The 144179-nt window shown below is 39.7% G+C and overlaps 2 protein-coding genes across 6 annotated transcripts in view; both read left to right on the top strand.

Annotated features, from left to right (window-relative positions):
* The window catches only part of atxn7l2a (ataxin 7-like 2a), a 29866-nt gene extending 24821 nt beyond the window's left edge, over window positions 1-5045 (top strand). For both annotated transcript variants that reach the window (XM_077726800.1, XM_077726799.1), the window contains one exon: window positions 4788-5045. In XM_077726800.1, the coding sequence (XP_077582926.1) occupies window positions 4788-4805 (18 nt within the window). In that variant the 3' untranslated portion in view covers window positions 4806-5045. The remainder of the gene's footprint in view (window positions 1-4787) is intronic.
* A 27108-nt stretch (window positions 5046-32153) lies between these two features.
* pax7a (paired box 7a) lies at window positions 32154-108310 on the top strand. 4 transcript variants are annotated; one of them, XM_077726450.1, is made up of 10 exons: window positions 32154-32254; window positions 32553-32647; window positions 34204-34439; window positions 35616-35745; window positions 35952-36080; window positions 65162-65361; window positions 79908-80073; window positions 81476-81666; window positions 102324-102573; window positions 105870-108310. In XM_077726450.1, the coding sequence occupies exons 1-10, from the start codon at window positions 32244-32246 to the stop codon at window positions 105983-105985; spliced, it is 1524 nt and encodes a 507-aa protein (XP_077582576.1). In that variant the 5' UTR covers window positions 32154-32243; the 3' UTR covers window positions 105986-108310. The 4 variants fall into 4 exon arrangements, with proteins under 4 accessions (XP_077582576.1, XP_077582574.1, XP_077582577.1 ...); XM_077726448.1 differs by having other exon boundaries at window positions 35616-35760; XM_077726449.1 differs by having other exon boundaries at window positions 32163-32254; window positions 32556-32647; window positions 35616-35760.
* The last annotated feature ends 35869 nt before the right edge of the window (window positions 108311-144179 follow it).

Raw genomic sequence — 144179 nt, 5'->3', positions numbered from 1 at the left:
AAAATAGAGAGAAGCTAAATAGATAAAACACTAAACAACATTTATTTGGGCGTCTATGAATGAAATTCATGAAAAAAAAAACGTGTCTCGCATAAAGTGTGAAATGTTCCCGTCACTGCTTGTTCGGGGCACGGCCATTTTAGCGAGGTCGGGGCACGGCCATCTTAATGAGGTTGGTGTGCTGCCATCTACATTTTTTTCGCCAGACGCGAGAAGCCTTGATTTTGAAATGATATGAAATTCCACCTTGATCTTTTTTTTTGTTTTATTTCTTGTTTGAAACTATTGGAGTAATATGCACTATCAAAAGAATTGAGATACTTTTGACATTAGAGGCAATATGGCTGCCACAACATCTTAAACGTCCGGAAGAAATTTTTTATTTCTGTAATTAGAAAGCATCAGGTTCTCAAGATATTTTTTTTCCTTTTTCAAATTGAATAATTTGATATTTTGCATTTACAAAGACGGGTATATTAACTTCATTATGATATCTACCCTAATAATGTGCTTTTGATTCATACAGTATCTCAGAAAGACCACTTGTGATGATTTTTAAGATTTTCCCTTCAAAGTAACACATTTGTACTCATAAGTCCATGAATATGGAGGTGAAAAGTGGGATCGGGGGCACGGCTTATATGTGAGAAATTGTAATATTCAAACATTTCAAGCTTTCAGTGTACGGTTTATACACAGGGGCGGCTTATATGCGAGTAAATACGGTAAGTGATATAGTTTTCATAACTTTATAGTGTTGAGCTATATATATTCCAAATAACTCACCAATACAAAATGTAGGCAGCAGTGGAGAAAAAAATATTTCCCTCACCAAAATACAGTACATCTCCCATCATGTTCATACTGTGGCGCAAACAAGTATTTGGTTGTCAACAGCGGGCGGGGGACACCCTGAATTGGTTGCCAGTCAATCGGGTCAACAACAAACAAGCCAAATTTTAGGATGTCACACCTGTAACTCCTTCAGTAAGAAGCTCCATGTCAGGTTTAGAACCATATACATTCAATAATTCGGATCAGAGGTAGCACACGCAGAGTCGGCTTGATGAGATTTTCAAAGACATCAGCTGAGGGAGGGGTCGGGAGGAGCCAGCGTTTGGAGATGAGTCCATCTCCTTGCCTGACCAGTTCCAATCCCCACCTACCTCCAACAGAATAGCCCCTTTTATTAACAAAGGGTCATGTGACCTAGGTACAAACTTAAGGCGGGACGAAGTGACACAAAGAAATGGGCGTCTCTTAGTAAATGACTTGCCCCTAACTCATAGGTGTTATGAAGGAAACTTACCACTAGTCTCTGCAAAATTCTATCCAAGTGACTATACAGCATAAAAGTAGTAAAGAATACATTCTATACTTCACACTCCACTGCTCTCATTTCCAGTATTAATGACTTCCCTTTAAAATTATCAGTATAAAAGTCATGTGTGCAGAGTCGTACTCTGAACTCCAACATGAAAACCAGAGAGCTGTCAAAGAAAAGCACAGGCACCCGACAACAAGTTGGGAAAAAAGAATCTGCAATAGGTAACGGATTGGTATAGAAATGAAACTGAGAGCAATCATTCGTAAATGGAAGACATACAATACCACTGATAATTTCACTCGACCTGGGGCTCTAGGATTTCACCCCGTAGGATCAAATGATCACAAGACTGGTGATATTAGAATCACACTTCAATGACCTTCAGAGAGTTAACAAGTGCTACAATTACCATATTTCCCCCACTATAACGATGCGATTTCTCAAAAAGCGTGCTCTGGTACTGCGGTCTCGCCTCCAATTGCAATTACATTGCAGTGCCTTCTCTTTTATCTCTTTTTTTTTAAATTCCAAATGATTTTTTTAAGTATTCCTTAGTTTAGTATTCACACATCGTTTTAGTATACATTTTTATAAGCATTTATTTATTAAAAAAAGTCTGCGAGAGACCACACATTGTTTTATTTTTTATACTTTTTTTTCAGCAAGAGGGAAGCCATCATCTTCACTTCACCTTCATCATACTTCACAGGTCCCTCTAATCTTTTTTCGGATTAAAATCAAGTGGAGAAAAGCTATTGTCGCTCATGACAGTATTTACACATAAGTAGATTATAATTAAATATTCATCTATTACATTACATATGTATGAAACTAAAGTTTAATATATACTTTTTGATATTGTACAGATGTGAAAATATAAACATGGTAGAGATAATAGCTTTTTTTTTGTTTCGCTTTTTTTTTCGTGGTTATGTCTGGCTGCGAAGTTCGAGGAAAGACTGTAACCTCCCATCAGCAAGGGCAATTCAAATCAAACGTGCATGGGTCTTTCAACATGACCAGTGATCCCAAACACACCAGCCGGGAAAGAGATCTAGCTTTCAAAGAAGCATTTCAAGCTCTTTGAATGGCCTAACAACTCTATAGATTTCAAACTCATAGAAAATATTTGGAGGGAGTTGAAAGTTCATGTCGCCCTAACCATGTGCGAAAACCTAAAGAGTTTCAGTAAACTTTTGAGCTCGATCATTACCAACATAGGGTAAAGAAAATGGGGTGGGCAAACGATCCTCAAGGGCCACTATGGATGCAGGTTCTCATTTCAACCAATTTGCATAGACAGTTGAACCAATGAGGTGTCTGAAAGAAACAAGAAGCACCTGTATGCAATACACTGATTACACTTCTAGGATACAAAATTGGTGGAAAGGTGTCCACTTGATGACTTTGAGTGTGCCAGTTTGTAGTATACTTTATTTACTCACATATAAGCCACACCCTTAAAATTGCCTTAAAATCGTTTAATTTTACAATCTCGCGTATAACCCACCCCCTGACTCACAATTTTTACCTCCATTTTCATGGTTTTAAATAGGGATTATTAATGTGTTACTTTGAAGGTAAAATCTTGAGAAAAATCATCACATGATATTTCTGAGAGACTGGATGAATCAAAAGCGCATTATTAGGGTCAATATCATTAGGAATTAATTCATCCAATAATGGTTTTCTTACTGCAAAACAGAAAATAATCAAGAAATAGTAAATTTTACTTTGCCTACATCTACTGGTGAAAAAGAGTATAGAAAGTCTTGTGCACATTAGCCGGACTCTTGGTTCAGTCTTTTTTTTGTTACAAATACGACTAATGTGCGAGAAAAAAACAGTAGTTTGCCCATCCCTGGTACTGGACAAAATATTGATATTGACCTTTGATATTAACCCGATTCTTGTTTTTCACCGTCATTTGAAAGTCAATTCTTCAAAAATACAGTCTGATTTCCCCTCAATTTTTCAATATTTTAAGTGGTAAAGTTTTTACAATTGGCTGCTGACAAAATACAATGCAACTTCACTGTAATTGTCCTTTTAAGAAGCACTGGTGGGCATGTATTGTTTGAACTCAACATCCTCACAAAAAGGGGATAAAAACAATGGTAAAGTGGCCCGGTGGAGCGAGGGGTTAGCGTGTCGGCCTCGCAGCGCTGGGTTCCTGGGTTCAAATCCAGGTCACGTCCACCTGTTTGGTGTTTGCACGTTCTCCCCAGGGTTGTGTGGGTTTTCTCTGGGTACTACGGTTTCCTCCCATATTAAAAAAAAACATGCAGGGATGGCTGATTGGACAATAAATTTCCCCTAGATATGGTTGTGAGTGTACATAGTTGTCCGTCTCCGTGTACCCTGCGATCGGCTGGCCTCCGATTCAGGATGTATCCCCGTCTCTGGCTCGGAGACAGCTGGGATTGGCTCCAGCATCCCCCGCAACCCTAATGAGGATAAAGTGGTTCCGAAAATGAGTTGAGATGACATGAAAACACTGGTTTGAGTTCCAACTTTTTTACTTTCATATATTGTTGCCCACCATTATCAGTCCTTTATTCGACGTTTGGCCGAACGTCCGATCGGCCGAACGTCCAAGTACCTTAGTCTATATATAAATTCTCTAATTTGTTCCACATCCCTCAAAAAAACTACCAACTAATCCCTTTAATAATGATCAGTGTCCTACTTTGTATGAAAGAATGCAAAAAACAGACTAAATTAAGAATTGTAATTATAATAAGTATAATTAAGTATTTATTAATGTAATTAAATGAATAACAAGCATGCAAAAACGTGTTCTGTTTCTGCAGTAGCACGGTATAGTAAGGAAGAAGATAATGTGAGCACATATCTACATTCAAAACAACTTGGCATTAAATACAACTCCAAAAGACTAAGTCTTCATCCTGCCGTTGAGTACAGAAAGGCCATGCCAAAGAGTCGTTACGTTTAATGCTTTCCTTCTGCGTCAAAGGTGTAGCGATGCTTGTGGTGGTTTACAGCCGGTCGCATTGCCTTACAATATCCGTCAAACACACGCCACTTCTCTTGTTTTTTGATGAATAACAGGGCCCGTATTTTCAATTTATTGACAGCAATGATTTTACATAGTTCCGTGACAACAAACGGCTGTCAAAAGAGTTGTTGTTATGAGAAGCTCCAACTGCAAGTAATCCAGGCCGCAATGATGTTACCGAGACAAGTTCAAAATAAAATAACATATACAGGAAATGCATTTACGTTCAGGGGTATTTCGTGACTTGGATCTTGCTTTTGAATGTTTGGGCGGTTTCAAGGCTTTCTTACCCTGAAAGCTAGTAGAGGTATACCTGTATTTTTTTCCATCATGTATAGACCAAAAAGTTAATTTCAGACTGCTGTAGATTAAAAACCAACTAGGGTGATATTAGTAAGGATCTAAAATGTCTTTCTTATAATATATTTCTTTCTCCCGCAGCCAAAACTGCACCATTAATTGTGCCTGCCTTTTGAGCTACAAGAGGAGCCAACTTGACCCCAGCCAAGATGGAGACGACTATGTTGCACATGTGCCCTTGGTTTTGATGGCAATTGGCTGTCATATGAATGACCATCCAAGGGAGAAAGGGTCAAATATTTCAATTGATGGATATTGACTTAAAATACCTCAAGATCATCCAGTTATGCTGCTAAATTAAATATGGTGGTTTATTAAAATAATCAAACATCTCCTTTCCATTCTTTTTGTGAGTTGTGATTCTCTGTAACAGAAACTAGCTTAAAATTAAATAATTAACTGGTTCTACCTGTAATATATGTTGGTAAAGCACACACTAACAGGTGGGTTTGTTGCTCAACTTTGTCAAATTGTTGATTATCATCTTTGCACCAATTCCTACATTACTACAATTAAGACATACTGTGCTTAACCAAGACCTTTCATTTGAAAAATAAAAATTAAAAAAACTCCCCTTTAGACTTTGCCAGGTAGTATCAAACATGGAACATATGCAAGTCTACACACCTTTTTTTAGCTGTTAAGAATAAGAGAAATGAGTGGGAAGATGCCTGTGGACAGGCGTAGCTTCCCAAATATCCTCAGCTGTGTTCAAAACACGTTAAAAGCATTTGCTGAACACAAACATTTCTCAAAAGTTTACCGGTGTTCTGACAAGTTGGGCTATTTTGTAAAAGAAATTGTTGCTAAAGCAGTCGTTATCTCCCATTGACAGTAATTTTCTAGTTCAATGTTTTCGTGCACAAATAATTGCTGTATTGGTTAGTGGTAAAAATGCACTAAAAAAACAGAAAATATAAATATAAAATGTAACGACATCAGAGTCAAAATGGAACTTGATTTTTTTGGTTTGCTAATGATTATTACTTCAACAATCTCACCAATTCCAAACAGACAACAATCTATCTTGAAAGTACGTCGTGTGTAGGGTGTTGAGGGCATGGTAATGCTCAGTAGTGCTCTGAAATTTACTGAGAAGACAAGACAACTCGGCAAGACAATCATCAATCTGGACAGAAAAAAAACACTGTCTGGACTGCCAGTCAACTACTGTAATACTGAACTTCGCGGCTTTGCAACATGGCAGATTTTTTTTCCCTGTAAGTATTGAAGAATATGACATATTTTACTCTATAATTTTACTGAAGCTGTTTCATTTTGATATTACTACTGTAGGATTAAACTCTTGTTCTTAACTCAATTACAATGAACAAAAGGCTCTGTCTGAGATTCTTCTTTTGAGGATGAATTCACACTGATGAGGAAACAGATGGAACCCACAGAAAACAAGGAGGTGGACAGATGGTCTGGACTTCAAAGGACAAGCAGAGACAGGTCTGGATGATGTGGATTCGAGGATGGAGCGTGTGAAGTCCGAAGAAGATACCCCTCCCGGCAGTTGTGGACCAGTCCGCATCTCATTGTCAATCAGCGAATGAATATGCATTTTTGTACTACTATAACTGAGCAAATGAGGGTCTGGGCAATGTCTTTCTCATCCTCCGCTGAGGACAGCGACACTCAGCGGGCTTATTCTTTGGGAGGGAGATGCCTTCCTGGACATTTCTTATTAAAAAACTAACTGAATGTGCCAAGGTTCACATGAATCACCTGTGTGGGGATGCTGCTGCCTGCTTCATAATAAAGCCACCCTTTTGGACTAAAACTCCCATTAACCTGTTTTTTTTGGGATATGTGTCAAGCGTCAAGGAACTATTTTCAATGTGAATACAGTATTGAACATATTTACGTTTATTATATTTAGATTTTTTTACATGAGTCTATTGTTATGTTTAGTTGTAATATTTAATAAATATAGAATTTCAATAATTTTACTTGTGTACTTCTATTTCTTTATAGGCGGGAAAATATGTACTGTGTCAGTAATAATGACGTGATCCTACTTTGCGGTTTTTCGTTAATTGCGGCCATGTCTGGTCTACATTAACCATTATATCCGATGGATTATTGTATCTCTATTTGTCTCTTTGAGACACTCTTGATGCTGTCAGCAATAACAACAAATTTGTGGGCATGCTTAAAAAAACAATAGAAGTAAAATATTTTTGCAAGCACAACAATAATTTAATGTGTTTATTAGTTCTAAAATTAGACGTATTCCACAGAAGGGAGAGAGAGTGACAGAAAGAGGCGGGGAGGGGACTTTTTGCAAGGCAACACGTTTGTAACATAACGTAAACAAATTTAAATAAACTTGGATTACGATGCAGACACACAAATGAATTTAATCTAACTCTAAAATAAACTTAATTCTAATTTTGTTTTCAATTTTGATACCTTTCTTTTCCCAGTTGGCTCTATTTGCCCCGTCTCCACCCTGACTTTCAGATGCAACATATCTATTTGCTTTTGTATTCCCTTCAAAATATTCCGATAATGATGCACACAAATGTCCTCACAATAGGATAACGCATGACCACTAGCCAACGGGAAGTAGTATATATGCCATTTGCACTGACGAACGGGGAAAAAAAACACTGCAAAAAAAGGTAACGCGCCGTCCAGTGCTCGTAGAGACATTACAAGTGGGAGTTGCAACCACAGAGACATTACACGAGAGAGTTGCGACCAGAAAGACGGTGGCCATGATGTTCTTATGAGGAGCCTCTCACATCCGCTGTATGCTCGTATATAAAAAATGTTGACCAGACGTTCCGTCGAAAGACGTTTGGTCGCCAGACGTTTGGTCGCCGGACGTTTGGTGGCCAGACGTTTAGTCGCCCAGACGTTTGGTTGCCCGGACGTTAGGTCGCCCTGACGTTTGGTAGAACGGACATTTGGTAGAACGGGTTCAAATTATGACAGTTTACTGTTGAAACCAGCTCTCAAAATTATATTCATGAGAGTTTAATATCTAAATATCTACTGTCGAAACCAGTTCTCAAAATTATAATCATGAGAGAGTGAGTTTAATATCTAAATATCTAATATCAAAATATCAATAAGCACATCGGCTGCTGCCATTGACTATCATAGGCGTCCAATTAACCTTCGTAAGAGCACTCATTCGACACTTCAGCTGCTCCCATTGACTGCCATAGGCGTACAATGAACCTTCATTCTCCCTGTGAGAACTTGCAATGTTGAAATACTTTAAATGGTCATTTTTATCAAACAAATAAAAATCTTAGTACAGTGGGCCCTCGCTACTTCGCGGTTCACCCACCACGGATTCAGAGCTTCACGGTTTTATTTCAGGAAAAAAAATAAAGATATTAAATTAAAATTATAAATTACATCATTTTACAAGAGGTGGAAACAAAATATTCAATAAGAATTAGTAATTGCATCAAAAAAGGCCAAATAAATGGTCAATAACATTGTGAGAGTTCAGGAACCGCATTGATGACGTCATGCCTGTTTACAGGCGCTTCTTCACCGGCCCCCCAAAAGAACAATGTTCACAACTCCCAATAATGATGTTTCTTACGTGCAAAAAAAAACTGCAGAAGATCCTCCATCCGGACTACTATGATGTTTTTGCTTGGTGGTGCTTTTGTACACGTGTTACACGTTTCTCTAAGCATTTTTGAAGGGGCACCCCTACTTCACGGATATTCACCTATCGCGGGTGGTCCCGGTCCCCATTAACCGTGATAACCGAGGGATTACTGTATACTTTTAGCCCAGAACTTTGACATTAAAATAAAGACACGATCCGAAACACACGTGTACGTATACAAGTGCGTATGTACGTGCATACACGTGCATGCGTGTATACACGCTGGCCACCGATTCAGGGTGTCCACCGTCTCTGGGATTGGCTCCAGCACTCCCCACGACCCTAGTGAGGATAACATGGTTCAGAAAATGAGATGAGATGAGAGACATGGCCTAAGGTAAATGTTCAATGCTTCTTTGTGTGAGGCTGAAAATGGTCTGGTTGGCAATGGTGATTGTGTCCAGTTGATTATTTATTTCATATTTCACAGAACCTTTTGGTATAAAGCCCAATCTAAAAAAAGACACATGTCAAAATATTTTCATAAGGTTTAATTATCTTACTTTTCATAGTGTAAAGAGGGAGTTGTCTTATCTTTACTGGTCAAAAGAAGAAAAATATCCTAATTTATATTCTCGTCGTATAAAGTAAGCTAATATAGTTACTTTAATAATTGATGAAAAAGGAAAAGAATGTATTTACTTATTCACAAAAGTTTGAAGTTTCAATTTTGTAAGAAAAAAAGATGTGATATTTATCGTGATAATTATCGATAAACAGACTGTTTTTTTATCGTGATAATTTTTGTCATATCACGCAGATCTTTTTTTTTTAAGCATAGCCTGATATTTCTTCAATAAATATGTTGGGGACAAATATGAGTTTAACAAATCATTACACCTGTCAATTGAGTTTGAAATCGCTTGTCTTGTCAAATAAGACCTTTCTGATATTGGCTGCTTCCTTCAATTTAGCACATAATTTAAACCACCATTTTGATTCCTGTCAGAGTCACAGGACTATCAGAATCATACTAGGATGTTCTCTACGCCCCTCAAGTTTTTAATGAATTAAAGCAGAGGTGGGCAAACTTTTCGGCCCGTGGGCCAGCCACATTGTATGTGGCCCGCGGGCCGTAGTCTGCCCATGTCTGAATTAAAGTCTGTGGGTTCTAATGGGTTAATGTTTAGCGGAGCGAGCAACATAAGGTAGAAATCCTCAAAGCAGACCTGTGAGCAGACCCTCACAACATTACTGTATTTTCTTGGTTTATTTTCTATATACATGGTATGCCTCTTCTGTGAATAGCCAGGGAGCTAAGCCTCAAACAAATAAAAGTGTTGAATAAGTGCACCCTCCATTAATTTCCACAGGGTGTCACTGTGTGCAAGCTTAATGTCAATGCTGGAATGCTGGAGTTGTGACTCATTGCTTGTTGCAGTGCAAAGAGTGCATCCTTTCCAGCCCTTGTATTGCGATCCATTTTTTTCAAATCTTGATGTGCAATTTAGACTGCTCAAACAGCCTATGCATGTTTTTGGGGTGTATCCGTAAAACAGGGGCCACGGTGAAAATTCATGCAGGTCTGGGGAGAACAAGCAAACTATATAGCGCAGGGGTGGCCAACCAGTCAGAGACCAAGAGCCACATTTTTTACTGTGTTACCGCAAAGAGCCACATTTTTTACTGTGTTACCGCAAAGAGCCACATCACACACATACCTTTGCTCAGCCAGATTTATTGTAAATGTCACACACCAGCATAGTAATGACATAAATTGACTCCTACAGTACTAACAGCACAGGCCAGTCATTATCATACCTGTCAACCTCGAACCATTTGTGATCTTACCAAATTTTGTTTTCGCCCTTACATATATGTATAAATACATGGAAAATCTTACCACTTTACTTTTTTGTAAAAAATCACGAACAACAAGTGAAAATGAAAGTAAACATAAACAAGGGAACAGGAAACGGAAATCACATGGTGAAAGTGTTACAAAACGAAATGTTTATCATGATCTTTTTTTTTTAGCCAATCAGAGGCGCCGGTACATATATCACTTGGCAGACATGCGTTTTTTAGCCAATCAGAGGCGCCGGTACATATATCACTTGGCAGACATGCGTTTCCGGGAAGAAACAATGGCGGATGGTGAAAAATGGCTAGAAAGTGCCTTAATTTATTTTTTTTTCTCAAAATCACCGTTTAGCGTACCATTTTCATGTGTACAGCGTACCAATATAAAAATGGGCTTTCAGTTGTACCAATTACGGCGAGAACGTACCAGTTGACAGGTATGCATTATCAACAATGAACATTGTGTGCACTGTCTCACACAGACAAACTCTCAGTTCAACCAAGTCCACAAACAAAAATATAATAATTTACAATAGCGTTTTTCTTTTACTATGCATGTTACTTAGTGGGACTTCTGTCATAAAATCAGAGCCTATTTTTGCGCAACATTCGCTCCTTGTGAGCTGTCATTTATTATGAATGGCTTTTAACTAGCGCGCCCACCACGTGGGTGTACACCTCGCTCTCCTATTGGCTGCTCCCGGCTGAGCACTCTCGCCTTGGTCTGCCTCGCAGGGGGTGTGGCTTTTTCAGCCGACGCTCGATCTTTGGGATACTTTTTGTGTGCGCGACGCCGTTCATTGTCGCTTCTGGTTCACGGGAGCTCTCCCACTCTGTTAAAAACGTTTACTCAAATGACTTTGCTCCTGCTGGGAAACTTTGAGGTATTTTCATCCCAAGCACATGCGCATTGGACGAAAATACCGTATTGAACTCAAGCGAAGCGCACACGCAAATAAAAATAAAACACAAATACAAACTTTGATATGGACGTAAGAGCCGCATGAAACCGGGCAAAGAGCCGCATGCGGCTCGCGAGCCGCGGGTTGGCCACCCCTGATATAGCGGGAGGTCGGAACCCACCGGGCAGTAAATCCTCGATCTCTGAACTGTGAGGCGGACTTGCTATAAATTGGCCTATATCATAATTGAAAATATTTCTTATCATATTTATTTGAGTATAACGCACACTCATAATTTGTGACAAAAAATTGGCTCACACCAAGGATTGCTTTGGTACTGGTAACTGGAAAAAGCTGAACACGTCGCCATGACAAAATATTTATTCATAAAACATGGTATGGAAACCTGCTAAAACAAACTACTACCAGTCTGAACACAATTCTCCAAGGAAATTTATAATTTTAAATTCTTAATGTCTATTTGAAGGCTTAAAGGCTATTTGGAGAGGGCTGTTTTTTGTAAAAGAAGGTAGATTATCGTCAGATTTTACGTCTCCCATTATAACAGCTGCGGAGGGAACGTTTTCACCGGCGGAAGGCAGTTTTTCATATAAGCTCATAAAAGCAAAGACCTCGTGTTTAAGGCACATCCGAACTTTGCTTCAGTTTTTTTGGTGGGCAGGCGCAGCCTCGATTCCCGCTGGTGGCGGTATGATTGTGAATGCGAATGGTCATTTGTCTCTCTCTGTGTGCCCAATGGCTTACTGGCGACCAGTCTAAGGCGTCGTCTGCCTTTCACCCAAAGTCAACTGGGTTAGGCTCTAGCAACACCTGCAACCCTGTCGAGGATGCACGGTATGCAAGATGAATGAATGACTGCATTTGCAACACAGAAAGTTAATGAGTGGCATTTTGATTTGCATGATCTTAACTACATTTAAGACTGCTTTGATTCAATCAAGTCCATGTGGGTGACCTTGATATATAAAAGAGTAATATTATACTCTCATATAGACTTGTGCAATAAAACTGGAATTATTATCAAATATTTTTTCCCTGAAGGACAAGTGGGCCCCACAGTTCTGAGATCGAGGGATTGATTCCAGGTCCTGACTCCCTGTGGAGAATTTGCAAGTTCTTCAACTGGGTTGCGTCGGTTTTCTTCAGGTGCTCGTTTCCTTCGACATTCCAAAAACAGCATTGAAGTAGGTTAGTTGAACACTCTAAATTCTCCCCAATGGTTGCCTGTCTCCTTATGCCCTGCAATTGGCTGTCCACCAATTCATAGTCTCCATAGCCTGGTGCCCATAGTTAGCTGGGATAGGCTCCAGCAGCCCCTGCGACCCTAATGAGGATAAAGCGGTTCATAAGATGAGATGAGATAAAAGCTGTTGATAAATATAAGCTGCAATTAAACCACCCGAACCCCACAAAGAACGGGGGCGCTGATGCGGCATGAACGCTAGTTAAAGACCAACATTCAGTAGACGAAGATAATGGTGGGCATGAAATGGAAAAGGACTATAACACCGTCAAAATGACTGATTATGCAGGAAAACACCAAGCCTACACACTAAACGATACAAGTGAAGTCTCCCTGTTGTTTACTTTATCTGTACTGCGAACATTGGCAGCACTCAACATATTCTCCCAATCCCTCACGCTTATAGGTACAGGTTGAAGACATCAGTGCAGTCTTAATTTTCTCTCTGACGTGTATACATATATTTATTGGCTAACATAGGGAGGGATGCCATGGGAAGCCAATAAGAGAAAATCTGACAGGGTGGGACTCTTCTAAACAAACACATTTCCCTATCCTATTGTAACCCACTCCCCTCATTTTGAGGACAGACTGTAATTCTTTTCTTACTTGATATCAAGGAATTTCACCATTTTATGCAAATGTTATGAATATGTTGCAAAAAATCTAAAACTTGTTAACTTTAACTTCATAATGGGTTGTTCTTTAATTTTTTTTTTTATAAATAGCCACGTGGTAATTATTAAAAAAATTCCAGACTGAAAATAGTGTTTCCTGGTGGTATTGATGTCTTTAGTAGGTTTTTTTATGTCATGTTGCACAGTAACCTTTGGTTTGGAGGCAAATTTATAAAAATAAAGATGCCTGTCAACATTTCTGCAGGTTGTATTATTCATTACTTTTCATAGTGTAAGGAGGGAGCTGACCCAAAAAACAAAAACACCTTTTAAAATCATCATATTTTATATCATCTTGTTTTTTAATGTAAGGCAACCTAAGTTAAAAGTTTCAAATTAGAAAGACAAAAAGATGTGATTGGCCTACTGTCAGATATACAGCTGTACTTCTACTTACGAATGCCACTAGGTACAAATTTTCAGGTTACGAAACTCTCTGATATGCAAATGGAGGTCTTAAAATACAAAAACAAGATGCAAGTTACAACATCCCCAAAAATGTATTTCCTCAACCCGTGATTTTATTTCGAAATTGTCATGGTAACATTCCGGCCTGCTTTACTTGTACCTGGAGCCTCGCACAACAACAAGAACTCTTTTGACCACCAATTTATGTATTTAAAATTGTTGATGCAAATGAAGTGAATAAGTGTGCCCAGTTATTCATCAAAAAAAATGTAAAAACAGAAAGTGGCATGCGGTTGACTGATATTGCAAGGCAATATGTCTGGTCATAATTCACCTTCAAGCATCGCTACGCTATTGAAGCAGAGGGAAGCATTAAAAACTACAGCTACTTTGCAAGGCCTCTCTGTACTGAACAACTAAATGGAGACTGTTAGTCCTTTGGAGTTCTATTTATGACCACCAATTTATGTATTTAAAATTGTTGATGCAAATGAAGTGAATAAGTGTGCCCAGTTATTCATCAAAAAAAATGTAAAAACAGAAAGTGGCATGCGGTTGACTGATATTGCAAGGCAATATGTCTGGTCATAATTCACCTTCAAGCATCGCTACGCTATTGAAGCAGAGGGAAGCATTAAAAACTACAGCTACTTTGCAAGGCCTCTCTGTACTGAACAACTAAATGGAGACTGTTAGTCCTTTGGAGTTCTATTTATGTACGATGTTTTTAACTCATAAGTAGAAGTTGTTTTTTAAATATTGGTTTATGTGCATGTGTTCATGTGCTAACATTAGCTTCCTCCTTACTGTACTGCTAAACGAATACAAGATGTTTTTGCATGCTTGTTATTCATTTTAATACATTAATGAATATTTTCAGATCATGTTCTTTCATTTTTGTCTCTTTTTCACATCTCTCATTCAAAAGTGGGACACTTGCTCATTTTAAAGTTGAGTTTTTCCAGGACCATGGAATGAAATTTATAGAATTTACATATAAAGTACTGATCCACACTAATCCTTTGTTTTTCATGGATAATGTAGACCAAACATGATAATAAACCAATAAAATATATATAAATAAAAAAGATAGAAAAAACATGGAGTAGGATAACCCTTATTATTAATACCATACAATATACCGACCGTATTTACTCACGTATTTGTTATTAAAAAAGATTATGACTGAATTGAGGGTACGGCTTACATGCGCATAAAAACACGACGCAAGAAATAGCAATTTGACCACGCCATGGCACGATAACGTACCACGAAAATGGCGCAATGACGTCATGGCGCTAAATAATACGGCCGATTTGGTTATTTATTTCAAAATAACGAAAAGACGCTGATGATAAAATGCTAAGCAAAATGTAGTTTGACTTCTATGTATATAATTCAAGGAGAAAAAAAGTAGCTTGCATAAAACGTGAAAGAACTCACGTTCCCATCACTGCTCACTCTAGGCACGGCCATTTTACTGTGGTTAAACTTACTCTGACTCGCCAAACGCGCATACACTTGTGTCTGCCAATGCTTGCTCATCTTAGTTAAACGTGCTCTGACCGTAGCTTTTCCATTTCAGCACATTACAATACTTAAGGGGGATTGAAGGTCTTGCGGTCGATCGTGAAAATATAAATCTTGATACCTGCGTAATGTGCATGCTATTATTGTACCCAGAGACTTGGTGAACACTTCGTATACTGCTATGGGCATAATTCCTGGTTGTGCTTACGTTAGTTCCTTTGTGAATTTGTGTACGTGCAGACAACACCACCCTTTCGGAACACAGAAAGGAAATCATTGTCCATTTGTGATTATGAAATAAAACAAAATTCTGCTTGGACTTTTCTTTCTTTTTATTTCTTGTTCGATAGATGCAACTATTGCAGTAATTTGATCCATTGAAAAAAAATTATATTTCAACTTTAGAAGCAATTTGGCCACCACATCATCTTAAACTTCTGGTAGGAAAGTTGTAATTTATGTAATTAAAAAGCATCGGGTTCTCATCAAGTAGATTCATTTCTTTTTTTCAAATTGAATAATTTGATATTTTGCATTTACAAGGACAGGCATATTAGTCCGTTCGATGTCCGGTACTGCGGTCCGGTAGGTACTTAAACTCTGAGGTTCGGGTTTGGGTTAGGGTTAGGGTTAGGGTTGGGGTTGGGGTTGGGGTTGGGGTTAGGGTTAGGGTTAAAAGGGAGAAAAGCATAAATGTTCAATTGTGTGCACAATTAGGGGCTACTCAATGGCATAATGGTTCTTGCTTCTCCCTTTTTGCGGGCAGTCTGGGTTCCGTTACCACTTAACGGCAGTGTTATTGTGAGCGTGAGTGATGTCTATTTGTATGTCCTACGATTGACTGGCAACCGGCCGCTAGGGTATAGGTTTCAGCAACCCTTGCAACACTCACGAGGATGGGCGTTACGGAAGATCAACCCAAAACCACAACAAAATGTGACAGTACCCCCCTTAAGGCAGAGATCCCAGACCTCCCAAAATCCAACTCCAATATCAAAACAAACACATGGACGGCTAGCCAAAACGGGCATTATTGAGTGGCTAGTCAGGATGGGCACTAGTGAGCTCTCAGGCGGAATGAGTACCCGCCAGAGGCTGTCGTGGTCATCCCAGCCTTGAAAGTGGTCATCCAAAACCCGTACTTGAAAAAGGATTCCATTCTTGAAGGCAGCCCCCGGGATTCACCGCTCTATGGCGGCCACCGACGCTCGAAAACCGTCGCCAGAGTCCACTCCACTCTTCTTCCCATGCCGTGGTGCATGCCGCCATCATTGAGCGGCTGATGTGGACCGGCCGTCCTCCACTGTGTCATGGCGAGGGCCAATCGGCTGGACGTAATGTTTACCGTGGCCTCCCCGCGGACCTCCACGCAGAGGACCGCGATAGATGCCCAAACGACTCATTGTCCGGGGAGAGCCAATACCAGGGCCCAGCATGTGAGAAATCAAAATGGGAACTCCGAGCTCTGCTCATTGGGTTTGTGTTTTGCGGGAGTATTCTGTCATAATAAGCCTTGTTTGGGTGAATAACGAGACAGAAACTAGGAAGTGTGTTGCACTATTTAGGATATTAATGAAATAAATACTCAAAACAGTAAACACAGGGATCAAAATGGTGACTAAACTGTGGGAGACGCACACCAACAAAGAGACAATGACTTACATGATGGAGACCAAACAAAATACTACCCCAGCCATCCGGACACCAGGGAGTTCACACCTAAATTATTGGCCAGCCAATCTTAGGGCACACTCACTTATACCCAGGGCATACGTAGTAGTGTTCAACCAGCCTACCCTGCACGTTTTTGGGATGTTGGAGAAAACCAGATTACCCAGAGAAAACCCACCCAAACCAACACGCTAACCACCAGACCACCGAGCCGCTTCACTACAATTGATTTTTCTTACGTTGCTCCTAGTACAGTATTTCCATTTTTTTTCTGTTTAGACCCACTCCAAAGTTTATATTATTAACATCCCTAATGTGAATTTCTTTTGGTTAAGTCCAAACAAACATTTAAAAAGAGCACATCAATTTTTGGGTCGACTCTATTTCATGAAAGCATTTAGTGTCCCTTGGTGGGTAAACAAATGTTCCTGTTTCTTGCGCAAAGTGATCAATTCATCGCATGGGACAAGCGATCAATATTTCATGCACAAATATAGTTCTAAGTTACAGTTGTAGTCAAAAGTTTACATACTCTTGTGAAGAACTTGATATCGTGATATATATATATATATATATATATATATATATATATATATATATATATATATATATATATATATATATATATATATATATATATATATATATATATATATATATATATATTTATATGTATATTTATATATATATATATATATATATATATATATATATATATATATATATATATATATATATATATATATATATATATATATATATATATATATATATATATATATATATATATATATATATATATATATATATATATATATATATATATATATATATATATATATATATATATATATCGGCCTCAGCTCTGGGATCCTGGGTTCAAATGCTGTAGAGTTTACATGTTCTCCCGGGCCTCCATGGGTTTTCTCCGGGTACTCCTAGTAAGGATAAGGCGGTTCAGAAAATGAATGAAAAAAGGGTAACAGGGCCTGCTTATTCATTTCAACCGCATCAATAATTTTAAATATGGAATTCCGTGACGAGAAACGGCGGATAAAAGTGTAGTTTTTGTTAGGAGCCTACAATTGACAACCAGTGGAGTCTCAATCAGGACACAGGACACTTTCGGAAAAAAAAACTGATGCAGGAAATGTATTGACGTTTTGGAGGATTTTGGATTACGCAAGACCACTCAGACAGTATAAATCAAGTACTAGGTCTAATGTAGTCTAATCTAGTTATTTAACTTAAGTAAAACTCTCTTCAACCGTAGAAGTAAAAAGCTATAGGACATTTCAGCCATATGTTAAATAGTCAGATACATGGAGAGAACATTATCATAGGTATATTTGTCAAAGCCTGCCAAGTCCAACCAACAATCTGTTCTGTGTTTTTTTTCAAATTTTTTTGTTTTTGTTTTCATGTTTGTGTTTTAAATTAAAGTAGTAAATGCATATTTTTCCAGACATCAATGATGTGACAGAGCAATAGGGGTTACAGCAGGCCCTTTTCCTTTTTCCAAGTAAATATCTGGTCATCTGAGCATCCCTAATTGAGCTGTTACAGGCAATTAGCGGAGGAACAACTAGTATCGGTATCCCAGGGAGCACGGGGTGCTCACGAGAGAGTACCAACCACAACTGGAATCAATGTCACTGTTCAGACCATCACGCATTGCAGATTCACCATGTAGGATGCATTTGGTTTGGTTCCTCACCATGTAAGGCCTCTATTGATTTGCATTTTTTTCCTGCAAATACTTGGCCAGTCAAATAACGACACTTTCCTCAGGAAACTTCAGCCCTGTGTTTGTGCGCTCCACCACTTGAAGAGTCACAAAGCCGCCCCTGGGTTGTAGAGTTTCACTCGCCTGAGTTTGGTGCAAGCAGATGCGGGCTCAATTCCCGCTGCTGGCGGTATGATTGTGAGTGTGGATGGTCGTTCGTTCTGTGTTCCCTACGGCAGAATGGCGCCCAGTCTAGGGTGTAGTAGGCCTTTCGCCCAAAGTCAGTTGAGTTAGGCCCCAGCAACCCCCACAACCCTTTCGAGGATGAGGGGTATGGAAATGAGAGAGTGATTGCGTGAGTGAGTGAGTGTGCGTGAGTGTGCGTGAGTGTGCGTGAGTGGATGAGTCTGTTGATTGGGTGGGTGGGTTTATTGTTGTTATTTTTTGGTGGGTGGGTTGTTTGGTGGGTATGTGGGTGGTTGGTTGGTGGGTGGATGCCTGGTGGGTGGGCGGGCGATTAAGTGAGTGATTGAGTGAGCGAGTGAGCGAGCGAGTGAGTAAGCGAGTGAGCAAGCGAGTGAGCGAGCGAGTTTGAGATTTTCGCGGATGCACTGCTTCTTGTTTCACAACTTCCCTACACTCTACTGGGCTCTCGTTGGCTGTCTAAAAACAACCCTCCATGTTTCTTTGACCGTGGTTGTCTACTTAAACTTATGCTTGGAAGAATCTGTGGTTGAGTGCCTTCGATGGACTCGGAATCAACAACAACTCTTCAGAGAGTCTCTTATGTTATTTTCACTGCTGTTCGTTACTTACAAAATTAAATGGTTCCATCCATATCTTTTACTATAACTTGAAAATTTTAGTGGAGGTGTTCTTTAAATGTAAATTCTCTAATCCGTGAAATGTTCATAACACAACTACCAACTGAACCCTTTACAATTGTTCAAATTGTCCCACTTTTGTATGAAAGGTGAAGAAACACAAAATATGAGAGAAAATTATAACAAGAGGAAGAAGAAATTAACCTAGGTAACAAGGAACCCCTCCCATTCCCAGCTATGGACCTTTCAGTCTATACTCCCGATCTTTGGACAACCAACCCCGAGTACAACTCTTGGTAGGACATCATCGCACACCAGTTTGGTTCATGGTGGATTCAGGGGCCGATCAGACCGTCCTGTCCGACAAGGTTCCAGGAGTCAAGCCCAGCACCAGTCATAGGAGTAGCTGGCGTCCCACAGAGAAGATTCTACTCCCAAGCCATCGTCAGGGAAGATGAGGACGGAATCAACGTCACTTCCCCCGTTGTCCTATGCTCCGAATGTCCGATCAACCTACTGGGACGAGATATCGTGGTCCAGCTTGGGCTAAGCCTTGTGGCCACCCAAAACGGCATCCCACCCAGGAAATTACAGACCGAAAACATCTTTCACACCTTCACATCCAACACCTTCTACTCCCTCGACATTGTCGGGAATGATTCTGCCAAGGTAGCTGAAAGACTGAGAGAACAGGCTGTAGATATATCTGCCCAGCAGCACCAGGACAGGAAGTGATTAAATAAATTCTCACAGTTGCCCACTCAACGAATCATAATTAACCACATATATCCAACCATATTTTCCACAGAGATCCAGAGATGCATGAGTTACCTTCCACATTAAGAGTCCACACAAGTCCTCATCTATGTCGATGACATCCTAATTGCAAGCCCAACCGCAGAAGAAAACCGAAAAGAGTCCATTAGAGTGTTCCAACACCCGGAAAAGACGGGGAACAAGGCCTCGTTATCTAAGCTTCAATTTTGCCAGATTGAAGTCACATTTCTGGGACATCTCTTGTCACAAAAAGGTCGAAGGCTAACAGAAAACAGGAAGAAGGCCGTCAGAGATGCCCCCAGACCCAAGACCCAGAAGCAAGTCATGGCTTTCCTCGGGTTAGCCAATTATTGTCGAGGATGGATCCTTCACTTCGCACAAATCGCCCAGCCACTATTGGTACAAACCATTGACTCCAAGTGAGGATTCATGACGTCTGCCCTTCTCCAACAACATGGTGCTAAACTACGCCCCATCGCCTTCTATTCAAAACGACTGGACGCAGTAGCACAAGCCCTCCCACCATGCGTGCAAGCCATATGTGCAGCAGCCATGGCTGTTCAAAGTTCCACTGAACTCATACTCTTCCATCCACGCAGTTGACATGTTATTAACCCTCACCGCGACATTGCCCTCACAACCACACCTCACCGTTCAAGATGTAATACCCTGAACCCAGCCACATTGTTGCCCATTGAAGAAGATGGAGATCCACACACTTGTCAACTAAGAACCGAAGAGAATTACAAACCAAGGCCTGAACTAATGGACAACCCACTGCCCACCGGACACAATGTCTATGTGGATGGATCATCATCAAAAACCCCGGACGGAAAAAACCACACCGAATATGCCGTGGTGACTCAAAAAGACACCCTCAAGACAGGACGACTCCCCGGCAACTGGTCTGCACAAGCCGCAGAAATAGTGGCCCTGACAGAGGCCTGTAAACTATTCGAAGAACAAGACGTGACGGTGTGGACAGCCAGCCAATATGCACTCTCAACAGTCCATTTATTCGCTGGACAGTGGGCTAAACGAGGAATGAAAACGTCCAATGATTCCCAGGCAAACACGCAGAGCTTCTCACAGAACTCCTCAAAGCGGTACAACTACCAATGAAGCTGGCTATCTGCAAATGTAAAGCACACACATCGGGACAAGACCCCGTCTCATTGGGGAACAAGCGAGCAGATGTTGCAGCCAAAGAAGCCGCACACTGTGCAAACATCCAGACGGCAATCTCCACGGTGGAAAGGCACAGCCGAAATCCTAAGAGACATGCAATATCATGCCACAGAAAAAGAGAAACTAAAATGGGAAACAGAAGGAGCTACTCAACACAAGAACGGCCTCTATGCAGTAGAAGACAAGCCATGCGTCCCACGATCATTGTTTGAAGTAATTGCCAAATTGAGCCATGGAAGGAGCCATGTCTCAACAGGGGTGGGGGGTGGGGGTGATCGTTACAGTACAACAAACAATGCATGCTCACAGAGGTCTCCAAACCTACTTTTATTTTTTTGCCGAAACAGTGTCACCTGCTGTAGACACAACTCTCAACGCAATGAACGAACCAAGCGCGGAACAAGGCAAACAGGGACATATCCCTTCGAGGTTCTGAACATGGATTTCATCTAACTGAACCAAATAGAACAGTAAAACTCAGACTTGAGAAAAAACATGGAAGACACAGGAAAACAATGGCCAGAATGCCGGGGCCTGGTAGAAACATGAGAATACATGAGAATCATTCCAACAGCACAGGGATGCACACCATTTGAGGCAGTGAACGGAAGACTCTTCCACTTACCAATGTGGGAAAAAGATCTGGTGGTGGAAGAGAAAGGTGAAACAGATCCCCTCACTCAGTGGTTATGCAAAATGTTCCAAGAAAGAACTGTGATAAATGCAAATGATCTGCCGACATCTCGGGAAACAATCAGGGGCCCTCTAGATCTGCAACCCGTTAACCAAGACACCCATCGTCGTCCAAGGCCCTTTGATCACCCTACAACTTACTCACATGGCGATACATGGGACCGACTTCAATTATAATTACTGGTACCTACAAGCCCCCAGGATCCGAGGAGTCTGTCTAGACACCTAGGACCAGGTCCTCCTACACACAGGCTACGGAACCATCACATGGCCCATTTCCAAAGAAGCTACCACTATGACCGCTAACTTCACCAGGTTGGCCACCACCGTCAAAGATAATGAACAAGTGTTGGAGCTCACGACCAATATCCAACAAAAAAGGCTGCATCGACCTATACCTCAGGCCAGGCCGACCAGGAAAATAACCCCTCTTCGCTATCACCATTTGCACTACTACTTCAGCCACGGTCCCCCAAATGATTGGTGTGAACCCCTTCGTAAGACGATCAGCGACACGCCTACTCAAAATCCGTCGGGCAGGAACATCTAAGCCTGAGGAGACACACCCAATCCTCGCCCATGTCCAAACCCAAGAAGAAAACGACCACCACCCGATGATGAGGAACAGTTGGTACAGATACGCTGCACTCATAGCCCATGCCACAACCAATGAGAGTTGTTATGTCTGTTCCCTCATGCCCACTGCCGTAGCCCAACCACAGCTATGGGCCTACCTTCAGAACAAAGAAACTCGCAACCACACCTACAACTGTATCCTGGGTAAACCGAAAGAATCCTGTCCGGCAAAGTTCGACCGCCTATGTGACAGGGTAAAGTGAGTTAAGTTATAAATGAGTGCATGTGTTATGTAAAAATGGTTTTGGAATTGGGGGTTTATCATTCTTCGATTATTGATGCCTCCAGCCAAATAGCAAGGGTATAGAGGGGTATTCGAGTTTATGTGTAAAAATAGCTGTCACGTGGTAATCAAGCAGGTATCACGCAGGAAACATGCAGCGGTCATGTGGGAAACATGCAGCTGATACGTGGTGGTCATGTAGCTGGGTGTAGTTAAAGCAGGGGGGGGGGGGAATCAGGCATATCACAAAAGGTTGGCTTGAAGATAACAACAACTGACCTGTCTTATTATTTCCCCCTGTCTTTTAAAGGTATGTTTTCTTTTGGAGACCGATTGAGTGTTGGGTTTGCAAGAGACAATAGTTAGCATTTGAGAGAGAACATAATGTTTAGTAATGTTTGTTTACTTTTTTTATGTGTGTGCGTGAATGTGCGAATCTCGGGTGTATAGTCTATAGCAAGCTACCTTCGGCCGCCATTATAGCGTTAGCATGATAGTGTGCAGTATATGACGGCCGTAGTAGAGGAAGATATGTTATTGAGATTTCACAAGCCTCGAGTAGAGCACGGGTAGTGGCATTAACAACGTACGCTCGGCCGCCCTTAGCGTTAGCATCATGATGTGTATGTGTGTATGACGATCGTAGCACTGAAGCTAAGCTATGCTATTGAGATTCCTTTGTTTGCCCTGCTAACTAGCTGAGGACTTTGCTAAGTTGCAAAACAAAAGGTGACAATTTACCATAGTCAGAAGTTATGACCGTTTATGCAACAAGTACATTGTTTTGGATTATAACGGGTTGTTAATATATTTATATGTATATATTTAGGTGATATTGTATATTGTGTTTTTGTGTGAATTGATTTGAGATATCACTAAAGGTTGGCTTGAACAACTGACCTGTCTGATTATTTCCCCCTGTGTTTTAAAGGCAAATACATTGCCCAGAATTCAGGGGCGCAACACCTACATATCATGGTCGCGATGCCACTAGCAGTTACAGTCAATCCTGCAACGTATGTTCGGTGTAACAATCGGACAGACTGTTATCCATCCTGTTTCAAATTCAGCGGACCAGATCCCAAGACCCCGTTAGAGGAAGTTCACGTCACCAGGTGCGCCGAGATCAGACAAGTCTCTTCCCAATATTCGACAGTACTGGACCAAGTTTGGGGGCTCTGCTGATGGCAAGTGTATATGATCATCCCCGCCAATTCAACTGGCGTCTGTGTCCCTACATCTGTCTCCGACCAAACATATATCCTTACAATAGAGTCAATCCCTACAGTCGACGCCAACCCACATCAACGCCGGAGCCTCAATTTTCTCCCCCATGATCCAGTGTTGGGCTCCGATGTCCCCCTTGAACACAAACACTGGTCAGTCTCCGCCAAAATCCTGATAGTTAGATAGATTTCTTTGTTCACCTCTTCCCAGCTAAAGTTTGTACCTAGGTCACATGACCCTTTGTTAAAAAAACTAGCTCAACTGTTGGCGGTAGGTGGGGATTCGAACTGGTCAGGCTGGGGTTAGGGTTAGGATGGACACATCTCCCAGCGCTGGCTACTCTGACCCCTCCTTCAGCTGAAGTCTTTTAAATTCTCATCAAGACCGACTCCGCGTGCCTCCTCTGATCCGAAATTATTGAATGTAGATGGTTTTAAACCCGACAGGGAGCTCCAGAGAATCCAAGTGTTGCGTAGCGCTAACAGCTGATCCTTTGTGTAAAACAGCGAAGTCATGGCTGAATGGGTCAAAAATGTAATGTCCAAAATTTGCAAATAAACTAATAGATGAAAGACCGCCTCTCACACAATTTAAGTTTTGAATGTAAAGTTGTAAAACATTAAAGTAAGGAATATGAAATAAAGTAACATATGAAGTAAAGTGACAAATAAAGTCTTAAGAGACAATAAAACATAAAAATAAAGGATAAAAAAGCTGTAAAAACACACAATACAAGTTAGGGTTTAAGGAGCTACTGCAACTTGCTGCAGCTTTGAACGGCACCTATGATGGTGTGACAGGGTGAAGTAGGTGATGTTATAAATGAGTGCAGGTGTTAAGTTTAAAAGGGACTTATGCCGCTTAGCATGCGTAAAACACGCAGCGATGACGTAATGGGCACGCGCAAAACACGCAGCGATTACCTAATGGTCATAGACCTGGGTATAGTATAAAAACGGGCTATTCAGACATTTCTCCAAGTTGATTTGAAATACAAAAAAGGACCTGATTATTTCACCCGTCTTTTAAAGGCGAAATACTGCTACCCCGTAAATTCAGGGGTACAACAATGGCAACATTTTGGGAAAACTTTGGGCGGACAACTCTGAAAAATTACTAGGTGACTCTCATCGAAGGCTCTGGTGGGAGGCACGAGAGGAAATGTTACGTTCACGGGAGACGTTGAGGCGAGGTAGGAGTAATTAGGACCCAGTCGCGGGAAAGCAGGTGAGGACGAGGAAAATCGTGCTCATAACCAAAACTTTAATTACTTAGGAGGGACCTTACAAAATAACAAAGAACTTATGAAATGAAACATGAAACCAAACCAGACTAGGGAAAACACATGGAATTGAGGAACAAGGTAACGTGGATGCATGGTAAGGGAGTTTAGGCAGACGATAGGACAATGACATTATACTCATTGGGGTGTAAATAGACACAACAGGGACTAATTTTGAATCACGCGCAGCTGCACGAACACACCGGCAAGGCATGAGGGACAAACGAGAGTTGGGAAAAGGCAAAGGGAAAATCAATAGCAGGCTAACAGGAAGGGTCTCTGTGTCCTGTAGCTGATGTGATTGTCTGTCTAAGAGTCTTCTCATTGAAAGGAATTATATTCACCTGTCAACATTTTGCAAGACGATACATTTATTTCCAAGATAAACCTAATATTTAGTTTAACTTTTAGTGTCATAGATAATTTCCTTGTTATATACAGTGTAGCTCGAATATCGTGATTAATGTAGGTTGAGATGTGGCTGCGATAATTTAAAAAATTTCAAAGTAGGGTCACTCCTATTTTAAATAACTTTAAAAAATAATAATAGCACAATGGGCCCGGTGGAGAGTGATTAGTGCGTCGGCACAGTGGAGCAAGTGATTAGTGCGTCGGCACAGTGGAGCGAATGGTCCTGGATTCAAATCCAGGTCTGTCCACCTGTGTGGAGTTTGCAAGTTCTCCCCGGGCCTGCGTGGGTTTCCTCTGGGTACTCCGGTTTCCTCCCACATTCCAAAAACAGGCATGGTAGGATAATTGGACACTCTAAATTGCCCCTAGATATGGGTGTGAGTGTGAATGGCTGTTTGTCTCCTTGTGCCCTCTGATAGGCAGGCCACCGATTCAGTGTGTCCCCCACCTCTGGCCTGGAGTCGGCTGGTATCGGCTCCAGCACCCCCGTGACCCTAATGAGGATAAAGCGGTTTAGAAAATGAGACAAGATGAGATAATGAGTGAATTCGCGATAAGTGAAGTCGCGATAATCGAGGGAAGACTAGTATTTTATATTTCAAAAGGAGACAACTATGTATATTTATGAATCTCCAGTTGACTTTTGAACCACAGACCCTGTGTGATTCATCTTCTATTAGGTCTTTTTGATGCTCTGTTCCTTTTTTAATGCGTCTGAGTCCAGTTTTAAGTGCTTCATAGCTGTTCTGCTCCCAGGGAGCAACTAATGGAAAGACAGGATTTAGTCACAGGCGGCGTGGGGGTTGGTAGCAGTCAAGTGATCCTTTTTTTCTGGGAGGATCTTTCAGCTGGTCTTTGTGAAACTAATTGTAATAGCGTGTAAAATAGAGGCTACTTTGATCTTTATTGACAATGAGTTATTTTTCCTTCATGTAAATTGTGTTTACTTTTGAAGCCATACTCTTTTCTCGGGAATATACAACCATCTGTTTTTATATTTTAGCCAACAAATCTGTCTAAAAATTATGGGCTCTAAAACACCTAGACAACTGCCAATTTGTCCACTATCACCTTAGCGCAGGGGTAGAGAACCTATGGCTCGGGAGCCATATTTGGCGCTTTTCATGGGTGCATATGGCTCTCCACTAACCTGATAGGTAAAATATGCAAATCACTCGTGAGAAAACTGAGTCCTGAAAGCACCAATAGTAGCGACAATGGAGTTGACCTACCTCTAGCACCAGTTTAATCATAATTTTGTATTTCATTACTCTTCCGCATACATAATCTCATTGATACTGATTGTTTAGCAACAGCCTAACAATGTTGTCAAAAGAATTCAGAGACGTTTTGTACTTTAAAAGTGGTGAAATGACAAAAAAATCACACATTTTCATATTTTTTCCTTTTCAATTCCGAGAATGGCTTTCAAGAAATAACATTATGAAATGTGAATTGTTTATGGCCCTCTCAGTCAAAAAGGTTCCCGACCCCTGCCTTAGCGGGTACTTTATTGAATTCGATAAATTTGGACTTTGCTGAATTACAACTCATAATCCATTTTTTTGATAAATACACAAAAACATTTTTATGAAGACTGCTTTGACAAACAACCTGTTGCCAATGAAGAGCTTTTAGCCAGCGTTCTTGGCCCCACCGTGGCCAAAAGTGCACCGTTAAAAAAAACCTCTGGTTTTAATATTTTTTCCAGATTTTTTCCAGAGTTAAGTTTTTTAATTGCTAAGAGTACTTGTAGAGTCGAGGGTTGTAAATATATGATATTTGCCATACAGTAATAACCCAGCATTCAGATCCAGGTCGGTCCACCTATGTGGAGTTTGCATGTTCTCCCTGGGTCTGTATGGGTTTTCACTAGGTTTCTCTGGTTTCCTCCCACAGTAGAAAAATGTGCATGGTAGGCTCGACGTCAGCTGGGATAAGCTCCAGCACCCCCGTGACCATCCTGGGAATAAGCGGTTCAGAAAATAAATGAACGAATTAAAACACTAGAATGATTTAATTAATCTAAATATTCTTGTCACCTTTCTTCTGACCTGGCTGCAGAAAAAAACATTCATTCACCATGAAAGAAATTATTGGAAATATATGGTGGCTGTATAATCAGTAAAAAAAAGACTGAAGTCTTTCTTCATCCCTGTGGTGCTCCGCTGAGATTTCTCCTAGCCAAACAGCACACTGCTATTTTGTTTGAGAAAACATGTGGATTTGTCATGCACATCAGAGCGTGATACCCAAACATTTTGGCCCTGTCGCATGACAAACACAGAAATGCCATCGCATAAAATAGATTGTTACACTTAGCTGCTGTAATACATTGCATACAGAAATCTCCAGTGAAAGATAACTTTTTTTAAAGAGCTTAGTCTAGCTTTTACCAGTTTGACAATTAAATTGGAGGGTTTTTTTCTAGAAAGATCAGTTCCTTCAGATCATATTTAATGGCTTATAGCAAGGGTGCTCATTACGTCGATTCCGATCAACTGGTCGATCTCCAAGGCACTACTTGTAGATCACCTGAGAGTAAGGTTTCAGTACATTGTGGATTTTATATTAAGTATAAAAGGTATCCATAACAGTAAAGCTGGATTGAGGAAGCTATTGTGATTATTTCTCCCTGGGTTTCAAGTTATGATGTTTTTTGTAGAGGCCAGATGAGTTTGTTGTTTGCAATATACACTGTTTAGCGTGTGAGAGAGAAGATAATGTTTAGTTATGTTTATTTACTTTTGAAGTGTGAGCGTGAATGTGCGAGTGGAATTTCATTTATATGGAGAACATCGATTTTTTGTCTCATGTTGACAGGCAAAAGAAGAGAGATACTTAAGATATCAACTTCTAGCCTTCCTCAATTAGGAGGGTTAATTGTGATGAATCAGGATTTTAAAAGAGGAAGTTGCTGCCAAAATGATTCTTATTCCCAAAATTCAAGGTTACTAACTATGCAAACAGACATATTCTTGGAATTATCCTTCATTTCCTTGCTAAAAAATTTTCATCATTACAAGGGAAACAGTCTGGGACAATGATAAATGTCAATTTGGATCTTGATTTAATGAACAGTGGACCATGAGAGTCATACAGGTGTGACAAGGTGCTTACATAAGGAGAGTGGCAACACGGCCATTTAGCCTTTTTGACTTGAGGGGAGTTTTGTCGAAGGTGAAGTTGACTCATAATAAAAATTATATGCTGACCACCACCATTTTGCAACCGCCTGCCCAATCCAGTCACAATCACTAGAGCTCTAGAAATGTGGAAAGTAATAATTTGTTACAGTTGTGCACTAGCCAAAACAGAGGATTCAATCAACCATTCACGCTCACCCTCATACAAAGGGGCAATTTAGAGTGTTCATCCTGCCTACCCTCCATGTGTTTGAGGGTGGAAACGGAGTACCCAGGGGAAACACATGGAAGCCTGGGGAGAGCATGAAAACTCCCCACAGTTAGGATCGACCTGGGATTGAATCCATGACCCCAAAAGTGTGAGGCCGATGGGGCAAACACTCGCCTGCCGGGAAGCCAATTGAAGTAATATTAAAAATAATATTTGGAGATGAAGGTTGCTGTGTATGGTATTTGTAACTGTTATTTAGAAAAAGTAAAACTTGATGTTAGGAGATAGAAGTTTGAATTGTGTGAGATAGTTCAGGGAGAGTTATGTTCATGTGATTAAAATATGTAATGTTTGAATTTGAGAGACGCGACCTGATGATGTAGTGTTTCACGCGACTTATGTCCATGTCTACTTACTCCCAAATTACCCATTATTAAACTTGCATCCAGAGGATGGTACTCTTTGCCCCGACAAATTTTGGGAGTAAATAGGCATGGTTCAAAAAAATTAGTCAAGAGCCAGTACAAAAATAATCATTTTACTTGATTTTTAATATTAAACACACAAGCTGCCATTCAAACAAATATTTCATTAAAAAGACAAAGCAAATTCACAGATGGTGTTTTTATTAAATCTGCAAAAAAAGTACAAATTATGTACAACAATTACAATCACATAGACAATCATCTTACTTTACAGTGGAAGCATCTCAAAATTTACCGCCACCCGCTGGACATATTTCTAAAGACAAGAACGTAGTGTATTGTACTGGCCTTAATTTGTATTCATTATTCTTAAGCATGAACTCATACATACACTCTTGCTATGTGAGAAAAAAAAACTAAAAATACAGACTAGAGGGTTTAGAGAACAATATCTGAAAATGCTATTGAACACTTACTACACAGTGATGTGTGCCAATAATATATTAATTTCAAATAATTTTGCATTATTTTAGTAAATATATATTCAAAATGATTTGCTGAGAACCTAAATTCAAAGATTAATCTCAATGTTTTCTATGCTGGTGTAAATTACAGTATCTACTGTTATAACTACTTTTTTCTTCTGTCATTATAGTACTTACTGTTATGACTACTTTTTTTGGCCGTGAATAAATGCCCTTGTTATTCTAAATGAATGTTGTTATCTGTAACTTATTATTCTAAATGAATGTTGTTATCTGTAACTTGTTATTCTAAATGAATGTTATCTGTAACTTGCTATTCTAAATGAAAGTTGTTATCTGTAACTTGTTATTCTAAATGAATGTTGTTATCTGTAATGGCCCGTATATGGCCCGCAGGCCGAGATTGAAAAACGTACACACACGACCGGGGGCGGGGCGAGCGCGTCGGCACAACGTCCTTCGGCTGGCTAGTCGGTCGGCTAATTGGTCGTTCAGCTAATTCTACGTTCTGCCAGATGCCCCCTCGGCGAGTGGGCCCTCGACCAGATGTCAGTCGGCTAAATGTCTTTCGGCAAGTAGACCGTGAGCCATATACTATATATGTATATAAAAGCGGCACGTGGAAGAATTGGTTAGCGCGTAGGCCTCACAGCTCTGGGGTACTGGGTCAAATCCATGTCACGTGCACCTTTGTGGAGTTTGCATGTTCTATCTGGACCAGCGTGGGTTTTCTCTGGGTATTCCAATTTTCTGCCACATTCCAAAAACATGCACGGTTGGATGATTGGACACTCTAAATTGACCCTAGGTTTGGTTGTAAGTGTGCATGATTGTCCGTGTCCTTGCGCCTTATGGCTGGCCACGGTTTCAGGATGTCCCCCACCTGTGGCCCGGAGTTAGCTGGGATAGGCTCCACCACCACCCCCGCGACCCTAATGAGGATAAAAGCTGTTCAGTATATATAAAATAAGCGCTTCAGAAAATGAATTAATAAAACATATCCTGATGACATTATTTAAACACTGTACATGGCATTTCAGCAATGATCTATCAGAAGACAATGTCTAAAAATCACCTGCTATTTAATTTAGGCCCTTTAGAAATTTAAAATTATATATATATATATATATATATATATATATATATATATATATATATATATATATATATATATATATATATATATATATATATATATATATATATATATATATATATATATATATATATATATATATATATATATATATATATATATATATATATATATATATATATATATATATATATATATATATATATATATATATATATATATATATATATATATATATATATATATATATATTCACAAGTGTGATAATATTTACAATTATCATTTTTCTGTTTTTTCACTGCTTGCTTGTTCTCAAACTGGCACCCACTTTGATCCGGGCACTGACTAGGCCAAACAATATGCAATTATTTTCTTGATATTTGGGTGCATTCTTGTTCAATGGCATCTTTTAATTCAGCATTTTTTGCTGGTTTTGTAGCGTAAACTTTGTCGTTTAGATATCCCGATTGGAAAAAAAATCGGTGTGAGGTCAGTTGAACGGGGAGGATATTTAACAAAACCTCTTCGTCCGATCCACCTGTTTGGCAAAACCTCATCAAGAAAGGACCTAATATCGCAATGGTAATGTGGGGGTGCACCCTATTGCTGAAAATAAACCAATTTGTCTTCAAAATGGTCTCTAATGCACGGCATAACAGATTGTTGAATCAGGTTCAAGTAAATGGGACCGGTTACAGTTGCGTCAAAAAAAGAATGGTCCAATTAATCCTCTTGATAATAAACCACACCATACAGTAATTCCCGGTAAATTGACATGACGGTCGACAGTAAAATGTGGATTCTCAGGTACCCAATAGGTACAATTATGGTGGTTAATTATTATTAATATTCTCACACTTTTGAAATAATAAAATTTTAATTAAACTCCACATTTCCAATTATTTTTAATGTGCATATTTTTTTGTATTATTTATGTTTTATGAAGGTAAGTGTATCAATTCATCCGACAAGGGAAAGAATGCATTCACGTCATTTCCAAATATTATTTCAATTACAGATGAGGTTCCTTGTGATGGAGGACGAAAAAGCTACTGAGAATGATAAGGATGATGATGGTATTGGTGGCAATTGCAGCGTATTAAAAAGTCCAACACGGTCCTGTGATTGGTCGCCGGGGCTCAAGGCTGAGCCCACTCGTTTTGAGTACAAAAAGGAGAAGGCCACGTGAGCCTATGGGAGCGCTTGCTTGTCTCCTCCCACGACGTGTGCACTAAAGTTGCCCGCTTCAACTACTTCCACGCATCCAGCAGACATAAGATTCAAGCCAAATGCATCAAGGGTACGAGAGGGCCAGTTTTTGTCAATTCCCAGTTACCTATGTGACTCATTATTATTTTTAATGTACCACTGGTGGGGTTTGTGTGTGTAGAGCGTCACCATCAATCACCTCCTCCCCCGCTTCTTTTGAAATCCGTCCAGTCGTTCCACCCGGGATTGGAATTTCGCCGCATATTTTTGCTTTCTGAGCATTTTTTAAAAACTCATCCAAGACATTCACTGTTCTTTGGACTTTGTGAAACTGCTGCGAGTCCTTATTGTTTTTTTTTTTTTTTTTGCTGGTGCTGCTGCTGACCCAGTAGCTGCGGGATGGCTACTTTACCCGGAACAGTGCCTCGAATGGTCCGCCCCACGCCGGGACAGAACTACCCACGAACCGGCTTCCCCCTGGAAGGTGAGAAGGCATATTTATGTTTTTACTGTTTTCAACAGTTAACAGTGGTAAGATTAAAATAGTTTATATATGTGTGTGTGTGTATGTATGTATGTGTATATATATATATATATATATATATATATATATATATATATATATATATATATATATATATATATATATATATATATATATATATATATATATATATATATATATATATATATATATATATATATATATATATATATATATATATATATATATATATATATATATATATATATATATATATATATATATATATATATATATATATATATATATATATATATATATATATATATATATATATATATATATATATATATATATATAATTAAAGAATATATTTAAATTATATAAGCACCGCTCTATATATTTAGCAGTGACATTAAAAAGAAAATATGTTATACGTTGGTTTTAACAAGAATACAAGCCAAATAAATAAATAAAAAACTTATAGCATTAAATGGTCCATAAATTTTCTTCTAATAGGTTTTACGACAATTAAGTTGGAATTCAGTTAATATTTTGGGGAGCTTGAATGTTTCTAATGATTACTTTTAATTTTTCTCAGTTCTATTTAAATTGTACTTCTTGCAAATAATTAAACAAAATTTCAAAATATACATCTATCAAATATTTATTGCAATTTTCCTTTAAATTTCGTGAGATCGCACATCAGCCTTTTCGCTGATTCTTCATGTGCGCTTATACGCGACCAAGCGTTTTACCATTACTAGTGAACATCACATCATTTTTCTACACCCAACCATTTCCATCATCACCCATATAATGTACACCCATGTCTTGTATTTTTTTTTTAAAAAATGGCTTATTTAAAATAGTAATATGGCCCAAACAACATAAGTGCCTGTTTTAATAACAATAACACTGGTCCGATTGAGCCACCAAAAGAGGCAATCTAATTGTTAATTTTATGACAAGTCCCCACGTACTCTCGAGATGTGGGAATCATTGGGCTCTAGGAAGATGAGTTTGAAGACCACTCTTTGTATTTGCATGCATTTATGGCAAACCGTTTTCCCATTAGGGCCCCATTCGTGCTCAAGTAGAGAAAGCGATCACACGCGCCTTGGCGTGCGCGCGTGCACACACACACACACACACACACACACACACACACACACACACACACACACACACACACACACACACACACATGCGCGCGCGCACGCAACGACACGCACACACACTCAGTCGCGCCCGTCTGCTTTGCAAGTTGGCCGTGGATTCGCTCGAGAGGGCCGCTACAAAAAAAAAATGGCACATCAGCCACGCGAGAAACGTTGGAGGATCACATCAATATTTGGACAGCATGACTTGGAATAATGAAGGTTGCAAAGTGGCAGCTTCTACACAGTGTGGAATCAGATGCATGCGTGTCTCACTGAATCTGTGACCTCAATTTCAGACCCCCCAACCAAAAAAGAAATACGCTTTTTTTTTTGTAGTTTTCTTGTTTCTTGTTTGTCTTGTTGATGACCTCCACACGTGTCTCGCCCACACAGTGTCCACCCCACTGGGCCAGGGCCGGGTCAACCAGCTGGGCGGCGTGTTCATTAATGGGAGGCCGCTACCCAACCACATCAGGCACAAGATTGTGGAGATGGCCCACCATGGGATTCGGCCGTGCGTCATCTCGCGACAATTGCGCGTCTCGCACGGCTGCGTGTCCAAGATCCTGTGCCGATACCAGGAAACCGGCTCCATCCGCCCGGGGGCCATCGGAGGCAGCAAACCCAGGGTGAGTGCGCATGGGGAGGCCCCCGTGTGAGGGGGACGAACCGCTGGCCTAACAAGGTCATACTATTAGGTACTCCTACATGTTGAAAAATAATTCCTTGCAATCCTGAAATCAACAACAATAGGGCCATAAATGTCTCCAGCAATAATTTAAAAAAGTCCATAATATATCTAATAAATCATATATAAGTTTGTTATTCGTAACATTTTTGGTGTTCATAAATTATATAAGTTGTCTGTTTTTATTTTGCCCTACAAATTATGGTGACCAGTTTAAGATGTAGTTTGCCGCTCACCCAAAGTCAGCTGGGTTTGGCTCCAGCACCCCGTGAACCTAACAAGGAGGACCGGCGTTGAAATTGAATTAATGTTCTGAATGAAATAGCAGCGGGTGGGTGGAAATGATTGATTAGGAAATATTTCCAAATGCTCTGTTATTTTTTTCCTTTGCCAAGATTTTGTTCAGTCTAATGCAATATATTGTACGCGTGGTTGTTTTTTTTTTTGTTCTTTTCATTTAAATATTTCCTGCTTCGACATTGCTTGGAATAGTTTTTTCCCCTTTCGTAACTTATTCTTTATGGTTATGTTTTAATTACAAAAAAATGTTAAAAATCAATCTTCATTACCACGTCGTAAATTCAGGAGCATTTCATTAGCTGTAAGTGAACAAGATGCAATGTGAAGCGAGAAACCGTATTTAATGTTGTTTTTGAGTCATTTTATTGATTAGTCGTCTTTTCATTTGAGTTCATTATCATATAAATTGGGCAGATGTACGCTTGCGCGATAGAATTCACTGAGTTCCCTCTTAAAACAATTGTTTTATTGGGTGATTCAATTCAAATTAATTGGTATTTAATCTTTATCCCCCCCCCACCCCCAAAACGTATTGTATTGAATATTGTTCTCCTAACAATTGTAAGGATGCCATGATTTGTTTCACTGTTACAATTTATTAACAATGAACCCAAAGGCCACTCGCAAATATGGCCTGTCTGTTTTTTTAAATGGATGTCATCTTTCATAAGCCGCGTTAGTATGAAAGTGGAATTGAAATGCAAATACGTCAAATGGTGTTCCTGTTTGACTGTTCTTTTTTCCTTAAGTCCAAATTGAATGTGTGCAATGCATGCAACTCCAATTAAAATGCTGCCCTCCTTCTCTGTACTTGTAGCAGGTGGCCACTCCCGACGTGGAGAAGAGGATCGAGGAGTACAAGCGCGAGAACCCGGGAATGTTCAGCTGGGAGATCCGGGATAAGCTGCTGAAGGACGGGGTGTGCGACAGAAGCACAGTTCCTTCAGGTGAGGCTTCATCTGGTAAGCTGCAATTCTACTTTTAATAACCTTATCGTAGGAGCCTACAAGTGCAGCATCATTCGCCGTCCAAAATACGATCTGCCTGCAAAATATGCTTGACTTATGTGCAGTGTCCTTCTTCAAATGAGATTATATGGCTGTGTTCTGGGTTTTAAGGGCTAATCACCCATTTACCTTCTTGTTGCCATTAGTGAGCTCCATCAGCCGCGTTTTGAGGGCCCGATTTGGCAAAAAAGATGACGAGGATGACTGTGATAAGAAGGATGAAGACGGAGAAAAGAAAACAAAGCATAGCATCGATGGCATCCTCGGTGATAAATGTAAGTTAGCAACCTTATGGGCCATTAATGGCTTCTATATATATATATACCACTTGCATGTCTTGTCAGCCTCCGTGTCGTCTGAAGGAAAGATTTCCCCAAATATTTCCATTCCTCCGTGGCGTCCTCTTGGGACTTGGTCACTTGATCGTTCACGCAATGATGAATATTCATGGTAGCCGATGGCATGAAAGTATTTAGCGGCAAAATAATCCATGTGCTGGTTCATTCCGCTTCGTTCATACATGCGTTTGACCATTCATTGGAGACAGTAAGCTGCTTTGACTGAAAATAAAAATAAAAATGACGGCGAACCCACATCACCCTAGATCGCATCATTTTCCTCTTTTAGGTAGAAATCAATTTTCACTCGTTGGATCGATATAATGTTCAATTTCCTCTATTCCAATTGATTTACACGCTTTATCTCGTCATATAGAAGTAGTCTTGTAATAACTCAAACTGGCATCGAAGGGAGATTTATTACAACATGAATCCACTAAAAAATAGAAAATAAATATATGTTAGAAAAAATAAGATACGTATTAAATAATTAAAATATCAATACTTTTGACAGAAGGGAATTTTGGCTGACATTTTGGAACAGTATTATTAATGCATGCTCAATTATTGCTCTGCATATGTAAACATGCAAACGAAGAAAATTTAGCCCGGAATAGAAGTCACTTCAAATGAACATTTTTTTCTCCAAAAAGGAAATGTGGACAGAAAACGATAACAAATACATTTTGACACTTTGAATTATTCCAACATGTTGATTCATAATTATACAGAAACCTCACAAATTATGATTTGAAAGATACACGCACATAGATTAAATTTAATGCCTAAATCTGAAAAAATATAAATTCTGAAATGATAATAATAAAAAAAGTGTTTATAATTACAATTGTTCTATTATAATAACACATAAATATGGTAATATACAATTTAGAAATTGTAAAAAGTATTTTATTGCAGCAAAACGTCTAAATCCCTGTGTTTTAAATTGTTTAGATGATTTATTTCCCCTTTTGAATCGGAATGGATACAACGGGCCAGACAACCCCTCTCCCTATTTAAATTTGACAATAAACCCCAACAGACTCTACCTTCCTAATGTTTTTTTTTTAAATATTCAATTTTTTGAAACTGTTCTAATCAAGCTACAAAAGCGAAAAAAAAATCCTGGAAAACGGAGAAATTTCCCCGTCAATACGCCGATTTTTTTTTGGACAAAAGGGTCACGGGGACCCCTTAAAAAGGAGATGAATTATTCAGTACGCCCTGCTGTTGTATAGTTTTGTAATTTCATATAATGCCTGGTTATTTAGAATTGAATAGCTTTACAGCGTGAAAAGGCTAATTTTCCCACTGCCCCTTTTGCCACGCTTTCTAAGGAAATTGCCAACATTCTGTTCCGATTGTTCTGCGTGCTTTTACGCACCCGCCGCTTTCCTGTTGATTTATACAACCATCCCATAATTCCCCTTTGCCGCAACATATGTCCCCGTGGTGCTTGCGCGTGTTTTGAAAGCAGGGAGAGAATAACGACTCTATATGCGCGTAATGGCGTGTTTTGCCCCTTCTGTTTTGGGGTGGGAAGACGCGCGCCGTCCGGATGGCTTTTATTAATAGTCATAATGTTAATACTTATTAGCGGGGGGCTACGGAGAGCCCCTGAATAGGTGACTACGTGTTCGCACCGGGTGTAATAGCTCGCGGGCACGCTTCCAAATGTATTTATCCCCAATCAGCCGCTCACTCTGGCGGTGCGCGGCGCAGCCCCCTTATATGTGGAGAGAGGGGTTTTAAAGCAGATTAAACGGAGCCTTTTATTTCTTTTCACTTTCATCTCCGAGTCGAGCTCACATCGTACAGGCTTGCCCTGCAGGGCGGAAAAATTCATGAGGGTTTTTTTCCTTTTTTTTGGCGTCTTCACATTTTAAGTCCTTATTTATTTATCGGCTTGTTTATTGAACGTACTTCCTAGGTTACATCAGGGATTTATCCCGGATCAAATCGGCAGTTCATTAAAATGCTTGTTCGAACTGGCAACCTTATTATGGTCGCGTCTTTTAACGAGAGATCAGAGGGTGAAGAGAAGTGCTATTCAAAATGTGGCTTGGGGACCAGTATATTTAATATTGTAGTAGTAGTTAAACGCGTGAAAATGATCAACGATTGTATATTTTTTCTATCAGGAAAAAAATTATCCGATTATCAATGCCAAAACATGTATATAGTAATAATTTTGATGATAACTACATTATATGAAAGGAAAACCAATTGAATAGGCCTTTCCCATGTTTGTTAATTTTGCATATGGGTTAAACACGTTCTCAACACATTGAAGAATGAGTAAAATATGAAATAAGAATTTAACGCAACGGAAATAATTGTTTAAAAATCATAATAATGAAATGTTTTTCCGAGCGGATATGTATGATTCGGTAAAAGCATAATTCGTCATAAGATATTGAACTTGATCCTATATAGACACATGAAACACGGTAATGGTGACCAATAATAAGCATTTCTTTAATAAAAATAAAAAATGTGACAATGTTATTTTATATGAAAACATCATATTGGTTTAAAAAGTGTCCTCTGGTGACATATTGTTGTTCAAATGCACATTGAAAATAAAATAAAATAAAAAAACGCGATGAAAACTATAACTAAAACATTTATATGTTTTAAAAAAATAATTTCCGCGCACCATTTCTTTTAATGTCAACATTTATTTTATGTTATATTTTTTTTAAATTTCCGCGCACCATTGTTTTTCATGTCATGTATGATGCACATCTGCCATGCTGTAAAAAAGGATGCATGCGGCGACAGGCAATGGACACTTGAGCAAATCACCGGATTAGCAGAGGTCTTCAATATAATTAAACAGATGCCAGGTGGGATTATTTCGCAGTTACAGGGAGGATAGTGACTGAGAGGTGCATGCGACAGATCACGCGAACAAGGTTAATTTTGGGCGCAAACAAACAACATTTAATTGCACGTCGTCCCTTTGACGTGCAAGTGATAAAGGAATGAAAAATTAGCCCTTCTAAATGTATGATGGCTACATTTGGGCTCAAAACTGGGGGTGGGGGGATTCTGGGGTTTCGGGTGCAGCGCACTTCAAACAAATCCATCTGGAACAGTGTGTGTGAGAGAGTCAGTGAAAGTATGGGCGAGTTATTTAGCTATTAATAACGTTTTCTTTCCTCAGGCTTAAAAGAGAGGAGAGGGTGAGACAGATAGATTGAGAGAGAGAAAGAGAGCGAGAGAGAAAGAGAGAGAAAGAGAGAGAAAGAGAGAGAGAGAAAGCGAGAGAGAGAAAGAGAGAGAGAAAGCGAGAGAGAGAGAGAGAGAGAGAGAGAGAGAGAGAGAGAGAGAAAGCGAGAGAAAGAGAGGCAAAGAGAGACAGGCAGAGAGAGATGGCCACAGAGAGAGATGGAGTCAGAGAGAGTGAGACAGTAAGAGAGAGAAATGGAGAGGTTGATAGAGGCTGAGAGACAGACAGGGAGAGAGAAATATATATATATATATATATATATATATATATATATATATATATATATATATATATATATATATATATATATATATATATATATATATATATATATATATATATATATATATATATATATATATATATATATATATATATATATATATATATATATATATATATATATATATATATATTTCTCTCTCCCTGTCTGTCTCTCAGCCTCTATCAACCTCTCCATTTCTCTCTCTTACTGTCTCACTCATATATATATATATATATATATATATATATATATATATATATATATATATATATATATATATATATATATATATATATATATATATATATATATATATATATATATATATATATATATATATATATATATATATATATATATATATATATATATATATATATATATATATATATATATATATATATATATATATATATATATATATATATATATATATATATATATATATATATATATATATATATATATATATATATATATATATATATATATATATATATATATATATATATATATATATATATATATATATATATATAGAGAGAGAGAGAGAGAGAGAGAGAGAGAGAGAGAGAGAGAGAGAGAGAGAATGGATAACTCGATCTGTACGAGTTATTTGGCTTGGCTAGGAATGGAGAGCACCCAAATGGTGGGCAGAGATAACACACCCATCATAGCGCATACCCCGCGCTGCGCTTCACTGCATTAAACTTGGATTAACCTCCTGTCCCTGCAGCCACTCAAGATACTTCTTGTTGGAATTTACATCGCTCTTTATTAGACGTGGGGGCACCATGCGGCAATGCGAGACACTTTGCCCACTAATCATCATCGTAGCTACAGTAATAACAATAACAACAACAATAACAACAATAATGACGATAACGAGATAACAATATTGATAATATACTTTGTAAGCAGCAAACACAAGCATATATTTAAATCCATACATATTACGATTTCTGAGACAAGACCGTAAGTCCGATTTCAGAAAATCGATATTTTTACCAGGGTGTCGTATTTTTTAGGTCGTAAAAGTGCAATATTGGATCATTTTTTTCTTGCGAAACTTTCAGATCAAAACCACAGTTTTGTAAAAGCACCATGACTAGAACAACATCGCACGCACATAATTTTTCAGGTCATTCGTGTGGTCTTGCTAAAAATCGATGAAAATACTCGATTTTGAACACTTGGAAAAAAACTGCCGTTTCATACGGATTGGATACCATTCACATATTTTACTTCCACATTCAATGCGGTTTTCAACTATGCTTAGCTTCAATAGTGAATTGTGTCATGACAAGGCCAGATATTAAAATTTCGCCTTTCGTTCTTCAAAAAATTGATTCAAATCGACGCCAAGGTCGCATCTTTTACCTTCGACCCAGTTTTTTAACAAATGCAAAACTTTCAGACCACAAACAATTACAGTTTTTGCAGCATTACACAGGCGCACATGCAGCATTGATCTACTTTTTCAAAAACCCTTGTTTTGGACATCCTTCAAACCTGCTTCATGCCTATCCCAGCTGACTCCGGGCCAAAGGCGGGGACACCTTGAATCGGTGGGCAGCCGATCGCAGGGCACAAGGAGACAGACAACCATACATACTCACACCCATATCTAGGGGCAATTTAGAATGTTCAATCAGCCTACCATGCATGTTTTTGGAATGTGGGAGGAAACTGGTGTACCCAGAGGAAACCCACGCAGGCCCGGAGAGAACATGCAAACTCCTCACAGGTGGACGTGACTTGGTTTTGAACCCAGGACCCCCCTCAAAGATCTACTTTTCAAGGAACCAACCTTACGCATTCTACCCTTTTTTCCGGGCTAATGACAAAGCTCAGCAGTTACTATGTCTCCAGTTACCGGTAAAAACCCAAAGTAGTGTAGGTAGGCAGTAATCATGCTTGGACACGCAATGGTGCTGTTTCCCAGCTCAAGTCCCATATTAAATTAGATTTATTTTAATGCTTTGGCTTGATTGAATTGAACTGCTGATAATCTTCTCATATCATATCTGTACATTTTGCTTGATTGATTTGCTGAACTTCTATATATGTATATATAAAACCAGAGAGAACCCATCTTTCACAAGGGTGACCTGGCACACTCATATCTTGGGTCAATTTAGAGTGTTCACACTGCCTAGCGTGCATGTTTTTGGAATGTGAGAGGAAATCGGAGTACCCGGAAAACACACAAACCCGAGGCCAACATGCACACCCCACAAAGGAGGATTGACCTGTGTTCGAACCAGGACCCAAGAACTGTGAGGCTGACATGCTAAACACTCTTGCTCTGGTGCACTAAAATAAATAAATAAATAAACAAATAAATAAACAAAACCCCAATTTTATTTTCAGTTAATGGTTTTACGGTGATTCATGTCATATACATTGCTGTACACTTGTCTCTTGAGGTCAGCCAAAAAAGGGCCCAGACGTGCATTTCAATTGTCCTAAGACATAATTTTCAAATGTCAAAGGTAACTTAATCTAAATAATTATCAACATGTTTTGTATAATATCACCATACTCTTGATTAAACAAGCTAAATGAGTGCACTTGAGTGACATCATATTTTAAATCACTGTCATCAAGTTGAGACCATAATACTTGAAAATGAAAGGAATTGATAGTGTGAGGGGGTTGTGTGTACGGGTACGATCCCACCGAACCCACAGTGACATTTCAGTGTCAGCGAGTTGAGCATGGACGGAAATATATATATATATATCGAAAAATAAATAAAAGGGGGATCAGATTTAGACGTTGACTTTGATCACACCACAAATATTCATGGGGGCACAAACACTGCCATCATCCTGGCTGACAGTGATACCTCTCAAGGCTGTCTATTAATTAAAGTGGGGCGCTTACCAAGTGGGACGATGACTAAAAGAAGAATAAAAAGGTTTCCCCATCTCTTGTGGTTTCTCCTCATGAAAAGGACCAATCTCTCCTCCCTGGTTTCTAGTGGGAAATTTAAAAAGTGTACACTGAGGAAGACATGGGGATTTCTAGCTCATTTCTATAAAGAACCTTTTATAATCCTTCCCTGCTTAATAACTTAAAAGGATTCAATTTCTCCCCTCGTCGATGGGGAGGGGTAGTGTCTCGTGATTGCACATTGTCGGGAAGCAGTTGACGGTTAACACTTCCTGCTTCCAAAGCGCACAATGCTGCTTGTTTGTGTGATGTCACCAGCTTGTGATGTTTAATAGCATTATTTTAGTAATGTCCCCCATTCAATGGCTCACTTGGGATGGAGTAGTGCGCTTGGGGTCTTCGCGCTTGGTGATACAAATTAAACAGGAAGTGACACCCCTCCAGGTATCCTGTCACTAACAAAAACATTGTCCGTCTTTCATTAGGCCTGTGTTTGATTTCCCATCTAATACTAACAATGTGGAAAACAGATTATTGCTCCTTTGGTCATAGTCCAGCTCTTTCCAACACTTTACAACAAGTATCACATTAAAGAACACTTGGCTCTACGATGACCAGCATGAGGGCCAATAATAACTCATTGGCTGCCTCTGACGGACCTAGATGTCCAATCTATTTTGAGCCCGGCAACACATGAGTGGCACTGAAATATTTGCATTCAGTGACAGTCTTCCCATTTCAAATGATGTGGCTGTCCAACCCTTTTCAATGGCAATCAATGAAAAGGATAAAACAAAGTAGTAAAACAAAATAAATGGCAGATGATTTTTTTTTTTTGTACCACAGTTTGAACACTAACACTTGAATTAGATTTTACGGGGGTGGTAAAGATTGAGTTAAATTGTTTGATTTTTGTAAATCCTTCTTAAACACATGAAAAGACAAAGTTCTGTCTTTTGTAGTTTAAATTGAACACAACAGAACATTGCTTGTTTAATCTAATGTCATGCAGTAAAACGGTTCAACATTTAATTCAGTCAACCACTAGAGAAAGCCCACTTACACCACCAGTGGTGGTTCTTGAGCCACACTTTGATATTATTTCTCTCCCAACACATCTACTGGTAGACAAATTATGTAATCAGTTTTGCCCAACGAGAATAAATAATTGTCAGGAAGATCAAAGATCAATTAATCAACTCAGGGTGAATGATCCAGTGTGACCTAGTGCATATTAAATAAGAACATGACATGTTTCTCATGTTTTTTGTAATATATATTTTTGTATGTGAATACGGGTGTATATAGAGGGAATAAATTATGAATGCGTGTGTAAATGAGTGTAGATTTCATGCACGTCATAGTTTTTCATTTTCATACCCAAATTATGTTTTTATTTCCTAAATGTTGTCATTAAATCAACATAAACAAGGGTATAAAGCCTACAGTCCAGGGACCAATATTTTCTAACCCCCAAGTAGTTTTGCCTGCATTTAATTTGTGATGTAAATAATTTAGTGGATCCATTTTGGGAAACAGTCATTTAAATAATCAGATCATAATCAAATAAAGTGATAAGTAAAAATAAATTTAAAATAATAATCCAAAAAACGTGAGTTATAAGTGAGACACGATGTTCATTTCGAAATTGATTACAAAACTGAAGAATAAAATGCAACAACATGCATTTAATTTCATATTCGAGATGATTTTTTTCTCTCCGAACGTTAGTAACATAAAAAGGCCAAATTTTAGCTTCAATACTTCATGGAGATTTTAAAAAAAGATTGATAATAGAATATTTTTCTTCCCACATACAATCAACAACCATAAACATTACAGTGACATTAAATAAATAAGCAATAGGTCTTCTGTTGAGTAAAGCCACCTGGTGCATACCATTTGTATTGTCATTAATTTCCCATAAATGCTAAACTAACCAATTAACAAGTCAAATTTTAAAGTGGTTCTTTTACCTAATTTCCGTGTCATCGGCTGCTGCAATATTAAACATATTCTTACATGCGACTTACCACAGCAGAATTGTGTCAAACATTTTGCCTTCATAAAGATAATGATGTTCAGTTTTGATGGACACTGTCAGTGAGGTACAAATTATTGTCTGCGTTTGCACAGATTGCATCACACTGAGATCTGCTTTTAATATTCTTGGTAGCTTATTGAGGCCTCCCAGGAGAGACATAATATTAGAAACAGCTCTCAGTATGATTCCGTCAGCTTCCCTGCTGCCAAGCCTTCCGTCAAGTCTCCTCGGAGGCGTTTAATCGTTGGCCGCTTTGTTAGCGTTGATGTTTAATTGGCTGTGAGAAGATGAATGAGGCTGACAGGAATCAGCTGTTCGCACGTTCCCTTGTGGCTCCGGCTCGGAAATCATAACCTGAGCAGCTTTTCCTCCCGCAAAACCGGCTCGTTGAACTTGTCACATCTAATTAGGGTGTTAAAGCGCGCTGGGAGCATTGGTGGGAAACAGTAGGCGGCATGGTCGGGGCTAGCCAATAAGGCATTTTTGGGTCAGATGGTGGAGGGGGGTGAGGGAGGAGGGGATGCTGTTGAATAGGACCACAGTGGGCTTTTATTTCCAAGCTTTTTTCGGCTATTACATCAATTACGGCTGTCCGGCAGCCAGCAGGCGAACAAGGCTGCATGCACAGAGCCTTGGTTTAATTGACTATGAAATTAATTAAAACAGATATCTATTAAGGACTTTTAAATTTGACCGCAGAGTTTAAAGGTCTAACAGAGGACTAGTGGCCTACACCCAAAATTACACTTATTGCATCCTGTGATTGGAGATGACAACAAAATTAATTGTAGATCACCTTTTAGACTATTGGTGTTTTAAAAAGATAGTGGAATATTCCAATTTCCATCCACCCAATATTCAAATTATGTTAATATAAAAAAAGTTCATTGAATTTTATAGCATGAAATTTGGTCAGCGTGTCGGAACATTGGCTTCATTGGCTTTACACCAACATTTTGTGGTTATTTTCAGGTGTACCTTAATTATAAAATCATCAAAGACATTTTTTCTATTTGCTATTGGATTCAAAATAATTTTAAAAATTCATTTAGTTTCCTGATGTGCTACCTTTTCAGTGAGCAGGCCAGCAAAGTTGAACTATTTGCCTTTAGGACTCAAGAGCTAATAAATGAAGCACTTTTATTATTTATTTATTGTCAGAACATATCGATTTAGCAATTGAGGATTTCTTTCAAAGTCCGTACACTTGATCTGTCTGGTTACCGGTCCAAATTCCATGTCCCCCCCCCCCCCCCCCCCCCCCGTATTTCTATTTACTTTCTTGAGCAGTTGGTGTGAAAAATTCACAATAGCATTGTCTTCCTGCTCCATTCCTAAAGGTTTCATTCTCATTTCTTCTGTGGTTGAATACTTTTTCTTGTATTGTGGCGTAGAAAGAGAGAGCGTAAAAAAGACCGTGTGATGTCTGACAGCCTCCTCTCACCATTGTTCTGCAGAGGGTGGAGAGAAAGAGGAGGGGACCAGAGAAAGGGCCTTTCTGCTATTTTCTGTCTTGAATCTTGCTTTTCAAGCCAGTTGATGAACTCCTCCGAAAAGTTTATTAAGGGGACCAAAACAATAGGAACCAAAGCCTTTGGCTGCCCGGGCAGACAGTTTATAAACTAGCGGCCATTGTGCCTCAAAGGCAGATGCATGAATACTTTTGAATGGGGGCCTTCAAACTGACACGATAAGGCTGGACAGCAGCACTTTTTTAAAAAAGGACACAAGCCGCTTCTGCTTTAGCTCAGATCCTTCTTTTTCTCTCCATAAAAAAAAACTTGCATTAATGTATTTATGCACTGTCTTCAATTGCTTTGCGTGGGGTGGGGGGTGCTTTGTGTGCATGAATTTACAAGAATTGAAGATATTTCGTTTTATATTGAATTAACCAAGAACTTCATCAAATGGAAACATACACAACACCAGTGTTTTTTTTAAAAAAGGAATAATGATAGATGCTTTGAAAATGAAAAAAAAACACTACAAAAACGTGGGGGTGCAAAGCTCCGCCCAGTGCTCTTCGAAATATTTTATACACGAAAGAGAAAAACATTTTCAAAATTCAACACAGCAGCTTTAGAAAATCTGCTGTTTAACAAAAAAAAAAAAACAATCCCTCCTTGTCAAATATTTTATTCATGACAAGCAGTTGGCAAAGTTTCATATGTATATTTTTTGATAAACAACAACCACACAAAGGGTTACAAAGATAAAGAAATAAAAATACTTCTTCCTTAGTCCATGCCGCAGACCAAAATGGCTCTTTTCCACTTTATCAGTCAGATGTTATCCAAAAGTATGACTACATTACCTTATTTTTCATTCACTATAAAACCCCTTCAGTGAAAACCAAATGAAAACTTCAACAAAAAAGTCCAAAGACTTTCTGTGACATTTAAAATAAAAGGAAATACCATTTGTGAACTCTATGCTATATTTTGAAAAGTTTTTGCATGCTTTGCACTTGGCCTTTACACAACGTTTTGAATAGAAAAGGTCTTTTGTTTAATGCAACACTGTTTTTAACTCATTGGCTGTCATCTGGATTGAGAGAAGCTGGGAGGAAATGATTGCTGAACACCCCTAGTTCAAAAATGGATTAGATGTCTAGCACCATCAGTGGCACTGAAAGACGAGCGTTCACAGCCTGTTCTCCTGGTTTAAATGAATTTAACATCCATCCTCGACAATGGCAGGCAGGGCCTGGAAAATATTAATTTTTGTGTCAGAACTACATTTGTGTCGCACAATAAAGATATTTTAATTTAGTCCACAGAAAATAAATATGTTTTAATTTAGCCCACAGAAAATAAATATATTTTTATTTAGTCCACAGAAGACAAATATATTTAAATTTTCGCCGTTGAAATCAATAATTGAAAATTGTTGCAGTAGCTAGATCTAAATCCAGTTTTTAATATTTTCCAAAAATACAAAAGAAATTCGGTGTTCGTTAAGTTTCAAGGAAATTTATCACATTTGGCTGCCTTTCTAATTGAGTTCTGACATTGAGGGGGCGCCCCGTCTAGAACTTGCTCCATCCGGGGCGCAAAATTCCTCGGTAGGCCACTGTGAGGAATTAATCAAACTATATATCAATAATTGGGCGAAGGTTATATTGGGGATTAGTGTGAGAATGTTGTTAATACTTTTTAACTGGAAAAATAGATTGAAATCCCCAAAATTAAATCTTTAGAACCCCTGGGACTACAACCCCTAAATTCCTCTTCGAAATACTATGGGGAACCTTCCGAAGGTTGATACAATACGAGAGACGAGCTCGCAATCCCAAAATGGAGTCTCACCAACGCTTTGTTCATCTTGGACATTTTAAGTCAATGTAAAGTACTGAATAACATTCGCAACTAGTGGTGCGCAGCTCAAAGCATGCGGTCAATGTGGGGGAAAAGCATGAGCCAATCAACTAGCTCTAAGTGTCCCGACCAATAATTAGCCGCATTGTGATCACGCGGATTTCGCATGCACATGCAAATACAATACCGATGTGTGCGTGCGTGCCCTGTGCACACAGCATTTGACCTTGAATGCATGGAAAAATGCGAGCTATGTGCGTGCAGGCGTGTTTTTGAGCGCATGCATTTGGAAATTTCAAGCATGCTACGGAAATGGCAGAGGAAATTATTGGAAATCATTTTAGTTCGGCAACCAGTAATTAATAATTTTCGGCACTGACATAAATATATTTACATAGTGAAAGCCCAATTGAAAATATATTTATGGCAATATATTGCTATAATTTTCCCACAATTATTTATTGCCGACCTACGATGGCAGGTAATGAGTTAATAAGAACTAGTTTAGTTGGCTTTTCATGATTTTACAAAGACAACTGATAATTACAGCTAAATTCAGTTTATTTGTAAGATTTTGCCTCCACGCAAAAGTGTAATTTTCCATAATCAATTATCCTTGAAACCACATCCCCTTTGGGAATGGAAAATCTCTCAAGTCCGCTTTATGCGACACCATTTTTCCAAATAAATGCTGTTTTATCACTTTACATAAAACCATTTCAAAGCGAAAGCACATGATTACAAATTTCCTCGGCAACAACAACAACAGCAACATAATTTCTCTACTCTGAAGTATACTAAAATTTTCCTTGGATGCTTATCAAAGACATTCTCTTAAAACCAACTTTGCTCCCAAAGTGTTTCCTTTTTACACGATATACGCAAAACATGATACATTTGTGTTTATATGTTGTTATTGTTCTTTTATCTTTTTTTTAAATTTAATGTTTCCCTTTTATTAGCAGGGGAAAATAAATACTGAAGCCAAAACATACCTCTTCACAAAACCAGTATGGTGCTCAAGCGGGCCCTTGTGTTGATATACGTTTGAAGGGGGCATCAGCCAAAAAGATACATTCTTCTTGTTCTTTTGAGTGGACAATAGACTGTCAGTCTTTACCCCTTTCCCCCTTTCGGTACCTCCCCTCTGTAGCGTTCTCTTTGAATCCTCTCGCTCACTGCCTCCCAACTTCAGAGGGAGTCCGCTGATTTGTGACCCCGGCAACCCTGCACTTAATCTTGCTAAAGAGTGCAGTTGGAAGTCGAGAGTTTGGGTGTGTTTTGGGGGGGGATGTTGTTCACTCTCCCGTTTGGAGACCCCGTGCATAGCAAGCTGGCTCTGGTAGGTGTCAACATAAGCAAACAATAGCCAGTGCAGCCAAGCTCCACATTAGACTTCCATTCTCCGAAAAGAGCTACATAATGTGTGTGAGTGTGGGGTAGGCGGGATTTCTATGGGGGAGGACAAGGGAGAGATTACACTCTCAGACAGCTATTAGCGAGGATGAGGGTTTTCTAAACAAACAAGACAGAGAAGGCGATCAATACTGTGTTACTTACCAAGTGGAGTCATTATAGTGGCTTATTTTCTGCCACATTGTTTTTCTCTCCACTTTCTCCTAGCATCTGTGGGCCGTATCGGTTATCCAATTTGCAGCAAGAGAGCGGGCTTATTTTTTTTCAGTCTTGTGTCACTTGTGGTGGCCATAACACTCGCACATTTGCTCTTCTAATGAATCCTGATTGGGGCGTATTACCCCGACGACGATTGCAGAGGCTCAGCTCTATTAGACTGGAGTGAGCTGAGGAAATGGCCTAGAGGAATGAGTTGACAGGGAGCTTTCTCTGGAGTGGATATGTGTCTTGACAAGAAGGGCAATGGCTCCCCAAAGGCCATTTATTTACCTCTCACAGATGATTCATCAGGTGAGATGTATGACGAGGAGATGGTGTTTTAATGAGAGAAAACTGGAGATGGGAATCTCTCAGGGGCCGCTTCTCATCTTTGGTTGTTGTAAAGTTTTTGACCAAAAACATCCCTTACCTGTTTTATGCTAAACCCACTGGAACTGAAAATGCCATTTTTCTACTTTACTTGACACCGGTCACTGAAAAAAAAGTCTGAAGGACTTAACACTCTTACAGTAATATATATTTTTTAATTTCAAATATTGAATGTTGTGGTTTCCTCTCCACTTTTTATTGTTAAACATAGAATGGTTCTCATCTCATTTTTGAACCGCTTTGGCCTCACTAGCCTCACTAGGGTTTCAGAGGGTGCTGGAGCCTATCCCAGCCGACTTTGGGCAAGAAGTGGGGGACATCCTAAATTGGTGGCCAGCCAATCGCAGGGCACAAGGAGGCAAACAATCAGTCACACTCGCACTCATACCATACATTATATACTAATTTAGAGGATCTAATAAGCCTACCTGGACGTCTTTGGAAAGTGGGAGGAAACCAGTGTACCCGGAGAAAACCCACACAGGCCGGGGAGAACATGCAATCTCCACATTTTTAAAAAAATATCGGAAACCTTGAACTTTCTCCCTTTTTTCTCCGTTTGGGGGGACGTGAAAATATTGGCTTTTTTTCATTTTTCCAGATATATCTCAGAATGAGTTTACTCCAGTGTACTCCTGTGAACAAATGTTCAAAAAAACTGAAGGTTGATCTCATTACATAATAGATACATACATGTAGCTTTTGCGTTGAACCCAAAAATATTTTTTTGACATGTTATGCAAGGCAAAAAAAAAAGAACACAATACTACATGACAGTCTTGAACCCCAAAACTGTACTAATATTATGAGAAAAGAGTTATTTTTGTCCTGAAATTGAAAAGGCTCAAATTGAAAATTTTGGGGTGCACAATGTGGAAAAAAGAGAATATTTACTCAACCACTTTTTTCACTGTATTACAAATGAATTCAATACAATTTCATTCAAATGCTCATTTGTCTACACTCATCAATCATTGGATAGAGGTTTGTAAGACAACTTTTATATTGTTAGAACTAGAATCAAGGCAAACTTTAAATGTACTACTATTTTTATGTAATATTAATGTATCATATTATAACATTAACATTAATTTTTAAAAGTTATTTGTATTCACTTGAAACTTTCCTATCCAAAAGAGGAGTTGTTCATTCATCAATTTTCTGAACAATTTATCCTCACAACGGTCGGGTCGGAAACGTTACATAAGGTAAATGTTAGGAAAGTCACTGAATGCAGTTTTCAACCGAGCTTTTTCATTTCTTTCAAGCTTTTGTAATGGCGATACCTATAATCTGGTATTGTAAATTCAATACAATAGTACATTTATTTTTACTAAAGATAAATATACATATTTTTGGGGGGCTTGAGAATCATTATTAATGCAGCTTTAAATAGAGGCTGAAGTATTTAAATAGCAGCTGATGTGTCATTAGTTTGCGATTTAAAAAAAAAGGCAGATCTGATTGACCTCATGACCATTACGAACAATAGGCACTATTGTTTAGAAACAGAGATCTTTCACGGTATCAAACTCCATATGAAAAGGATGATGCAAAAACATTCAATATTATCTCGTGTTCCAGCTAGGAGGCAAAAAACGTTCCATCTTTTGTCTGTGCATCCGTTGCACCCAACGGAGCAATTTCTGTGGTAAACATGATTTAATTCACTGTGTAATTCTGTGAATCAGAGTCATCCCAACCAACGAGTTATTTATCAGACATGGTTGGCGGCTGACAGCTGACGTCAAGCACCGACAGGCGGCTTTGTCCTTTTTTTACTTTCTTTGAGGTGATCTTCCCTTCTGGGGAAATGGGTTAGGCTTAAACTTTTTCACTCCCCAAAAATGGTAAAAATCATTTTTGATTTTTATTGATAAGTACAGTTTGACAGATAGATAGGTATATTTCATTTGTATGTCTTTTTTCTAATGAACCCGACTCTTTCGGTGCAAAAAAAAAGGCACATAAAAAGACATTCACATTGGATTTGCCCGCCTGTCTGAAGGAATCTTCTGCCTTCGTAATAATAAAAATAATAAGCAGGACCTCTGGCACAAATGCATGTTTGTCGTGCTGATTAAGCTGTCGTTATTCTGGCAAAACGGCAGGTTTGGCAAAATTAGTTGGCGCCACGCCAGCTTTTATGATGTCCATGTTAAATCAGATGAGCCGGTCAGGAGGCACGTAATTTATTGAAAAGACGGTGCACTTTGCAAGCGATTCACCTCGCCGCTGAGGCTTATCAAAGACTTGACTGCTCACCGCCGAGCCACATTCTGGAACGAGTTAAAAGACATTTTGGGACTAATTTTATTACAAAACAGGAAGAAGGCAGCATAATGTGCAACAATAATTAGGTTTAGCACACACTACCGCCACCATGATCCACTAGTATATAGAAATGCCCATTAGCCTATGCTACTTAGCGGCAGAACATTTCCCATTTTCTGCTCCTATTCGTTTGTTTTAATTGGCTGTGTGCTACAAAAGGACAAGCTGACGTATTGCACCCCCTTGAGTGTTGCCAATCACAAATTTGTTCGACAACTTTCTAATGTTTTGTCTGCCTCTCCCTATTTTCCAAAACTAATGGGCTTATTTCTTCATTTTCACTCATTGTCTCCCTGGGGAAAGCTCTGTCCCCCATGTTTTTTTAAAAAAAGGCATTCAAACAAGCTCCCAGAGCACATTAAGGACCACTGTGAGCAACATTTAGAAGTGCTCGCTATGGCCACTGTCATGATTTGCCTCGGCTGCGCAGCGAAGTCGAACTCAGGATGCAGGAAACAAAAAGCGAGAAGGTAGTGCTGGTGCACTACTTAGTCTTTTAATGCCAGATAATCATACAAAAATTATACAACCTGGGACAAAATAGGGACAAAATAGGGACAAACTCGACATGGGAGACGCACACCGAACAAAGAGGCAAAACATTCCTCACTCAATTCAACAGGAAACACGAAGCACAAAACAATACTGCCACCAAAGACGTGCCAGAACACAGGAGGTTGATGACAAACTTTAAACGCTTGGTCACACAAGGGAAGGGAAGCCAGAAGGGACAGAACAGGCGAAACCTTTTTATACTGGCCCGAGAGAACGTGGAATATACAGTTCTAAAAATTGTTTCCACATCTCGAGGCATAGTTTTACTTCACCAGCTTTCCGGTATTCTCACATACTTCGCCATGTTATCGAGGATTTGCTGAACCAACAGCATTGATGTATTAATCTTGATGGCGAGCAGAATATTGTTGATGAGAACTTTGACTTTGTGTGCCTCAATCTTTTGCACTATCCTGCAATGATGCCCAATCCCGTCTTGCGTCTTTATACAATTCCAACAGCATTCAAACGAATTTTGTGCTGAGTGTGACGCTCGAGATAGAACTATCATTAAGAATGGAATTTAGACTATCTCAAACATTAATTAACTGCGTAACGAACGCAGGTTACGCAGCCAATCAATGTCGCTGACATTTACTCAAGCTGCGTAAGTAAACACGCTTGGATGGCATGCACCTCATCATATCATTGGCTAAACAGTGTGAATCATATTTTTACCCAAGCTACCATTTTTTGTAGCTTTTTACTGAGAGGCTGCAACTCTGTGAGTTGCATTGCAAAATGGCACAGAAAACTTTTTAATGTATTTATTTGTGGTGTTTTTCACAATTCAGGTTGGATTTTATATTGTGTGCAGCATGTTTGCTGTGCGCGGTGAAAAAAAGTACTGCGCAATTAAGCATGGGCACAGTTTAGAGGGAATGTTGGTCACATGGCCTATATTTGTTGGACATGAGTCATTTCATCTATATTTATTCTGCTCGCTTGATAGAAATGTGATGCTGTGTTGAATTCCTGGGAGTTCAAAATTTTCCACAAAAATTCAATGTCCAGAAAATGAGAATGCCTTCTTCAGGCATTCATGCACATAAATGAGTACATTTCGCACTGTGCTAGCTTAATCTGTCTTTGGTGCAGCCTTGAGACATTTCAGCTTGATATATTTTTTTTAATATATATTTTTTTCTTTTATGTAAGAAGAGATCTTTGCCAAGAGACCATGAGTCTGAGACCCCCACAGGGCAGCAATTTTTAAATCGTTCCTCTGTTAATTGAATTATTCTCGCTCTGACCTCAATTAGTAAACCCTGGGCTGTGACATTCTTTCATACAGAGGTAGAAAGCTCAATATTTAAGATGGACGGATGGTACGTTAGAAAGCGAGGTGGAATTTTTTTTTAGAGATAATTAAAGTTGTATCTACTTTTAGGTTTACTAAAATGTAAACTATTTAAATGTGTGTGTTATTTTTTTATTGTGCGGCTTTCGTTTTCAGACAATCAATACCACAATGTTACAATAATATAAGGTCAAAATTGACATCGGTACCCAGTTTTAAAGACATTTTATATCAACTTCAAGGCTGTTTGTTACTTGTATATTTATTTAATTATTTACTCATACAATTTACCACTGTTTTGTCCATTAATGTAAAACAAAATTTTCAACTATCTGCTTTGGATAGCAGTGTGGTATATTTTTTTACATTTATTTTTCATTTTTTTTCCAGACGATTAAACATGATCTCTTTGAACGTATTTCATTCATTATCTATTTTTAACATTTTTTAAGGAACATTTACTTACAATTGCAATTCATGGGTGGCCCGGCGTGTAAGTGGTTAGTACGTCGGCCTCACAGTTATGGTGTCCTGGGTTCGATCCCAGGTCGAATCCCCCTTTGTGGAGTTTGCATGTTCTCCTCGAGCCTGCGTGGGTTTTCGCCTGTTTCCTCCCACATTCCAAAAACATGCATGGTAAGCGGGTTGGACAGTCTAAATAAGTTTGAGCGTGAATGAATAGTTGTCCATCTCCTTGTGCCATGCAATTGGCTGGCCACCAATTTAGGATGTCCCCCGCCTCGTGTACAAAGTAAGCTGGGATAGGCTCTAGCACACCCCGTGACCCTTGTGAGGATAAATGGTTCAGAAAATGAATGAATTAATACAATCGATTGGTAGTGTAGAAACAACATTTTCCTCAGCAATAGGGATGCTTTCAGTTGAATGGTAACTGAGAGAAATGCCAAATCCAACCACCCTTTAAGGCCGTCACGTTTTCCCACTTGAGCAGCGCCTAAGCATGGGGAGTCAATATATCAGCGTGTATGGATGCCCCGCCGTGCTGCACAGGCCTGTCAGGCACCTATTCATGCTCTAATTCTCCCCCGTGGAGCTAGTCTCTGAGGACTGAACAGGCTAGGGAGGCCCAGCGGACAGAAGGTGAGGGCTCAGGGGAGGCTAGTGTGCACTCTCATGGGCCTGCCGCGCCTTCTTCCCAGTGACAACTCCCATAAATAAGTGTTGCTCTTGCTGATGCCGATGGCACAAATTGACTGTCTCGCTTCTGTCAGTCTACTCAAGGGCAGCAGCGGTGGCTAAATTATTAGCTTATCACCCCTAATGCAGAGTAAATACATTTTTACTATTTCTTTTGGTAGGGTCCTTGTCGTTTCTTTAAATATTTCAGCCCCAAAAGTTAATATAACTCATGAGGAGGGAATTTTGAGAGGTCATATTAAGTCAGCCACAATACAATAAGGGAGCAATTTTATGGCAGGGCACCTCGAAGATGAACCTGTCTTAGAGGTTTATCGATTGCTAACAAATACAGCATGCATTATACTAGATTTGCACTAAATTGTAAAGTACTTTGATTATTTTCAGTTTTATCAAAAGTCTTGAAGAGATGGTAAAACATTAAACACCATCTTGAAGATACCTTTTATTCACCTTCCATACCACACATCCTCGTAAGGGTTACAGGTTATTCATGTTCCGTACTAGACATCCTCCTAAGGCTTGTGGGGGTTGGCAGAGCCTATCCCAGCCAGCTTTGGGCGAAAGGCTGACTACACCCTACACAAGGGGTGGGCAAACCAGTCCTCGAGGGCCGCTGTGGATGCATGTTTTTGTAACAAAAGATCAGGAACAGACATGTTGACCAATGAGATTTCTGTAGAAAACAAGAAGCACCTGACTGGAATCCACTGATTGCAGTTCTACGACATCAGATTGGTGAAAATGTGTCTTTTTTCTTGGTTGGAATGAAAACCTGTACCCACTGCGGTCCTTTGTGGAATAGTTTGCCCACTCCTGCCCTAGACTGGTCGCCAGTCAGCCGGTGGACAGAGCTACTGCCACTGGCTTCTGCGTGACGGCTTCGTGTGTTAGAGGAGGGCGACAGGAACAATAGACTGGAGAGGTGCCCTCGTGGTCCGGATTTGGTGATCTCTGCTTTAAATACTACTGTGTGTAAAGTATTTAATGTAGCATATTCTTTTGGAATGTGTTTACAGTGTTGAAATAATACAAGTAGGAAGTGTGAAACTTTTTGAAAATATTTCTTACCGAAGTCTCATCTCATCTCATTTTCTGAACCGCTCTATCCTCACTAGGGTCGCAGGGGGTGCTGGAGCATATCCCAGCTGCCTTCGGGCCAGACGCTGGGGACACCCTGAATTGGTGCCCAGCCAATCCCAGGGCACGAGAAGACAAACAACCATTCACGCTCTCACTCATACCTAGGTGCAATTTAGAGAGTGTCCGAGCAGCCTACCATGCATGTCTTTGGAATGTGGGAGGACTGGAGTACTTGGTGAAAACCCATGCAGGCTCGGGGAGAGCATGCAAACTCCACACAGCTAGACCGACCTAGATTTGAACCCAAGTTCCCCACTGTGAGGTCAACGCTCTAACCACTCATCCGTCGGCCCACCTTTCTTACCGAAGTATAATGAAAAAAAGTTTCTGAGAAATGTTCAAATATTTAAGAAGTTTCAGTAGAATAGATTGCAGAGTTTTTGTTGTTGTTTTCCTTCCCACTGAAAGATAACCGCAGGAGATGCTTCATAGCGTAAATTGTCTTTCAAAGTGTCGCGTTTATCGCCAATCTCGTTGCCATCGCACAAAGTCACTATCTGTGATAAATCGTGCTGTCCCTTTTGCTCGGCGGCCCCTTTAGGATGACGTGTGTTTGCCGCCGATGCCGTTCTCCACAGAATGCAAATTGGGAAAATTGTTAGCTATTTGATGTGGCTGCACCCCATTCCCCCCACCCACCCCCCACCTCAAAATGCCATCCACTTCCATCGCCACCTTACCAACTCCACGCCCCCCAAAACATCCCACAGTGTTGTGTGCTTGAGTCGCAGGAAGCCCTGTTTATATTCAGGCCTGGAGCAGTAGAGACAGCACAGAGAACAGAGACAGATGCACGTCACTGATAGCAGATCCCATCGCGTATCTGGGGCCTGTTTGCATAATTAGTTCTTTTGCTATTCCCCCTCCATGACTGACAAAAAGTATAATTGCGGTATCAGGCACGACAAAAGGTAGGCACAAAAATAAACAAGTCAACATTACAACGGGGAGAAAAGACTGCGTGTTATTTTCGTCTTCTGGGATACCAGGGGGTAGGGGGGGGAGATTTTTTAGTTTAAATCTGCTGTCACTCACAGTCAACTGGTGTGACTCGGAGCTCACAGGCTGGTCCTGTGAATGCTTGCAACACACACACACAGTCACAACACATGCACAAAGAGAGCGCAAGGCCTCATCGTAATTATGCTGGAACTAATATGCTTTTCAAAATGAGCCATTATGAGCTAATGCCGCGCTGCCAAAGCCCTGTCTGTTTTTGTCCTTGTGGCTTAGATAGCAAGCTAAAGGTGCGGTGAAAATACAGAGGACACATTGGCTTGGTGAGCAGGGAGCTTTTTAGTCATATCTGAATTAAAGATGAAGCACCTGACAGTGGCTGTAAAATGTTTCCCAAGTTTTCGTTCCGTCATCATGTCATGTCTGAAGCGATGCTATAATTATGAGGGGGCCTTAAAAACCCAACAAAGGCATCAAACCAAAAATACCGATTGTATATGTATTATCATTCTAGAATATAGTCTGTTGGTATCAAACTCTAGCTTGTTTCTGTATTTAATTTGGCTACAAAACAATAATTTAGCTTTTTATTGTAGCTGTAATATGTTAATTCAATCAAAATCATCTGCAACTTTGAAGTTATTATTATAAATGGCCAGTTTAGAAATGCGAAATAACTATAGAAGAATTTTTATCAAAAGTCTTTGCAAGTTACCAAACACTTTCAAAATATGCCGCTTCTTCTGTTTTGTGTGGATTTTAGGCTATTTAAGAATCTGCAAAATTGTCATTTATTTTCCATACTGTTCATCAAGAATTTTCAGAATTGCTAAAAACTGATTTTTAACTTGGTTTGCGGGCAAATTGAACTGTGCGGGTCAATGGAACAACTTTTAACTCCGCAACACAAAAAAGTGCAAGTAACCCTAATTTCTTACATAGGGCAGCAGGTTTAAGAGGTGGAATCCAGGATGTATCTTGTTATTTGGGATTATCTTGGAGTTGTAGATGGTGAACAGGATAGGTAGGGTGTAGCTGATGATCGTATGTCCTGTGTTGATCACTATTCCAGTCATTTCCTGTCCACGTCTGTACACAACATAGGTCAGCATGCTTTCAAAGGCTGACATGTAGAAGGTCGCCAGCAGGTTGGTGTTGATTGCTCTGTCCTTAGAATTCTTAGGAAATGTATCTTATGCCGCACCTTCTTGACCAGTGCGGTAGTTTTGGCTGCCCAAGAGTGGTGAGCAAGATTGATGGATGATTGAGAGTACTACTGGGCAGATGTCATCCAGATTTTTTTATGGGTGACTTCTTGGGCACTGGTATGATCGTGGTTGATTTTAGGCAGGCTGGAATGTTGACTTGTTCTAGGTACAGATTTAAAATGTTAGTGAAGACTGGTGCTAGTTTGTCAGCACATACCTTAAGTACTTTCCCTGGTATTCTTATTCTGTGGCCCAGAGCACAGGTGTTACGTCCACCACCGGCACGGTGAGAGGGGTAGTTTCATATGTTGGTGTGGGTTGTATTTGAGATTGAGGTGGTGTGACTGAGTGCTTGGCTTGGGACTCAAAAGCAGGCAAAAAAGACACAGCACAGCCATTGTAGTTGGTGAGGGGCTGTATGGTCTGCCACACCTTCAGGGGTTGTTAAATTGCTCTTCTATCTTCCCTTTGTAGTCTGCTTAGCATGCTTAATGCCCTCTCCTCGGGTTGGTGTGAGCTATGCCCTGTTGCCAGATCTGAAGGCCACATCATGGGCCTGGAGGACTGATCGGACCTGGCTGGTCATCCATGGTTTCCGGTTTTGGTACACCTGGATGGTTTTCTCCACAGTGACCATAGCCATGCAGTACTTGATGTAAGACAGTTTGTGAATCTGGAGTGTGAATCAAGGGTGTATCAATTTTCCTTCAACTATCTGAACAAGCAAGCATGGCCTTTCATAAAGAGTCCAAATGTGGCTAAACTTGATTCGCAAACCCAAATCCAAAATATATCGACAACCTCATTTTAAAGTTCTGGAAATGGTCCTTTTAAACAGGCTTTGATTGAGGTTTCTTGCTGGAAACATGAAACTAGACAAAACCATGTTTATACTTTCCCCAAAATGCAGTAAAGGAACATTTACTTAGTAGTAAACTGTTTTTAGTTGATTTTACTTTCATTTGGGGAATATTGTCTAGACTCCTGGGCTCAAAACGTTGGGCAACTTTATGTAAATAAGAAAAGACAGACTGTGCCTATTATATTGAATAGATTTTTAAATCAATACTTTGTAGTTGATTTAATTGTCCTGTATTTTCTACTCGTCCATCTGTGTGGAGTTTGCATGTTCTGCCCGGGCCTGCGTATGTTTTCTCTGGGTACTCTGGCTTCCTCCCACATTCCAAAAACATGCAGGCTAGGCTGATTGGACACTCTAAATTGCCCCTAGGTATGGGTGTGAGTGTGCATGGTTGTCCGTCTCCTTGTGCCCTGCGATTGGCTGGGCACCGATTCAGGGTGTCCCCCGCCTCTGGCCTGGAGTCAGCTGCAATATGCTCCAGCACCCCCCGCGACCCTATAGAGGATAAAGCCATTCAGAAAATGAGGTGAGAGATGAGGGAGATGAGTATTGTCTAGTTTTTATTTAATAAAGGACTATTTAAGCTTCATTACACTACATGTTATTTGTAGCAGTTCACTATTTATTTCCTCTTACTGTCATTCTCAATTCAGTTTTATTCTTCACCTTAATCAACACTTAGCCAAACAAAGCACTGACCAGGATTTGAATCAATGCTCTGGGTGGGGCGAGTAAACCTTTAGGGGCCCCCAGGAGAAGCGTACACCACAGTAATCATACCCACTGGATTTTGCATAATTAGATTCTAATTGGGCTTTATGTAAGTAACGAGAGCCGCGAGAGGTTTATCAATATCCCATGAACCCTTAGAGCAGTGGTATTATGCTGAGGCCTAATCAGTATGTACCTTTTTGTTGCGGAGAGGACTATTAACGAATGGGTCTTGACACCCGTGGGAGTGTTGTTTGCTTGTTTATGTGATTATTACCACTGGCGCAATAGGGAAGGTGTAGACCCCAAAAGTAACATCACCTTGTCACAGTGTTAGCCGCATACAAGACACATTGCTACTTGACGTAAGGCGTCACTGCTACATAGAAAGTATTATTGTTTTTGTAGAGGACATGAATTTCTCTGCTGTACTGCTTGGATTTGCCCTGCTCTTACTCAGACGATGGAATACTGGGAATTACATACTCTGCCAAATGTTCATTTTAAATTTTGCACTTAACAGATTTGCTTGGTACTCAGAGTAGCCCCAACTCTTTTGAGGAAATACTTTTAAATTAGCGGACAAGTGGCCCTTGGGTATAAGTGTGAGCGTGAATGGTTTATCCAACTCCTTGTACCCTTCGACTTGCTGGCCACTGATTCATGGTGTCCCCTGCCTAGTGCCCATAGTTAGCTGGGATAGGGTCCAGAAACCCCTGGGACCTATGTGAGGATAAGCGGTATGGAAAATGAATGAACTTTAAAATAGTTGAATAGTGTTGAATTGACTTTGCATTTTGAACACACAACACAAAAACTGGAAATTTAACAACTTTGATTTTACTTTGTACAAAGGGATAAAAGGTAGCGACACAAGTTGGTCGGTTCCTATATATATGTATATATATATATATATATATATATATATATATATATATATATATATATATATATATATATATATATATATATATATATATATATATATATATATATATATATATATATATATATATATATATATATATATATATATATATATATATATATATATATATATATATATATATATATATATATATATATATATATATATATATATATATATATATATATATATATATATATATATATATATATATATATATATATATATATATATATATATATATATATATATATATATATATGTGTGTGTGTGTAGGTACAAGACTGGCGGGAAACAGTCTTCACGATATTTTATGACTTCAGAATCTGAAGGAGATTTATAGCTAGTCACTTCATTATAGGTGTAGTAAAGCATATTATCATTTCATATTATCAGTGTTTTTGTTTTTGTAGAGGACATGAATTTACCATTTTATACATGTGTGGGAAGTTGCGAGCTCGATTTCCCTCTGGTGATGGTATGATTGGAAGTGTGGATAGTTGTTTGTCTCTGTGTGCCCTACAACTGACTGGCGACCAGTCTAGGGTGTAGTCTGCCTTTTGCCCGATGGCAGCTGGATTATAGGTTTCAGCAACTCCCTCAACCCTTTCAAAGATGCACGGTATGGAAGATAAATACATAAATGAATGGACAAAAACTTCTCAACCAGCTCTAAAAAGAAGAGTTAAATTTGTGCTAGAATCAGTATTTTCACTGAAGCGCTAAACTGTTACTGGTCCCAGCTGGGAGCTGCCTGCAGATGTAGTATGTGTGTGTGTGTGGGTATGCAGCAATTTTCACTCAATTCTTTCACGTCTGGGCATACAGACTACCTCCCCAGCACACTGAGGACAAGTGTGGGCAACATAATAAATGCTCGCTATGGGCACACACCAGTATCACACCTCCCATAAGCAGGTGTATGTCTCCTACCCATAAATGATATAGTCATCATTAAATTTAATGATTAATATCTATGAATAAATCATCTTATTAAATGTCACTTCAATATGCACTCTGTCAGCCCTTCCATCGTAAAAGAACCGCATTTCTTTTTTACTTTGGCTTGTTGAGTGGCTCTGACACAGCCCGCCCGGACTGTCCGCCGAGATGAAGGCTTGGCAGCACTTCCACCGAACCGTTAGCTATATGCAATATACCTGCAAAACACAGGTACCTACACATAACGCATAACTAACACAGTCAATCAATGTAGTTAATATTTACTCACGGAAGTAAACACACGTGACATCATATCATTGGCTGGACACAGTGCTAGTCAGAGTTTTATCCATAATTACCGTTTGTTGTTGTTTGTCAGTGACAGGCTGCCATTCCCTCAGTTGTGTTCTAAAATGAGACCGAAAAAATTCTAATGTGTTAATTTTATTAAAATTCAGGTTGGATTTTATTTTGTGGGCTGCGTATGTTAGCTGTGCGTGAAGAACACGAGAGTAGTGCGCAATTGCGCACCCGCAAAGCCTAGAGGGAACATTGGTTTGTAGCATGTTCCACTTCCCTCGTCTTTATTACTGACAGTCCTGGTGACCTAATGGTTGTGCTTCATGTTTAAGAGCAGATGTGTTGGCTCTGAAGGGCTTAATGGAGAGCCGCAGTACACGCTATCAGCTGTCTAGGGTTATCAGTCATTAGCCCAGTGGCAGGCTGAATGTGACAAGGGAGGCCGCAGCAGGTTGGCCGCAAAGTAAAGTCTTGGAAAGGACGAAGGAAAAGAAGCTGGTGTAAGGGGACTAGCGGTTCTTTCTGGAAGCCCCCTCGAGTCCCCGTTGGCGGCGTCCTCTCCCGGTAGGACACTGAGGGTGACTTTGGAAAGTGATCCGTGCCCGGTCTCGAGTGTCCTCACAGCAACTTAGCGACCCAATGGATGTACGCATCCTCATGAAAACCAACAAAAGGATACTCGGTGTATGTACATATTCAACTTTTGTATGTTCAAGGGCGGCGCGTGTTCCAAGAATCAATCTTTATTAAAACGGATGAGACTGAAGAATTGATTTAATGAATGCGGACTCATGTCCGGCGGCCACGTTGTAATCCGCAGAGAATCGTCAAGCGCAAGCTCAGGGGAGACAAAAAAAATGTTGGTGGAGTGGCCTGTGATGATAGTCTCCATATAATCCCCTAATTCCTTGTTTAATTAAACTCTGGAGCCGGCCTTGAGACTCTGCCAGTTCTGTTACTCTTTTGTTCCCACAGTTGTTATTTGTTGGCTATGTTTGAGTATTCTTTGTCCACTTATGCTGAAAGATGCTGCTGAAGAGCGAATGAATGGAAAGAATGAGTTAGGAAGAAGGTAGGTGACCACTCTGCATTTGATTTGAGCTGAATGGTGTCACAAGCAGGATTCTGGTGGCACTCCTTGCATATCTTCCCTTTATTTTCCCTCTCCCACACTTTTTTGGACTGTGAGTGATGCAATCGTACAAAGCCCGCAGCAACACTGGCACGTCAGTGCTTCCTTGTCACTGACTCAATGAGGAAATTATGAATATAAGAATTTTGTGACATGAAATGAAAGAGGCCATGTAGTCTGAATAGATGTGCAGAGGAGGTGAAAATGATGCAATTTTCTAAATTCAGTTATAATGGTAATGCATATTTTGCTGTCAAAAAACGTCCCTGACGGGTTTGGATTGTGCCTCTTTGTTCAGTATATCTGTTCCTCGAGCAAAACCTCGGCTTAACTGAATGCCTCAAAAGTCGTGTAAAATGTGTTATAATTCACTTAATGACATCAGACGCAAACACTACCGTTGGGCTGAATGGCTTTGCTACTATATTGTGCGGCGTGTTAACACGCACACTATGGCTGTGTCTAAGCAGTGTGCCCTGGGCCAAGCAGAGGCGAGGAGCAGCAAGGTGGCCCGCGCAGATTAACCCCGCACCCCTGCTACGCCCCCTATTCTGCTCCGGCACTCCGCCTTAACTTCCTCTGGGGGCCCCCACTCTTTGAGGCAGGATTGTGTATCAGACCCATTCCTATATCAAATAAATATTCACAGATTAAGATAATATTCTCACAGCTGTATACAGTGAATCAACTTTTATCGAGGGGGGGGGGGGTGCTCTTGAGGGGTGTAAAAAGTCCAGACCACCATTCACAATAGGAGAAAATCCACAATATCGATGGGTGGAACGTATTTCTCTTTTTCCCGCACGCAGATAAAACAAAGAGTAAAATGCTGACTTTGACATTGTCTAACTTTAATTTACACTTGAAAACACTACATCTGTATCTTAAAATTAGCCTTTGTTTATATTACAGTATTTTAATTGTGACACTGTGATTAGCATTTTTCTGCTAAAACTAACTATACAAACTATTGTTGGAATCCACCCTAAAACAGTTCTAATGTGTAATTAATTCACTTAGACAAAAATATAATCACATTGCAAATTGACTGTTTTAATCAATTGTAAATAATCTCTTTATTTTTTTGGAAGAACGCTGTCAAGAAACAACTTGTTGGTAATCGTGGTCAACAGTTTCACCTTAACTTTTTCACAGGCCGATGGGAGTTATTTTGGATCGTGGAGCTATTGATTACTTATATGATAATATTGCCTCCTATGCCAAAATTCATAATTAAACGAAAGTAATATTTTTTATTTGAAAACTTGTAAAAAATCCCTGCATAAACAGAAGAATACAGTACAAATAATAGTGTACAACAAACAGTACTACAACTGTCAGTCATTCATTTCATTCCAACAACTACTTTCCATGGATCAAACATTGGGAAGCAATATGGGATACATTCTTAGATATACGTGTCTTTAACCGATGAGGCTTAGTGGTGAGTGCTTGGCATAAGCAGCAGTTCCTTCATAAGAGTCACTCATAGTGTTTCTGTGTTTTTCTGTTCTTACAGCCTTCCATTTAAAATTGTGGCTTTTGCTTTCTTTTCCCAAAAAAGAAATAATTTTACCATGAAAAACTTTAAATGTCATCGATCCAAAAATCTGAAAATGTACATTCTTTGAATGCAGATGACACTAATGACAAAATCTATTTTTTTACGTTTTCACCCCATATACCTAACTGATACTAAAAAAATCCTCATGTCCTTTTCTTCAGGTAGCCGCACGGATGACGGGTCTGATGTGGACTCCGAGCCTGACTTGCCGCTAAAACGCAAGCAAAGGCGCAGTCGTACTACCTTCACCGCTGAGCAGCTGGAGGAACTGGAGAAAGCCTTTGAAAGGACGCATTACCCGGACATCTACACCCGGGAGGAGTTGGCCCAGAGGACCAAACTGACAGAAGCTAGGGTGCAGGTAGAGTTCACCTTGATTACCAATATTAAGCTGTTATATGATGTTTCAGACATTAAAATGACCCATAACGTTTGTAAGATGAAGATTTGTAAAAAAAAATACGAATTTTTACAAAACTCAGTTCAGACTATAAATGCTCTATCACTGGCAAGGTGAGGTTAGATTCTCATCTTCAACAAAACATTTTCATTTAAAGTTCATTTTAACATGACAGCCAATTTGTCTATTTCTCAAAAGAATCCGTTTGATATACATTGTGATTTTTTTATACTAGTGTTATACAAGTGTATACTAGTGCAATTTATGATCTCTCGTCGAGACTCAAAAAATTATAATAATATAACATTTTTAAAGCACCTTTTTTGTTTTGCAAACTTTTGCTGGGATGACTCTTTTTTTCTGATTTGCGAGGAAAAATGTGAGATTCAAGTACTGTATTCCACCACTGACGTTAACTAAATCACTCTTATTCAAACTAATAGACATCAAATACATTTTATTTGCAATGGGTGACATTGGGGTGGCCTAGTAGCGCGAGTGGTGAGCATGTCGGTCTCACAGCTCTGAGGTGCTGGGTTCAAATCCAGGTCAAGTCCATCTGTGTGGAGTTTGCATGTTCTCCCCATGCTTGTGTGAGTTTCCTCCAGGTACTCTGGTTTCCTCCCATATTCCAAAAACATCCAGGGTAGGCTGATTGGACACCCTAAATTGCTCCTATATATGGGTGTGAATGTGCATGGTTGTGTGTCTCCTTGTGCCCTGGGATCAGCTGGCCAACGGTTTAGGATGTTACCCACCTCTGTTTCAGGGGATTGCTGGCAGCTCCTCCCAATAAAATTGACTGGACAGCTATTTCCATAAATGAAAATGAGGTGTGCGAGTGGTTATATGTCATATTGTTGAGGCTTGTCAATCGCTTTCAATGGCAGGCAGTGGGTTAACTCACTTCACAACTAGTAGCAGAATAGCATAAAGAAAGCAAAGCTTCAGAAAAGAGGCTTCAATCTATTTAGCATTGCTCCCAGTTGAAATTTACTGTCAATCTGAAGGTGCTTTGGGATACAAGTGCTTTGAGGCCTGACAATGGTAATGAACAATTTGTGTGTCAAGGCAGTATAGTAATATCTTGAAATATCAATTTAATGCATTCCAGGACCGAGCTCGTATGTCGATTTACTCGTATCTCAAATCAATGTTTGCCATAGAAGTGAACTATATACAAAGGAAATCGTTCACCCTCTGAAACACCAAAAACAGCATATTAAAATGGAAAAACATTTTTATTTGTTCTGATTCACCATACACTAACAAAGTAACAAATAACTTTCTAGTGATTATACTAAAATGAGACATCATTCAGTACAATGCAGAGTGCGCAGAGGAGCGTGAGAGAGAGAGAGAGAGAGAGAGAGAGAGAGAGAGAGAGAGAGAGAGAGAGAGAGAGAGAGAGAGAGAGAGAAAGAGAGAGAGATTTTTTGGAAGACAACGCGCTTGTAACATAACATGAACATAAATTTAATTTAAGTCAACTTAGATCACATTACAGGCACATTTAAAAAATTGTAATCTTAGCTTACATTAAACTTAATTCAAATTTTGTTTTAATTTTTTTTTCTTCTTCTCTCGGCTTGGCTCTTTTAGCCTCGCTTTCACCTTCACTTTTAGGAGTTTTCGAAAAGAATCTATCAAGGGTTTTTTGCTTTTGGCCCCCTCAAAATATTACAAAAATAATGCATACAAATCTCCTCACAAGTGGATAACGCACGACCACTTACCAACTTTTTCGGGTTCTCCTCTCATAGGCGAGCCAGCTCCATGACGCATACACCACTCATGTTTTTTCATTATTTTGTGCTTAATATTGATTGTCATCATAATAAGTAACCTGTTGGCAAGAAATGAAATCAGTCTGTTAAGCAGTAAGTGTCACAATAAATTTTAAATTTAGCCCATAAACAAGGCACACCGACTGATTGGGCGCCCCATTCATTTTAGAGAAAATGTTAGACTTTTAAGTGCGCCCTATATGTGTGAAAATACGGCAATACAAAAATACCATGACCATGCAAGATGAGTCCGCAAATCAACAGGCTAATGCAACAGTTATAATTTCCTTTTCTGTAATATTATTGTTAAACAAGCTTTGACCAGAGGTTAACATTTGCTGTTTATTATGGAATCACAATTCTCTGTTTATGGGTGTCAATGCAATTTGATAGCTCATTATTCCCTACAAATGCATTGTTGTAAAATGTCATATTAATAGGTTTCATTGTCCAGTACTTTTAAAGAAGTTCCCATGGTTATCACCAGCTTGCAGTGATGTAGTGCAAACTGGATTTTAAAAAAAGGGAGCTGTCTACTGCCTGCTTGGGGGCCATGCAGCTGTGTGTCAGCGAGGAAAATATTTACAGTAGAGTTATAGCAGCAGCTGTTCACCCAAAGTTGCAGGCGGGAGGGTCGAGTGCATTCCTGATGGATTTCTCATTCCGGCCTTTTGGCCAGGATCTCATCCTATCACTTTTAAGATTGCCGCTGCTTGTAAAGCCTTCCACATATCACACAGGGTTCCTCATCCTCTCCAGGGACCCCTTTGCCGGGTAAACATTAATCAAGCAGCCACCGGTTGGTTGGGAGTCGGAGGAGGGGGGGCTTTCTTGGGCAACTCTCTCCTCTTACCACAGTCATTCACACTGTGTCAGAACCCCACCAAGTGTAATAGCGTATGCTAAGTGTTTATCTGTTAGAATTCGTGCTTCAGCAGTATGTGTTATTCTGTTCATGTGCAGGAAGGAGCTGGTATTTTAGTAATCACTCAATGGAAAATAAATATATTAATTCAATTAAAATAAATAAATACACTTAATAAATATATAAATACTACATGAATAAATCCAGCAAACAATCTGACCATTCATTCATCACTCATTAATTAATGAATACTGCCTTTGCTCTTGGATTCTTTTTTATTTTCAATCATTACTTAAGAAATGTCACAGACAGTAAATGGAAACACATAAAATAGAAGAAAGACAGATGTGCTCAAGTGTCAGTAAATTATGTCATTTTTTATGCAAAGGTGAAGTTGTTCGAGTTAGTCTTTATTGTTATGGCTGGGATATTCATAAGCATTCATTCATGTTCACAGTGTCATGTGATAATAATAAGGTATCATTTCATGAGTGGTGTACCGTCAGGGCCTTCAAGGCCTTCTGTGCTGGCCTAAGAAATATCTGAATCACAGACTGATGTTAATTATATTTTGTCCATGAATACTTATTAAATAATTCCAAATTGTCTGTAAGCTTCCTTTCATTGCTTTCCCCCCTCGTTGCCCTGCTTCCAGATGTGTGTTTTCATATTGAATCATTTAACTAATCACATTTCAGCCATTATTTATTGTCAGGGTCAAAAATCTGCCTCAAGGCCTTTACAATCAGTTCTGCAGGCTCTGCTGCATTAATCAAACGTCAATAAGACTGTTGCTTTAACCAATCAGAATTTGATTTGGTGACAACAAGGCCTTCTTGCGGTGCTCAGACGCATTGGTGCATTGATGCCTAAACCCATTCTTTTTGTTGCATCTTTTAAATCAGATTTCCTTCTCTGTTTACCCAATGAAAGTGGAGGGTTTTCAAGTTAGCCATAGTATCCCGTGATCTTTCCAAAGTCTATAATTTAGACTTACATTTCATAGAATACAAAAAAATGTCATGTCCTCTTGAGTTATTCACAATCTTTTGGCCCTGGTTGAAGTTTTGCCACGTGTTATTACTGTTTACTTGTGAATTTTAATGGAAAGAACATGTGTGTTTGATTGTGAAGCAACGCACCAAGCTGGGTTTTTGCAGAGGTGCCCAAATGATGGGAGACAAGAGGAGAACCTTTGCCCTGCAGAATCAGTCTTCTCCTGCACAGCTGCAATGACGCATACTCCAGATGTCGTTGGGTGTCAAAGTTGTCCGGGTTATGTTAAGAGCAATCTGGGTGGGCAAAATTATATTCCTATGGCGGAATAGCCTCTGAGCCTTCGGAAAGGGCTTCATGGGGAACATCTTGGGAGAGGGTTTTGTGCTTGGTGGTATTTTTGTTGTTGGACGTGATCAACAGGGCATTTTGCTGGAACACAGAGACATGGAGTTTGGCGATCATGTCAACATTGAAGATGTGATACAAGCTGTCAGGAAAATAGGGCAGGAGCTTCAGTCTATGAAAAATGTTGCAGAGTAACCTCCTAAGCACAAACTCACCAGCAGATAAATGACAGCATACTACCTTATGTACCCTGCCATTTTAAGATGTCCATCCCTCCCTCTCTTTCCTACTTTCCTGTCACATTCAGCGCAGACCAGTTCTCCTTCGCCAATGTGTTTCATGACCTCAACTTACAAATTGTGGGATATGATTTATGTGAACCATTGAAGAAGTGTCGCAGTGGGAGGGAATTCCTCCACCAGCTTTATCTTCTTCAAATATCTGCTTCCATGTCAACTTTCATTCATTCACCCATCATCTATACCACACACCCTCGCTTACTTGTAAGTCAGGGAAGTGAACCGCTACTGGCTCCATGTTATCTTTGGTTTTGAAGTGTGTTACACCTTGGCAGAAATGAAATTTAGTTCACTTTTCATGTTTTAGAAATGTCTTTCCAGGATAACAGTGTCCTATAACATTCTCCATGCGCATTTATTTCCGATCGAATGAGATGGACTTGATGATGAAAAGTATGATGCTCTGAATTCAGACTTGCACGACTCTCCAAACTCAGCATGCTACCAATAAACATCCTAAATATGACAATAATGTTTAGTGGCATCTAACTAGGTCGAAGCATGTAAATCATTTTTTTAAGGGTCTTGGTAGTTTATCACTTGCAGGAGTTGTCTGTCATCACGCTCACACTATATGTATCTATATCTATCTATCTATCTATCTATCTATATATATATATATATATATATATATATATATATATATATATATATATATATATATATATATATATATATATATATATATATATATATATATATATATATATATATATATATATATATATATATATATATATATATATATATATATATATATATATATATATATATATATATATATATATATATATATATATATATATATATATATATATATATATATATATATATATATATATATATATATATATATATATATATATATATATATATATATATATATATATATATATATATATATATATATATATATATATATATATATATATATATATATATATATATATAAGCTATGAGACACATGGTCATTTTCCTTGCACACACTGTACTGTTCAGATACAGGCATTGAGACATCTAGTGATAACACCCAATTCTATTTCTGGCATACAGCCTCGGTTATTGCGACTTTTTTCTACTATTAGTTTTTAAAAAGAATAATGTTTTTATATATATATATATATATATATATATATATATATATATATATATATATATATATATATATATATATATATATATATATATATATATATATATATATATATATATATATATATATATATATATATATATATATATATATATATATATATATATATATATATATATAATTATTGTTGATTTAATAGCAGTTTAGTGTATAAGTTATTCCTTCATTTCCTATCTGAAGCAGCTTCCACTCGTCTGGGAGAGCATCATGAAAAGTGAAGTCCCACTCTAGATTGATTATTTGATAAATGAATGAGAAGCACAATTCAATCCTTTTTGTTCCCTAAAATGCAGATTTACAGCTCAGACTCATGCTACGAATTCTAATGCAACATAGACCAAGGGGGATGAGTAACAAAGTAGCAATTGTTTCATTATCAATCGCCCACCAGCGGCAAAAGAGAGACGATTACAAGGGGGCTGAGTGGCGGCAGCCGAACCCAACAGGCAAACTGTATTCCCGCCAGTGTGGGGTTTATGTTTCATAAAGGCACAAATAGGATTTATGTAGATTGTGGTTGAGAGAAATTGTTGCCGTGCGTCAGAGTGAATGTTATACCACTTTTTTATTATTAGAATTTAAATGACTTTGGTACAGTGCTTCTGTACTCTTGATACTTATCAAGTTAATCCCACTCTACTCTCAAATTCACACTCCTAGCTACTTTAATTAGCATAGTGCCAGCAGTCTGGAAGGCAGCGGGAAGAAGAGAGGGAAGATAGGGGGTGGGGTTGGTTGGGTTGAGAAAAAATGTATGAGGAACAGCGAACAATATTGCGTGGTAAGAGACTGAAGGCTTGTTTGTGTGTTGAGGCTGGTTGCATCAACCCCCGTGTGTTCGTTCGGGCTGGATATTTTGTTTTGTCATTAGTGTGCCTCTTGCATTTCATCTGGAGCAACATGTCGCAAATTGGCTCCTGAGAAGCATCATACATTCAGCGTGCAGTTGCTTTCTTTTGATGGCATCCTCATGGAGGTTTGCTTGAATAGGGAATTTACAGTGGGAATGCATGATCTGTCTAGAGGAAGCAAAAGGCTCGCCAGCGCAAAGCGAGGACTATCTCAGATCAGTAACGATATGAAAGGAGACACGGAGCCAGCTTGCCGTTAATTCATGCGTTTGGCTTCCGGTGAATGAACTATTGAAAAGCAAATGTCTTTATACGAATTAGAGGCTAAGGCCATAACCACATGAGCACTATTGCCATCATAAAACCATTTGCAACAGCATAGCCTATGTTTAAAAGACTCATGAAAGTGAATTCAGAGTTTTGTTTCTAAAGACATTGGACATGTTTGAAGATTATTGCTGAAAACATGAGCAAAGATTGAGAACCAATGAACAGTAGCAATAAAGCTGGTTTCAGCTTTAAACGTTTTGATCGGTTAAAACAGTCCTTAAACATTTACATCGGGAAATTTGACTGCCTTTCTTTTCCTGTCTTTGTCAGGCACAACTGTGTTTTCTTTCATCATCTTTTTCGAAATATTTTAGTACAATTTTGTACAACTCTTGTTTCATACAGGCAGTCCGATTTGAGAGTCAATGAATGAATAAATATTGTTAGCAAGTTCTTCCCATGTATATGTGGCTTTTCCCAGAGTACTTCAGTTTCCTCCCATATCCCCAAAACGTGGGAAGCTAGGCGAATATTCTAAATTGTCCTTAGCTATGAGTGGGACCGTGAATGGCTGTTCGTCTCTTTGTGCTCTGTGCCTAACCAATTCAGACTGTCCCCTGACTACTGTCCATAGTTGGCTGGGGTAGGCTCCAGCCCCCTCATGACCCTTGTGAAGATAAGTGGTATGGAAAATGAAAGAATGAATGTAAAACTATACATTATTTTATGATATTAGAACCAATTTTTAGGTTCTAGAGTTGTCTTGCTTAATTGGAACTTTTGATGAAAAGCATTCTTTTGAACAAAACTGCTTTTCTAGATTATAACAATATAGTGGTACATCTACTCACCAATGCTTTTACATACATTTTTAGGTTACAAAATCCTCGGATTCTGAAACCCAAAATTCCTGTTGCAATATACGAAAACATTATCCAAGTTACAAAATCAGGCAAATAATACATTAAATACATTTTCTGTATCCATTATTTAATTTTGAAATAGTCTATAGCAATGTGTCCTGCTTTCCCACACTTTCCCATACTGGGACCACTGTATTCATTGATGTATTGTGGTTTGATCAATTTCTATTTGATTATATTTATCTAATTCCAACCCTATTAATTCTTGCGCCTTAAATGTTAACCAACACACGGACGCAAGCACATTGAACATGAATTTGAGCACACATAAACACTCCCAAAACCTACAAAATAGGCATCTAAGTAAGATAGGCCACTCGCAGCTTCTGTGTGGCAACTTTTTAGAGTTCTCCCAGTGTTTAATAAATGGCTGGAACGAGGTACTGAAAGTTAGTGTAAATGTAAATGTACTGCATATAATGCATAATAAAGATGTCTTGGAACGTAGATTATTAAGGAAAGCTTTGATCTTTATCATAATGCTTATCCCTGGGGTACTTTTCTAGCTTTATCTTTAGCAGAACACTTAGCCCCTTTGCCAATCTTTTGCCTTTATAGTCTAAATCCATTATTTTTATTTTTGTAAGGCTTTCCTCTTTTGGGTTGAGTGTAAAAATGAATGTTGCCAGTCAAACCTTTAGTGAAAAGAAGTTGCACACAACTCCAGCAAATGCCAAGCCACATTTAGATTCTTCAGTGAACCTGACATACATCTTTTTGAAATATGGGATGAAAATCTATGCATGCTTAGAGGGAGGGGGGGGGGGGCTTCTGAGCCGAAGTCCAAACCTCATAACTATGAAATTGCCAAAGGTGCTATCCAGAGTGTTGCTGGGTGACATTTTAATGATTCCCCCCCCAAGCAACACACTCACGACTAGAGAATACTGTGTCCAATCATTTCTGCACTTCTGCACTGTATTCAAGTGATGGATGTGTTTCCAAAAAGTCTGAGTGAGGTTCGTATGGGATTAGTAACAACCTTCACCTTTGGTCGTTCTCCATCTCTGCGGTTCCTGCAGCTAAGCTGAGCTCAGAAGCTGTCCTCATTCTTTGCCTTGTCTAGTGCATGTAGGCGCCAGGAAATCTCCTTGCGCCTTGAGAAGGCCCGTCGTGCAGGTAGATACGGAAATAGCCAGGGAACTCCGCCTGTGCCACTGCAAAGACTTAAACCGGATTGAGAAGAGCCGACCTGACAAATTGTGGTCCAAGGTGACTTTGTGATCACGTTCCAGAGTGCAGCAGCCTCAAATCTGTGGCTTTGTGTTGTGCTTATGTGGTTTTGGACAATGAAAGAGTCTCAGTCTATGACACATGCTCCTCTTTTGACCTCTTTATCCTATACACCTTTTTAAATGAAAGAGGAACAATTTTGATTTTTTTTTTATCAATCATGTTATAAATATAATTTCATCTTGAATTATTCATAATTCATTAATAATGTGAAGAACATAATGTCATCTCTCTTGAGTTTACAGTTAATTCTACAACTCTGATTTTTCTCTGATGCAATGATTGGAACAGATACTTCCTTGTCACAAAAAAAAACATTGGTGATGAAGTTTGGTTCTTTTATGATTTTATTATGGGTGAACAGAAAAAAAAAATGATCAAATTTGCTGGGTCAAAAATATACATACAGCAGCGCTAATATTTGGTAACATGTCCCTTGGCCATTCTCACCTCAAATAGGCACTTTTGGTAGCCATACACAAGCTTCTGGCAAGCTTTTGGTTGAATCTTTGTCCGCTCCTCTTGACAAAATTGGTGCAGTTTAGTTAAATTTGATGGCTTTCTGACATGGACTTGTTTTTTCATTATTGTCCACAAGTTCTCAATGGGGTTTAAGTCAGGACCTACCTAATTGCATTATCATCAGTTTCATGTAGCCTAATTTGTTGGTAGTGGCACTGACACACCTACCATTTTTAAAATATATTTTCAGATTTTACAAAATGATTTTTTAACTAAAAACACAGAAAAAATGATTAAAAATTTACAATTACGTATTGATTTAAAAGGGGGGAAATCAGGAAATTTAATATACATCTATACACTTCATTTTAATTTGATCTTAAAACAGAAAGTCGGCACTCAGAATTTACTTTCCCGGGCCACACAAAATTTAGCCATTCCATTACCACTTTTGATGTGTTTGGGAACATTGCCCTGTTGGAACACCCAACTGCGCCCAAGACCCAATCTCCGGGCTGATGACATTAAGTTATCTTGACGAATTTGAAGGTAATCCCCTTTCTTCATCATACAATTTACTCTCTGTAAAGCACCAGTTCCATTGGTAGGAAACAGCTCCACTGCATTGTATTGCCACCACCGTGCTTGAAGGTAGGCATGCTGTATTTGGGGTCAAAGGCCTCACCTTTTTTCCTTCAAACATATTGCCGGCCATTGTGGCCAAACAGCTCGATTTTTGTTTCATCTAACCACAGAACTTCCCTCCAAAAGGTCTAATCTTTGTCCATATGATCAGCAGAAAACTTAAGTCGAGCCTTAAGGTGCCGCTTTTGGAGCAAGTGCTTCCTTCTTGCACGGCAGCCTCTGAGTCCATGGAGATGCAAAACACGCTTGACTGTGGACGCTGACATCTGTGTTACAGTAGCTTATAATTCTTGGCAGATCTGCTTTTTGGTGATTCTCGGTTGAATATTCGCCCTCCTGAGCAATTTTCTCTCAGCAGCAGGTGATAGCTTGCGTTTTCTTCCTGATCGTGGTAGTGACAAAACTGTGCCACACACTTTATACTTACAAAAAAATGTTTGCACTGTTGCTATCGGAACCTGCAGCTACTTTGAAATGGCTCCACGTCACTTTCCTGACATGTACAAGTCAAGGGTTCACTTATTCAGATCCATGCTGAGCTCCTTTGACTTTCCCATTGTAGTGTTTGTGGGTGTTTGCATCCAATACGCCCTATTTAAATGGCCTCAGAGAAGTCACCAGCTGTAGTCACTCATAATTACTCACAAGAAGTTAAGAAGCCATGCTATGAAGCTCATTTCACTGACACAACTTTCTAAGTCACCAAAATTGCTAATTCGTGTTGCTGTATGTATATTTTTGACCCAGCAGATTTGATCACTTATCACAATTTAAATTACATTTTAGCTCAATTAAAATGAAATACTGTCATTGTTGAGTAGTAAGAAAGTATAACTATAATAGTGCCACGTGTAGTGGTTTATCCTCCCGACTTCAGGGCTGGCAGTCTGGGATAGATTCCCGTTTCATTGTGTCCCTTCCAATCGGCTTGCAACCAATTCGGTGTATTGTATCCCTCTTCTGCTTCCCGTGGTTGGCTGGGACTCCCTGCAACCCGTGTGTGGATAAGCAGTACTTCAAATTTGAGATTTTAAAAACATTTGACCTGTCATACATGATAACTGTTAGCTATAACTAGAATGAAAAAGAACAGAGAAGAGTTGTCCTTATGGCTTGCTTGCTCCAAAAGTAAGCCAGAAACTTCTGCCATTAATATTGATTCAACAATTTGCAGGTAAACATCAGTAACTAGAAATATTCTGGCATTTACCAAAGGAAGCAACGCAAGACTTATCAATCTGGCTGCTGGTAATCTTGCAGACAAACGCAAACAAAGACATTTGGAAGAATGTGATTTGAACTTAACCGACTCCCTTAAAATCTGAGGCATCTCTATGTGAAAATAGAGGCAGTCAACATACGCACAACATAAAATATACCCTCATTCAGTGTCCTCTAATAACAGTTAAACAATGAGCCATCGGAGAAAATAGAGCCTAATGTGTGTTTTGAAGCCTATATGCATCTACGAAGAATGAACAAATCTAAGCATTTTCATCTTCACAAGGAACAGGAATTTAACGTTTAAATGCTTTTGTGGCTCCGATGATGAAACACCTCCTCGCTCAGCTTGAATGACAAAAAAGGGGGAAGGAAGTTAAAGTGAACATAAAACAGAGTTGGGGTGAGAGGATGAGGTCGGAGGTGAAGTGGCACTGCGGGATGAAGAAGTGTGTGTATGTGTGGGATGGGGGAGTTGTGTTTGTGGAAGTGAGGGGTGGTTGAGGCAGCTGTTTGTCTAGCCCAGTAGGAGCTCAGATAGTTCAGACCTGCAAGCATGCTCTACTACATCCAAATAGGATCCACTTGACTGGAGTCACACATCCCATTTGTTTTGCAAGCACTGATTGAGGCTACGGAAAATGAAGATTTCACTGAATTTCCTTTTCCTCCTATTTCTAAAAATCCTCTTTTTACAAATTCAAATGCGGTTAAGATCCCATGTAGACCCTTTTTCTAACTTTGTGCGTATGTTTGTGTCTACAGAAAGAGGCACCCCTCTTGAAAAAAATAAATCTGCAAGTGTAAGCCCCCTTGAAAGTGTCCCTCTTGAAGGACTGTTTAAAAAGGGACGCCCCCCTCTTTGTGCCCACTGTTCTGGTTGGCGTATGGAGGGGCTTTTGTCCCCCTCTTTTATGTGTGATCACAATGGGCTGGACCATTTGAAACACAACAGTAGATGAACTGCACTGACAGTGTATTAAACTCTGATGAATTGCCTGTGCGAGGCATAGATCAATGTCCTTCAACCCCCCGAGCATGCAACGAAGGCCAGGCCTTGTCTTGGCTAAATGGAACAGGTTGCTAGATCCTTTCACACACCCTGATGATATTCATGTTTTGTTGAAGCCGAAGCCTTTTTAAAATGTGTAAATCTTCCCAAAGATCGCCTATTTTTCTTTTTTTTCCTTCACCTTTTCATTCTGGAAGTTGATATTGTGCGCTGTTCATTTCAGGGGTGCTCTCTGTCTAGACTAGAGTTGGAAACCCTTGTTTCTTGGCTTTCTGAATAAAATGGATAACTATTACTACATTAAAATAATGTTTGGCCACTTGTCTACTGGGGCATAAACTACAGCTTCCAACTATTTCAAGCTTTCTTGATAGTTTGCTGTCAAATCATGAAAAACAATCACTATTGGTGAACCTATCAGTGATAAGGTCACCAATAGGTATTCCCAAATTCATCTTTGAACAGAATAGACATCTGACTCATAACCAGGTTTCTTGTAAGAGAGAATCGATCCTCACGCGGCTTCGGACAAGATCATTCTAACAAATCAAATCCTCTCCTGCCATTCTTTCAAGATTAAAGAGAAGGAGCGACCTTTCTGTTGTTTATCACGGTTGCAAGCCAAGCGTTATTCATTGCGAGCAAATATATAATAAATGTGAGACTAATGAACCTAACAGTTATCATACACAATTAGGCCTGGGTGATATGAGAACAATTATCACGATAAATAACATCAGTCGATATCAATAGTTATCACAGTAACTATCAGATATTTGGCCTTTCAAAGGCTCAAACTTCTGTGAATGAAAAACACTTTACTCATTATTCATTTATGAATGAAACCTCTTTTACGTTAAACAAAGAGAATATAAAATATGTTTTAAAAAAGCCTTTTTTGTTGTTCTGCTCTGCAATACGAGATAAGACAACTTTCTAACACTATCAAAAGTAATAAATAATAAGACCGGCTGTAATTTTGACAGTCATCTTTATTTTTTATAAATGTGCCTTCCAAACTGCCAAATGAAATAAAAATTAAATAATAATAAAGTTAAGACATTATAAAATTTTGCAAGCAGACTGTTTTCAGCCTCCCAAAAAGAAACTATGTACATTTACCTCACAAATGGGAATTTAAAAATAGTTGGATGATTTTAAGCCATTCTAATCCATCGTAACTTGTTTGAAATTTTTGTAACATTTTCAGAATGTTTGCATAAAATGGCGAACTTTCTTGATACCAAGTAAGAAAAGAATTTCAGGCTATCTCAAAGAAGGAGAGTGGGTTAAAATGGGTTAAGGAAACTTTCATCAAGGTTGTTGTTTCTGCACTTGTATTTAAGAGACACTTAAAAAAGAAAAAAAATCGTTTTGTGTTTTTGTTTAAAAAATGATATGATGTGAAGTGCTGCAGAGGTTCAGTCAATCATATTTGCTCTCAGTGTGTCTCACGTGTGTTTATAAGTCTGAGTAAAGTACTTGACAGGGAGACTTCACTTGGATCTTTTACTGGGTTGGTTCAGTGTTGTCCTGCATCTCACAATCGCTAATTTTGGCTGTGTTATAGTCCTTTAGCTTTCATGCTGTTTTTGCGGTTAACTATAGCTTTCCCTGCTAAGTTATGAGCTGTTCCTTGTCATCTTCCTCAACTAGTGTTAACGTTGCTTCAGCGCCTCCATCATCTTTAGTGTTCGGGTGGTTTAAATACAGTTTACATTTGTCGACTTTTATTGAAAATGTTTACTGCTATTGTTGCCAAAAAATGATTGGACCCAGGTATACAGTGTTCCCTCGCTACTTCGTGGTTCAGCTACCGCGGACTCAAAGCTTCGCAGATTTTTTTGGGAAAAAAAATACAAATATTACATTGAAACAACATATTTTACAGTTTTTTTTGTCATAACATGAATTTCACTTTCTCCACCCATATTCTATATGGTGTACTGTATATAGGGGATACTTTTTTTTTTTAAATAAAAAAAAAACAAATACATTAAAAAAATATTTTTTTGGAATTAAATTCAAATTAAGCATTTTTGAAGGGGAATCCCTTAACCGCGATAACCGAGGGAACACTGTACATACAATCATTTAAATCAGACATAGGCATTTAAAGTCATGCAATCCAGGTTTTATAGGCCCGCAAAGAGGAATTAGAAAATTACCGTTTTAGAAAAAATGTCAAATGGATGTTGGGGCATTGCTTGGCATTTACTGCGCCATGTAAGGGTGTAAGGAAGTAAGAAAATAAAGTTCCTTGTGGTGTTTGGGTGGTGTAATTGCAGTTTAGATTCATTAAATGTTATCGAAAGTTATTATTATTGTTGACAACAAATATTTCACGATGATTGTCATTTTATCTCCCAGGTCTAATACAAATTGTTGCAACAATTTTTTCTTTCGTCTAAGGAAAAATGTTCCTGTCCTTTTCTTCTGCAGGTGTGGTTCAGCAATCGACGAGCCAGGTGGCGTAAACAGGCCGGTGCCAATCAGCTCGCTGCCTTTAACCACTTACTTCCTGGTGGATTCCCACCCACTGGCATGCCCACTTTGCCCACGTACCAACTTCCAGAGTCTAGCTACCCCGGCACCGCCCTATCACAGGGTGAGTGCATCTCATGTACTGTATGTTCCCATTATTTTAGCTTTCATAGTCCATACAGTGGCTATATAACAAAGTGACAGTCTCATACTATGTATTATATCAATTCACCAGCATTGTCTACAAAAGAAAGAAGGAGTCGACCACGTAGAATTTGATTTTGATGCTGGGGACACTTATCAATATTCAGCTGCTTTTGTGTAGCCACTGCTACCATAACAAATGCTTCTTAAAATGTTTAGTTAGGGGTCAAGTAGCATCTCTAACCTCAATATTTTGCTGATCGGTTTTCGCTAAAAATATACGTGAAAAGCTGCACATCTCGGGAACGGTAAGAGACGGCGTTTCGAAAGTTATATGCAACCTGCTAGCGAGAGCGTTCACGTCAGTCTTTACATTCTTGTCGCTTTTGCAAAGAAAAAAAGATCACTTAGGTACAGTTGAGGACTTGGGCAAACTCAATCCTGCTATTACTATATCAAATCGTCACCAGTACCAAAAAAAAAAACCTTTATAGTGATGTCATATACATTTGCCATTTGTGGACTTGTGTATAGAATTTGAAGATTGGCAAGGGAAACACTGAAAAATAAGACATTTCTTTCAGAGGTCAGAGTGCAAGTTACACCAAGAAAAAGGCTTATCAAGCTTAACATTGCTGATATATTTAGGCATTATTTTTGTAAAAGACAAATAGCCAACAAATTTATGGAAAAATGGCATAGCCTGGATAATATTGTTTTGCATAAACAAAGTGCTGCCAACTTTTTAGCTGGTAGATGTCAGTATATATTAATTTATTACTGTTACCGAAAAAAAAGCAACATGTAAAATTTGGAAGTACGTAATGTCTTATAATTGTTGTTCAAATTACGTTGTTGTGTTAAATTAGTTACTGAGAATGGAGATTAATAATAAATACACCCTTTAGTAGTTATAATGGACAAAATGTATAATTCCCATACAAAATCCTTTTCCTCGACTGTAGTTTTGTTTGAAAGTACCAGCAACTTTGTTTCTTCCTGGTGCTTGGCAGTAGGTGGAGCCCTTAATTAGTGGGAGTAGCAGTTTAATTGATTAATAAAGTACCCACGACTTTGCAAAGCAAATGTAACATTTTGATCTGAGAGTTAGTCTTGGTGCAGCTGTCTGTTATTTTGACAAACCCAGCACTCAAAATGTGGACATGAGGTTTTAGCTGAATTGAAAATTCAATACATTTTTTCCATCAGTCAAGTCATGACAACTTGGTAATGTAAAAATCGAAGCGTATCTTCATTACACCTACCTTTAAACCCAACATGATGTTTTTGATGCGGTGGTTTTCAATAGGTGTTATGTGTTGGACCAATTTCAGCCAATTTAAACCATTTTTTTAAAATCTGTCATTCTCTTTTGCTCTCAGAGGGCAGTACCTTGCACAGACCTCAGCCGTTGCCCCCGTCTTCCATGCACCAGGGAGGCCTGAGTGACAGCAGCTCAGCATACGGCCTGTCGTCCAACCGCCACAGCTTCTCCAGCTACTCCGATTCCTTCATGAGCCCCTCGGCTTCTGGCAACCACATGAATGCAGTCGGCAATGGGCTCTCCCCACAGGTCAGTCCAATTCCATCACCATCTTGTCTTTCTCCCACTATGCTCACATGTAAGAATTGTCACTGGATGTCAGAGTATTTGAGTGCAATTAAAAATGTTGGGTGGAATAACCACCAATGTGGGCTTTTATGCCTTCTTTCCAAAGCCGTTGGATTTATTTCAGGCACTCCAAATTGCTACATTGGTAAAACAATTGGATTAACATCAACAAATTAAAATTAATCTTGATAGTAGACACCAAGAGCTCGAGCTGCTCCAAACAGCCACTTTCCTGGGATGTCTAAATCCTGCGCGGCGCAGCCAGAACACATGGAGATGAAATAATTAGCTCAAGCTTAAAAATGTAGACCCGTAATCTTCTTGGTGTAATTGTCTCGCTGGAAGACCGCTTTTTTTTTAAAGCCCCCTTTTTCTTTTCAGTTTTATTTCAAACATTTGCAGAGAAATTAGTCATATGTTTGATAAAATTTTGGCTCTCCTATTTCCTTTTTTAATAAAGAGGCCCATGAGTTGACCTTCTCAGGCGTTGTGGTCTTGGTTGCGCTTTAAGCGGCACAGAATGGCAAAATGATTTGTAAATGATGCAAATCATGTGTACGGAGTGAATTATACACAATTACCCATCAAGACTGGCCAGCCATGCCCACCCTCACCGACAAGATGCGGTTAACAAGCAGAAAATAAGATTGAAATGGTGCGTAAAGAGTTGAAAATGAATTTCAATGCTGCATTTGTCCACAATTACCCCCTATCGTTGGCGTGTTTTATTTGAGCACCCTGACCCCCTTTTTAAATATTTCTCAAAGGTTATTCTTGGTGTTTTTTAAATGAAAGAATTAGGGATTTTGTGACAAAACAGAGATTTTCTTTTCTGCTGGAGCGACAGAGGAGTATAACACAGCAGCTCACAGTCTGTTTGATTGTAAAATTGTGGTGCCGGGCAGCTTTAGCAGTTAATGCTCCTGCTGCAAAACTAGCAGAAAAACACAAGGAAAAATGGTACAAATAATACATGTATATATGTTAACCCTAAATTAATTTATGATTACTGACATTTATATACGAACCACCACTTTCATAAAACAATCAGGATGTTATTTTATCTTAGCACTTTGTTTGTTCAATAAATTTTTAATTAAAGACAAACATTTTTTTTAAATTCATGAGTCACAAAAGATGCCACATTCTTGCCCTTTGTATTAAGTATGCACATTTTTAATGGAAATGTCAAATTCAGCACTTAGGCCATTAACATTTAGCAAAAATGGAGCCTATACTTTATTTTAATAAGCCAATAATGATAGCTCTGTAAACATAACACTGTGTTTATAATAGATGGAGATGTAGCAAATACTCAATATTATTAAATCATTTAACTTACACCGATTTTCAACATCGAAAAACAAAATGTTCACAGTTGTGTAAGACACGAAGGCATTACTCTTCTTTGGGTAAATGAATTAAAATGCTTCTGTTCATAGTTTGTTAAACATTAAATTTTATTTTAATAAACTAGCAGGAACAACATCAGAGATAATCCTACTGTGTTTAAAGAGGGAATTGACAAGAAATGTGAATTTATTTTTAAACCAGCTATAAGCTCACCTATATGTAAGATATTGTGGTAAACTGACTCAAATTGTATTGATTTTCTCAGAAGTCCCCTGCTCTACTGGGTATTTTTCTTGTTTTGTTTCTGTGGATTCTTGAGATTTTTGGGGGGTAGATGTTTTGATACGTCATGCCACGCTTATGTGCAGGATGGTGCAGCTTTCCCACCAGTCTCTCAGCATGGAAACGAAACGTTCCCACTAGCAGAGGCATCAAAGTTTATGCCGGTGGTAACAGCATCCTGCTGAGCAAGCAAACAATTGTGCAAACATACTAGCAGTTAGTTAAACTGGCTTGCAATTGAACATATTCTCATTCATTTCAAATTGAGTTAATTCGTCATGATTTACAGTGCTTCATGGCAAAAATGCAAGAGCAATTCATTAGAATGGAAATAAGCATTTAGTATTGTTCAGTCGGTTTGTAGGAAATACACTTGTGCATTGCAAAGTCTGAGCTATACGAACCTTGGCTGAAAAAAAAAAAATCTCTGCTTCCCAACAAATGGACTAAGGTGGCATGCCGCCAAGTCCCTAATGGAATCCTGCAGCGTTTAGTGAGGCCCGACAGGAGCCCCGTGTCCATTCCAATCCCGTAACCCGTCCCAAAAGCACAGGTTTTCCCTTTTCATTATGACCAGCAGAAAAGCTATCACATGAAAAAAAAAAGTGAAAGGGCTCGCCATGTTCATTTTGCTGATATGTGACTGCTGCTTGAAAAGTTGCAATGGGTTGGTTAGCTGTGCATGGCTGGGCAACAGCAATGACACCAGAAGTGTTTTGTATGATGCTCGTGTTGTTTATTTGGTTGCACAGGAGGTGCCACACGTACAATCTCAAAACCCAAGTTTAGTCTTGCCTTTGTTTGTGGTTTTTTTCATTCATTGTGAATGAGCATAGTTTCAACAAAGAGTATGTAGTTGGGATTGGGGCCTAACATTGCTTGTAATAATAAAACTTAAATAAAACAAAATTGCCACAACTCAATGGAATTGTACCTCGTATACCCTTGGGAGGATAGGCGATGAGAATGATAAATGTGTCATCTAATCACAGCTCCAGTGTCCTGGGTTAAAATCCAGGTTGGTGCACCTATGTGGAGTTTGTATGTTCTTCACTTGGGTGCCTGGGTTTTCTCCGGGTACTCCAGTTTCCTCCCACATTCCAAAGACATGCATGGTGGGCTGGCTGGACACTCTAAATTGCCCTTAGGTATGACTGTGAGCGAGAATGGTGGTTTGTCTCCTTGTGCCCTGTGATTGGCTGGCCACCAATTCAGGGTCTCCCCTGATTCGTGCCTGAAGTCAGGTGGGAAAGGCTCCAGCACCACCCGCGACCCTAATGAGGATAAAGCGGTTCAGAAAATGAGATGGAAGCTACTGGAAAGTCAGTGTCGCGCCTTACGCACATATCTACCCAATTTGTGACATTTACGAACCTGATGGTCACACAACATCTTAATATAAAGGACTAGCTAAAATAGCTTGAAAGAGGACATTCTTGACATTTGCATTGCAATTCATCTTGCTAACTGGGTAAAATGAATGTTGAACATTTTTTATGCTAATATTTAAGAATCAAAGCATATTGCATCCAGGTTTAAAGGTTCATAAAAGTATTTTCTATAAACAAAGAACAGCTATATATTATCTTATTTTGCATATTATTTGTTGCACTTGTTTCATTTTTTTCCGGTCACACTGAAAACCACAAAAAGGGTGCTCTAGGTTGAATTTTTTGTAATCACCAGTGGTTAGGAGTTATTTGGAGACAAATTGAGTGTTTGGAGAGAAAAAAAACATGTTTTGTTAGCATATAGCTATCTGAATAACTGTCAATAAAGTAATCCCTCGTAAACCAGACATGGCCACAATAATCGAAAAATCGCGAAGTACAGCCACCCCTTACATAACATTATAACTACATTTTTTTCTTCATTGCTGAGTCCTAGTAGCAAGAGTGGCTTCCGTTTATGAGTTTTCTTGTGGATTTTCACATTTAACAACTAAAATTTAATCTCCCCCAAAATTTAATAGAGGAAAAAAAAATTGCGATCATTTAGGAAAGACTGCATGTTACTTTAACAGAGCCCTTTGCAGCCAATTCCCCATTTTATTGTTATTACTGTAAATTATACTATTTGTTATTGGTCTTTGAATAAAATAAAATTCCCCCCAAAATGTGCTTCGCGAAATATATGAAGCTGCATTGTATTACAAATTGCATTACAGTACCAAATAAAAGGAGAAATACCAGAACTTGACTGCCAAGGAAATTGAAGCTTTGCCTACAACTAAATGTAAATAATTTCCAACAAAAAGTTAAGTAAGAAGTGGGTGCTGTATATCCAAAGAAAAAAAAAAGAGCATTTGAAGATGTGTAACTCTCTCGACACTTATCAACCACCCTTAAGATTGCATTGCAATTTTAATGAAGAAAGTAAAAAAAAGTTTGCCGAAAAGGCACTCCCTCCGTTTCACAAAAGTGTTTTGGAATGACAGGGATATGTGTGTGTATGCGGAGGGCCTCTGGGCTGTGTGAGTGGGCAGGGCCTACACACACACATACACACACGTACACAGGATCAGAGGCAGTATGCCTCTCTCACCCCTGCCTCCCTTTGATCCGTGTCCCGGGGCCTGCCCGCCTGCACCGCACCAACGCACGCTGACACCGTGCTCACCAGCGACTCCCCACAACTGTCTGTGCGAGATAAGGCAGAGGGGACTCCAAACTAAGCTGCTTCTCCTCTATTAGCCTACGAAGATGTTTCTTTAAAAAAAATGGGATGAATTATTTTAAGAGCTCTTGTCGCTGCCAAAAATTGGAGAGAAGAAGAGGGGGTGAAATATATGGAACAATCTGGCTTCATTTTGCTTGACTTCTAACAAGACTCCCTCCACCTGAATACCAATGAGAGAGTGTAGAGGAGGGGGAATTGTTGGAGTCCCCCACACTATTAAAACTTGGGCATTAAGCCTTTCACCGGGCACTGTGTCAGCTGGCAGCCTCCGCTGACAACAAATCAAAGGGATGAGCACATCGCCCGCCTGCATTCAAGGCACCGGCGCTCGCTCAACAAGAGGGGGTGCATGAACAGAGTGCGTGTTTGTATGTGAGGAAGGATGGGGGGCACATGGTGGTTAATTAGAAGTCCCATTAAAACAAATGTTGTTTTAATTTGGCAAGTATTAAAAAAATGTAAGAGGCTTTCTGTGGAAAAAAAACAAACTAAGATCAACAACCGCTGTTTGCAGCTGCCAAGAAAATCCAGGAGCTGTAAATCATATCCAGTGGGTATACTGTTTGTGCACAGATTACTACTGCTGCCTGTTGTGTTTGCAATACTTCTGAACTCTGAGGAAACCTGCGAGGAATGTGACATCACTAAAAGACACTACATAAACAGTACAATTGCATGTGTGTACACTGTTAAGTATTCCCATTTGCGGTAATGCAACAGTATGTACTGCTAGAAATGAGAATGGTGCCTACCAGAGTGTGTGCTTCCGCCAAGGCCCAATGGTTCCTTATTAGGAATTTTTTGATACTGCACTGCGCATTTAACATTTAAATCACATAATTAATTATGACACTGGAAACAGGACAACATTTAATGCATTCTACAAATGCCATAAAGAGAACTATAGCTGTTTTTCTTCATGCATAGTATATGTATTGATACATATTATTTGTATGTGCGTGTGTGCATACATGTACTATATGTGCATGTGTCGGAGTACACAGGACGATTGATTATTATTATTTTTTTATTTAGGATTTTTGTAAACATGACACCAAATTTTGAAGTACTTCAAATAAATACGTTAATACTCATACACCAATTAATTATTTAGTTTAGGAGGAATAGTTATGTCTTCCCTCCGACAAAAGTTCATAGTAAAGTAGTAGTTGCGTTTCCCAGCCGGCTTGTTATACCGGTGGCTCAGGCTGGTGCCCATATTGAATTTTAAATAGTAGTCCATGAAACACACATTTTTTTCTTGTTTATTTCTGTTAAGGTTTTATATATATATATATATATATATATATATATATATATATATATATATATATATATATATATATATATATATATATATATATATATATATATATATATATATATATATATATATATATATATATATATATATATATATATATATATATATATATATATATATATATATAAACTACTAAGTTTGGTAGTGTGCATTGTAGTTGTATGCTTGGTGGGAGGATTAATAATAATATGACAAAAAAGGTTTTGCTTTCCAGTCTCCCAGGCAACTGCATGGAACCCTTTTCCCTCAAATATTATGGTATTGATGTGGTTCCATCATACTCACCTAGCAACCTTCGTTCCTTTCTATTTGGCTACATGCCATTGCGCGTTAACTACTACAACCCCCCACACTCCCATCCACCCACCTCCACCACCACCACCACCACCTTCCTCTGAGCTCCAAAATGTCTCTCCCCTGGAGAGGCAGCGCCCAGATGAAAGGCTAGGGCGGACAATAAAAATGCTATTTAAATGCAAGGGTGTTTGTGTGCGGGTGAGAGATACTTCCCGCTGAAAGTGAGCTGCCACATCCCGATAAATAATAAATATAACGGGAATGTGATTTACATTTATCTCACCGAGGCAGCCAATATGAATTTGGGTAAATCCTAGAAGATGGGGATTTAAGGAGCAAAATGACTGCAACTGATTCACATGCTGTGAGTCCCACGCATCCACGATGCCTACAAGGTGCATAGGCCTACTACTTGTGCCTTTATTACATTGGAGGCACATACTTGGATGCTATTTAATATCGACACTGATGACACTGCGCTCCTGACAGGCTCATCCACACTCTTCAAGGTGACTTTTGCTAGCATCACTAGCATCGTCACAATACCCTTATTACAACTTTGTAAAGAATTTATACAAGCTACTGAATACATTCCCATGCTTTTGTTTGTTGAGAGGATATGAGATTCAAACTTGAGTCCAAATCTTTCCTTGCGTTAAGTACATTGCACAATATGCATTTTTCTCGCGGCCAGTCAAGGTTTCTTTACAGGTGATGTCAGACAGTGCATTTGTGGTCTTGGTAGAGCTTGAAATGAAGCTCCTCTGCCAAAGTGGGATAAAGCATATAAAGCACATAATGCAGATTAATAAAAAAATGTATTTGATGTTTGCTGGAGCCTATACCAGCTGATTCCAGGCTAGAGGCAGGGGGCACCATGGAATGGTGGCCATCCAATCGCAGGGCACAAGGAGCCGGACAACCATGCATACTCAGAATAATACCTAGGGGCAATTTAGAATGTCCAATCAGCCTACCATGCATGTTTTTGGAATGTGGGAGTAAACCGGAGTGCCTGGAGGAAACCCACAAATGCCCGGGGCGAACATGCAAACTCCACACAGGTGGATGTGACCTGTATTTGAACTCAGGATCCCAGAGCTGTGAGGTTGACGCGGTAGGCACTCTTGAAGTAGCCTTAGACATTTCCAGGCCAGCCTGGAGACACCGTCCTTCCTGCATTTCCTGGATGGCCCCCTCCCAATAGAAAATGCCGGCCACACCATACCAAGGATGTGTCCAAAAGGCATTGAAAACAGATGCCCAACCCACCTCATCTGGCTCCTCACCTTTGAGCCTCTCCTGGAGGACGGAGCTCCTAGCCCTTTCAAAAAGGGAAAGCATGGACACCTGCAGAAAATTAATTTTGACTCCTGGAAATATTGACCACATGGATATTTGAAAGCGCTTTGCAAAAGAAAAACATACAAATACCAATTGCCGCAACACTAATCCAAAATGACCACAGCAGAAGCTGATTTACAATGGAAGACTTACAACCGTAGATACACAACAAAAGTACCCACACAAACATCCCTGGTAAGCCTTTTACTTACAACAGAAGCATTGCATGCGTGGCTGTTAAGGCCATTTTGTTTTGTCATTTGGCTATGGCCATTTGTGTATCTACTTTTGAAAAGCCTTTGAATTTAAAAATTGTCTGACACTCCCCAGGCACCGGACACTGTGCTTTAATTCAGAAACCATACAGAACTAAAAAGAGCTCACTCCATAACAAAATATAGACAATACAAAACAAATGCGCATTGAGAGCCAATAATATCAAATTCATTTTTTTCTTTGGTGAAAGATACAGACACCACAAAACTCTCTGCATTGACCCCACTCTGTCCCTCTGGGGGATCAAAGGTCAGGAGAGCATATGGATATTGTAGGGTGTTCGCTGAATTGGTTTTGCTGTGAAACTGCCATCCAGTTCATCCATGTTGTATGCGCGTGCACTTCATGTGCTTCCTGTTAGTTCCAGATGCCACTCTGACAGGTGCATTCATATGATTGATACCTCTCCTTGACTTTTTACCCTCAACTCTCTCACCTATACTTTCTTGGCGGCAAAGTTAGCGTCAGACCCACCAATAAAGTCAGCCCACTCGGTTGAAGCTCAGCTGGGCTGTATGGCTGCGCAGTAGCTCTCCACTCCGCTTCCAGCTGAGAGCTATTTCACTATTTATATACATGTAATTATGGCTATGAGGTGCAGATATTAACACTGTCAAGAACAATTTGACCTGACATATTTCACCATGCCTGGACCCTGCTGGTTTGAACAAACAAATCATCCCCTCCCTTCCCTCAATCTCAATATCCCCTTACACACTTGTCTTCCTCCAACCATTTCTTCAACCTTTTCTCCACCCATTTCGCTTTTCTGCTGCTTTATCCATACACACAAAAAAAAAAAATCTCCTGGATTCAGAAAATCTGTGGTTTAAATTAGAATTCTGTGTTTTCATGTGCCCTTTCGAACGGGGGTGTGTGACGGGGTCTCTTGTTCCCAGTGGCTGAATCCATCCCATACTTACTCAAGCATATCACTAGCCACACGTTCTCCAATTGCAGTACAATAGACGACATATTAACCTCTGGTTAGTGCGGGGCCAAGGACTTTATAGCTGGAACTGTGGTGCGTTTAAGAGGTTAGTGGACAGCTGTGGTCGCTCAAATGTGAGGGTATTAGTAGAAAGGTTGATGAGAATGTGGGGGGAAAGCTGGAACCACCAGAGGTGGGAGTAAGGGGGTCATGTGCCTAGGATGTAGTGAAAAATAGATTCCATTCCAACTGTATTTTTGGATAAAAATCTTATGAAATAATGGCAGTGATAAATATTTTTAAATCAAGTTCCTACTATTATAAAAAGGATCTTTAACATTATTTTTGTGCGTGTCTTTCTATTATTATATTGGGTGAATTGTTTTAACCTTGATAGCAATATTCAATGATAACCGTGACAGTAACAGTGGGTCGAATTTATGCGTGGTATCAACAGAATAATACAAATGTTTTAGAATATAGTCGTAAATTAGTTTTAGAATTTGCTTGATTTTTGGCCAAGATGGTGAGAAGAGTTGTAAAGCGGAGGGCAAGAGGTGGCATGCACAGGAAAGGCGTTGGGAAGAGTGACAGCTTGTTCCAGCGGCTGCTAATCGTCCTCAACGGCGCCTCCCGTGTCAGTGCCCACTTTCTGTCAGTGCCAATCAGCTACTTAATTGAACACAATTAGCACCCCACCCCAACACCAATTCTTCAAAGAATCCTCCGGGACCCCCACCATCACCACTATGCCAGTACCTCTCATTCCTTGTGGAAGACACTTTTCACTTGTTATTAATGCACCACAGCCAATTAAGGCAGTGGCATGTGGGCCAAAGCCCATCATCTGCTGCCTGCCACAGTCGCTGCCCCCCATGCACTGCGCCACCTCCACCGTTACCAAAACGCTTTAATTCAATTTATGCAATCGCTGTTATTTTTAAATAGTCATTTTGTCTGCTCAGATGAAGGGCTCGGCTGCCCATTGGGATCGCCTCCTCATCTCATGTGAAGGATGGGGAAATTGGGACGCTTTCTTTGGGGAGGAGTTGATTCCAAGATACTTTGCATACTTGCAAGTATTAGAAATATATGTGATGATTTATAAAGATCAATACATTCTTCATCTGTACTGACTGAGTGATTGTGGATTAAAATATAGAACATTTACTGAAGTTGGTGATAAAAATAATAAAGTAAATACTCTTAAATACTTTTCTGTAATCATTTGATCCTTTTAGTCATTCTGTAGTGCACATCCTTGTAAGGGTTGTCAGAGCCTATCCCGGCTGACTTCAGGCTGAAGCCAGACTATACCCTAGACTGGTCGCCAGCACACAGAGAAACAAACGACCATCCACACTCACAACTATATACCACCACCAGCCGCCACCAATCTTCATAAAAACATTTACTAATGATTAATAAAGGAATGATTATTTAAAAAAGCAAAAATAAATTCCCCTTCAAGTGCACACATTTGTCACTTTTCAAAATACCCATCATTGCCTGGCCTTTAATCTTACTTTTTGCCAACTCCCCTTTGCTGAAGTATCTAAAGCAATATACAACAACTAGGACAAATAACCTTCACTTGGAAGACGGTCACACAATGTATTTAAGCGTGCAAATCATATTGAGGAAAATAATGTATAAACACGAAAAATTACAATGCTTAATGCAGTCTTTTATATCCCTCTCTCTGTATGAGACTCAAACAAAGCGCGTCTCACTTCTTGGCCCCATTAAAGCTTACGCGTACAACAGAGAAGTGTGACTAGTAGGCAGGGCAATCTGTGATATTTACATTTGTCTGATGACAATAGTACTGACATTTAAAATCATCTGAAAAAAAAGGAATTTTGCCAGGGAAATTTTTGGCTTTTGTTAAGAAAGGAAGTATCTTTTCACTTGTTTCTCCTTACTGGTCATGATCAAGATGTCTTTTGTCCATTTAGCTTTGATTAAGCTTACATGACAGATGTCTAGCAAATAAGGTTTACTAATGTTGATATAGCAAATAAAATACGATAGCAAAGCATTCTCAGTTTCACAAACCATAGTACTCCATAAAGTCCCTTTTCCCAACTGGTTTCATGCATCTAGAATAGTTGCTGGTCCACTTGTCAAAGTCAGACACTTCCAAGATGAGCAATTGCTATAATCGGAGCCTGAGGACGGGCCCTTCCAAATATTGATCTGCAATTCAAGTGTCATCCGCGCGGATCTCAAGTAATCGCTTTCTGTCAGGCTATCGGCAAATCTGCTAAGATGCGACATTCTGCAGCGTTCAGATAACTTGCAGACATTTTCGTAGTGCTTATTTTATTCCCCCACCTCCCGTCTGGCCTTTTTGACCTCTCCCTAACTTAAAGGTACATCTCGAGGCCATTTCATTTGGGCAGAGCGCCGCAGCTATCAGTGACAGAGGAACTAATCCAGTCTTGCGCAGATTAAGAGTATTTGTGGAACTGTGGCTGTGTTGGATGGAACAGAGGGGCTCTCGCTATCAGCTCTCCAGGCAGGCGAGCCCTCGGGCAAGCACAGTCCTACAGGAGTCTTTGTACTTCACCCCCACCTAAAGGACTCCACTTCCTTCGTACTCAAGATGACTTCTATTCACGTCTCCAGCACCCCTGCCCTTCTTCAGTATACCATTTCATTTTCAATGTCGTTTTTCTACACACACAGCTGCAAGTGCTCAAAAAGATGCTGAATTGTATTTTTAACACTATTAATACACATCTCTCTTCCAATATTATTCTATTATTCCCACTTCATCTTTTAAGCACCTCTGCTCTCTTTTGCTCTTTTTATATATATATATATATATATATATATATATATATATATATATATATATATATATATATATATATATATATATATATATATATATATATATATATATATATATATATATATATATATATATATATATATATATATATATATATATATATATATATATATATATATATATATATATATATATATATATATATATATATATATATATATATATATATATATATATATATATATATATATATATATATATATATATATATATATATATATATATATATATATATATATATATATATATATATATATATATATATATATATATATATATATATATATATATATATATATATATATATATATATATATATATATATATATATATATATATATATATATATATATATATATATATATATATATATATATATATATATATATATATATATATATATATATATATATATATATATATATATATATAAAAATATATATACATATATATATATATGCTGAATATCTGCGAAAAGGCCTTGCAGTCACCAAATCAAATTCTGATTGGTTGAAGCAACAGTCTTATCGACGCTTGTTTAATGCTGCAGAGCCTGCAGAACTGATTGTGAAGGTCTTGAGGCAAATATTTGACCCTGGCAACAAATAATGGCTGAAATGTGATTGGTTAAATCCTTCAATATGAAACACTCATCTGGAAGCAGTGCAACCAGGGGGAAAGCAATGGAAAGAAGCTGACAGACAATTTGGAATTGTTTAATAAATATTCATTGACAAAATATAATTAACATTACTCTGTGATTCAGATATTGATATATATATTTTTTAAAAGAGAATTTATATATATATATATATATATATATATATATATATATATATATATATATATATATATATATATATATATATATATATATATATATATATATATATATATATATATATATATATATATATATATATATATATATATATATATATATATATATATAAAATCATTCTGCTAGTTTCGAACCAAAACACAGTTTTGCTCTAAAAATTCTCTTTTAAAAAATGGATTAGATGAGAAAGGAAAATTTCAGTTACACGCATAGCACAGCAAACGTGTATATAACTGCAAATTTCCCATTTAGCATTTCCTCTATGTATTTCAAATACTCGTGCCTTCATCCGATAAGTTCAAACTTTTTTTACACTCCCCCATCTTCCTCAGAGAAAAACTAGATTTGCTTGTATAAATCAACTTTAAACTACATGCCTTTCTTTTCAATATCACTTTCTATTCACATCTTGAGCACCACTTCCCATGGACCTTCATATTTCCGCTTTCCTTTTTTATAAACACTGCTGTGGGTGTTAGATTTGGAGGGAAAGCTGAAGATTTTACTCCAGAATTATATTTGAATTTGTGTTACTGCATGTCTCCTTTTGAATATCACAGTCTATTCATATCTCCAGCACCCCTGCCTTCCTTGTACTATCTCCCATACTTGTCAACTCATTCGTTTTTCCCGTATTTTAATTTTTTTTATAATTTCAAATTGTGCACTGTGTATAACCACTTTTGTACGGGACAAAAAATGTTAAAAAAATAGTATATTTTTTGCAGAACCGATCTCGTTTTACCCATTTTGTCTCTAATCCGGATCGTTTTGCTCACTGGTAGCGGACAAAAACGTCACCATCAACTGTTACATGCTTTAAGCATATGTGCACGCACATTATCCTTTCATACGTCCACCTTTTCACTATATAAATATAGTGTGTCAGTAAGCAATGTACTTAGAGAGTCAAGTTGTGAGCATGGAACACCAACATCTAAAGAATCTTGAATTTAGTGCATAAAAAGGACACAGACTGATCGGGCACTACGTCTACTTTGGGGAAAATTTTAGACTTTTTAGTGCGCCCGATTGAGAAAATATGTGCTGCGTTGCATTTGTACAGTTTATTATCGCTTAACAAGGTGAATTGCAATCATTAGGGGAGCAATTGGGCGAGATTGACAGATATTATCTTTTCTCTTCTATTTTCACACACATTGCTGCAGGTATTTGAAATGGGGGGTGTGCAACAAATTCCACTCCAAAATTCTCCAAGTTTTTCCATTTCAATATCGCTTTCTCTTTACGAGCACTTGTGCCATCAGTTTACTGTTTCCCATTTTCATTCTCCCTTCCTTTTGTCAATCAATGTTGCAGGCGTTCAAATGAAACACTAAGAAGCGAAGTTCACCCAAGAATTTGGAAATGTTTTTTCTGTCGTGTATTTCTTTTCATTATCAAGACAGACATATCACGAACACTACACATATATAAAAAAATATTTATATATAGGCACGTACCATGATTCATGGTCAGCTGTAAGCACAGATTTTTGAAAGCACCTTGTTGCAAAATTCTATCACTAGGGACAACGAGGATGGGCGGCAGGTGGGCATATTAGGTATTCTGTTGAAGTGAGATGCTTCTATGCCACCTAGTGGGATGCCGAGACACTTGGATTCTCAAAGCGAAAGAGAAAGGTCGCAGGCCACCTGGCGGGATATCGAAGCACACAGATTGATTGGCAAGCGAGAGCAAGGCTTTACTGGATTTCACCCTTTGCTCACATGGTGAAAATTTGCTTGCAGACCTAGACAATTTTTTTTCTCATGATGATGTTCGTATCATAAAACCTTGTGATGAGGTGTTCGTGTTATGAGGGTCAATGGTAGTATTATTCATTTGTATATATTTATTTTTTATTTATTCATTTTCGGAACCGCTTTGTCCTCACAATGGTCGCGGCGGGTGCTGGAGCCTATTCCAGCTGACTTTGGGCCAGAGGCGGGTGGACACTCTGAATCAGTGGCCAGCCGATCGCAGGTGACGAGAAGACGGACAATCATGCACACTCAAACCCGTAACTAGGGGCCATTTAGAGTGTCCAATCAGCCAACCATGCATGTTTTTGGGAGGAAACCGGAGTACCCGGAGAAAATCCACGCAACCCTGGGGGAACAGGGGAACCATACTGGTGGACCGACCTGGATTTGAACCCGGGACCCCAGAGCTGCGAGGCCGACGCGCTAATCAGTCAGCTGCTGGGGTGCCTATATATATAGTTCAAATTTTAAAAAAATGACCATGAATGGCATTATGAACATCTTCATAGATTAATACAATGTTGGAAAAATAAAATGAATAAAATTAGAATAAACAAATGAATAGTAATACAAACACAGCTCCATGTAACACTGAAGTAAACATTTTCCCCGTAGTTTTGAACTCATTACATGATGATGGTCATAAATCCAATTATAAACTGGGCAGACTGGGTGCGTATGCTCATCGTTCAATACAATGAATGAATGTTGTCTCATCCCAGCCAAAATGGATTAGACGTCTTGCACCGTCAATGGCAGCCAATGGGATGCGTCCCCAGACCTCTACCCTCCTTCTCCACACTTTATACATGACATCCACTTTCCTTTTTTTTAACAAACATGACTGCAGGTGTTCTAAAAACTACAACATGTCAGCCTAAATATTTATTTCAAACTGAATTAATACAAGACTTAATCTTACATTAATTCAAACACAACAACAGCAAGCAATGCACAAAGAGAAACTCATCAAACATTAGCACAGACAAAAAAAATAGAAAAAGCTATGTGACTGTTGTCCACATAAGACAGGAGTTATGAAAGGAACACATTATGTGCCTCAAGTATGCTATTTATTTATCTAAAAGGATGCACATTGTATCAATTTACAATGCTCTGCAGGCTACTATGCTCACAACTTGAGAGAATTAATTACTTTTTTGTTATTATTTTTAAAGTAATCTATCTGTAAAGAGGGAGGAGGTTGGGGGAGCTATAGGGAACAGCCCGGAGCATTGTCCTTTAAACTAAAGTCCTGGCTCGCATTATCTCTCCAAGCAGCAGTCACACTAACCAACAATAAAAAAAATGAGTGGAGGAAGACAAGAAAGTGAAAAAGGAAAAAGATTGGGAGTTTCATGAGCATATTTAGATGAAAAATAAATAAGTTTTTTCTTTTTAATTCAAACTTTTGTCTAATATTCACCACCCTATTAATAAAACATTCCAAATTTAAACTCGATATTTTACCAAAAATTAAATAAAAATGTCTTTCAGTTAAGTTTTTAAGGTTGTTATCAAGAACCAAATGTCAGTGTTGTTGTTTTTTTTTATTGACGTGATTTGAAAAAGGAAAGCAAATGAAATCTGGTGTTCCATTAAATGTCAAGTATGTTAATAGATCATATAAAACTTATGTCATGTAAATTTATTGAATTCCAAGTTTTATAACTAGTTTCCAATTTAAAATATTTTTTTCAACTATTCACCAAAGAGCATTTTTTCCATATAACAGCTTTGCTGGGAATATTTTGTCAATAAAGTGTTCAAGACACATTCAGCAATGCCTTAAAGAAAACAATAAAACAAATAATGAATAAATAAATAAACAAAATAATATTTATAATGGTGATAGATAAAGAAGAAATGACAAAATGCAGTACATTATTTGAGTGATGTACCAATTTTAGTACTTTGTTCTCTTGTGAAATTTAAAGGCTGTGAAGGTTCACAGCTAGACTTCGGTGAGGGCAGGCGCGAGCTAAATACCCAGTGCTGGCGGTATGATTGTCGTTTATCCGTCTGTGTGCCTTACGGTTGTCTGCCTTTCACCCGTAGTTAGCTGGGCTAGGCTCCAGCAACCCCGCGACCCTTTTGAGGGTGCGGTAAGGAAGATGAAGGAATGAATGAATGAATATGCTTATGATCAACAATGTGGTAATTATGCCATACTTCTTGCTGGAAAACCTTTATAGCATAATAACATTCCCATTTATTAGTATTTTTATCAAAACGTTACACAAAGGGTGTTCTAAAAACTGCTCATCTTTGCTGTTTCAGCAAAAATGAAACAATTAAAGGCAACATTTTTTTTTTTTTTAAAAGTACTGACGGCACTGTCTGACCCATCGTGATTCGCTAAAATAGAAGAAAAATGTGTGACGGCAGTCAGTTCCGGAGATAAGCCATCCATTTTCTTTTGAAGAACTTTTATGGGCGTGAATATTAATTGCAGCGATTGTTGGCCATTGCGCTTCATCAGGGGGAGCGATGCAATCGAGCTTCAATTAAAAGCTAAAATGGACTCTCCCTGCAGCTCATGCACTCTTCCATGTCAAACTCGCACACAAGGTTGCCACACATTGCTCGTGGATTAAATGAACACATGGAAATGAACGCAGCGCAATTTGAAAAAGTTCCAAAGGATGTGATGAATTGAGGAAATGCTCCATTCCTCCCCTCCTCACACACAGATGTGCGTGTGTGTGGCAAGAGCCTCCGTGAGGCCCTAATTGGTTTAGCAGCCGAGGGGCCATAGGTCAGCCTAGCGTAGCCAAACTCAACATGAACCTGATGTTGACAGGATGCCTGCGCACTATAGGAGGGAAGCATGTGTGAGACATAATTTCTGCTTTTTGCCCACTATTTGTTTTAAACACCCCCGGCTCACCACTTCCCGCGAAACTATTAGGGACTGGCACTCATTATTCATAGTTTTTTTTAAAATTAATATTCCAAAAATATATTTTTGGGTCATTTTACCATACATTGTTTTTTTTTGGAAAGTTATCTCTTTTGATATTCATTGATTAGTTTTTTTCCCTTTATCCTCAATTGCGTCGCAGTGGGTGCTGGAGCAGATCCCAGCTGTCTCTGGGCCAGAGGTGGGGACACCCTGAATTGGTAGCCAGCCGATTGCAGGGCACAAGGAGACGGACAACCATGCACACACACTATAACTAGGGGCCATTTAGAGTGTCCAATCGGCCTACCGGGCAGCTCGGTGGATTAGTGGTTGGCGTGTCGGCCTCACAGCTCTGGAGTCCTGGGTTCAAATCCAGGTTGGTCCACCTGTGTAGTGTTTGGATGTTCTCCCTGGGTACTCTGATTTGCTCTCAAATTCTAAAAACATAAATGGTAGGTATGATTTTAACCCCGGACCCCAGAGCTGTGAAGCCGACACGCTAACCACTTACCCACCGGGCCGCCTATCCCTTTTGATATTTTCATCATATTTTATAACTTGCACTATTGACCATCTCTTTTTTTCTTCTTAGTTTTTCCACACTTTTGTATTTGTTTTATTGGTGTTTTTCCTGAAGAGATACATTAGTTTGTTGGTGATTTAAACCCATTTATTTGGAATGGAATGGAAATTATGTCTATGACTTAAGTATCACCTAAACATTTTTTTTGTTTTTTTTACATATTAGTCCAAATAGTCTTCAAATGAGTCTTGCTCATTAACACATTTAATTGGATGACAGAAAATGTTCACCTGACATTTTTTCTAATTCAATTTAATTATTATGTGGGCGGACCTGCGTCTTGAGTGGTATGGGCTCCAGCACCCCCTGTGACCCTAGTGAATGAATGTTTATTATGTCTTACAAACTTAAATACATTTAATTGATTGAATTTTTTTTTTATCATCTCAATTATTTATTGCTTTATGACTACATCTTGGATAAAAAAGTCATTTCTTTCTTTTGTTCTTTTGTTGGTATTTTTAGTATATCTCAAATATTGTCTCATTTTAAGCATTGCTTTTATTTAGATTTATTTTGATTGTGACGTGTGATTATGAGTGCAAATGATTGTTGGCACCAGCATCGTGCCACCATCTTGAGGACAGGGGGTGTTGGTGATGAGTGGAAAGAAGTTTTTATTCCCTTAAAGTACTGTTGCAACTATTTGCATCAATATCTTGAACAATCCCTATGCCTGTGTTGTATAATGTTCATACATTCATTCATCTTTCATACTGCGCGTCCGCGTAAGAGTTGCAGGGGTTGGCGGAGCCTATGTCAGCTGACTTCGCACGAAAGGTGGACTACACCCTAGACTGGTCCCCAGTCAGCCGAAAGGCGCACACAGGGACAAACGACTGGTCACACTCACAATCATACCACCATAAGCGGGAATCGTGACCGTGCCTGCCCACATCGAATCAAAATCAGGAGAATGAACCACTAGAGTACACCATCAGGAGGTTATTGACTAATAATTCTGCATCACTGCTATTTTTAAAAATAATTCCATCCTATACATTATTTTACAATCCTTTTTTGTCTCTTTCCAAACGTGCTTGAGAGTGCAGCACAACTCAACATAATCTCTTCTGTTTGAACACTTTCCGAGTGCTTCCTCTGGCGAATGTCACAAGCTATTACAATAATCTAGAATATTGAATTGGAAGCTTTATGCAGTGGGAGTAATGCGCACACAGTCATATAGCGGGGCCTAGCCCTAACCTCCAGTATCAGTGGGCCTCTTCGATTCCACGCAGGGATCTGAAGGGATCATTTACGAGTTCCAAGCCATTACTATTCATGAGATGGCGGGCTCTGGGGCGAGGGATTAGGGACTCCCTTGGCGCTTGTTGTGCCGCAGGCTGGTGCTTTTGCCTCAGAACGTGTGTCGTCTGGCACGGGTGGCAGAGCTATTATCGCCCTGGGACCCTGGTTTCCCTCAGCAGAACACTTAGTGACAGTGCCAGCTAATGGAAACAGACTCTCTTGTTTCCTTCATACCCCCTCGTCACCACCGACTCATTCTTGAAAAGAAAAGATGAGCCGCTCTGTCCATTTTTGCTCGATCCCGGGTGGGGATCACGCCTTGCTATTGGTACGTCAAGTAAAGTAGTGATTGTAGGGACCAGTCCAGTGCTCTAACTCAAAGTCAACTGGGCTGGGCTCCAGCTCAATTGGAGGACAAAAGTTATAGAAAAAAGTAGGATGATTTTTTTCCCCCCTAAAATTATACTTAGCCTACTTAAACAAAAGTTATAGAAAAAAGTAGGAAGATTTTTCCCCATATAATTATACTTAGCCTACTTAAAATTTTACAAAAACGTGTGTCCTGCACAACAAATCCAAAAAAATTACCACAATCTTATTACAATTTTTTAGTTTGTTTAGTTAAAATTACATTTCAACAAAGTTTGGAGAAATCATCATACTCAAAATATTCAACCGGATATTGTACTTTGTCACTTCAAAAGTGAATATGAGATCATTTATTTATTTATTTCAGAATACAATTAATTCAGTGAATTTATTTTTATTGCCCATTTCAACATTACATTTTTATGTCAAATGCGGGCAGCAAAATATTGATCCTGTGGGTTTCCTAGCTTGAATAGCCTATCTTACATAAATGGTATAAAAATATTTACGGAAACAAATATAGACAACTGATGGTGTAGTGGTTTTCTCGCCTGTCTTCCGTGTACGAAGGTACAGTGTCGATTAGCGCTGGTGACCGTATGATTGTGAGTGCGAATGGTCATCCGTCTCTCCGCGTGCTCTACGGCTCACTGGGTCTAGGACTGAGGTGGGCAAACTGGTCCTCGGGGGCCGCTGTGAGTGCAGGATTTTGTTCCAACTGATCCAACACAAACAGTTCAACCGATGAAGTTTCTGCTGAAACAAGAAGCACCTGACTGCAATCCACTGATTGCACTTCTAAGATTCCAGATTGTAGGTTGGAACGAAAAGTCCCATCCACTATGGCCCTTTCTGGAATAGTTTGTAGTTTGCCCAACCCTGATCCAGGATTTAGTCTGCATTTAGCCCGAAGTCAGCTGGGATAAACTCCATCAACCCCTTCAACACTTAACGAGGGTAAGGAAGATAAATGAATGAAACAAATATATTTCCTGCCACCGAACGATGTAGTGGTTCATTCTGCCTTTGATGCAGACAGCGTGGGATCAATTCCCACTCGGTGGTATCATGACTGTGAGTACGAAAGGTTGTCTTTAACTACATGTGCCGTCTGACTGACTGGTGACCAGTCCTGGGTGTTGTCCACTGCCCAGATAAGGACAAAAACAGTTGCAAATGAATGAAATTTAATTTGTGCATGAAAAAGTTGATATCTAAATGAGCAAAATTGAATCCAGAAAACTGATTAAAGGTTGAATTATTCACACAGCTATGACACACACAAAAATAAATGTACAACAACGACAGATAATGTAATTCATTACATTCAATCTCTAAAAGCAATTGTGGTTTAAATTTAACAAAGTTTTCATTTAGATTCTTTGCAATCGACAAGAACTTGAAGCAACCAGTCTAGAATTATAAGTTTACCCTTCATAAAATACGGTGCAAACTACTCCAAACATGAAATATTTTGACGACGCTTTAGCCATAATAGAAATTAACTATGTGTGAAAACATGTTTTTTTAATCTTGGTTTCCTTTCCTTGTCCTCAGGTGATGAGTATACTGAGCAACGGGAGTGCGGTCGCCTCACAGCCGCAACACGACTTCTCCATCTCCCCGTTGCACGGAAGCCTGGATGCCTCCAACCCCATCTCGGCTAGCTGCAGCCAGCGATCGGACCCCATTAAGGGCGTGGACAGCCTAGCCTCTTCGCAGTCCTACTGCCCCCCCACCTACAGCGCTACCAGCTACAGTGTGGACCCCGTCACCGCAGGCTACCAGTATAGTCAATACGGCCAAAGTGAGTGGTCGTGTTTGATGTGTTATTTTAGTTTAACTGTTTCAATTCATAAATGATATGAATTTTATTTTTCTCCGCCTCTGCATCCAATCTCTTTTGACTGTGGAGGATGAATGAACGTTTCTCATGTGCCCTTCCCAGTCAGAAGGAATTTGATGTCTAGCGTCATCACTGGCACTAAAACATTCAGAGCCAATTAAATAATGCTACTTCGGGCTATCGCCAGTGTGTATTTTTTATTTTAATTTCATTTGGTGCCCAAATGGTTAGAGTGTTGTTCTCACAGTTCTGAATCGAGGGTTCAACACCGGGTTCAGAACTTTCTTTATGGAGTTTCCATGTTCTGCCTGCTCTGTGTGGATTTTTTCCTGGTACTCCCGGTAAATTCTTACTTGCCTCTAGTTATGAGTCCGAGTGTGAATGGTTGTCTGTCTCTTGGTGCCCTGGGGCCTGTAGTTAGCTGGGATAGGCTACAACACAAATAATGAATGTTTTCATTTTCTTATTTCATTTTATTTGATTCTTTTAGTTTTTTTTACTAACATTCTATGAATTTATGATTGGATTTATAATGGAGTGGCCCAGTGGTTTTCACATCTTCCAAACAATTTCCTGAGATCGAAGGTTCGATCCCCGGTGGATTCCGTTCTTCCGGAGTGGAGTTTGCATTCTTTCCCGGACTTTGACTGGGTTTTTTTCCAGGTCCTCTGGTTTCCTCTCACATCCCAAAAAATATGCATGGTAGGCTCTGAAAGGGGCATGTAAAGACATGGAAATGTCCAGTTCAAGGAAGTATGTAAAATGAAAGGACTTGCCTTTCAGAATTCAGCTCAGCTTGCGAGTGACTCATGGCAAACCTCCCTTATCATCAAAAATTGCACCCCCAATGGCTCTACAAAGTTTAATTCATTTTCCATACCGCTTATCGTCACAAGGGTCACAGGAATTGGTGGTGCCTATCCCAACTAACTACGGGACATTCATGGCCAGCCAATCGCAGTGCACAAGGAGACAGGCAACCATTCGCTCTCATAGACATACAGTTGTGGTCAAATGTTTACATGCACTTGTGAAGAACATAATCTCATGGCTCTGTTGAGTTTCCAGTTATTTCTATAACTCAGATTTTTCTCTGATAAAGTGATTGGAACAGATACTTCTTTGTCACAAAAACATTCATGAAGTTTGGTTCTTTTATGACATTATTATGAGTTAACAGAAAAAGTGATCTTGTTTAGCGTTTTCATGAAATGTGGTTCTTTTATGACTTTATTATGGGTGAACAAAAAAAGTGATCTTTTTTTCTGTTCACCCATAATAAAGTCATGAAAGAACCAAACTTCCTAAATGTTTTTTTGTGAAAAAAACGTATTTGTTCCAATCACTCTATCAGAGAAAAATCTGAGTTGTAAAAATAACTGGAAACTCAAGGGAGCAGTGACATTATATTCTTCACAAGTGTATGTAAACTTTTGACCACAACTGTACCTAGGGGCAATTTAGTGTTCGAATAGTCTAGCATGCATGTTTTTGGAATGTGGGAGGAAACCGGAGTACCTGGGCAAATCCCACACAGAACATGCAAACTCCTCAAAGGAAGATCCAGACCTGCGATCAAACCCACAATCTTAGAACTGTAGGGCTGACGCCCTAACCCTGCAGAAAACAAGAAGCACATGGTTGCAATCCACTGATTGCACTTGTAGGACAACAGATTGGTGAAAATGTACTCTCTATGGGCACCCACTGCAGCCCTTTGTGGACTAGTTTGCCCACCCCTGCCCTAACCACTCGTGCACCGGACCGCCCAGTGCGAACATAACACTGCATTTGGCTACTGGCAAAATGCGACCGGTCTGAATGCAGTCATGATAAGCAATACACAATTTTGAATGAATCAGCTGCCCTTCATTGTAAAATAAAAAAACAAGGTATATATATTATTGTAATAGGGAAAAGATAAGCACTTAATCTTAGCAATCTTAGCACCCTGTTTTCAACAAAACTGTTATAGTAAAAAACTAAAACCTGAAAAAGCAGAGACCTCTTGACCTTTGCACCTTAGCTCAGACACGTGCTCTTGATAAAGAAACCCCTCGTTTTCCCCCCTTCCTTCCAAAACACTATCATGCTCCTTAGTCCACTTGTGTGAGAAAGAGCATAGAGGGCCACTTCAAACAGCAGCAAGCCCCCGCGGGCCATGATGTCCTCTTGCCCACCTCTTCCTCTCGCCTTCATCACACTCACACTAGTATAACCCCGGGGCAGGAAAGAGTTAGCCTTATTAGATTAGCGTAAATGACCGATTCTTTCGCTGTCCTTTACCAAGGTAAAACAGAGAACACTATCAACCACAATTTTTTTGTATTCACCGGTGGACCTCTTTCACTTTCTGCCGTTGCATCACACAACGTCAAGCAGATGGCAGCTACAGAGGATGTGAGTTGATGCCGGGTTAATTAAGATGCTGATTGAGCGCAGTGGATGGCTAATGAATAGAAGGAGAGCTGCCGTCAGATGCTGAAAATGATTGGTTGTGTAGAGTGTGGAGGGCATGAAATCATAGATACCAAGTGTAATGAAGACTGGCACCCACACTCAAGGATGGAGAGGTTAGACTACGGTGGGGTTGGGGTTTTGGTAGTTGAGTGACAGGACAGTCTCTACCAAGCTGCAAATGGTTGGTGGAGAGATAGACAGATAGATAGATACAGAGAGAGAGAGAGAGAGAGAGAGAGAGAGAGAGAGAGAGAGAGAGAGAGAGAGAGAGAGAGAGAGAGAGAGAGAGAGAGAGAGAGAGAGAGAGAGAGAGAGAGAGAGAGAGAGAGAGAGAGAAAGAGAGTGAGAGAGTGAGAGAGAGAGAGAGAGAGAGAGAGAGAGAGAGAGAGAGAGAGAGAGAGAGAGAGAGAGAGAGAGAGAGAGAGAGAGAGAGAGAGAGAGAGAGAAAGAGAGAGAGAGAGAACCCTTTCGATAATGGAAGAGGAATAAGGAATTTACTCAAAATTGTTTTTAATGTGTACAGATTTAATATTTGACAAGATTTTCCCAAAAATAATCATTTCAATCAAATAAAATTACATTTACAACTTATCCAAGCTTTTGTGAAAAACTCGCTACCAAAATAAAACATGGTAGTAAATGTTACTACTAGTAAATTCTTGAAGACAGTTCTGTGAAGTGCAACAAAACTAGTGCCTTTAAACCTAACATTGATGTTTTTTTGCTGAAATAAGCCACTTTTTACACTACTGGGGTCCCTTTTCAAGCTGAATTGACTGTTTTTTGTTTCTTGTTAGCTGCCGTAGACTATCTGGCTAAGAACGTCAGTTTATCCACCCAGAGGAGGATGAAGCTTGGCGACCACTCGGCTGTGCTGGGACTGCTGCAAGTGGAGACGGGTCAGGCCTACTGAAGTGCCAACTTTTTCCCCAGCAGACCCCCAAGGGTCACTTGTTAGCAGATGAACACTTTGGAGCCACTTTGACTTTGATGTTGTTAGTAGTTAATAATATCATTTCAACTACTTTCCCTCCTTTTTTCATATTGTTAATATTATTGTTGTTGTTGATATGTTGTTCTTTGATTCCATGACAAGCAGGAGTAGTGTTTTTTTTCTTCGTGAAACTACTTTTCTTTGCCCAGAGTTCCATTTTTTTTAATGTGAGTTAGAGGAGGGGGACCAGCGATTTGACCTTCTCGCTTTCATATTCATCTTGACATTCCAAAACCACTTTGCCACTCTGTGGGAACTCTGGCTGGAGCGATTCTGCAGGGAATTTTAAGCAGTTTTTTGGCTGCCCAAAGCCCCTACCCCCTTCCTATCCTCCAACCTCTATGCCATCCCCAGCCACGGTCCATTGGGAAGGGGTTTTTGTTTGGGGAAAACAGATTCGTGAAACTAATGTATTTTTTCTGAAAATACAGAAGCCAAATGACATAACGCTAAATCCCATTTGCCAATGTGAAAAACGTATTAAATCACACAAATATAAAATTATGCGCCTTCACTTGACCTCAAGCAAAACAAGCATTCCTTTTAAGACATTCCTCCCCACCAAAAAAAAAAGAAGAAAAAAAAAAGAATCTAGAATTGTTCCAACCCTGCATACACTAAAGATGTGCACAAGGGAAACATGACATAACTTTTAAAATTTGCACTTTTGGAAAAGGGTCATCATTGTATGGGATGAGAATAAAGTTTCAATTCACAAGAATCCAATTTTACTATTTAATTCTTGACAAGGATGAAATGGAATAATTCAAGAAATGTATACAATATTTCTTGTAGTACTTAAGATTAAAACGTTTTTTAAGTAACATTCCAAGTTTATATAGCCCATTTTTAGGGGTAAAATTTAGGTTTGGTTCTTAATTAAAACTCCATCACATTTTCCGCATTTGTTTTTATCATGTGCTATTTTCTCAAATTGTTGGGATATTACAAAGACAAATGACTTAATATAATGAAAATAAAGTTATGTATTATTTAAGTAAATTGTAACATCAGCCACAAAAGGAATTTAGAAGAATAAAACAAAAATATTATTTTATGATTTAAAAAAGAAACATTTTAAACTAATATTAAACCTTCATATACAACTATATTTCAGTAGTATCCATTTTATTCTTGTGACACCACATCTAACGTTACAAAAATCACAAATTATCATAACAAGAAAAAAAATTGCAACAGTAAAATAAATGGCTAAAATAGGATTAATAGGAGAAGTTTTTTTTCTGTTCCAATTTAATCGAATAAAGTTTAATCTTAAAAAATTAAAGGGTGTTTTTATTTCAGTTTAAATGTTAATTTGTGTTTCATCAATTAAAAAGGAACAGTGATTTACAACGAGGCAACTAAAGTCCTATTTTAAAAAGAACAATTCAGCTTTTTGCAAAAATCAAATTGTATTACACTAAGTTAAATTTCTGGTAGTGTGTTTATGCTTCTAGGTTCACAGACTACACAAAAGCATTCATCTGATACCATCCAGGACCACCTGTTTGCCCCCTCACGTGTCATTTCCTCTCTTTTTTTCCATCATACTTTTCAAATGTGTACAGTCTCCGTTTGTTTCTAAAATGTATGTTTTGCACTAAAACAAAACTCAACCTTTCCTCTTGACTGTCTGGTGGTTTTCTATTGGTTTTGTTGGAATTTTTGTATTTAACACACTTGAATCCCTCTTCGGGAAGATGAATAGGTAAACACTTTGGAATTAATTTCCCTGGTGATTTGGTGAAGTGAGAGGACCAAAAACTGCTCTGAATGGACTCTGACCATAACACTTGACGGATCAGACAGATCTTTTTACATGCGGGCCATAGAGGTCTGAGCATTTTCATTTATACGAGCCTTTGCCGAAAAAAGAAAATAGGCAAAAGAGTGCCGTGAGATTCGTACCTACTGAATCACCTCATCACTTCTCATGTGAACTTGTGGATAATTTAAAAAATAAAAAATTAAGAAATACAAAAAAAGAAGAAGAAAAAAATTAGACTTGTCTTTAGTGTATCAATCTCATTTCTAACTCTCTCAAAAAAACTTTGGATATTTAAAGCGTCTTATTGCCCGGATGAGCTGAATTAACTTGTTTAGTTGTTTTCTGAGATGCTCCTCTTTCTGTTTGGCATGTGTGTGTATATACTATCATGGTATAATTTATTCTTCTCTATGAATATTAGACTAGTGGGAAAACTTGTATTGGTATTTACTACCTTCAGCCTGTGTGTGTGTTTACTGTAACACTGGCGTAACTGTATCAAATAAAGATCCCAAATAAAATGTTGTAAAATGAGTTTTTCCCAATTTTCTATCACATTATATAATTAAAATCCTTCTATCACTGAAGAATATTGGTACCAAACCAGTTCAATTAAAGATCAGTGACATGATTTTCTGGCTTGTGATAATACATAAAATGCTCTACATTTTTGTTCTTGTAAAAAGTGAAAATGCTTTAAAGTATTATATATTTCATGGGGAGGGATTGGAATTTTAAGAACATATAATTTATTTCTAACTGAAATTGTCATGCTAAACACTAAAACCGCAGCTGCTACTACAAAAAATAATATTTTCATCCTAGTAACGGCAGTAATAACAATTTAAATAATATATGAAAACATTGATATCTTGTTGAAAATGTTATATCCCAAAACATGAGGATATGTATTTTAAGATCAGAAACGAAGAGGTAGCAATGAAAAATATGTGAGTTTTTAAGAATGAGGTTAAATTTGATTAAAAAGAGTGATAGTTTCAAGAAAATCGAATACCAATCCTATGAGGCTATAGCTATTAAGGTCACCTTACGAGAATGCATTTAAAATTCACAACATGAGAAAAAGGTATTACTTTTGTTTCAGGAGCCATTGTGTACTGACAATGGGAAATAAATGACGGGGAGGAAATAGACAGTGCATTTTGATATGTATTCAAAAGCATCGTTTGTGCGTGTAACCGCAAGAATGTTGTCAACAAATCTGCCCGCCATGTTGTCACTGCGGCACATCGTATGTTGCATGTCAAAGCTCTGAGCTCACTTTGTGTTCGTTTCACTGCTACTTTTCGCCAGCCTCACATATCATCCTTTAAAAGCTCTAAGTTACATATTATAGAATTAACATAATTTGTGTTGATTTGGGTCTATATGGCTGGTAAGAAATATTTTATATAATACATTTTTCATCCGATATAATTATAGTAGTGTTCATTCTTGTAATTTCCTTTAAATACTTCTATTAAATTGCAAACGAACAATAATATACTTGGCAGTATATTATTGTTCATACAACAATAATATACTTCGCAGTATATTATTGTTCATTTGCAATTTAACAGAATCGAGTAAAGGCAATTGCAAAAATGAACTATTATAATTATATCGGATGAAAAATGTATTATACAAAATATTTCTCCAAATAAACATCTTAAGAAGATTTGTGATCTTCTCTTTTTTTCTTTTTCCAAATACGATATTATACAGTCATACCTCTACTTACGAATAACACTGGAAAAAAATCAGGTTACGAAAGTTTTTATATGCAAGTGAATGCCTCGAGATGCAAAAAAGATCCAAGTTCCGAAATTCCAAAAAATAGTAAATGGATTTCCTTATTCGTTACTTTATTTTGACAATATTGTCACGGAGGCATTGAATCTCACTTTCGAACCTCGCTACACTCTACTGGGCTCTCATTGGCTGTCTCACAACAACCACCATCAATGTTTCAAGATGCTCTCTTATGTATGTACTTTTGAGTGCCGTTCGTCGTCACGGATTTCTGACTGTGATTTTTTTTTTTTGTCTTTCCAAGTGTGGATAATGCGGCTGCTTCTGTTTTATCATCATGCCTCCCAAGAAAATTACCAGTGCGAATGAAACAAAGTGGTTAGCGAGTAGGACGATGACAAGTTGGTCGAGGGGCAGAAAAACTGCCTCTCTAGAGTTAATGGAACACTTGGCAAGAAGATCAAAGAAATGCTGGAGAAATGTCCCGAACTTTCTGTCTTCGTAGAAAAAACATCCATAAAAAGTGTTCAGGACTCGAGCGATCGCCCACTTAGACTACGTTTTCCTGTAGCATTACAGAAACATTAAAAGTCATCAAAGGCAGTAGTCTTTGGATAGTGTTTTTTTTTTTTATAGCGTCCCTCGACCAGCATCGCAGAAGGGCAATTTAAATGCAAACAGGGAAGAACCAGTAGCAACTAATAAAAATTGGAAAACATTAATGTTTGTTGTTGATTAATGTTGTTCATGTTGTTGTTTGAATTCTTAATGCTGCGTTTATGAGATGAGTGTTCATGTATTTGGGTTTGAGTTACCTACGGTTAGCTTTCTCTAGTTCCCTGCGTTTCAACATGAATAGATTTTGTATGCTTGTTATTCATTTAAAGACATTAATAAATCATTTTCTCATAATTTTCTCTCATTTTTGGAACACTTTGACCAATTTTAAAGGGTTTAGTTGGTATTTATGTGAAGACCGTGGAACGAATTATAGAATTTACATAAAAAACACCGCTTTAGTTACGAAATTTTCTAGTTGCAAAAACAGAACCAATTAATATCGTTAGTAGAAGCACAACTGTACTTTTTTTATTTAGTGATGCACCACCAACACAATGTCTAGTGGGGATGGTACACTGCTGGTCGCAACTCGGGATGTTGTGAGTTGGTGGGCCTCTTTACTTACACGCCTTGCCATAAGGAAGCAGACCCTGAGGACTGTGAGGTATTTTCCAAAGTTGACATGTATATAGAGATCAAGTGAGGGAAGACATGAGTGGGCAATTAACAAACATGGATTCGTGCCGTGTCTACAGTGATTCTGCATTAGGCATTCATGTCGAAAAAGGAGCTGAACCAAAAAAAAAAACGAAAGAAAAAGATCCCGGATACAAGTGGCCGTAATGAGTTTCCTTTGCAGGGTGCCCATGCAGACTCACTCTTAGAGATGGAGTGAGAATGCTTGGGATAACACGACTGAGTTGATAGTGTAAACATGTTAAAGGCATTACCATCAATGCTAGCAAGTGCCAGGAGTGTGATTAACAGACGCCTAGAGAATCCTAGCACTGAGTTGTTTTTAAAGCCATATTTAATTGATTCATTGGTCTTGTAATTATTAATTTTACTTCACGGGACCTAAGCTATGCTCTATTTATTGCTCTTTTTTCCAGCATGGTTTACAAATAAGCTAAAGCTAAGGTATATGAGGTATACCTATTAAAGATACAATTCCCAATTGTCTTTAATCTCCTAGAACTTGAACAATTGTTAGAGCACACGTGACCATAAGGATGATTAAGAAAAACAGGTAGATGGACGTCCAAAAGATGTTAAATATTGGCCTTGAGTTTGTCGCCAGTCTCACCCTTCATATCTTCTACTAAAAGTTAGTGTTTTGCCAGAGTAGATTAGATTTGGCGTCCCTGGGATTTTGCCCACCCAGCACCCTCCACCGCAGGCCTGTCACTCCGAGTGGACGAGGTGGCGTCTCAGGCATCACTGTGCCGGAAAGCTTTGGCCTTCTGCCTGCTTTGATCCAGTAATTGATTGACTACAGGAGCTGCGGATCAACAAGAGCCCTTTTCCCCTTGCCTCTCTTATAGGGAGGGAGGTTTTAGATAAAAGTGCCTGACTCCGCCTCTACTGCCTTGACGCGGACATGAGGGCATTGAAGAAGAAGGGATGTGGCGGAGAAGTGCCACGGTGACTTAGCTGTGGGCTGCGTCCTCAGGTCCAGGGGCCCCACACGCTGACCCTGACGGTAATGGGTTTGTTTACATCACAGGAATGGAAATGGGTGGGGGGCTGCAAGGTCCCGAGCCTTGGCGAAGAGGCCAGCAGGGCTCTATCGCTCATAGGCTCAACCCAGTCATAGCCACTCAGAAATGATCCGTGCAGCGGGAGATGTGATTCTCATCTCATTTGGGGCCCCTGAACCTGGCTGCGCTTGATAGGTAACCTGCCGCCTGCCTGACAGCCATGCCAATAGAAAAGCGAGACCATGTCTGCATAGAGAAAGAAAGAAAAAAATAGCACAATGTAAAACTATTTGCTCACCAATGTGTAGAGGTATTGGAACATGGAAAACAAAGAGGAAATACAGACATTAAATAGTGGGTGAACAATCCAGTGTCCATAGGTGTGAATGTGAGTGGTAATGGCTGAATGTTTCTTTTTGATTGACGGGAAGCCAATTCAGGGTGTATCCGTTCTTCTACCTGTACTAAACACAGATGGGCTCCAATACCCTCAAAATCCCTCGAGGGTCGAAGAAACAGGAACTCACTAACATTCAGATACATGTACCGTATTTTGACGACTATACAGCGCATCGTATTTTTAGCCGCAGTGTCAGTAACGAGTGCTATTTCTGTATTTTAAACAAAAAAGGATGCACCTTTTTTTTAGAGGCAGCCATGGCAAAAATACCCCAGCTAAAACATGCACATTACACCCTCCCTTTAAAAACACGTTTTTATAAAGGCAACGGAAGCAAAACTGAGTTCGGTTGTACTTTATTTAGCCATTTTACAATGTACTCACGCCATCATCACCCACAAATCCATCAAAGTCCTCATTTTCTGTGTCCGAATTGAAGAATTTTCCAAATGAGTCATCGAAACACTGAGTTTTTTTACGTTCTTCCAGGCGACCACAATCCATTCGCAAATAGTAGCTAGCTAGTAGCTAGCAATACTATTCCAACGTTGTCTTCCATGCTTCGTAAAGCTGTGTTGATGCCGATCGCCAGGCCACAATTCATTCGCACATAGTAGCTAGCTAGTAGCTAGCATAACTATTATGAGGCTGTTTTCCATGGTTCGCAACTGTGTTGTTGCCAATCGCCAGGCCACAATCCATTGGTGTATTGACAAAAAAAATGGTATATCACTGTCAGTACTTTATCAATGGGAAAAAAGTAGAGTCTGCTTGCCGTCATTGTCGTATCATTTTATTTTATCGTGATAATACTTTTAGTACTGGTCCATTTATAAAGCGCAACCAATTGCAAGGCACAAGAAGACGGACAACCAACCATTTACGCTCACACGAGTTTGGATGTCGGAATATAAATGTAGATTAAATTAAGACTGTGCCATTACTTTTATATCTAATTTATTGATAACTATATAAATGATCTGTGATGTTATTATTAGCTATTTCAGAAAAATAAAAAGTTGGTGAAATTAAGTGGCCTCAGATGTGTGTGTGTGTTGGGGTCTTGTTGTCGGTATAGGTTGAATATGCATCTGGCTGAAACAAAATTTTGGAGCTTGTGATATCTCTTTCTCTCTGGCAGCATCTTCTTTTTGCCTCTCTTACACAGAAAATGAATGGTCTAACTTCCCATTTCTAAAATGTGCATTAAAGTAATGCTTTCAATACAATATAAAGGAGTAAAAGTGACATAAACCACAAAGTAGCTTGCTAACGAACAAAAAAACTTTAGTTCAGTACCAGGTAATAATTTTATTTCAAAAGTAAAGTACTTTTTTTTGCCCCAGACAGACCTATCGTATTTGATCATTCTGCTCTCATTTCCAGATCGAATGAGTGTCGCCAGAAAGAGAGTCTGAAACCGTGTGCAGGTATGCTATGAAATGATTAAGGAGGCTCCGGGGGCCTTGGTTTTATTCTCTGAGATTATGTGTGGCGGAGAGCAAAAAAAGCTCCCAGCTGTCGCCTTGAAAGCACTTACAGTATAATAATTCCCCGCAAATCCTGTAATTATGCCAGCATATGCCATGTACCTGAGCCTCAGCTTTGTGTTCGTCACCTCCGAGGATCCTGTGCAGACGCGCATATATATCTGCTTGCACCTCGTTTGCATACGGGCAAGCAAATCTTAATTCGGGAAACATCCGAGCTGTTTTGAATTTCAAGGTTAAACCGCTCAAGTATTAAACATAGATAATCTGTCATGTAAAAAGTAAAAAAAGGAGGGAGTTAAGAATGAGGTATTGTCACAGATTAATGCCATTTCATTTCACACACAGGCTTTATTGTCGTTCTGATACTTGCATGGAATTTGACGCATTTGTAATGGAGAAAAACATTCTACAGACTTTATTATGTTTTAAACTACTATAACTAAAATATTCACAATGGAAAACAACTGTGGGACAACGTAATGAGACCACAATACAGTATTAACATGATAGATTTGGATTGGATTACTTTATTCATCCCGTATTCGGGAAATTTCGTTGTCACCGTAGCAAGAGGGTGAGGATGCAGAAATAGGAAAGGCATTTTAGACATAAATAGATAAGTTAATAAATAAATACATGAATGCATATATACATAAATAACGGTGTTGCTATATATATATATATATATATATATATATATATATATATATATATATATATATATATATATATATATATATATATATATATATATATATATATATATATATATATATATATATATATATATATATATATATATATACATACATGATGTACATGCATGCATACGCTAGATCCTAACACGCAGCCATTTTTTTGTTAAAGCACCTGACAGCTGATGGAAGGAAGGATCTGCGGAAACGCTCCTTCCTGCAATGAGGGTGCAGCAGTCTATTGCTAAAAGAACTTCGAAGGGACTCCACCGACTCGTGCAGGGGGTGGGAGGTGCTATCCATGATGGACATCATCCTGGTCAGCATCCTCCGCTCTCCCACCTTCTCCACAGAGTCCAAAGGACAGCCCAGAACAGAGCTGTCACTCCTGATCCTCTTATTCAGCCTGTTCCTGTCCCTCTCCGTACTTGGTAAATCTGCCACTTTTTGGACAGCAGTAAAATATCTTTCTCTGTGTAATAACAATATTGCAAAACGTATTGAGAACCGGCGAGATGTCACCAGGTCACATATTTTGGAGTACCCAGGGAAAACCCACACACACAAGGAGTACCTGCAACCTCCACACCGGGTGAACCCTCGATCTCATAATAGTGAGGTGGATGTGCCAACCTTTCACCATGCCGCCTGTTTTCTAGTCCACTTTTTTTATTTTCTAATTATATTATTATATATCATAATAATGATAAATTACTTCATAATTATTAATTACTAAATTAAATGAAAAACTAAATTAATTTTTTTCACAAAATATCTCCAAAGTGGGCCCTAAATTATAGTACGCAACTCCCCACCGTCAAATATACAGTCCTATACACATGGCCAAATAGCTTTTGAGGGGTCACATATCACTTTTCTGTATCAGCAAAGTATGATAGGTTTTTGTCAACGAAAAATACAAAACAAGTTTTATTCAAACCGGCACATACGTACATGTTTATGCCTTCAAAAAAATACTGCTGTGCAGGTTTCCCATTTTTTATGGCTGACGTTCATGCTACATCTAAGCGTGCCCAAAAGCACAAAGGAAAGAGGATAGATGGGAAAAGTCAGAGCAAAGTAGTAAATCAGTGCAAAGATAAAAATCTCTTTGTGAAGTCCATTTACATTCAAAATCGCAGCTTCTGTGCTCTCAAACTAATTAATATTAATAACCCAAATGGAAATGAGTGCACCAGTGAGTGACTTGGGCATATTTAGTCAGAAGATTCACATGTATAAGCCCTTTCTCAGGGAGAAGTGGGCTGCAAACAGGCGTGACGGCGGGGCACAGAGCGCTATATACAGAGACAATTTTTCTAGATAATAGCCTATCACGCAGGATACAATTTAAATTAAAAAATGCAATTTTCACCTTGAAATGAACAAATGATTACAATTTCTATACAAATTAAGGCATCCAGGCTGCGCCTCAGTGCTGTGCTAAGGCCATGAAACCTGACATAATTGCCATGAAATACATTTTCAAATATTTGTATTTTGTCCAGCATGCTTTTTAAAAGGCACCACTCTTTTGCCTTGTGTTGCCTTGTGTTCTCACCTCCTTCTGGGGGAAAATGCACATGAAAAAAAGGGCTGAGATGAAAAGCTCTTCAACAGGAAGATAAAAATGTGTAGAAAAAAAACAAGCTCCCGTATACTCAGTAAAGCAGCGCCAGCCCCCGCAGCAATCTCTAAAAGCCAAATTATTGCTTCTTATCTAAGGAATCGCATCTACTAGTTATCTGCTCCTGAGATAGGCTTCTTGTGCTCCTCGCCAGAAATGCTATTTATTTGTGATTACCCTTTGAGTCAAATTGTGTGTGTGTGTGTGTGTGTGTGTGTATGTATAAATGTGAAGGGGTGTGGGTGGGGGGTGGTGCAAAGTTTTGGCACATTCTGAACTCCTGAGAGATGAGAAGGTAGGACTGAAGGCAAAAACACCTTATTTGAGCTTAGGGTGGTCGGCTGCAGAAAAAAGGATGAAAGTGTAGCCCATGGGATAGATGAGACAAGAGCGGAGGGGTGAAAAAAGCCCCGTCGTATCGCACAAGCCTTCGTACTTGAGCAGAGGTGTCGAATTGGCTAAAATGCAGAACCTCACATTGGAGACATAGGCGGTCCTGGCTCGATTCGAGTGGAAGACAGCCAAAAAGTTTACGCAAACATGCAAATGCCCTGGCTCCAGGGGTGGGGGAGGCATGGGGATTGGGGCATTTGCAATGCAGACGCAATGTTTCACAAACCAAACTTTGAATTCTGATCGTTGCCATCAAATCAAGATGCATATGTCTGCCTGCTAAACCAGTGGTTCGCAACATATTTTATTGCAACTATCACTTGAAATAATTGTGGGCTCTCTAATTACCACCATCATTACGGACATTAAAATAGCAGGGCAACATTTTCCAAATTTATGAAATTGCAATGAAACTTGTTCTTACATATGCTAACCAGATATGAACCATTAAAAGTGATGTTTTTATTGTTTAATTGTTGAATACAATTGAAAAAGAGAAAGATGCAAAGGACAGGGTTATATAGGAAAGTTGATTCATTGCGGATGTGGCGACCCCTAACGGGACAAAGCAAATATCTAGTAGCAGTCTTAAAGTCCTAATTTTTACAAAAATCAATCAGGATTTTACTGCCGGAGCAGTTCCGCCATGGTCCTGGAAAAAGATGAAAAAGTGCCTAGTAAAGGGTACCGTATATTCACGACTATAATGCGCACATAAAAGTCTTACATTTTCTCCAAATTAGACATTGCGCCTTATAATCCAGTGTGCCTTATATATGGACCAATACTAAAATTATATAGATATATAGTTCTTTTGTCAATACACCCAAAGGATTGTGGCCTGACGATCGGCATCAACACAGCTCTACGAAGCATGGACGCTAGCTACTAGGTAGCTACTATTTGCGAATGGATTGTGGCCAGGCGATCGGCATCAACACAGCTTTACGAAGCAACTTTGATGGATTTGTGGGTGATGATGACTAGGTACATTGTAAAATGGCATAAAATGGTATAAAATATATTAAAGAACAAATTAGGGTAATTCAATGTAAAACATTTCTCAACTTAGTAAAACATTACAAAATTACTTCTGAAACAAATTAATTTTGCAAGTAGAGGTACCACTCTATGTAATAATTTCCATCAAGTGAGATGATCTTGGCCGTATATAGTGTGGAAGTCAATAGTTGTTGACTAATTGGTTGATTAATTTATAAATTCCCATTTTATTTCCCTGAGTTACATATAATGAATCAGCTTTTTAGTGATAAATGTCTTAACTCGATAGGCAATAGGCAAGTAGTAGACATCACTCTTGACACCTGACCAATAATTTGCATTTTAGTTGTTAGGAAATGAGTAGGAGTGTATTATATTTAATTATATTTAAATAACATCTAAGTTTTTGTGATTGAAAATACATCTTAGCATTTTGTTTCTAATGGGTTCAAAAGGGAATTGAATCATAATCAAACAGTAATGCCTTTAAATATGTTTTTTTATGCATAAAATCACAACTTTGATACACCTCATCACCTTTATTCTTTTCAATCTTAATGGTTACGGTAATTGACTGCTAGTGATTTTGGGCCACATACGATCTTAAATGGTTGCTCTTCAAAATGTATATTTTTCCCTTCTCTATTCTATTCGCATCTCCAATGAATCAAATGGACAGCGACGAGATTGAAGGAATAGACAGCTACAGAAAGATTCCATGCAACTTAGTAGGTTTTTTTTCCCCAAAAGTTTTTGGATGAAACACAACTTGTAACAAGTTAGGATTCTTTGTGCCCTGGTCCCACTCCCTCCCTTCGCCCTCCGTGGGTCGGAGTCTCTCAGTCAGAGAGCCGCAAATCAGATTTCAATAGTTGACCTCTTAATGCTCAGGTCAACACTACACTGGCAGCGATTTCACACTCAAGATGAAAGGGAAATGAAGATTCTGGATGCTATGGGGTGACACGGGGGCCCTGACCAGACATTGCCACTCTAACCGCCCCGCTGCACTAGCCTCAGAGGAGTCTGCGACTGAGCTTTTGCCACCTGTGTAACAATGGCCAAATTCACTGAGGCAAATCAGACACACAGTGATTAGCTCAAGGAAAGGGTTGACTGAACAGAAAGACTACTGATACGATAGTAGAAACTGCCCTCACATCTAGTGGTCATCAGATACACTAGACATCTAAACAATATGAGTTATATGTCTTTGTATAAGTGAATAATCAAAGAAGATTCTCAAAATCTCCTATCTCATTTTCTGAACTGCTTCATCCTCATTAGGGTCTCGGGGGACACCCTGAATCGATGGCCAGCCGATTGCAGGGCACAAGGAGACAGACAACCATGCACACCCACACCCATACCTAGGGGCAATTTAGAGTGTTCAATCAGCCTACCATGCATGTTTTTAGAATGTGTGAGGAAACCGGAGTGCCCGGAGGAAAACCACACAGACCCGGAGAGAACATGCAAACTCCACACAGGTAGAAGTGACCTGGATTCGAACTCAGCACCCCAGAGCTACGAGACCGATGCGCTTACCGCTCGCGTCACCGGTCCGCCCTATGCTCAAAATATAGTCTGTAGATGTATGTCTATACATTGTATGGACAATTACATGGATAGATAAATGGACACCCAGCCAGACAGACAGACATATCCATACACACTACATAGATTTATGCAAACATACATTTATACACATTGCTAAGTGGTTTACAAAAACGTGCCTACGAGCAATATAGTACTTGGGGTAGTAGTCCCCAGACAATCACAAGAATAACATCTGAAACCTCAGTGCAGGAGAGGGCACTGGGAACAGGTATCATACTGTGCATAAATCCCAAACCCTCAGCCCCCTTGTAAAGAACCAACACTTAACGATAAACCCCCACCCAAAGAAATACCTACCACTCACCACAAGCCTCCCACCTATGCTCCCGAGGCACTAAAACACCCTTAAACTTAAAAACATGGGTAGATATTTGATTAACTCATGGCTAATGTCTCTCAGCGATAGCACTAGCATGGGATTTTTCTTGTGGCACGCTTTGGCTATCCATCCCTTTTAGCGTTGAACTATGCTTCTGTACTGGGATGGAGCCTTCCCTGGCAATTAAAAAAAAATTAAGTGCTAGTTGAAAATGAGTTATTATTGATGTCTATTTTTAAGCAATTAATTATTTAAAAAGTAAAAAATGGTGGTAACAATACCTCCTGCAACACTAATTTAAACTGTGATGATTGACAGGGATAATTCTTCAGAAAATAACAAGGACTTAGAAATCAATGATAACTTCAAACCTGACGTGAAAAAGCATGGGTAAACGAGGTACAAGGAAAATGGCGTGATAACATTGCACAAAGTAAACAAGAAAGATGATCCGACAATGACTAACAAACACATGGGGTTCAAATAGTCATACAATGGTTGATCACAAAGTAAATGCAGATGGTTACGAGAGGAAGGGAAGCCCGGAGGGACACAAGAGGTGAAAAGCACACAGACAAGACACGGAAAAAAGGGTATAACAAAACCAACCAAGCAACCAACACCCCAACTAACCCTAACAGCAATCGACTTTGGTGCCATAAACAATGAATCTAATTTAAAAACCATGTACAGTTGTGGTCGAAAGTTTACATACACTTGTGAAGAACATAATGTCATGGCTCTCTTGAGTTTCCTGTTATCAGTTAACTCAGATTTTTCTCTGATAGAGTGGTTGAAACAGATACTACTGTGTCACAAAAAACATTCATGAAATTTGGTTCTTTTATGACTTTATTATGGGTGAACATAAAAAAGTGATCTAATCTGGTGGGTCAAAAATATACATACAGCAGCGCTAATATTTGGTAACATGTCCCTTGGCCATTTTCACTTCAATTCCGTGCTTTTGGTAGCCATCCTCAAGCTTCTGACTGAATCTTTGACCACTCCTTTTGACAGAATTGGTGCAGTTCAGTTAAATTTGATGGCTTTCTGACATGGACTTGTCTCTTCAGCATTGTCCACAAGTTTTCAATGGGGTTTAAGTCAGGACTATGGGAACCCCATTCGAAAACCTTAATTCTAGCCTGATTTAGCCATTTCATTACCACTTTTGATGTGTGTTTGGCGTCATTGTCCTGTTGGAACACCCGACTGCGCCCAAGACCCAATCTTCGGGCGGATGACTTTAGGTTATCTTGAAGAATTTAAAGGTAATCCTCCTTCTTCATTATCCCATTTACTCTCTGTAAAGCATCAGTTCCATTGGTAGCGAAACAGACCGACAGCATAATACTACCACCACTGTGCTTGAAGGTAGGCATGGTGTACTTGGGGATAAAGGCCTCACCTTTTATCCTCCAAATATATTGCTGGGCATTGGAGCTAAACAGCTCGATTTTTGTTTTGTCTGACCACAGAACTTTCCTCCAGAAGGTCTTATCGTTGATCAGCAACAAACTTAAGTCGAGCCTTAAGGTGCCGCTTTTGGAGCAAGGGCTTCCTTCTTGCACGGCAGCCTCTCAGTATACTCAGTTCGACTTTCAGGTTTTTTCTGCTGCTGTAACGAATCGTTCTTGGAGGAAGATAAAGAATAAGTGCATCTGTAGTAATTTAACATGATGGATAATTTACATTACTTCAATGTTAATATCACTACCCAGTGACGACAGTCATTGTCATTGTATACATTGTTTCCAATTGAATTATAAAATTCACGCAGTGGCTTTTAATGTATGTGTGTTTGGGTTGCGTGCTAACATACAGTGCTTGTAGTGTCTCAAAGATCTCATTAGTAGTTCAATCATGTCTCGAGACATCACTGTATGTTGAATATAATTTTAATATCGACAGCGGAGTTGTTGCTTTTTTTTTTTTAGTTTCTGATAAAAGTTTGCCATTGTGATTGGGGCTTTGGCCATTAACAGTTGCTTGTTGTCGGTGTATCTCTGGGCCGTTGTTACTGAGGACAAGGCAGACTGCCAGTGGCAAATAGTTGCCGGCGAGTAATGTAGCGCTTAAGTGGCTGTCAGCTTTATAAAGGGAGAGAGTCAACTGTGTAAATGTGTGTGTAAATAGAGTGTCAGATCAGGACCCCAGGGAGCAGAGGTAGGGAGGGTTTGCAACTTTGCGCGTGAGTGTGTGCATGCGTGTGTGTGTGTGTGTGTGTGTGTGTGTGTGTGTGTGTGTGTGTGTGTGTCACAGTGGCATTTTAACACTCCCCTGCTTTCCCCGGGACTACACGTAGCCTCTGCCCGATCCTCCCGGCTGGGCACAGTCGGGGGGCAGCTCCTTATTCATTCATGAGAGGAGCGGTGGATAAATAAAAAGGTCCATTACGGCACAAAAGTGTTACTAATGACATGTACCTGCCACTGAGCATCTCCGAAAATCTAATGTGACACACCGGAATGGAAAATCTATTCTACCCCGGCAAAAGGCCTCCAGTGGCGCAGGCATATATAGATCTACTCTATGGAAATTTCTCTCTGCTTGCCCCCAATTGTGTCTCAGCCTAAAAGCAATATTTACACTAGCACAGCCATTATGTCGTACTACGCCCTCTACGCCTGGTACTGCGACCTCCACATTAGCTGCAAATTGAACTTTACAAACTTGTCGGGCCATGCAAACTCTTGGAACCAGCAATCCCCGCCGAGATACCACTGTGACATTAACCCTCAATTCCCACACTCCATCACAAGCATTTTAGATCATGCACCAATGTATGAATGAGTTATGAGTTACTTAAAGTATGACCAATAAACCAAGTGCAGGCAAACAGTTTAACCAAGGGGAAGGAAGCCTGGACAATTAAGTAACCTTGTTAGGCTATGCCATTAAAAGATATTTTGAAACCAAATAATTTACTTGGAATATACTCTTTAGATTTGTTTGTGTGTTTGTGTGTGTGTTTGTGTTTGTGTGTGTGTTTGGGTTCGCGTTTGCGTTTGCGTTTGTGTGTGTTTGTGTTTGTGTTTTTGTTAGTCCCTGTCGTCGTCCTCATCTTCGTCTTCGTTTTTGTTTTTGTGATCACATGAAAATCATTGTACTGTTTTCTTCCCATTTGAAAGCCACATTGTTTGTATATTTGTGAAAACATTCTGTACACAACAATCACAACAGCATACTGGAATTATGTCAGTAAAATTATTTTCTATTATTAGTTTGTTTAATTAGTTTGTTAAGGTAATCATGATTTGGGGTAAATGCTCACATATATATATATATATATATATATATATATATATATATATATATATATATATATATATATATATATATATATATATATATATATATATATATATATATATATATATATATATATATATATATATATATTGTATCAACTCTATATTAAAGTACACTGTTATTATCTAATTGAAATGAAAATCACAAGCTCATGTGTTTAAAATATTTAATTATAAATAGTGTTCGTCTGGATAGTAAGTTTGGTACAAACCATAAAAGAATATAAGTTCAATTAGAGCTGTAAAAGTATGATCGATAAATTACACCGAGCAGCAACTTGACTTCAAATGAAAGTCTGGAAAGTGTTATGTTATAAAAGATATGTAAGACCAACCAGTATATTAAGGTCTTTGGAATATTTTGAAGGGGGGTTTCGGCAAACAGAGAAACATTGTTCAAAAAAGACCTTTGTGACATTGTCAGTCCCAGAGAGTTGGCAGACATTGTCAGTCCCAGAGAGTCGGCAGACATTGTCAGTCCCAGAGAGTCGGCAGACATTGTCAGTCCCAGAGAGTCGGCAGACATTGTCAGTCCCAGAGAGTTGGCAGAATTTCTAAGGCGGTTCGACATTTTGCATGTCGATAGAGGCATACTGTATGGTTGTTTAAAATGGAGGTGTAGGTACGTTTGGTACGGCTGATTGACTTTCTGTCTTAACACGCCTGAAGCACATGAGCTTAAAAGCGTTACTCTCAGCTTTTCACCTGGATCCCAGAAACTGCGGCCTGCCGCTCAGAACATGCAAAGCAATATCCTTCTTTTCATGGCCCGGACCAACCTGGGATTCACAGCTGTGGCTCATTGTACAAAAGAAGCGGGCCAGTGTTATCTTATTGAGTTACCTGTGGCTAAGCTCTGAGCCAGTGCGCACAATGGCGACTGCTTAATGATGGCGCAGGGGCCCTAACCCCTCGTCCCCGAGCCTCATTTCCGCGCGGCGGCTGCCATTTCACAGCTGTTAGCCACACACTCTCTTTGTCATGATTAGGGACAAATTAATAGATGGCTCCTGGTAATCAGCTTTCATTAGGGGGCCTGTCAATGCGTTGGGCAACGTCCGAGGATTTGGCGGGGGCCTGGACACATCGCTACCACTGGGTGTGTGGCTAAAGGTGTGAGGAAAGCAGCACATTGACACTCATGGCTAGCGCATTAAGATGAAGGTCAACGCTGTACTGACATAAAGAGTAGTCTTTCAACTGGATGTAATTGGCCCCAGCATGCTGAAAAATGACTGTAAAATGTAAAAAGTGAAGGGTGGCACTTGGCTGAGGAGGAAAGCGGACAAGTAATTGATTTTTTCCTGCATGTGGAATCCAGGCCAGAGCTGTTTAGTGACTCATTTACAAGAAACCAGCAGATGGCATAGACACACTCATCTGCCGGGAGTTCCCAGGGGCGCGTCGGGAGATAAGACACCTGACACCCTGCAGTAGATAGACAGCAAATCACCAAGGGGTACCAGGCCAGGGATACACATCAAACTTGCTTATGAACACATACAACGTCGTCTATTCCACTTCCGTTACCCAGTAGCAAGATACCCCCACCCCCACCCCAAAAAAAGAAACACACACACACAACGGCACTCACGGAATGGATGAAATAAACTCATCAGACTTCCAGCAAGTTCGGCATTGTGCTCCAAAGCCCAAGTCATTTCAGTATGTAGATTTGAGACTTAAGCCCATAACCATGTTGCATGGTGCATGACCACCCCCACCTGCTGGAGAAAGAAGCAGGGCCGGGGTGTGCATGATGGGATAGGGATATCTGTTAGACAGGATAGCGCCTGGCCTCCTTGCATGTTCTGTCATTTAGCTCCAGCACAGCCCTTAAGGGAATTAAGACAATAGCTTCGTGTCAGATAGCGTAATCTACTCAACGAGGACAACAACAAAAAGCAATATTTTATTCAACATGAGCTGTGTGTAAAACGCTGTTTGAAAAAGATGAATGAAAACGAGGTGACACGAAGGCAAGCATGTCAAGATCTGTGATCTCGCTGATGTATGGAAGAGGCAGCAATTAGCTGCAGAGTCACTGCTGTCAAAAATGGAGATGAGCCACCCAACAGCGAGGTGCTATTGTGTGCCATTTGTGTGTCACGCACAACACATGCCATTTTCCTCAGCGTCGGGCTAAATTGCACAAAACAATGTTCAAGATCAATTCCTGCATCAAAAACAATGAGCACAAATCCCATTTCTCCAGCCCATATTGTGCTAGGAGAGGGCCCCCGTGTTTGCATGAAGGTAATTACAACGGGATTTGATGTTGTGCTGTGCCCAGAATTCTCCCGCTTCAGATCAGGCTCAGGGTGCTCCAACCCATTAAAACTCCATATGGGGAGCCCAGCTGTGATCAAAATTGCAAGAGCAAGAGGGGAAATCGATTTCATTTGCAGGATTATTGATGTAACCAAGATGCTGTTTGTATAAAACATAAAGTCTCATTTCAGAGGTCATGGATAGAACTGTAATGAAGACCCCGACCGTTTGTTGTATTCATTGAAACATTACAGGAAAGAAAAAGTCAATATATACACTAATATACATGGCCTTGACTGCATTGCACCACAGTAACACTTTGCTGCAGTGTATCTTGACTTTTATTATATCCAGTGTGGCTCTTCTTTCACATGTAGCACATGAATGTGGTGACAAAAATAAATTTAGAGGATTAACAATGAAGTCAAAAATTACTGCCCACGTTTACATGCAGCCGATGTCCAGACATAGGCAATCTAATTATGAACATTAAATGAAAACTGAGTGTGTTTTTTTTCTCAAGCTACCAGAAGGTTTAGTGGTTCACATGCCTGATTTTGGTGGAGGCAAGGATAGGATCGATTCCTGCAAGGTTGTCATATGATTGCCTAACAGCTGACTGGCGACCAGTCTAGGGTGTAGTAAGTCTTTTGGCTCCAGCAGCCCCTGCAACCCTTTCGAGGATACGCAGTATGGCAGATGAATTGAAGGATGAATATTTTCTTCTCTGCTCTTGTTCTTGTCTTAACAACTCGAGGCTGCATAATCCGGTAGATTTGCTGGCATGCTTGCCACTCTATAAAGCCATGCATTTACAGAAATTGGCGGCCGAGGTCAAAAAAATTAGACACAGTGGCTACATTGTCATGTACGCAAAGGCACTAATAACGTTAGTCAATATTTTAGATTCTTAGACTACATTACTTTTGTTCAAATACTAATTTTGTCCCGAAGCTATCTAAATGAAATTTTCCTTTAGGGGTCACAATACATTGTCCTTATTGTAACGCAATATATTTAATTATATTGGACTTCACATAGCACAGGGAGTGCAAATACACACAGAGTGAGTCTGAGAGATAAAAGTTTCACTGGGCTAAATTTTTGAAATTGACAATTGCTTATCAGTGTTGCCGTTGTTACATTATCAATTCATTAATTTTCTGAACAACATTATCCTAATCAGGGTCACAGGATGTGCTGGAGCCTATCCCAGCTGACAACCTGAATCGGTAGCAGGCCAATCGCAGGGCACAAGTTGAAAGACAACCTTACATACTTATACCCGTACCTACAGTTGCGGTCAAAAGTTTACATACACGTGTGAAGAACATAATGCCATGGCTCTCTTGAGTTTCCAGTTATTTCTACAACTCAGATTTTTCTCTGATAGAGTGATGGGAACAGATACTTCTTTGTCATAAAAAAACATTCAGGAAGTTTGGTTCTTTTCTGACTTTTTTATGGGTTAAAAGAAAAAGTGATCAATCTGCTGGGTCAAAAATATACGAACGGCTACACAAATTAGCATTTTTGGTGACTTGGAAAGTTGTGTCTCTGAGGCCATTTAAATAGGGCTCATCGGATGCAAACGCCCACAAACGCTACAATGAGGAAATCAAAGGAGGGTGAGATGCTAAATTGTTTAATGATTGCATGTTGGGGATTACAACTAGTTTTGGATTGGATGTTTATCAGTGTTCGATTATTGATGTCTTCATCCAAACAACAAGAGTGACATGTTAAAGTCTGAATCGGTATTCGATTATTGATGTCTCGGTGCACATAGCTTGGCAAACACGGGAGAATTTCCTCATTACAATAAAAGTTGGATTGGGGACAACAACTAATCACTGTGTGATTATTTCTCCTTGATTTGTTGGTTGGTGTAGAGGCCGGTTGAGTGTGTCGTTTGCAAGATAGTGTTTAGCATGTGAGAAAGAAGATGATGTTTAGTAATGTTTATTTACTATTAATGTGTGTGCATGAATGTGCGAGTCTCGGGTAGAGCACATGGAATAGCATTTAGCACGCTACCTACGGCCGCCATTACCGTTAGCATTATATGTGGAGTGACTGACGGTCGTAGGTAAAGAAGAATAGCCACGCACATGGAACAGCATTTAGCACGCTACCCTCGGCCGTCATTATCATTAGCATTATGCTATGCAGTGTATGACGGTCGTAGCAAAGGAAGCTATGTTGTTGAGATTTCATTGTTTGCTCTGCTGAATAGTTAAAAAGGACTTCTCGAAGTTGTAAAACCAAAAGGTGACAAGTTATGACCGTTTATGGAACGGGTGTATTTGTACATTATGTTTTGGGTTCTATATATATGGGTGTAATTGTATATTATGTTTTTTGTGTGATGATTACAGTAAAAGTTGGATTGAGGACAACAACTAATCCTTGTGTGATCATTTCTCCATGTGTTAGAAGCAACAACAAAATGCAGTGTGCAACATTTGGAGGCACCACTGGGATTGCTGCTTAGATGACCAGTGTCCATGACCTGCTCACTGAATTCTGAGCCAGCTAAATCCAAACACTACAAACCAGGCAGATGGCAGTGAGGAGAGGTGTTGCTGTTCAAGAAGAACTGGAAGTTGGCAGTTGAGTACTCGTCATTTGAGGCCAAGCTGAGATCATCAGAGAGACAGTAAAGACGTGCCAAAGAGTTCACTCCTGCACAGTCAGCAGAACTCCAACATCGACGACGAAATGGAGCAGTTACACGAAAAGGTGATAGGAATGTTGAATAATCTGACGGAAAATAACCTGCTGGAAATATGTGATTTCCTTAACATATTAAGAAGTGTTAAACGGAAATTGCGTTTATCATAAGTGGCTCACATTGTGAAGCACCTAGAAAGGGAAGAACTAGGGGAACGAGAGGACCAAGGCATGTCTGAATTGTTGAAATTGAAAGATAGAATATCAGATGCGAACCATGAAGTAAAAATAAATGAAAAGGAAAAACCAGGATCAAGATTAGAAGAGACTCCAATGACTTTGCCCCAGCTACCAGCCGCTGCAGACCCTCAAAGGGGTGTGTCTCCCCAGCACCAGCCAAGCCCATACTGGCGCAAAGATTTCAAAATTGCCAGTCAAATAGGTGAACGAGGCCAGAAGGACAAGCTGACATTCTCCAGCCTGGTTCATCAAATTGAAAATGGACTGAATAGGGGTTACTAGGATGTGGAAATCATTGATTCAGTTATCAGAGCTATCTCCCCCAGTTTACAGTTACAAAATTACTTGGAAGAAAAACCTAACCTCACTCTTCCCACAATCAAACGCATCCTTCACGCCCATTTTTAGGAGAGGAGTGCTATAGACCTATATATGCAGTTAGCTCCAGAGGTGCAGCATATCAAAGAGACTCCTCAAAGTTTCTTAATGCGAGTCTTGGTTCTTAGGCAGAAGGTACTGTTTGCATCCCAAGAATCAGAGTCAGGAGTCCAGTATGAACCAAGTTTAGTCCAGCGTATGTGCTTGCACACGATACTCACTGGTCTCCAGAGTGACAGTGTTAGGGTAGCTATGCAGCCTCTCTTGCTGGACTTTAAGACTTCAGATGAGCTTCTACTAGAGCGGTTAAATTTAGCCTGTGCTAATGAAACGGAAAGGAGACATAAAAAGTTAAGTGCCCTACAGGTAGCGACACATGTTAGTGAGGTACAGTCAGAAGACCTACGACCTACCAATTGTCCTGGAAAAGAAAAAAAACGAAAGTGTCCCCTGAGGTATTAGCGGAGTTGACTGAATGTAAGATAAGTGTTGCTTCTCTTAAAGATCTCAGTGCAGAAATAGCCCAGATCAAAGAGACACAACAGCAGGCTATGTTTCATTCTCAATCCTACCTCCCACTTTCAGTAAGGAGACCAGTTAGGGAGCCTCAGCCACCTTCTGCAAACCAAAATAACTACCGCAAACCGCCAGCACCCAAGTGGAACACTAGCCGCACTGCTTATGTCTCAAAGAGGTGTTTTGCTTGTCAGCGAGAAGGGCGAGATGTGCAGAACATTTCCAAGCTGGATGTAAAATCCGAAGAGTCAGACCAGCAGAGCTAACTCGGGAAAGGCAAGGTGTGGTTCGTGTACGTTGTGGCACACCCAGTCCACTGTCCATTGTCAATCTTCCGATTATGCAACAGCAGCCGGTGGGAACTCAGCAAAACCTGATGGAGGAATTTGCCAATTCAAAAACAAAGATCAGACGACTTAGACAAGAGCTAGAAGAGAGGAATGAACAACTGCTGGACAACAGACGCAAGAAGGAAAACATAGAGAAATAAAGAGGCTCTGGATGGAAAATTTGAAGCTACTTGTAGAAGCCCGTGTAGCCCGTGCCCACCCCGATGAACTGGAAGCGCTGAGAGAATGCGCAATCAAAGCTGACAAGCTGGAGAGTCAGGTGGCACGCTACAGGGAGCAAATGCACAAGATGGACTTTTACAAGGCCCAAGTGGAGGACCTCAAAGAGATAACAGAATACTGCAGAAAACCAAAGAGGTGTTTGAGGATCGATTGGCAGACTGGAGGGCACGCTTAGAACAAATCTACCAGCTGGAGAAGCAAAGCCCGCTGCTGAAAACTCGTATCTACAATATGGAACAAGGAAGGGATGCAGATCGTAAATGTATTGAGGAGCTGCAGGATAAAAACTTGCTTGTTTTGCTACCAATGGAACTGGTGCTTTATAGAGAGTAAATGGGATGATGAAGAAGGAGGATTACCTTAAAATTCTTCAATATAACCCAAAGTCATCAGGCTGAAAATTGGGTCTTGGGCGCAGTTGGGAGTTCCAACAGCACAATGACCCAGAACACACATCAAAAGTGGTAATGGAATGGCTAAATAAGGCTAGAAATTAGGTTTTCGAAAGGCCTTCCCAAAATCCTGACTTAAACCCAATTGAGAACTTGTGGACAATGCTGAAGAGATGTCCATGTCAGAAAGCCATCACATTTTGTTACGATCGCCGCCGCGTAGTGCGAGGCGATCGGAGGGGAAGTTGAACCCAGATGCAGAGTCGCCGAAGGAATGGAAAGGTGAGGCAGGTCTGTAGCTCTTGTAGGTTGATTTATTGAACGGGGTAACATAACTTCAACAACTTAGCTTGACCACTCATTACAAACGAAAACAACATGCGGCGGGGCGTCATGGAAACAGCAATGACTACGAGGATTAACAGGAAACGAAACCAGAACTAAACCAGTACTACACCAGACGATCCAACGGCGTCCACAGAAAGTCACAATGCTTAAATACCAAAAATAATCCAATCACGTAATTAGCCACGGCTGATAACTACCGTGACGTCATGTCAGGAGAGGCGATCCAGCGACTCCTGACAGTACACCCCCTCTAAGGGACGGATTCTAGACGTCCCAAGGTCAATTACAACATGAGAAACGGGAACAAGCAGGGAGGGTGGGAGGGATATCTAGAATTGTCCGGTGGTCTTCCACACCAACCCAAGAACAGACGGAGAGGTCGCTCCGGCGGGCGTCCGCGCCAGCCAGAAACGAGACAAGTCAGTGGCAGGTCTGGCGGGCGTCCGCGCCGGCCAGAAACGAAACGAGGCTGAGGTCGTACCGGCAGGCGTCCGCGCCGGCCAGAAACGAGACGAGGCGGTGGTCGATCCGGCGGGCGTCCGCGCCGGCCAGAAACAAGACGAGGTTGTGGTCGGTCCGGCGGGCGTCCGCGCCGGCCAGAAACGAGACGAGGCAGTGGTCGATCCGGCGGGCGTCCGCGCCGGCCAGAAACGAGACGAGGCAGTGGTCGGTCCGGCGGGCGTCCGCGTCGGCCAGAAACGAGACGAGGCTGAGGTCGATCCGGCGGGCGTCCGCGCCGGCCAGAAACGAGACGAGGCTGTGGTCGATCCGGCGGGCGTCCGAGCCGGCCAGAAACGAGACGAGGCAGTGGTCGGTCCGGCGGGCGTCCGCGTCGGCCAGAAACGAGACGAGGCTGTGGTCGATCCGGCGGGCGTCCGCGCCGGCCAAGAACGTGACGAGGCTGTGGTCGATCCGGCGGGCGTCCGCGCCGGCCAGAAACGAGACGAGGCAGTGGTCGGTCCGGCAGGCATCCCAGCTGGTCCCTTAAGTCTTTGCCAAACTGCCTGCCTTCAGGAAATATTAGAAGTTTAGTACGGTCGGGCACCTCACCCTGTTTGCTCGGGGGGTGGACAGCCCTCTTCTCCCAGGAGCCCGGATCATTGCTTCTCTGGACGTCGCCGGCTTCTTCCTCCTGGGGCACCGGCGAATTGGCACTCTCGACGTCGCCAGCCCCTTCCTCCAGGAACTCCGGCGAATTACCACTCTCGACGTCACCAGTTTCTTCCTCCAGGAACTCCGGCGAATTGCCACTCCCGACGTCACCGGCTTCTTCCTCCAGGGGCACCGGTGAATTGGCACTCTCGACGTCACCAGCCCCTTCCTCCAGGGACTCCGGCGCATTTCCACTCTCGACGTCACCGGCTTCTTCCTCCAGGGGCACCGGCGAATTGGCAATCTCGACGTCGCCAGCCCCTTCCTCCAGGGACTCCGGCGAATTGCCTCTCTCGACGTCGCCAGTCCCATCTTCCAGGGACTCCGGCGAAATACCACTCTCGACGTCGCCGGCCCCGTCTTCATCGAGCGCCGGAGCATCGTCGCCACTTCTGGGCGGGCAGGCGCTGGACGGGCAGGCGCTTGGGAGAGCGGTGCTTGGGAGAGCGGTGCTTGGGAGAGCGGTGCTTGGGAGAGCGGTGCTTGGGAGAGCGGTGCTTGGGAGAGCGGTGCTTGGGAGAGCGGTGCTTGGGAGAGCGGTGCTTGGGAGAGCGGTGCTTGGGAGAGCGGTGCTTGGGAGAGCGGTGCTTGGGAGAGCGGTGCTTGGGAGAGCGGTGCTTGGGAGAGCGGTGCTTGGGAGAGCGGTGCTTGGGAGAGCGGTGCTAGGGAGAGCGGTGCTAGAATGGCCGTCCGTCACCAGAAACCTGAGCAGTGGCTTCGGTACGGGTGCGACCGGCGACCCCAAAGGCAACGGGAGTAATTTGCGTGGCCTTGGCACAGGAGCTTGGGGCACTTGAAACGGCGCGCTGGGCCGAGTAACTTCGGCCACTTGGACAGGCGTGGTCGGCCGAGTGACTTCGGGCACTTGGAACGGGGAGGGCTGCATAGTCCTTAGGAGCTGCTGGTACAGCGGGGTCGGCCGAGTAACTTCGGGCACTTGGAAAAGCGTGGTCGGCCGAGTGACTTCGGCCACTTGGAACGGGGTGGGCTGCATAGTCCTTAGGAGCTGCTGGTACAGCGGGGTCGGCCGAGTAACTTCGGGCACTTGGAAAAGCGTGGTCGGCCGAGTGGCTTCGGCCACTTGGAACGGGGAGGGCTGCATAGTCCTTAGGAGCTGCTGGTACAGCGGGGTCGGCCGAGTAACTTCGGGCACTTGGAAAGGCGTGGTCGGCCGAGTAACTTCGGGCACTTGGAAAGGAGCTTGGAGGGACGTGGTCGGAAAAGAAGCTTGGAGGGACGTGGTCGGAAAAGGAGCTTGGAAGGACGTGGGCGGGCGCGTAACTTGGACAGTGGTTAGTGTGTCCAGGCATTGCTTTCGCTTCGCTCTACGGCGTGGCGCTCGGCGCCTCCTCTGGGAGGACTGCACAGCACCCCCGCCACCACGCCGCGCCCCACAATTGGTGGCCAGCCCACTCTGCAATTGCTGGTCGGGGTATTTGTAATAGGAATTATCGGGGGAACAATCGGGATAATCCTCCTCCAGTGGAAGGTCTCGGGGTCCGAATTGGTCAAAGAATTCATCATCAGATTCCGAAATGCCAGCGAAAAAATCAATTTCCTCAATGATGTCCTCCTCACCAGAGTCTTCAGGCTCCCTCCATGGTGAATCAATACCTCTGGGCATAGGCATAAGATAACTTGGGCGGCCTCTGGTGGTTGTACGCACCTGGGCCTCATGATGAAACGGTAAAGGCTTCCCAGGGCGGCGTGCATAGCAGTGGTGGGGCGTATGAGTACGCTGCGGCTCTAACTTCTCTACCAGTTGTGGCTCATCTCTACTAATGATGTGCCTGAGAGCCCCGCACCACGGTGTGTCCATTACAAAATTCCTAAACGATTCTGAGGGGTTTCTTATACATTCCAAGCAGTCCGGTGTCTTCGAGGTGGATGGTTTGCGTCGCCGAGTGCGTCGGCGCGAGCGTGGGTGGCGCTCCGCTGGGTCCATATTGGTTGGATCGTGCTGTTACGATCGCCGCCGCGTAGTGCGAGGCGATCGGAGGGGAAGTTGAACCCAGATGCAGAGTCGCCGAAGGAATGGAAAGGTGAGGCAGGTCTGTAGCTCTTGTAGGTTGATTTATTGAACGGGGTAACATAACTTCAACAACTTAGCTTGACCACTCATTACAAACGAAAACAACATGCGGCGGGGCGTCATGGAAACAGCAATGACTACGAGGATTAACAGGAAACGAAACCAGAACTAAACCAGTACTACACCAGACGATCCAACGGCGTCCACAGAAAGTCACAATGCTTAAATACCAAAAATAATCCAATCACGTAATTAGCCACGGCTGATAACTACCGTGACGTCATGTCAGGAGAGGCGATCCAGCGACTCCTGACACATTTAACTGGACTGCATCAATTCTGTCAAGAGGAGTGGTCAAAGATTGAACCATAAGCTTTCCAGAAGCTTGTGGATGGCTGGCCTAATTGAAGTGAAAATGGCCAAGGGACATGTTACCAAATATTAGTGCTGCTGTATGTATATTTTTGACTCAGCAGATTTGATCACTTTTTTTCTGTTCACCCATAAAGAAGTCATAAAACTTCATCAATGTTTTTTTTGTTACAAAAAAAGTATCTGTTCCAATCACCCTATCAGAGAAAAATCAGAGTTGTAGAAATAACTGGAAACTCAAGAGAGCCATGACTGTATGTTCTTCACAAGTGTATGTGAACATTGACCTCAACTGTAGGGGCAATTTAAAGTGTCCATTCAGCCTATCATGCATGTTTTTGGAATGTGTGTGTCAAGCCCGGGACCAGATTGGTGGTTGATTGTGCCTGCCACCCAATCACAGCCCTAGCCCCTAATCACTCAAACATTTCTAGGTGTGATTAATCAGCCAGTGGCGAATATTTAAACCCAAAAAGAATGTCTTGTTTTTGCTTCCTAGATCCCGACCACACTCAGCCCCACGACCATGGACCACGGGCAACGACTTCACTCTCACTCATTGTACCCTTCACTCTGGACTCCAGATTAGAAAAGTAGTAACTTAATTACTTGACTGGTCATAAATTATAGATGACATAACAAGAACATACTGTATAAGCCTAAGCAAAATTGGTTTTGCTGTGACTATTTTTTGTCTCCCGGATATTAAATCTTAATGTACTACTTTAAAATGATTGAGAAATTAAAGTTTGTACAAGTATACTGCTAACTCCGTAGCACCTTTTAACAATTTTATGACATGTTAATTAACTACAGATACCATTAAGAAAGGTTTATGATAGCAAAGTCGTTCACTGTATTTCAAAAGGTTTGAATCAGGGTGTGCCAGAAGAGATGGATACATAATGTTGTCAGTGAGAAGTCCCCTGGCATTGAGAAGTTTGCAGGCTTTGCCAATAAGACCCCTCCTCCACCACTCTCCACTACTTCCACCTGTTCCAGCATTTTAGTAGGTTTTCCTAAGTCAGCTTGATGTCCAACATGAGCTGAAATTTTTATAAAGGACAAAGCAAACTCAGATTTTTCCCAGGGTTCGGGTGACCTAACAGCTGGATCTTTCAACAGGATCCGTCCCTCCATACCAATGTTTCGTTGTTCCCACACACAAATGATGGTCACTCAGATGTGAGTACTTTTTCTTCTTAATACCACAACTTTCAGTGGCGATGCTAGGCTCGGGAAAAAGTTGCTGTACAATGGAAATTTTCAAATCAAATTGTGTTTTAAAGTATAATGTAAATTTTGATTTTGACAGAAAAGGATAGAAGAAAAGTGCCATTTTATGCTCAAATTTTATCTCATCTCATTTTCTGAACCGCTTTATCCTCTTCAGGGCAATATGCAAACTCCATGCAGGTGGACGTGACCTGGATTTGAACTGACGGACCCCAGAGCCACGAGGCACGCGCTAAGCACTCACACCATCGGACCACCCACCTAAATTTTATCTAGAGAATAAAATGGCATCAAAGTGGAGACTGTGGAGTATATTAGAATACAGCGTATACCATTTCATCTCATCTCATATCATTTATCACGGGGGTGCTGGAGGTAATTACAGCTGTCTCTGGGCCAGAGGAGGGGGACATCCAGAATTGGTGGCCAGCCAATCGCAGGACACAAGGAGACGGACAACCATGTACACTCACACCTATACCCAGGGTCAATTTAGAGTGTCCAATCAGCCTACCATGCATGTTTTTGGAATGTGGGAGGAAACCGTGTTTATTCCTAATTTCAAGCAACCTCACACAATTTGCTTAATCTCCCTTGCACTTATTTAGATGTCTCGGCTATGGCAAGGAAATTATTTTTAGGAGGGAGACCAAGACCAGCAATAAATGAGCCACTGCAGAAAATCAGTTTGACACAACTAGAAAAACGACCCCGCAGTAAATGTAGGTATTGTATTTGCCAATTGAAAGTGAAATCAATTAGTCCATTGTTAATACATTGAGAACAAATCTGTTTAACTCATAGGCATCCAGCAAAGCCGCTCCGACAGGAGATTTACAGCAGCAAGAAAAGGGGCTGCAGAAACAGAGGAGAAACTGTGGAGTATAAAGGAAAGACACAAAAAAAGAGGTCCCAAATTTGGAGTGGTGTCATTTCTTGAGTGATTAGCATAGACATGGGCAAACTACGGCCCGCGGGCCACATCCGGCCCACGAGGCGTTTTAATCTTTAACTCTTATTCGTTTTTCGTGTTTTACAGCCCCTCTATCTTTTTTTAAATTACATTTTAATATTTCTTAATACATTCCTTATTACTTTACTTTATACTTTTTACTTTAATGATGAGTGATGAGTATGTTATTACTTGAGTCCTTTTTTTCTGTTTATGTTTCATATATACTGTTAACGGATGCAGTTTTTTATATGTATCGTAACTTGTTATCCCATCTGTCAAAATTTTAAAGTCAATGTGGCCCCCAGGCCGAAAAGTTTGCCCACCCCTGGATTAGCACATCATCTCACAGTTCTGAGGTCGAGGGTTCAATCTTCTGTGTGGAGTTTGCTTGTTCTCTCCGGGCATGGGGTTGCATAAATTTTCTCCAGGTACTCCGGCATTCCAAAAACATGCACTCAAAATTATGAGTGTGAACGTCAATGGTTGCTTATTTCATTAGTTCCTACGATTGGCTGGCAACAAATTGAGACCGCTACCTGCCTATAGTTAGCTATAGTTTACAGCACCCTCACGACCTCTGTGAGGATAAGCAAATGAATTAATAAAAGAGACTGTAGCTATATATGTATAACTACTACATTTATTTTCCAAACATCATTCATCCTCATATTTCAAATAAACTAGTTTTAGCTGCAGGCTCTTCCCATACCAAATAACAAACAAGGAATGATGCCTAACCAAATTTGAGGCCTGTTTTTTTGGGGGGAGGGGGATAAATTTGAATCCACATTTATTGTTCTCTTACATCGCATATCTTGAAATGTTACAATGAGGTGAGAATGAAAATTCTGAACCGAGTCAATAGTGCGCAATGGAAAACGGCCATTTGGCACCTTCATCTCTGTTTTGAACCCCATCGCTTCCTCCATGATTTTTGACAAAGTGTCCGACAGCGAACCCCAAACCCCCTCCCCCTCTCCACCCCCCACACCTTCCTCATTTCCATGTGTATACTATCGCTAGGCTGTCAGTGGCCACATTGGCCTGTCGTTGGCGGGATGAAAGGCAGAGGGAGATCCTGTTGAGTGAATAATCTTGCAAGTTTACAGAAGGGAGAGGATGTCAACTTGACAGAGTGTGAGTCTCACAAAGATTGGGGGATTCACTACGGACAATCCCATAGTCCCTTTAAATCCAGACGTGTGAATGTGAAATCAATGGTACATCCGTACAACTGTTTGTTTGCCGGACCCTGTGACGCTTTGTGGTGTGAGGATTTTTTTTTTTACCTCGTGGATTGAGGACAGAGATGTAAGGGTGGGGGGATGTAAATGCTGGAAAATCCAGATCTGGGTTCATTCTTTTCTCAATAAAGGAGAAGCAAGTCACATATATTCATTCATCAACACGTGGAAACTTGCAAATGGCAGTGGCAGTACTCAATAGCTTTAATTAGCATATTCACCTGTGATGTTTCCAATCGCAAGTGACTCTCACGCACGGAACGTCATCACCATCTCTATTCTTCTTACTCTTTGAGAGCATCTTTCATTGCACACATAGCTGTCCTGGTTGGCAGCGCCATCGAGCCTCGCCGTTTATTTGATATGCAAAGGAGCACCGCTGTGGAGCAGCTCCACGCTCTTCGCTAAAGTACTTTACTCCTCACATAACCTAAAGTGGCAGCGGATGATGAGTTCCAAGAAGAAGAAAAAGAAGAAGCGTCTCTCTCTCTTTCTCTGGCTCTTCCTCTCTGGCTGATTTATAATGCACTTAACTCCCCCTATGCCTGATGATTGTCTGCATTACTGGGTATCAAACACAAAGCAAAACAAATAAAAATGCCACTTTATATTCCTGTGGAAAAGGCAAAAAAGTCTTTCATTACATCCCTGCTTGGGCTTTGTGGAAGCAAAAATGAGGATTACACAGGCAAAAGACTGCTTAAGTAGCCTGAGTGACAAAGGAGGACGTAAACAACGAAATGAATAAACAAAATGTGATACTTTAAGTTGGTTGGAATGCCAACAACAACAGAATCCAAGAATTCTTCCTGGAATACTGCTCGACCACCACTGTTGGGGGAGGACGGAATTATTATAATAATATTATTCTTATTAAATGTGCTATATGGTGGACCTGCAGGTAGCTTCTGGGATCAAACACAGGCAGACAGGGGCTGTTTTTTATTAGGAGAGATGGAGACTTAAGCTCCATAGCTGAGCCACAACCCTTTCTCCCAGACAGGAGCCCACTTTCCCTGCTCACTCCACATAGGTCGATATCAAAATGCCGCTGAAAGTGGCATGACCCCAAACCATCCCACCGGCTCAGCTTTCTGCCTGTCAAAAAGTAAATGATGGCATTCTGGCATGTCTTTCAAAAGCCACCAAATAATTAGACTAAAGCCACAAAATGTGCTATGGACAAATGAAAAGGAGTCTATCAATCAATGAAAAAAATTGTAAACGATAGTATATTTTGTGTATACTTAGATTTGCAGGTTATTATATACCAAAAAGAAAAATGTTTGGAATTTTCTTATGGTGGTGTAGAGGTTCACTCGCCTGACTTCGGTGTGGGAATGCGCGGACTCGATTGCCGTTGGTGGCGGTATGATTGAGAGCGTGGATGATCGTTTGTCTCTCTTCCCTACAACTGACTAACAACAAGTCTAGGGCGAACTACACCTTTCACCTGAATTCAGCTGGGATAGGCTTGGGAAAACCCTCGCATGATGAATGAACTAATTAATCTTACGGTTGTCTAGAATTTTATAAACTTATTAAAAGAAAATGAATTATAAGTGGATGAGACAAATTCGTGTTTCTGTTATTTTACAAATTCTGTATTGTTGTGCAGATTAGGTGTTAGCTTTAATGAAAATTTGCCCTCAATATTTTTCTTCTGCCAAGAAAAGACAGTGAGAGAACTAAAGCACATTCATATCTGTCGGAGAAGGCAGATAAGTTAAAATTTAATCATTTTATCCTGAATCTCTATTTGATTATGGTTGATTATTTTAGCTCTAATGAACAATCACAATAATGAAGCAGCTAAAAACTTTTTTTGTTTAATTGTGGCCCTAAAGAAAAAAGTATGGGTTACCGTAGAAACAAAGGTATATATCTCAAAAATAAAGAACCACTCAAGTACAACAAAAAGAAATGACCATTCAACAGAATAATCACTTGCATGCAGCAACTTTTATTGGTCGTCCAACACGTGATTTGCGCTGATAGACCCCTCTTCTAGGCCTCTGGGTTCCAGCCCAGTCTAGCCCATTGGATAAGGCGGACATGGCCTACAATAATCGTGTTCCGTGTTTTCGGTTACAAACAAACCATTGATAACCGTAACTCTACAGTGCCCTGTCAGCAGTAATGGTAAGAATTTGTTTTTTTTAATTTTATTGTTTTAGTTTTTTTTTCATAAAAACTATTTTGCCATACATTTTTACTTTAAAAGTGATCTTGCCAAGGAACGGAACTCATTCATAACTCACGGACCCCTTTTGTAGTATTTCAAAGAAAACATTCCATTGACTGTCACATTCCGTTTACCAACTGGCCCATATATAAAATGGCCAAAGATTGACGACAATCGACTGTAGCCATCATTTGGAATGATAGATAAACTGCGTTCGCAAGCCACTTAAAGTATAGGGTTCGCTGGGATGGCTCATACCTAGTGAACATTTTGAATGTTCAGCCAGGCTACGTGCATGAAGAAAAACGGAGTATCTAAAGAAAACCCACGCAAGCCCGGTGAGACTTGCAAACTCCACACTGGAGGACCGATCTGTGGATCAAAGCCAAGACCCCAGAACTGTGAGTTCGACGTGGTAACCACTCATTTGCTGGGCCACCTTTCATAATTTGTGTAGAATGAAAATAGAAACAAAAAGTTTAGGTTTTTTTTACATTTTGTCATGCATCCACGAGAGGGAAGGGTATCACCAACAATTTCAATTGGCGTTGGGGACATAGGAACCTGCTTTGAAAGCTTTAGTAAAAGCTACCTTTTTAGGAAATCTCATTGGTTAAAGTGTACAATGTGGTGCTGACCCAAATTAGACTTGTTTGGTCCCGATATAGGGAAGGCCTCGAGGGACATGAGTATTGAGCCCGTATATGTGCTGCAGCATGATAACAATCATAAAACAGCTCAAGTGGTCTCAAACTCTGATAGGAGTAATATGTACTGTGAAATCTATTCCCTCCTGCTCTTCCTTCTCTTTACACACACACACGCACGCGCACACACACACACACACACACACACACACACACACACACACGCAAAATAAGAAGGTCTTCAATGTGGCTACAAAGGAACGCGTCCTTCAGCATGTTTAGTAATTGTGTGCTGGAAATATATCAGTAAATATCTGCTCGTTTGCCTGTTTTATCAACAACTCTGAAGGGTCAAATGAAAAGGTCTTTCTATTCCTGAAAATCAAGGGTGAGGAGGCCGATTCATGTCTCACATACTGGCGGGGGGTGTTATGCATAGATAATTGATTATGGGAGCGGCATGGCCACCGTTGGATCTTGATGGAGGCGGCCGAGAATGTTACCTCCCTGATGTTAGAGCCATACTGATATTTATAAAAAACGGGCTATACTATGCGCAAATTGCACCAACAAACCTTATCTACAAAGGACAGTAGTGCCACTTCCAGAACTGTTATGAACAATTCCAATCATCACGCAACACTTTTCAAGTGTGAATCAAACGTGTGCCAATGGTTTGAAATAATCATACTATAATAATAAAAACAGACCTAATTGAGATTGCATTGGATTTTTTTTGAAATTACACTTCCAATACCAATGTAGCATATGTCGACAATAAAGAAAAATCATCTTTTATCATTCCAGTATTTGGCAATTCATGACAATTTTTCTACCATACTGCCTATCCTCGAAAGAATTGCGGGGGTTGCTGGAGCTTAAACCAGATGACTTCGGGCAAAAGACAGACTACATTCTAGACTGGTCGCCTGGCAGCCATAGGACACACAGAGAGACAAACAATCATCCGCACTCACAGTCATACCGCCAACAGCGGGAATTGAGCTCGTGCCTGCCCACACCGAAGTCAGGCACTCGCTACACCACGAGGCGTCTCATTCCAGTATGTATTTAGAGAAAAAATAACTCTTTGAAAATATAGTAGACATTCAGCATGTCTGCGTTGATTTTTTTTTAAAGAGCGATGGATTAGGCAGGTGCACCTAATTTGGGAGTTGAGCTATAGCAAAAGCACAGCACATGGGCTACTAAACGGTGCTAATCTATAAAGGCTTACTCAGGTAAATATAGACGACACCTGCATGCCTTTTAACTCTCGGTGCTGGAAGGGAAGGAGAACGCTTTGAGACTTCATCTCCATAATTTGCTGCACCCCCAATGTTGCTGAGTTGCCAGAAAGTCAAAATGAATAGGGCTAAACACAGTCTTCTCTAATAACTGCAGTTTTAAGCATTAATACCCAAGGTGCTAGTGCAGATGATAATAATTCACAACTGAACTAATGACAAAACAAAGTACATTTTTCTTTGCCATATGTCTGTTACACGAACTTATAGAATTTTTTTGCAACAATATAGTGCAGTGGTTTTTACCCTGTGTTCGATCGAATTTGACCATCACTGGCTCTACATGATCACGTGACATAGCTTCTTGGCCAATCAGTGCTGAGAGGAATAAATATTTCTTCAAATTAAAAAAAAATCTGATTTTATTTTACACTAAACTAGGGTTTGGTGAATACGCATATGAAATTGATGGGGTTTGGTGAATGCGGATATGAAATTGATGGGGTTTGGTGAATGCGCATATGAAATTGATGGGGTTTGGTGAATGCGCATTTGAAACTGATGTGGTTTGGCAGCTCCAACAATGTTAAGAACCAGGTTTCCATAGAAATGAAGAAAGCCTGGGAAGTAACAATAACATATTTCATAAGTAACAATAACAATTTTATAAGTAACCATAACAATTTCTTGAAAAGATGCAATTAGTGGCTGAGAAAAGATGTTTGGGTGAAACAAAAGGAGCACATACAACCTTACGCAGGAGGAGTTAATTCAACATTAATACAAATACAAGGACAAAAAGCGCCACAAAACTGAGCAAATCTTCTACATTTAAGTCTGGTCAGAAAACTCTCCTCCCCGTACTAAAAACCCTTTAACTGATGTCAACTTCTCTTCACCACGTACAATTTAATTGATTGTGTCAATTTTCAACAGGATTTCGAAGCCTACAGCTTAATTTATCTCATAGTACAATCCAAACAAACAAACAAAACATTAAATTCTGTGGTAACAATGGGTTTAAGCAAGTCACTGATATATGTCATACAGATGGGTTGATGAAGGCTTCTTTCAATGAAGCACCACTTGACATAATGAAATCAGTATGTAATCAAGTGTGAATGAACATGTAACAACAAGTATTATCTGAGCAAGACCTTTCTTCTTTGAACATGTCGCTTCCATCACCACATGCAACTCGTGTAAAGACAACCCAAAGCAGGCAAGGCACAATCGGAGCCTTGCAGCTGAGCATTTACAGTCTTCTTATGTGCACATGTGCTGTATAAATGTCATTGCCTCCTCATATGAAACCGAGCATTTAAGAAGCATTTAGCCCGACACCGCAATCTGTCAGGGTAAGATATTTCAAAGCAAAATGTGGGTAGCAGTTGTTTATTGAACTGGCACGTATTCTTTTCTCTTGACTATGTTAGTTTAATAAAAGCAGTGATTGAATATTGTTTCACATGACTGTCATGTTGTACATTTTTTTGTGTTACATCCATATTCAGGGCCCTAGGGCGCAGGATGGGGGTTGCTGCAGTGCATTTCAGCCTTCTGTGGGCAGCAAGTAAGGGAGACCCTGAATTTGTTGGCAGCCAAACGCAGGGCAATTACAGTATTCAACCAGTTTACTTTGCATGATTTTAAGAATGTTTTATGTAGGTGGAAACCAAAGTACCTGGAAAAAATCCATGCAGACCTGGGAAGAACATACAAACTCCACAAAGGAAGGTATGTACCCGCCAGGGATTGAATTCTCAAACTCAGAACTGTGAGCCAGATGTGCTAACCACCTTTTCATGAATGATGCTGTCAAGATTAGATCAAATAAAGAATTTAAAAAAAATCAGTAAAAATAATACTTTAAATCAGCTGCCAGTCCGTCAGAGAAATGAATATTACCGTTTTCAAATGTTGTTATAATGCTAATAAATAATTGCTATTATGCTAGGGACTTTTTTTGGCTGTTGACATCCGAGCACCATTCAAGGTGACGTACTCTGTGCTCCTCACTTAAGTTGCCGCCCTCCCGCATACACCAGTCCGTGAGAAAATAGGAAGAGCTTTACCAATCCGCGGTAAGAAAAAGGTTGGGGTCCGCTGCTTTAAATCATATATTCATTCATTCATTCATCTTCTACAACGTCCATCCTCGAAAGGGTTGCAGAGGTATGTATATATATATATATATATATATATATATATATATATATATATATATATATATATATATATATATATATATATATATATATATATATATATATATATATATACATATGTATATGTATATATATATATATATATATATATATATATATATATATATATATATATATATATATATATATATATATATATATATATATATATATATATATATATATATATATATATATATATATATATATATATATATATATATATATATATATATATATATATATATTTTTTTTTTTTATTACCATCTTTTCCAGCATATAGACAACCTCCTCTAAAGTTGTCTTAAACCGTTGAATTTTACAATTTTTCTTGTATAAGATGCCCCCAAAGCGGTGTTGCCTGCACGTGGACGAATTCCAAAAGGAATTCTCTTAGGAAGTCTCTTAAAAAGCACAAACAGGAAGTTTGTCCAAAGCCGTCTAGTTTTGTCGTACCCTAATCACCAAGTGGATGCAATAATAGCATGAGACACACATTACGCAAGTATCAAGGCTGATATTTTAAGGTGTGACCGCAAGACCTTCGACCAGCCTTAACAACTATTGGGATCTGCTGACATGGTAAACACTAAGAACACACGTATCAAGTCTTCTCGCGCCTGGTCAGTCAGAGCACGTTTAACTACCTGTAAAAGTTACGTTGATTCAGTCATAATTTATTTTAGTTGCGAGAAAATACAGTAGGTACAGTTTTTATATTGAAAAACTCAAATGTATATAAATGTCATAGTCTCAGAGAGAGTAGTAACTTACTACTAATCAGTGACATTGGTGTCAT

Source organism: Stigmatopora nigra, chromosome 10, assembly GCF_051989575.1.
Source record: "Stigmatopora nigra isolate UIUO_SnigA chromosome 10, RoL_Snig_1.1, whole genome shotgun sequence".
NCBI lineage: Eukaryota > Metazoa > Chordata > Actinopteri > Syngnathiformes > Syngnathidae > Stigmatopora > Stigmatopora nigra.
This window is presented reverse-complemented; position numbering and strand designations above follow the sequence as displayed.

What these genes read in the sequence shown, in the direction of transcription:
- pax7a (XM_077726448.1), top strand. An exon ending in AACCGGCTTCCCCCTGGAAG is followed by an intron (nt 32,648 to 34,203) that starts GTGAGAAGGCAT and finishes TCGCCCACACAG; the next exon opens with TGTCCACCCCACTGGGCCAG. An exon ending in CGGCACCGCCCTATCACAGG is followed by an intron (nt 80,074 to 81,475) that starts GTGAGTGCATCT and finishes TTTTGCTCTCAG; the next exon opens with AGGGCAGTACCTTGCACAGA.